Genomic DNA, 144,179 nt, shown 5'->3' on the forward strand with positions numbered 1-144,179 from the left:
TATTCACCTTCTTGCCAGCTCCTTAAAAATATGGTTGGAGAGGCTGAGCGTTACTTGCCTCTACAAAAGTCTCATATCTGTGTTTAGTACTTTTAGTTTAGTAATTCTATGCTTTATTATAATCCTACAATTTACCTGTGCAGAGATCAGATTTCTGTACTTTAATGTCTTGCGTTCCTTGCAACTGTTTTTGTAAACTCACACCACTCTTCTCTCACGCCTTTTCCACCCTGTTAATCCTGTAGTTGATTTAAATGGCATTCTGCATGTCAGAGTTAATGATCTAACAATTCATTTTGTTAAATTCCGTATAAACTCTGGGGAATAACATCCAGTCCTGACAACAGGTTACCATTTATTTTATTGATTTGTTCTAAATCAATCTTCTGCCCTTTCAATCTGAGGGTTCCTCCATCTACTTCCTGAAAACAAAAAGACTTAAAGTGGTTGAAATGACTGTAAGAAATAATGCTGGAAAACTGATGGCTGAGTGGGCTAATTTATAGTAGAATAAAATGTAAGGTGTTACCGGAACTGTAGTAAAATAGCATTTCTACTTCACAAACTATTTCATTGAAAAAGATGAGTCACGAGTCTTGGCCTAGAAATTCTTCAACTAAGGATAAATAATGCGTCGCTTGTTTTTGTTGTTTGATGGATTCACTATTTTCTTTTTCCTTAATGTGTCCATTAGTTAATGGGAGACTTTTTTTTTTTTAAAATTAGAATGCATTAGTTAGTGCGTACAGGAATTTACTTCAGAGGAATCAGAAGTGTCTTGAGTTCTTTTGAAGAGAGGATAATTAAGGGGGGGGAAGAGGGGGAAAGTAGAACATCAGGCTGTTACTGTCCTTTGAGAAGAAAAATTTTGGCTTAAAAAATTAAAAGCAATTGTTTAAGAACAGAGACAATTTTGGTTTTGTGCTTTAAACAAGATGCCATCTTTAGAAAAATGGCTGGATTCATCAGGTTAGAAATCTATATGGGGAAACATCAATATTTTTTATTCTGAGTAGGAAACTGAGGCTGTTATGTATTGATGTCTCTTAGACTTTGTAGTTGAAAGTAACTGTGGCCTCTTCAAAATTATATGCTAAGGGCAACACAGGCATAAAGTTGATAGGAGATCAATGTTTTTTTAAAAAATAGATGACTTGGGATTTGTTGCCTTCTTTATTAACGAAAACAGGCTGAAAACTCCTGGAATAGACGGATGAAAGACAGGGATGATTTCCTTTCACCTGTGTAAAAGAGTTAACATTAATCACTGGTTTCCATTTCTGTCCAGTTCTTCTGCTACAATTTGCTGAATAAATGATTTTGTATGAATGAATTATATGTAGAATGCAATTTTCTTACCAAAAAAAAAAAAAATAAATCACCTGAGCAACCTGACAGTTGAATCAGCTTTGATCTTAAACTGGATCTAGTGGGAGTGGGCAGAAGGCTACAACTGCTGATAGAGCAGCATGAAGTAAATTAGGAGTCTGTGAGAATGAATTATCTGCTGAACTCAATGACTTGATCCTTATCAAGATCCAAAATGTGTTGGCATGAGGTAATGCGTTTAACTTCTAGTACTCTATCCTCTAATTAGAGCAATAGTCATATTTGCAACTACATTTTTAATACAGTTAGGATATATGGAAAGATGAAAAGGCGCCTGGATCTCTTTAAGTTGGAGGAGGTTGTTTTACATGTAGCAGGGAACAGTCTGCATTACTGGTCACTCATTAGGTTGGTAGGGTGGTAATTAGAAATCCAGGTGCTTTGTTATTTCTCCAGGGAATAGATCAGTAGAATAACACCATATGCGTGATGACAGGCAAAGTCCTTGAAAAATATCCCTCTGTTCCAGTGTGTAGTGTTGTGAAATTAGTACTATAAGCAGCAGAATTGACCAAGTAGCTGACTAAAGAGCTATTTTTATAGAAGTCTTGCAGAAGGCAGTATTTAACTGTAACAGTCTTAAAATACTGAATGCTTTTCTCAGATGCTCAGAATTTTATCATGTTGTATGTTATTTATAAAAATGTGATTAGTCAACATGGGACTGATTCCTTGATACTCATTGTTTTTAAGTCCATGTCTGAAGTGGAATTGAAGCAGACACTGTAAGACACGGTTACTTTTGTGGAGAGGCAGATAATAACAGCACACATACAGATTGTCACTAAAATTGGCCAGAAAAGGGTATTTCTGTTTTGTGGAAAATTCTGGGTTGTTGACACGTTTCATCCTGTGCTGGAACAGAATTCCACCAGTTGACATGGTGGAACTTCAGGCAAAACAGAACGATTTGTTTCAGGTTTTTTTGCAAATGTGGTTCTTCCCCAGCTGGGGGCTGCCCGGCGCCGCTGGCCTGCTGCCCGGCCGGCTGGTAGGCAAGCTGGAAAGAAGCCAGCCAGGCCAGCCAGCTGGTCGGGCAGCAGGGAGCGCCTGCCCGCCTGGCTTCTGAGGAGGGTTTTAGCAGAATAAACATGTTCTCAAGGAATATTTTTCGTTCTCTTGAATCAGCATTTTTATCAGAATATTGTTGATTGGCTTTAATAAATCACTGTAGAAGCAGGGGAAATGGACTTGAGCTCTGGTCTGGAAAGCTCTAATCATACTTTCTCACTGATTACCTGCAGGGTCTCAATTTAGAAATCTCTGGAGACTGAAGTACAAAAGGCTTTTTTCCTGAGCTTGAAGGGCTAGATTATTAATTCACGCATAAATCTGTGTATAAGCTACTGGGTAGAGGCATAGGAAGCAGACTTCTGCTGTGGGAGTTGGTTTTTGATCATCCTAATGAGAGCAGAAATAATAATGCAGAAAACGTGCTGCACCACGGAGATTTCATCTGGCTTCTGCAGTGGGGAAAGAGCCATGAGGTGTGAGCTCTTTGGTTCCTTTGGACCATTGCTGAGTCAATTACCAGGACAAGTTTTGACCTATAAAGCCCTCAAGGAGTGAGAAAGAAGGAATCCCACATTTTTTTATTTTTTTTTTAAGTGACAGGTTATGCCTCTGCTAAAATGGCAATGCCTTATCTGATTTTTTCCTCATTTTCTAGCCTTTCACATGTGTTGGAACTATTTTCTATTTTTTTTCTTGAGAAATACAGACCCTATCTTACAATACCAAATGCTACCTTATGGTATCATTTATTACTGTTTGGATCCTGAGCAGTGTGAAGTCAGTATGATCCAATTTGTTTGAGGGCTTTGAAACAACTTACTCCAGTCAAATGCCTAGCCTTGTGTGTCTACTGCTGCCTCTTTCTTCAGTAATTTCACGTACTAAATTTATTCTTCTGCTGCTTACCTCTAGTATACTTTAGAAGATTTTCCATGGACTTTGATTATCATTATTATTATTCAAAGCTGAAAAACAAGTTAATGTGTTTTTCCAGAACATGAAGATGTGTGTTTACGATAGAGGTCCATTCAGCTTAGTGTAATGTCTCAGGTAATAGGTGATGAAGGAACATTAAAAGACAGTAGGTATCCATTCCCTGGTATACTTTCTCAACTTTTAGTAATCAACTCTGTAGGGATTTTCTTTGCTGGAAGCTTCATCTTGTTTATTTGCACTTGAATTCATGAAAGTATGTATTCTGTACTTGTTTGTAACTTAGCTTCCAGAACATAGACTGGTGATGAGTTCCACAAAGTAATTTTGGATTGAGAGAGAAAATAACTCATTCTTCTTTTCTCTTGTTGAAATCTAGGCTTCTCTTGGCTCTGGTTTTCTGAAAATGTACTGTATCACCAGGGCAGGGAACACAAATCTATTAAACACATGTGTAGCAGCTGAGGGGTAAGAGTCCATGTTGATAAACTGCTAGAGTTCTGCAGGTCAAGAGTAGCTGGAAGGCACAAGAAGAATCCTGTCTAATAATAAAAAAAAAAGTTGACCTACAATCTTATTCATGTGTCTGTTTGCAAAATCATGTAGCTCTAAGCCTCTGTTTTCTCACAGTATTTTAAATGCTTTTCCCTGAAATAATAAAAATTATTCCTGTTGCATGGCATCTCCCATATAAACCTATGGTAACAAATGAGCCTGCGTGCCAAGTAGAAGAATTAGTAATAGTAGCAGAAATAAAGCTCCAGGTCTCCTTGTCTAGGAATATGTTATATTTACTTCATAATAAAATATAAAAAAGTTGTAAATTGGAGATGGAGAAATCCAGAAGGGCTGGTATGTGTATGTGTGTTAAGAGCAAGTAAAGCCTATAAGGTCAAATGCTCATGTTCTTCCTGCCTGTGAATGGGGCAGCTGTACAATTACAGCAGTTTTGCTGTAACCAAGGGAAGCAAAAGCTGCTTCTTTGGACTTCGGTGGCCCTATCAGGGAAGGGAGGAGAAAGGTGCAATTCAATTTGAGGGAAGGTTTTTGAATTTGTGCAGCGGTAAATTATTATATTCCATCTCTAGAAAGGTATGCAACTGTCTTGGGACTGGGCTGACTTATTTTCTTTCCAAGAGAACTATCTTATCTTGGTGCATGCAGTAAAAGTATCGGAGGAGCAGATCCTCCATCTCTTCAGACTTTCAAACCTATGGCAAGAAAATTGTCCTATAAATCAGATAAGCTATTATCTATATCTCCACGAAAAGCCACTTACAGCCATGTTAAAAGATATGTTTTGTGTCTTTGTCACTGCACTCAAGGATGATGAGAGGTAGGAGAAAAATCATTAGATTAAAAAGGAGCTGGGGAGAGAATTTAAAACCAATATCCTAAGGATGACAGGGATATAATTATGAGCAACTCCTCACCTGACTTATTTTTACTATTCTTTCTCTATAAACTGTTTTAGATTACTCATGTCTGTTCTGTAGCCATAAAGAATTCACAATAAAAGTAAATTTTTGAGGATTCCTTTGACTAAGGTTTTAAACTTTTTCTGCATGGAAGTTACTTGACAGAAAATATCTGTGGACAAAAAATAAGTTCTGCTTTGTGGTCAAATTTGCTGCATTAAAGTTAGAAGAGGGGGAGTGAAACGTTTGTGAAAGCCTGAGACAGCATTTTAATTTGCAGTTCTCTTGGTGGATGTGCACTGGAATGTCCTTGGTTTAATTAAGCTGAACTGAGCTTATGGCTTGATCCAGTGTATATGGCAGCATGGCATTGAAATCCAAGATGTTGGAGTGGCATTCAATACCACTGTAAAGTTATTCAGCCTGGGCAGTCCTGTAGTTTATGATCATGTGGGCATATATAGCATTTGTATTTTCCTTGCCCCTGCATCCCTCATCATCTCTCTTCAAGGAGGAAAGGAGTAGAAATGGATGGCTAGTATAGGTTTTCCTAGAAAGCTGGAGCTATGTCATTATCTGCAAATTGAAATATCTCCTTCTGCCCACTCTCGAGGAATCTGGCAAGGGCCACATTTTCCCCAATATTCTTTTCTCCTGGTGTAGTCTATTGCTAAATGCTCTCAACGTTAATGGCCAAATACGCACAGTTTCTAAGTGTGCTTTAAAAATATACGTTGCCAAGAGGAAAGCCCCTGTGTTGTCCACAAAAGCTAGCCTTTGCCAATTGCTTTTGCAGCCTTTCTAGATTGCGCTGACCCATCCTGAACTTTTTAGAGCGTTGTTCAGTGCCTCTGATCCTGTGGGATGCACCTTTCAACATTTTACTACTCAAAGAACATGAGAGTGCAGTGGGTTTTTAAGGAGATTTTTACTGTTCATCCTGAGCTTTAAGTTGAAAGGATGATGAAAACAGGAGTTTAAGCCTGACTGGCTAGTACTTACATTAATGTTCTCTATTAATCGCAAGGATTTAAAAATCTTTCTATAATCCACATCTAAAATTCTCTTAATTGTCATAGATCAGCTAGAGCAGCCACAAATACTTTCTTTGACATGGTGTCATGCGTGGCATTAGTGTTTTTTGTTTTTGTTTTTTTTTTCAAAAAATGGTTAAAAATGAGGTAAAGAATAATAGGAACCACCTACCACTAAAGTAGAAAAAGATATAGAACACAAATGGGTCAGCATGTGGTTGCCGTGGCTGGATACTGACTGAATTTTTAATGCCTGAACACCAACTGTTAGACAGATTAGCATTGCAAAAGGGTGGGGAGCAGAGAGTGTGAGAGGGAGTTTATGATGGTGTTGGTATGTCTACAATATGTGCATCAGCTGGCCTTGGACTATTCCTTACTCTCTCGGCTGTTGATCACCATCACTCAGCCTTTATTCCTACCATTCCTCAGTTGTTTGGCCTGCTGTTTGTCCAGAAAGCTTAGTTCTCCTTTGGCCTTTGATGCCAGGCTTGTTTCCAGACATATTCTGAGCGGGTATCAGAGAACAGATGGGTGAACAGAGTGGTTCGCTTCTGAGCAAGAGTTTTACTAACGATATGACTGCCCTGAGTGGTGAAAGACAACTTCATTATATGGCTGGGACATTTAAAAAGAAGAGAGTGTGCTGATGCAGGAACAGGGTTTTAATCGATAACATATATCCTTTGAGAAGCTCTGCATAGTTTTAACTTGAGCAAGATGTGAGTGAAGAACTTGAAAATGTAAGCAGTGAAAGGAGATGTAGAAATGTTGCATTATTTGGGTGGGAATTCCATGGTTGAAGCTTAGAGTTCCACAGTGCAATGATTGAAGTACAAAGCCGTAAGCTGCATGAATAAAGACTTTTTTCTTTGTTAATAGTAAGAGACTCAGCTATGGTCCGCCTGGTCAGGAGATGACATTTGCAGAAAACTAGTAGAGAAACTCAGAGGAAGAGACCCTGGTAAAAGGTGATACCTGCATTCCTTGTGGTAACACAAACTGATACACTGTTGCTGGTGAGGAAAACAGCAGTTGATTGTGAAATGGAGATTGATTGGGAGGAGGAAAACAACTCTTTTTTGGGGGGCAAATTTATTCTTGGATAATTGAATTCCACCAAGGAGGAATACAGGAAAGAGTGTGTGTATGTGTGCAAAGCTAGGAGTAGAAAGCAGATCCTACTGTCCTGTGGCTGATGCTGTGCTCTGTGGAGTCAACTGGCTGCAGAACTCTGACTGAAAACAGATAAGAGGAAAAACATGATTATCCTAGGATAACCTAAAACAGGTCAGTGAGATAAGTCAGAAGAAAGCCAGCCAAGTGCAGTCAGGGAGAACATATGTGTTGAAGAGATGACCCATAGCATTAAAAGCTGCTTAATCTTATTCTGCTAGACTTGTTCCTTTTTTGAGGGATGGAGAATAGGAATAAAACACTTCAGTGTAAAGGAATCGCTGTTGTAAACCTGTGTACGAGTATGTACCTTTCTTTATGTGCCTGCTAATTTAAATGTGACAGTGCTTATGGAATAGGTCTGTTTGACGTAGGCCAGCTTCATAGGCTAATGCTGAGCCTGAGTTCCCAGATGCTCTAATTCCTTACTCAAAGTAAGGAGAACACCAGCTTTCAGGTTTGGAAGTCAGACTTGCAGGAATAACAACAAATGTTCTGTGCTCAAAGGCAATGAGTAATGCACTTAAAAATTACTTTCTCCACGAAGAGCCGTTTATGTTTGTATCATATTTCTGAGTTTTTCTTTGTAAACAAGAGGTCAGGGAACTTACTGGCTTAAATCAAAGTTCAGCTTTTTCCATAGTAGTTTAATTCCAAGAGGTGTTGATTTGATCAAGTATTGTGAAACACAGGGGTAAATTGTCAGAGCTGGCAAAGCTACATGCTGACTACAACACTGTGAGCAGATAAGTAACGGGACAAATTGTGACAGCTGGGTATTAACTGACTGACTTCATTTATGGAAATGAATTAAATCCCTCTGTCTTCCTTGTTCACTTGAGATCTAGTTTTCTGCATTTGTTATGAGTGATCTTGGTCTCTAAAGGGTACCTTTGATCACACAGTTAATACACATCTTAAGTAGGTTATCTTTTATATGGTGGGCCTGCTATTTGTTTGCATTCTGTAGTTTTGCAGCACAAAGTAAATTAAAAGAACCCTTCCCTTTCGTCATTATATGTGTTTGGGAAGTAGGCCATAGTTTCAGCCAAATAGTATTCAGTCTAATTTCCCTGGTTCCCTAAATTTAGCTTGAAGAGCTGTCAGTGGAGGAAAAACCAATTAGACTCCATAGCAGGGAAAACACTAATTTCCTTTGGCTGACAACTCCTACAAGGGTTTTTTCAGCCAAGTAAAAGAACAGCTGTGAAAAAATAAGCCTTTGCGCTGATATCAAAGCATCAGCCTAGTCCTTAACTATTGCTGCTTAACAGTCTGTTGGGAGTGTAGGTGGATGTTAGAGACTGTAGACAGTGACAATAAAGCTGGTGGTGTCCAGATCCCAGCATGTGTTGTCATATGAAAAGGTGTTGGAGGGAGACCGCAGATTGGTAGGCTGGAGAGCTGGGAAGATGTGCCATCCTTGACCTCTGGCTGTCTGCTGCATCTGCGTGTAATCTGGTTCTCCACAGGGACTGGTTGCAAAGCCAGCTGGTTGGCTGTAGGTGTTTTGGTGTATAGGTGTTGCTGGAGCATGGCGATGCACAGCTGGAATGTGTGTCTGCACTGAAGAGAGCATCACCAGGTAGAGTCTAGAGAGTAGGACTGGCTGCACTGGGAAACCCAGCCATGTGGCATGGCTGATGGAGCAAGGAGGCCCCACCGGAGAGCCCAGTAGTGTGGGAGCCACATGGGCAGATGACAAGTAATGAGCCAAATGCAATTATTGGCCTTTTACACTTAGGATCCACCTAAATATGCACAGCACAAAGGTTCCACAGTCTAGAGTAAAACTCCCGAACTTCCAGGGTTTAATTAATGATTGTTGTCTGTGCAAGGAAACTCACAGGCCTGAGCGTTTGTCTGTTCCATTTGTGTGTGACAAATGCTGTTTGAGGCAGGTGTATCGTGTAGATTTAGGAGGCTATAGTACAAAGCTATGTTATCAGACTTGAAAGAATATTCCTTTCTCTTTTGTGTCTCTGATACAATGCCAAAAAAAAGAAAAAGTCTATTTCTGTAATTCTTGAAAGGACAGAGCTTTTGTTGGCAACTCATCCTCTACCTACAGCTGTCTTGTCCTTGCTAGTTGCTTGTATAACTCCACTGAAGATCTGGAAAAAGCCATTGGGAGAGGAGGATCTTGTCTCTGTGCTCTTGAGTAAGGGTGTCACATGAACTACGGCGTAATTAGTGAGGTTCCTTATTAGTCTCAGAGGTTTCCAGGTAAAGCAAACTATAGTGGGAAATAGTGTAAATTCTGGCAGCTTTTTCTGTGGGTCCTGTCTGAATCTTTCGTAGTGCTCAGTATTATAGTGTCAAGCTGAACGTGTGTTTGACCCATTTTATAACTTCATATGGATGTGAAGAAGATACTTGGAAGATAGCCTCAAAGTTGGTTGCATAATGGATATGCTAGAATTTTTCTTTCCTAGTTAGTTGTGGGGGGTGTGTTTGGTTATTTTTATGCAGTATAAAACACCTTATACTGAAAAAAGGATCATTTTGAGGTCTGACACAAATTTTAAATATTACGGCCTTACAAGATCTGTCAGTGCTTAATACAAGTAACATGTTGCTGTAATATAGGACCTATATTTTAGAGCTCTGCTCCATAATCAGGGTTTCTCAGCGGAATCTGTTTATTGGTACTTTACTTTATGTGTAAAGTGTCACCTCTGTGCTCGTTCCCAGTGGAGTGAGAAGAACCAGATTTTAGAGGTATGTAGATGGGCACAAGCGTCCTAACACTTTTGAAAATTCGATTTGGGTTTGTGGCTTTTTTTTTTCCTGTTTGTTTGTTTTAACTTAATTATATTGACCTAGTGTTATCTGTGCTGTATGAATAGGTTTGAGCTCTGCTGCACAAGTGGGTTGGTATTGCCTGGGCATTGAAGGATGGGCACGCAGGGAGAACTGGAACACAGCCTGAGTTCTGCAGAGGACTTGCTTCTGGGACCTCTCAGTAGCTGTTCTCTGCTGCCAATGCAAGAGGGTGATTGTATCAAACAGTACTGCCTGAAAGGGAGCAGGCTTATGCAGATTGACATCTTAAGAAAACCCTGGTTGTATTAATGAAGTAAATTCAATAAAGCAGGCAGCACACATTCAGTTGTAAAGCATTTTAGACAGAGTTCATGTCTACAATGACTCCAGCCTGTGCAAGGCAACATGAATAACTTCTATCTTGGGTATCTTTCTCTGGACTGAATGTTGCAATACAGTTTTCATGCAAAAACTTATGTTTACATAATGCTATACAAGCTTTTTTGAGACTACTTAGAACTATCAGCTTCAAAAGTCTTTGCGAATTCTCTCACTTCTATTAGCCTGGAAGAAATGTTTCCAATCATTAGAAATTATCTAAGTCAGTTTCTCAATAACAAAACATATATCAAAGTGTGTGGGAGGGGATTTGGAGAAAGGAAATATTTAATAAAGGAGGGGCAGGAAGTGTCTATGAACACGTTATAAGATTCTTTTGCAGTGGTGAGCTTGTGCATTTTGGTTTACTTTGTGACTAGATTTCTTTCTGTTGTTCTCTTTTTCTTGCATAGATAAGTTAAAGAATGATAAAATGCTTTTTAAAAAAATATATTTAAATAAAATATTTTTTGGGTGCTAGATGTTTCAACAAATGTGTTGGACAGTGCTGATTCCAAATACTTATTTCTAGTATTTTTTTACTGTCTTAGAAGTAAAATATTCTCTCATTTGTAATATGGACTAATTTATCTTAAATGGAATTGGAGTATTAGAAGAAGTTTCTAGAGGTCTTTCAGTAAAGCCAAGCAGTTTTTATCCCCAAATATTTTTAGACCAAACAGGACAGTGATTTTACACTCCAGGCTACGAAGGACCCTAGCAAAGTCCCCATAACAGTTTCTAAATAGGAATTTACTGTCACTATACTTTTACTGGACCGAGTCCTGAATTAAGTACTTTTTTCTGTATAGATTTGGTTTTAAATTGGCTCTTCATTAGAATAAAGCTTTCCCCCACAATTGGATTTTTATATTAGAATAGTGAAAAAATAATTCAGCTCTTTCCAAGTGGCACTATATTTTATTTACTTAATTTAGCTTTTTTTTTAATGAAGGTTGGGGGATCCCAGAGCACAGGAATGATAGTTTTAGGTGAATGGATATTAAAAGTTACTTGGATTGTCACAGAGCAAAAAGGGGTGGGTTTTTTTCAGATTGTCGGTGACCTTGTGATGCAAACAAGTGCTAGAAACAAATAAGGAGAGATGGAAACACAGATGGTGAAGTGCTACTGGGTGTGGGCCTTCAACAGCTGTCTTGCCTCAAGTGCAAGAGCTCTTTGTTTCACAAAGAACACCTAGCTGAAAGGGTGCTGAGAAACTTTGAGAAGTTTGCTCGAACTGTGCTGTTTGGGACTGTCTTCCCTTTTTCAGCCCATACAGATCAGGATAACTTTATTGACTTCATTGCAGTCTAGATTCTAATTCTACAGAACAAGAGCAGCTGAATTTCCATTAGGTTCGGGAAAGCAGCAAGCTTTGTTGACTCCAATTTATTTAAGTGCATCTGACACAATGCTTTAAAAATCTATAAGAAAAAAAAAGAACTCGAATTACAAGCAGCAGCTGTAGGATTTCCCTGTGGTATTGGTGTATTAAGGATATAATGCTGTTGAAGCAAATGGCAAGATGCTGGGGAATGCTGAGAACCACCCACACAAGGAGTCTGTAATATTGTCCAGGCTAGCTTTAAGATTTTGAGTTGTAAGGAAGGTAACACATCTTACATCTAAAAATTGCCTGAATTGCTACATGGTTACATGAATGAATGTTTCTTTTGTAAAGGAAAGTTTGACAAATCTGTACTTAGAAGTGTATGGGTTTCTGTTTGTCAGGCAGAAACTGCTGTGTGACCAAAAGCATGCTATAAAGGGCACTAACAAAAGTGGAAATAAAAACTGAGTCACAAAGAGCAAATATCTCCAAAGAAGCAGCCTTCTGAGCAGATAATTTGGAAAGTAGGACAGGTGCACATAAACCATGTAGGAATAGGAGAAGAAACAATCCACCAAGTTCAGTTATCTCCACCTGAATTGCAATAGAAAGTCAATCCTACAGAAATAATTTTGTACAAATAGCGCTGCTGTAGCCAGAAGCAGTACCGAGATACCCGTGTAATACTGGTTTAGTCCACCTACATTTTGTGTCTGTCTCTCTGACTCTTTAATATGTGTGTAAATTAAATTTTGACCTGTGTCTTTATCAGTGTTCCAGAACTATGGAGATGTTTAACTTTACTTCAATTAAATAATTATTCACTAGGAAGGTAATTACTCTAAATGGCTGCTCAGTTGTCATACTCCACTTAGAGACAGATTATTTCACCTTTAAACATGTTGAGTAATGCTAAGATTAGTTCCACTGATGTCATGAGGTCTAATTGTGGAGTAAGTTACCATCATGTGAATGAAGGTAGAAGGCTGAACCTTTTGATCCGGTTACCTGATACCTTTGAATGATCTGGAGAATAATGGAAATTAAAATTTCAAAGGTGTATGTTAAATCCAGTATGAACGTCATTTGTTGGAATGATCGTTGCTAAACGCTTACACTCCAGCTTTAGCTAAACTAAGAGTTGAGTCATAGAGAAACATACTCAAAGGCCAGACCACTTCAATGCAGTTCCAGTCTTTTCAGTAGTGCTTGGCAAAGTGGAATAAGTATGCAGAGGCATATGTGAGCAGCTTTGCTTTGATGTACATTGTACTGCCAGTAGAGAATGATGAATTTTTAGTTCCCTTCAAAATACTTAAATTCATAAGAACTCATAATTTTCCAATGCTTTAAGTTCGTTTTTCATTGTCATTCTCATAATTTTCTAGTGTTCTTTAAACAAACCTTAGTTTTCATGTGACTTTGTGTTAAGCGTTGTTTGAAGTAGGACACACAAGAATTTCAGGTCACCTGTAGTACTGCATTTATCACAGAACTACACTTCTATATATAAATGATCCTACTTTAGTTTTCTATTTCTATCACATACAATTCCTATATGAGAGAGAAAATTAACTGCGTATTACAGATCATATCTATCTATAGTTAACAAGAGCTTTACTTACCCATGAAAGCTGTAGCTCCCCAGAATGGGGACAATGAAGAATAGCTGATCTGTACTGTCAGCCTTTGCCCTTTACAGCAAGCTGTGAATAAGGAGGGGATATTTTATAGCTTTCAGGCTGATGAGCAGCCCACAGCACGCTCACTCTCTCTTCTCCTTCTGTCTTTTTCTGTGACCCTGCTCTTCAAATGCATCTAATACTCCGTAATTACTTAATCCTCCATCACTGCTTGTGTTTCCAGTTCTTAGATGTCATTAACAGAAACGGAAACACAGTAATTATCGTGCTGGGAGAGAACCTTTCAGATCTTCAAAATAATTTGTATTGAATTTCACTCTACTGTCATTCAGGAGAGTGATTATTGAATCTAATAAGGGACAGATTTCCAAGAGATGAGATCCTTCATTTGCATCGAGGAACACCAGCCAGGTTTAAATGTTTCGCTCGTAGAAGCTACTTCTAAAGTCTAGCCAAACTATATTAACAGCTGAATCCTACCTGGTGGGTGTTAAGTGCTTGAGAAAGTCTGATCCAAACTCATCTTATTCTGCTTCACACTCACCTTTCAACTTGTTTGGCTAAAACGTATGGGAGTATTCTTTTCCTTAAAGATACTATTAGACCCTGAAGCTGTCATCTCTGGCTTACTATTTTTGATCAAGCAGAATGTTTTCTGAAGTGTTCTCCATTTTGGGGGGGGGGGTAATTGTTATGAAAAAAAAAAAAGTGCTGATTTACAAGCAATAGCTTCAAAAATGCACTTTTTTTTTTTTCTGTTGCTCTTTTCAGCTCACTTTTACTCTGTTGGAGGGTTGAACCTCTAACAAATCAGAGCCAGTTATAGGATGGGCTTACAAAGGAAGTGCTGTGCTCTCTTTGGGATGCATTTCAACCTCCTAGCACTGCTGCAGTATGAGTTAGAGGAAGGACTGTCTGCCAGTTAATACTATTTAAGGATTGTTCCAGCAGGCAGATGGAGCCACCCAGTGTGGTGCTGCCTGGCGGTGGCTGCGTGTTGTGGTGTTTGTGGTAGTGGGCTCCAAGTCTGTAGCGTTCTAAAACTTCACTGCACTGTGGAGCTATAATCAACTGTGGTGATTATAACACTGGGGAGAGTTTAAATTGCTGACTCTTAAAGATAAAACGTGATCTGATAACGAGTTTGGAGCCTGAGGATCCTGTTAAGGAGGCTGGGACGTTTTACTGACTCTCTTGCTAGATAATTAAAAAGCTGGTCCCTTTAGTTGGGCTTATGGAGAAGGAGGATGAGCTGAATGTTTCTGGATTTTTTTTTTTTTTTTTTCCAATTGTAATGGCATGTTTTGGAAACTTGCAAACGAGTTGGAAAATAAAAATCCTAAGGTAAAGATTGCTACATTACATCTTGTAATGGGGAAAATTGCTTATGTGTGTATCGGTTGTTTGCATTGTCACACTCAGAAAAAATGTGTTCTACAGATACTGGAGAAATATAGCATGTATGTCTGACTGCTTAAAAGGGGCCAAGATCAGTCATGGATTAAGCTGCATGTCACAAAATGGTGAGAGCTTCCTGCCAGTTTAGGGATTGACAAGATGAATTGCTTCTTGAGCACTTTTGGATATCAAAGGTACTGCCATTGATTGAGGTCAGAGCGCGGACTGAGCCTTAAGCAGGATTGCCACATGCTGTCAGCATGGGCAGAGGTTGTGACACTTCTGAAATGCAAGCAAGAGAGGTAAATGTTAGCATTTTATGGGCTGGTGTGGTAAACTGTGATGCCCCAAAAGAGGCAAAATACGAAGTACAGAGGGGGTGAGTAGGTGGTGTCACTGCGGTATTAGGTATGCCAGAAGCATTCAGCCTCTGTAGGAGCCAAGTTCCAGTGTCTTTTGAAGTCAGTGGGAATTTTTTTCAAAGGAACACTGGATGAGGCTCATGGATATGTAGAAAACAGTAGTAAAGAAAAAAAAATTAACAGCTTTCCTTTGTAAAAGACTGAAGACAACAAAGGAAACAAAATGAGGTATACAGTAAATGGGTGAAGACAAGTAAGAAATCACATCAGATAAACTCATCTTCATTGTCATTCATCATCTTGCTGCAGTGAATACTAATGGGAAAACAGAAGTTCATAATATCACACAAAGCACTGACAAGCAGCCAGGTATGGAAATCCTGTGCCAAATGAACTGTGATTTTATATGCAAACTAATCTGTTATGGCAAAATAAGACAGTATGGGAATCCAAATTTATACAACACCGTCAAAATGCTCTTTCTGTTTGAATATGATCCTGCAAAACTGTTGTAATAGACATGGCAGAAGGTTCTTACCAACATTGTGTGCTGATTGTGCTAGGTGCTGTACAAACCCCCAGAGTGAGCAGTTTTTGTGCAGGGAACATTTACAAACAAACTGAAAAATCACAAAATATCTTGTCAGTCACCTGGCGGAGGGTCAGTGGAAGAGGCTGTGACAGGACCCAGCAGTGTTACTTGGGTAAAGGGAGCCCAGGCTCTGCCCTGGTGAAGCATCAGCTTGTCAGTACTGCTGAGGGGGACAATGTGCTTGGGTCTGAGATGGAGCGTGTGCCTGTACAGCTTCTGAAATAAAGCTTGGTCATCAGGGACTGTTCCTGGGGGACCTGAGGTATGTTTATGCCTACTCTTCTAGGCACATCCCAGGACTGACAGACATGGAGAAACAATTTTCTCTGCAGATGCCAATGAGAGAACTTTCAGCAAAAGAAATTATCTCAAATAAATGGAGGAGTGTTTCTTTCTTTCTCGGTTGATGGATTACTTTAAACTTAGTTAATCTAATATTTTGCAGTGTGATGTATCTCTCATCTGAAGATTAATTTACTGCTTTAATTTTTTACAAGGTGGAAATGTGATTTGTTTGATCGTGGCTTCGAGTAAACTGGCCTCTTTTTAGAAAAAAAATAGGCAGTGGGTACCTGTGTTGAACTGAGCAGTAAAATGCCAGAAAAAAGACTCATTGGAAAGAGTTCCAATTCTTAAATTGGAAAGACTCTCTACACCGGGGATATACAGTGCTTCCGTGTATGGTATTGTTTTTCTTCTCTGCCCTTGAATGCTAGTGAAAGGATATTTTAGTCTGGTTCACAGGTCTAGTAGATACGGTTATTTTGGGAAAATCGGAAGATTTTTAGAAAAGGAACTATGATCAGCTTACTTGCTCAGCATGAAATTTCTGTAACTATGATGAAAATAAACCTAACGGAGCAGAAGGGAAAGCAGAGGTGTTGAAGCAGAGGGTGAGAATGTCAGGGGGTAGAGCTAGGGCCTGTGCTTGTGCTTCGGCAAACTTTTTTTTGGGGAAGAATTAGAAATAAGCTGATCTGCAACATCCCATTAAGATCCACAGCGGGTCCCGTTCTTTTCATGGGGGCATATTGCACAGGGGGTAGTGCACAACATCACAGTGCTATGAGAGATGTGGCTGCAGTTCTCCCAGCGTGCTGCAGTGCTGCTCTAGCTGTGTAGAGGACATTAAAGATTTATTACTCTCTGCAATTCAGATTACTCTGAAGTAATTTGGGGAATCCATATTTGCAAGCATAATTACTGAACTTAGAGGTACACTTTTGATTTATTATGAAAATGAATATTTATTCTTATCTGTAAAAACAAAAGGTAACCACAGTTACTGGAGTTCTGTCTGAGATACTCTGGAAAGAAGCACACACATCTACTGTGCTCTGGATTTACTGTACATGGCCTGAGCATGCTGTTTGTCTTGGATTTCCTGATGCTTTACAGTTTTCCTGTAATTCCAGCTCTGAGTGGACTATGGATATCCTTAAATCCAGGAAAAAGAGTTTTGTATCTGGAGAACTTTAGCCATAATGCACATGCTGAAGACACAGTTTGTGTTGATTTAGGGGCCGTGTTTGGAGTTCTGGCAATTTGGTCAGAGTTGTATTGGGATGTATCTAATGGTCATATTCTTAAATTAAGTTCAGTATTTCCTGTTGGCAAAAAAAGGACTTGTCAATGAAAGAGTGTATGAATTGCTGCTGTCACTGCTACTTCTTTTCAAGCAGTTTTTACTGATACACCTTCCATATGATGAGAAGAATTTAGCTACCAAAAACTTGTCAATTCGTTAAGTCCTGGCTTTATGAAACTGAGGCAGTGGGCTATTTGAGTACTCTTATTTCACTTTCAGACTTACCTATGTTGGTATTCTTAATTGCAATTAAAAGCAGCAACTCTTATGCTCACTCCAAATTTTTTGGCTCACTACCAAAGATTTTTAAATTAATTGCTTAAAAATGGATTGCATTAAGTCGGAGCCATGGTTCAGTGTAAACAAGTTCAACTGGCCATGGCACCTCTTTGGACCTTTTTTCTTCCTTGGCTGCCAAAAAAAAGGTGATTGCCTCTCCTTCTGTATGTCTAAGCGTCACACTCACTAGAGAGATGCTCTTCAAACTGTGCCTTTTTCTCTACTTTTGTTCAAGTTATGTTTGGTGGTTTCTTTGGGGGGTGTGTGTGTGTTTGGGTTTTTTTGTTATGTGTCCATGTTGTAAGTCTTATCTTTCTCAGGAATGGGGTCTTCGCATCATATGGAAATGTGGACGCGATAAACTTGCAGTAATACGATTTCATCTTCTTGTGTTGTATGACTGTACTCTTTATATAAAGCATCATTCAGGGTCCAGGATGCAGCTTCAAGCAGATTAGTAATCGTATTTATTTGGAAAAGATGGTGTCTATACCTACTGTAAACTGACTGAGAACCTTAGCGATTACCTCTAGGTAACATCTCTGCTGAAGATCAAATTACTTTTGAAAGTCTGCTTATGAATATCTACTGAGAAGAGTAAGGGCTGATGTTATATACTCTTCTCTAATCCTTTCAATGTTCATTTTTTGACAATGAATGATCAGGGAACTCTACAAGGAAAAGTGTGCTGACCAAAATGATGAAAAATAAGATGATACCTTTTAGCAAATAAAGTGTTAAGTGTGAAAAGCTGGATTTAGTACTCGTCAGTCTGTGTTTACTGTTCCATCTTTACTACTTGAATGCACTCTGTAGTACTTCAGGGACAGGAGGGTTGTCCTTTTCTGTGCATTCATCAAGTACCCAGATCTTTCATGCCTATTCATTTTTCAAAAGTTCTGTCCATCTTTGGTCTCCCTTGCTGCAATTCTTATGCACCACTTTTTGCTTCATGTTTTTGTGTGGTGCTGGTGAGATAAAAATATGCAGTCACCCGCAGATTTTTATGCTTTTTAGTACAGAATAAAATTACCAAATGAAAATGGAAAAGCAGCAGATGCCTGTCACTTAGCCTGGATACCTTCAACTGAGAAAAAACTGCCACCATTATACTCGCTTTCTCTTGACTTGCATTTCAAATAAGCTTATCTGGAGTTTTTCTATGATGGACACAGACCTGAAGGAATTGATGTCTGTGATTTTGGGGACCAGAAACTCCCCTTTTTAAGAAAAGGCAGATGAAAAATACCAGTCACTTCAGTCCTCAGTTTTAAGAGATGCTTCTGGAAGGCAGAGAGATGACTAACAGGAATAGATGTGATAGTTTGTGGTCCTGGCTGGATTTAAGTTTAGTCAGGAAACTTGCATGTGAAGATTCAAGTCAGTGCTAACGATGTAATGCTCTGGTTTCTTCTTTTGTGTGAGTCACTTTTACGAAGCCCACGTACTAACGTTTGAGTTGTCAAAACAGTATTCCTAGCCTTGTTTGGTGCTGTAGCAGTGTCATGGAGGAAATTCAAATTAGCTCTAAGTCATAAGTGCCATTAATCTCAGGAAGGTGCCCAAATTATTGTGTGCTAAAGAGTAGCTCTATTCCATGCATACTGGATTTGGATTTATTATCCTGCACTCCCATTTTAGGGAGTGGTATCGGCACAAAATGGTTGCTGTGGTTTCAGCCCAGAAGGTCGTTCACACCCTTGAGTTTCACTTCTAATTTGGCCTTCTTGTACTTCTGTTGTAGTGGAGCAGCACAAGCCTTTATTGTGATATTGTTTCTTGCTATTGCATATGTCTATTTGGAAATCTGGTGGGGCTGCCAGTGAAGTCCTCGGGCTGCTTCGAAGCCCATTGCACAGGCTTGCACATAGGGAGCTGCTTCTGATCTGCTGTGTGATAAGATTTATTTCTTTGCAGTTTTTAGTTAAAGGGGTTAAAAAAGGGTTAAGACTTTCCTCTCTCCCTGGAATATTGAGGCATTACTAATTAGGCAGTAAATAAACTGACTTGTAGTGAATTAGAAATCTGTGAATTGCATTAAGGTAGTAAAACCTATGCAATCCTAATGTGCTTGCTCCTGAGCTCTGCTCAGTGAGGCAAGAACTGTGGAGCTGTGTGACCAAAGGACAAGTATAATTACTAACTAGTACAACCTTCTTTTACCTAGGAACCCTTTATTATCATAAGTACAGGTCAGATTTCCATTCCTTGATTCTCTGGCTGTAATGTACAGCACAGATGAAATCCTAGGCTGTCATTGGTTCACTGTGAGAGTTTATTCATATAAAAAAGAAAGGAAAAGAGAGAGAGAAGGGGTATTCACTTTTCTATAGGTTCCCTAGCTGCTTTGAGGCTAGTTCCTTCCATATAACTCACTTTTAAATCCTTTTTCCCTCAGGACATTCATCAAGAAACTTTCTGAGAGAAAATTGATGAATTTTCTAATTCCTTTTCACAGACTAAGGAGTGGTTAAAGGAGTATCATTAATGATCTGGAGAGTAATGGAGCAAATTCCTTGTTTAGGAGAACTGTTCAGCCACTATGCACTTGCAAAGTATTCTAGGTGGTGTGTATACCAGGCAGATTTTAAATTAGCTATAGATTTTTCATTCTTCCCATCTGGTCCAGTATAACGATAATTTGCCTCATAACATGTCTACAATAGCAGCTGGCTCCGCAATAGCAACTTGGTTTTTGACAAAACTTGAGGTTTTGACATTTCATATTCTTCTACACTGAGAAGAACTTGGGTTCACTTTTGTTTTCACAATCAGGGCTGTACTGGGGTGTAGTCTCTGGAATTGAAACCTTGGGATTTCAATTGGAAGACTGCATAAATACCCAGATAGGCTGGGAAAGCTGCTTTGGGAATGGGCAAATGTACACTTCTGGCTGCTGAGAGTAGATTTTAAATGAAAATTTATCCAGGTACATCAAAGATTTCAATATTAGGGCCAGTGCAATGAGAATGTCTCACTTTCATACTTATGACCTAGTCCCAGCCACCCTTTCTTAATGAAATGTTTATTGATAAGTCTCTGAAATATTTAGGCTTTCAGAGGACTTTTTTTAGTCAAAACCATTCTGATAATTTCTATTTATTTCCATCCATATGTGACAGCATGTACAGCACAAAAGGAAAGCTAAATCCTGCTTTCTACAATTAGTACATTTATTGCTCAAGGAAAAGGTTTACAAGCAGTCATTTGATTCAGTTGTTTGTACTTTATCTCTGTCAGGCTCGGAGAAGTCATATGTTTCACTCCATAATTCAAACATCTAATATTACTGAAATACTGAATATCTTCTATGCCACTTTTTAATTACCTATTGTTGTATAAATCCTGCTGTTCTTTTTCATTTTATAATGGAAATCAGAGGAACTTCACTGCTGAGATTAGTTTTTGGTGTCAATTCTTTTCTTAGGCCCTCTGAGTATTTGAGGGTTTGCTTCCTATAATTTTCATTAAGAGATGGGTTTTTTTTTTTTTTAGACTGATTCTTCCTCAGTTGCATGAGCTGAGGCTCAAGAGACAGATTCAAAGCCTACTGAATGAATTCTGACTTGAGGTGCTCTATTCCCAGCTCTCTGCCTTGTGAGGCAGTGAATATTGTAATATCAAGGGAATGAAGTGGATAGATCCTACAACTCGGTTGTATGAAAAGTCACCAGAGTCCTTGCTTAGGGATATTAGAGGATCATCCCAGCTGACCTTTGGGGGAAACTCTAGAAGATACAGAGAACCCAGCCATGCTTGTTCCTTGTGATGTCTTCATGAGTCTTTTAATGAAATACTCTTTTAGATCATTTGAGAGAATAATTGCCAATTTTTAGTAGATATCTGAAGAGCAATAAAGCAACCCAGTAGCTTCTTTGTTCAGAGAAAACGGCTGGTGCATTGTGCTTATGGTATTATAAAATTACTTGGAAATTTAAAAAAAAATTGCATTGGTATACATTTTTTTTTAAGAGAAAACATGAAATGATTGAAACTACCTGAACCTGTGACTTTGTAGGGCATAGAGTCTGTAAAATGCGTTGTAAATCCACAAAAAAAGATTTGTTGCTGGTACATATGAGCTTAAAAAGAGAAAAGGCAAAGGAAGGATATGTGCAAGTATTTATGATGCTCAGAACTGCTTGTATTCTTCTGAGATTGTTGTGGATTTTCTTCATCTCATTCCACTTCAGTGATGACTATATATCATTAGACATAAAAACTTATGACATTAGGGTTTTTTCTTTTGGAGTGGAGTTGCATATATAAATTTTTACAAGACTCTCATGAAAAAGTAGTGTGTAAACACAGAAACATATCCTTATATATGATTTTGCTTATTGATCATTTAGCAAAGACCACAAAATACCTTTGCTCACAAGAAGATCAGGTATCATTAATGGTATGAGCTATTTTGTTGAAGTATAACAGCTGCAAAATACAATTATGTCTCAGTAATGGAGAACTGCCTTTGTATTCAACCCCCTGTTGAATTAAAAAAAGCAGACGTCTTCATAATGGAAAACAGGACATAGTAAATCTAGAAGTTTATGAATTTCTGGGAGGCAAAGATCATAGAAGTCTGGATCTTGGTTGCAATTTCAGGATTTCCACCTGTCCAGCACTAGTCCTTAAGCCCAAAGGGATTCCTCTAATAGAAAAGTTTCTGATCGCAGATCCAGATTACAGTATTATTTTTGTGGTTAAAATCTGGGATGTACTTTATTAAACCAGGGTGTAGTCTGTTTCCTTTATTTTCTTTTTCGTTTGTAATGCTGTTAGCTCTTCTTTTCTCCCTCTTTTTCTTTTTTTTTTCGAAATGCAGCTCTGACTTCAAAATGACAGAGAAGTTGTGGATGCCCCATCCCTGGAGGTGTTCAAGTCCAGGTTGGATGGGACTTTGAGCAACCTGGTCTAGTGGGAGGTGTCCCTGCCCATGGCAGGGGCGTTGGAACTCAATGGTCTTTAAGGTCCCTTCCAACTCTAAGCGTTCCATGATTCTATGATTTTATTTCCAGAAAATAAAGTGTTAATGCAACATTTTTGTAATGGAATGGTAACAGCTAAAAAAATATGTTCTCTGAATACTTCTGTAGAATCATATGAAAAGTAGGAAGGAAAAAAATGCAATAAATGACAATCGCCAGGACTTAATCTTCAGTTTCGCTGAGCTGAACTCTTTGTATAGCCTTGGGCTCTGTGTGAAGGGCCTGGAGTGAAGTTGTGACAGTTCAAACTCCTGTGTAGCCTAGAGAAGCCTCAAGCTCTACCTACTCTTTTTTGGCCCAGAGTGACCTGCATATATGCATCTTTTCTTTAAATAAGCTGTTCTATAGCATCCTGCTGATGCCTTGTAGCTTGCCCTTCAGCTGATATGTTTGCTTGGTTTTGTGAGCTGCTGTGTAGATTGTATGGAGCAACACAACCTATGGAATGGAGAGTCCTTTGGAAAGTAGCTAAGCTATTTGTATGGTCCCTGTGGCTTCCTAAGAGCTGTGTCAGGGATAAGAATTTGGCCTTTATTTCCCTATTCCCCTACATATTGCATAATACTCCCTTGTACTTATTGGGCTTTTCTTGTGGAAGATGCAGTGTCTGATCCCATTTCTTTAGTGACTTACAAAGCTTTTAAATATTACACACTCTAGCTAATCCCTTTGACTTTACTAGAGTTGACTATACAGTATAAAGTTAAGTGCTTGCTTCAGTCTGTATTTTCATTAACAGCTGGCCAACAAAGGAAGGAGACTCGGTGACAAATCTGCAAGCAAATCCAATAAATTTTGGAGAGGGATAGAAAGCTGCTTTGTTTTCATTTCTATAATAGTTATGGTTATAAGAATTATTAATTTATATGATCAAAGTAAAGACTCAATAAAATTATCAGTACAAATACTGCATTACTCCAGTGCCTTCTGACAGTTATCATGTTTAAATGCTAACTCCTTTGTGCTATTTGGTGACAACTCCACTTGGGAGCAGCCTGTCTCACTCTTGGGTGAGTTTATAGGTTCATAGTAAATAAGCCAGAAGGGACTATTAGATCATCCTGACCATCACATGCCATTAAAACTTCACCCAGTTATCCATGTAGCATTTGTTTTTAAGGCTGGATATAACAGATCTATGACCTTTCTGAATTCCATAGGAGAAGAGGGAGTGGCTTCATGGGGATTGCTGGAGCACTCTAGCACTCAGAGTTGATGGTTAATTTAGTTTGCAAAGAACTGTTTGTAGTGCCAGTAGAGAAAAATTAAAAACTTCCCATGAACCCGGGCCTTCAGCGTCAAGTCTTACTGTGAGACTAATGATTATCAGTATAACTTAATCGAAGAGCTGCTTGTGTCTGTAAGATGTAACCTACTAGATGACTCAGTTAAAAACCCCAGTGTAAAAATTCCATCCTCTAGTAAATAAATCACATTTGAGCAGCCTAATCAGAGGGACCAGGTCTTTCCCCATGGTTCAGTCTGAGCCAGATAGCAGTCCATTATGGTAACTATCAGAACTTAGGAATGACTAAATTCCCGGATGCCTCACCTTTACATCCATAAATTGATCTGATTTACTTGCTTGCTCTCGTGAGGAATAAACGATCTTTACCTAAGAGGTTTAGATGGGAGGTAGCCACGCACTCAAGGGCAGCGTAAGCCCAGCTTCTATGGAAGGGTCAGCCTTGTGGCTAGTATGGAGAGCTGGGTCACTGGCTGCACAGCCAATGGTTGTAAGATTGTGTGCCAGCCTGGCCTGGACATTGAAGTTGTGAGGAGAGGAAAGAAGGCTAAGGAAAAATACACCTTTGTAGTTTCTTTGTAGTTTGGAGCAGAACAGTTAGTTAAGGCTTCTGGAGTTCATGGCAGTGGGAGCAGACAGAGGAGCTCTGAGCTGCTTGGTTGTGCAGTTAGGGCAAGTGGTCTGTGGAAGAGAAGACAGGACCTATTAGCATGGCAACTACTAATGTAGAGTATGGTAAGTAAGCCTTGGCATGAGATATCAGAATCTTGAAAATATCACAGGAGCTGAACCAGTGATGTGCTAACAAATGTCAAGGAGCTCTAGTTATTCCAGCTGTAATGTAAATGGACCTATAGGCAACTGCAGTGACCTGTGAGTGCCTTTCAACTGGAGACTCTGTTACAGACGTGACTGTGCCCATGACTGGAGCACATTGTGATAACTGAAGTACAGCAGGTAACTGAGCTCTGTGCCAGATTTCTGAGACTGATTTCTGAGCTGGCATCAGTTTCTGTCATTCAATACTTTGCAGAGAATGGAAGAGATCAGAGCTGCTGCTGATCCATACAGGTAGCACTAAGAGAGGAAAAAATGTGAAACAGTAGTAGTACATTGTCTCCTGCATGGATTACATGCTCTCTACCCAATGCTAAGATAAAGAGGTACCTACGGAATTCTAAAATGAGCACATGAAAATAATCTTGTGTGGCAATTGGAGATAATCTTATTTTTGGAAATCTCTGAATATCCTTTTGAGGGCATGTAGGTGGCTTAGGCTTAAGATGACAATAAAAGGAAAGACCTGGAGCAATAGCCATAACCTGCTTGAATCCAGTGTTAGTCAAGAATGGCTAGAAAATTTGGCCAACATATGGTAGGTGTCTCTTTGCAGGAATTAGCTGGTATGCTATAGTGGCAGTTTTTCCAAAGCAAGAGTTTCTGTAGGAAAAAATTCCTCAATCACATGAGTACTTCAGTAATTTTGTGGCCATATTATAATAATGTATTTAATATAATAAAGTGTATTACCTCTACGTATTTGAGTCATTGGGAACGTAGAGGGGCTCATCTTCCTCGTGGGAGAGGGGAAAGGTGGGATACCACAGGGACAGTCCTCTGTTGCAGTGAGAGGAGCAGGGGCGAATTTATGTGAGCTGGTCCTCTTTCTCAGGAGGTCGCCGCTGACAGCAGGTAGAGGCTTAGCACTGGAAGCAGCATTAGAAATCTAAATTGCAGCAGCTTAGAGGAAGGGAGAAAATAAACAAAAGCATGAAGAACTGAACCGTGTGGCACTTGGAAAAGCACGAGGACGTGACTGTCATGACTGAGGATATGACAAGAGGAGAAAGAATGATGTGAAATAGAGTTGTTCTTACTTCCTAAGTCTGCCATAAGGCATTGATAGGGGCACATCCCTATTGTGAAACTTGGATCTTTCACGATTTTGCAAATAGCTTTGAAGAGTGTATTTTCTGTCAGGTGAATGGAGCACAGACGTGAATGCTAAAGCTTGTATTGTGAAAGTGAGTCAGCAGGCTTAATCCAGTTTTTGTGGTTTGAAACTGTGAAAATGATTAGAGTAAAAAAAAAAAAAAGAAAAATAAATCAAGTCTCAAAAATGTCCTGGGCTGTTCTTTATCCCACAGTGGCAGGAGACCTGTCCTCCACAGAAGTGGAGAAGGTCTTAAAAAGGCTATGAAGTAAAAGGGAAGCATTTTCAGAGTACTTTAGGTACTGCTTTTTAAACACTTTGAACAGTGCCTCAGTGTCAAGACATGGGAAGTGCTGAACATGATCTGCAGCAGAAAGTTAGGGGTCTCCTGTGGCAGAGGTTTTGCCACCTTAGGAGCTGGACAGCAAGTGAAGCTGAGAATTAAAGGGCTTTAAAGAACAATACGATGCCAGAAGCGTTTGTGGATTTTTCTACCTGACCCTTGAAAACAAAAGAAGTTTGGCTTCTTATGGTGAGTGAAATATTAAAAACAAACCTACAAAAAAACCCCACCAGAAATAAAAACCAAAACAGAAATCATCAAAAGTTTGTTGATGCAATTCAGAAAGGCAACTGGCTTTGTCTCGCTGGATCAGGTCTTGCAAACGAGAGTCTGATAGTCAAAAGAAATCCTATATAGTCTGCATGCGGAATATGCTCTGCCTTTTGGAAAGCTGTAGGATTTTATTGCCAACAAAGATGACAAGAATAAGAAGTGGCTTAAATGGGCAAAATGCTATGCCCTGAAAGAAAATCACTTGCATGATGCCACTAAAGCAAGACATTTTGTATATAAAGCTGATGAGTCATTTAAATGATTAAAAATTTTCCTATCGGTGGCCTTCAATTACACAAGTAATCAATTTAGCTGCCATAATGCGGTGTCTAATATGATGTGAAGTTGATAGGATATGACTGCTGCATTATACATAATGCAGCTAAATTGTACCAGGGAGTATATTAAAGAAAATTAGCTCTCACATGATACATTTTGATGCACTTACAGTTAGATGGAAAAAGGTGAACTTACTGAGCATCTTCATAAATTGATATATATCTGAGAGAAGAAACTCACGTAATTTAGAGCGTGATATCTCCTGGGTAGCTTATTGTAATGAATTTCATTGAAAACGTACCAAATGCTGGAATAATTTCATGTAGCAATTAGGTCATGGAATCCAAAGATCTCTTGGGCTTTGCAGATACACAAAGCAAATGATTCATGTAAAGGAGAATATTGAATTCTTCCTTGAAGATACGTATCCTGTCGTTATGCAGACCACTGGGTCTTGGAAAGGTGTGTGCTGAGGGGCAGGGGAAAAGGATCAGACTACACCAGTATTCTTTAGGTTGCTGTCTACTTGGAGTTTCGTCCTAGATTCACAGTTCATTATAAAGATCAGGTAGAGGTAAATCAATAAGAAGGAAAGGTGTGTAGAGCCTTAAGAAAAGGCTGTCACTTAGGAGCTGAAAGGCAACTAGTTCTGCCTTGAAGAGTCCTGGATGGCCTTCCTCAGCTATGGAGACTTCTGCTGAGAAACAGATGGACTGATGTACTCTGTACCTAAACAGCACAAAGCTGAACTGCAGTGTGCAGGGTAAGCATATGTTGTGTTTCATGCAGTGAGGTATAACATCAGGATCTGACATGAGCAAGGAAGTGTAAATAGGAGAGCAGGGGGCAGTGCATTCTGCATATCTTTCTGAAGCAAGAAATTCCTTGGAGGCTGTTGCCAGCGGCCCTTTTAATCTATGTCCCTACAGACACTTATTGAGCTGTAATTGCTTCCTAAGTAGAGCCTGCTGCCTGCCAACCAAGTATGCCCCATTTGTAGCTGAGGGTCCGAACCAAAGAGCTTGATTACTGTTTGATAAATAAGATATATACCAATTGAATTAGACAGCACAGTCTGAGTGAGAGGATGGTGGAGTACCGAGAGCTGTTTTCGTTAACTGCAGTGTGCGTGAGTGTTTTGCCTTCTTTTTCTGCCCTTACCCTGCAAAGTATCTCTCTACAGTGCTTGGCTTATGGGACACTAGTTGTTGCTTGCGAGCCTGTGCACCACGTTTTCTCAGATGACCTTTCTCAAGGAAGCTTGATTTTTTTTCCTTTTGGTTTTACTCTACTAGTTTTCACTTTGAATTATTTTAATGGTGGATGTTTCATTCTCCATTTGAAAAATTATGATGAGACTTGCCAGCTCTTTGATGTATCTTGCTTTAATGAGTGTATTAATAGCAATAAACATCAAGTACGTAATGTTCTAGTTTGTGTTGCGTCCATGTCTATTACTGTAGAGGTATTAAATTAAACCAAGTCTAAAAGTTGTCAAACCTGTATTAACCTCAGACCTTTGTAATGTAGGTCAGAATTTCAAATATCTACTATCAACTTGAAGAAAAATTGGAGTGCTGCCCTTTCTATCCAGCTTCCCAAATCTCTGATAAATTGTGCTGAACCATGAAGGCATTACAGGCTCCAGTGTAATCGTGTGTACAACAGCTGTAGCACGGAACACAAAGGGATAGACCTAAAGTAATCTTGCTGGGTAGGATTGCCACGCTGCCAGGCAAAAATAATTACTGATGTGACTTCTTCTGAAGGGCAAGTAATGTTGCAGACTACAGAATTAACCTTGGGAGACTGGAGTAATGACAGATTGCTCTATCGTCTGCAGCCCTGGACTTCAAAGACTGCTTTCTTTGGGTTAGTTCCTGTCCCTTTTCTTACCCTCTTGTTGGTACTATCTATATTTGGGATTGTCTGATTTCCACAGGGGGCTGAGGAGAAACAGATTTGAACTTTGACAAAAAACAGCTATCTGATGAGACTTCTGCTACTGTAAATCATCATTGCACCATTAAAATCTCAAGTTAGCATCACTTCACTTACAGCTATGTGACTGACAGTATGACAAGACATCTTTTCTCATTAATTGGTTTGTAGCACTTCCGCTGCATTTAATTTCTTTAAGATGAGGTTTTAATCTATTTCATTCCTATTTTGCTATACAGACCTCAAGTTTTTTCTTAATTTATTATTATTATTATTATTATGTCAATGGCTTGTGGAAATATCAGTTTTGAACGAGTACAGAGAAGATGACAAAGATGCAAAGTCAGTCCATGCTCCAAAACACTTCATAGTCTGATTTACTGATACTAGTGCCATATGGAAAAAGGAGGTCTGGAGAAACATACTTTCATTCTTGCTCTATGTGATACTTGTAAGGGAGTAGCAGCTTCAGAGAAATATTCTGATCCAGCTGCAGATTGTGCTGTTGAGGAGCTCGTTTTAGCCCTTAGAGGGAGCCACAGACTTTACTATGGAAATGGAGGAAAAACAGGCAGGTTTTGTTACATCTGTCTGTGATAGAGGAGGTGGGGAGGGGATGATTCTCAATTGCTTGAGTTTTTTCTAGTTTTTAATTGACAGCAATGTGCAGATCAGACACAAGACTGGTTTGTTGTGGTGAGTGCCCTAATGTATTTGCTTTCCTAGTGATGGAATTGTAGGGTTTAGAAGGCTTCAAACAAATGTTAATTTTACCTTTCCCCTTTCATGTTTTCAGCTCCCTCCCACACCGTTCAATTCCAGATTCCGCTAGTCTCCTTTTGATGCTGACACAGCACTACTTGATAAATTCAGATACTGTACGCTTCTTCCTCTTAAAAAATCAAAAATACAAAAAAAGACACAAATCACAAAAAATTGATCAAGGCTATGAAGTTCACAGCCTGGAAAACATAGGATTGCCACATTTTGTGTTTGGGTTTGGTTTTTTCTCCTTCTTAACTGTATCCTTTATTTTAGGAGACATGTGTATTATACCACCTCTTTCTTTGCCTGTAATAGGTAGGTTATAGCAGAATATTTTTATGTAAATGACATGGCTAAAGTAGGTTATAAGGCTGCGTAGTGAAATCCAAATGAGAATGCTGTTCTGCTGGCTCAGCATTCATAAGCATTGCCAGTGAGCTATTCGGTTCATGGAATGGAGGATGCACATGCTAGGAAGAAAATGGATGAGGACATTTGCAAGCCTTGACCAATTAAGCACTTCCCCTTTTCTTAAAAATGAAATTAAAATGTCTTTCTGTGCCTTTTCCTCTCCCTCCTTCCCCTTTGCCCAGCAGATGAATTCTAGTGGCAGACTGAGGACTGCTTAAGCCAGAAAGATGCTATACCAGAGGGGGGACAGTGTGTCTAGTTCCAGAAGATACCATTAAGGATTAAAGGAAACTCCAAACTTAAATTTTAAACAGCTGTGAGCTCCTTGCAGAGACTGCTACTAATTAGAGCATCAAGTTGTGTGGCACTTACTGTAAGGTAATGACTGCCAACAAAAGACTGCATTAATAGTAATCGTTTGTGTATAGGCTGTTGAGGTGTAATGTCTTGCTGTAGTGATTTTAGCTTAGTTTGGACTGTTGAACTAGGGATGACCAAGATGCAAGAGCAATGGGGAGGTCGTTGTCTTTCTAACCTATTCAAAATACTTCCCAGAAAGGCTGGGAAGAGGATGAATGGCCACAATCAGGAAGAGGGCAGCCTTATTTCAAATCTCCCTGCTCTTCTGAGCATTAATTCATCCATATCTTAATCAAGTCTGGGAAAGGAAGGGAAGAGCGAGCACTTTTTTTTTCATCAGGAAGTTTTATTTTATGTTTTGTCCAAATTATTTCCTGTTCCTCAGCTTTCTGACTCTGGTTTGGCTGGAACTGCAAAGCTCAGCCATTACAAAATATGAGATAATCCTAGAAGTAGCAAGAGTTTTAAAAGTAGGTTTTGTGTTCCTTCAAGGTTGCCTTTTGAGTTTTGGACTTCATAGATTTTCCAAATTTTCTGAGAAATCAGGAAAGTTCGTGATCATTTCTTTGTGATAATTCAGAATATTCATCTGGAATATTTATGGAAAGGTGAACTATGATGAGAATCAGTGTCTACTAGGTTAAAAATCCAGTCTTGGATTTGCATAGGATACTGCTGGGAACATTTCATATACAGGCAACAGGTTCACTGACATAGCCAAGACAGAAGCAGCCCTTTTATTTCCTTAACAGGGCCATGTCTTCAATGAAGAGAAAAATTGTTGTCTAGTATAGACAGACGCTTCCTCTCCCTCGGACAGGATAGGTTTAGAATTGGAAATTCTGTTCTCAGTTATGCAAGGAAATCTGTGGCCTCTCGTTTTTTGACTTTAACTATGGTGAGTGTTTTCTTTGAATTTTTGATTGTCAGACATTTCTCATATCTGAATCTGTTAACTTTTACCAGAGATCATTCTAGATACCGTCGTTCATAGAGGACTGGGGTGTCCAGCTTTCTCTTAGCGAAGAGGGTGAACAGGAAGCGAAGCTGCACAGATGCCCGTGTCTCACCGGTTGTCCTGACACCCCTGTGTGTTATGGGAGTGGGCTGTGAAAACAGTCTACTTTTAAAGATCCCTAAAGGCCACATGTGAGGAGGGCATTAACATCTAAAATGATGCCTCCCGCAGGAAGACAAGCAGTATAGAAAAAGAATGTTTTCACACAAATATTCTTTTATTGTGGGTAACAGGTCACAGCTAGTCAGACAGGCTCTTAAGTTTGAACTGCCAGCTGAGGAAACTGGCCTCTCAAGAAGCTTCATCACAGTGGGCAGGAAAGCAAGTGGAGCGGCTTGGAAGTAAACTGGACTGGAAAAAGAAAGAGGGAGATAATTTTCCTATCCATATTCCCCATGATGGTTATACAAAGGGGCAGATACTGGGACCAGTGCTATTTAACATCTTTGTCAGAGACACGGACAGTGGGATAGAGTGCACCCTCAGCAAGTTTGCTGATGACACCAAGCTCGGTGGCGTGGTCGACACGTTGGAGGGAAGGGATGCCATCCAGAGGGACCTGGACAGGCTTGAGAGGTGGGCTTGTGCAAATTGCATGAAGTTCAGGCAGGCCAAGTGCAGGGTCCTGCACCTGGGATGTGGCAATCCCAGGCACAAATACAGGTTGGGCAGAGAATGGCTGGAGAGCAGCCCTGAGGAGAAGGACTTGGGGGTGTTGGTGGATGAGAAGCTCAACATGAGCCGGCAATGTGCGCTGGCAGCCCAGAAAGCCAACCAAATCCTGGGCTGCATCAAGAGAAGTGTGGCCAGCAGGTCGCAGGAGGTGATTCTACCCCTCTACTCTGCACTCGTGAGACCCCACCTGGAATACTGTGTCCAGCTTTGGAGTCCTCAACACAAGAAGGACATGGACGTGTTGGAACGGGTCCAGCGGAGGGCCACGAAGATGATCAGAGGGGTGGAGCACCTCCCCTATGAAGACAGGCTGAGAGAGCTGGGGTTGTTCAGCCCGGAGAAGAGAAGGCTCTGGGGAGACCTCATAGCAGCCTTCCAATATCTGAAGGGAGCCTACAGGAGAGCCGGAGAGGGACTCTTTGTCAGGAAATGTAGTGACAGGACAAGCGGTAATGGTTTTAAATTGGAAGAGGGGAGATTTAGATTAGATATTAGGAGGATATTCTTTACTGTGAGGGTGGTGAGGCACTGGAACATGTTGCCCAGGGAAGTTGTGGATGCTCCATCCCTGGAAGTGTTCAAGTCCAGGCTGGATGGGGCTTTGTGCAACCTGGTCTAGTGGGAGGTGTCCCTGCCTATGGCAGGGCGGTTGGAACTCGATGATCTTTAAGGTCCCTTCCAACTCTAACCATCCTATGATTCTGTGATTACATTCTGTGTAGTCAGGTTTTTATATTCCTTGCAGTGCATGTTTGGGATCATTCTACTGTAACAGGTCATTTAATTGTTTTCTAATAATTCTTCAAGAGTATTTATTCAGAGAGGAGAAATGTGATTCTGAAAGGATTTGTGTGAGATGCAGAAGGGATTTGAGGTACTGGAATGGTGGTTAGTGACTACACTTCATTGTCTGAGTTATTTATTGCTCCTTAGCACTCATAGTCCGGTGAGGGTATATGGAAGGTGGACCTGCTGTCAACTTCTTTCATGTCCTGCAAGCTGCTCAGCATAGATGGGTTGAGTGTTGCCAGCTCCTGATGAAGGAGCTTTAGCTCCTGATGAAGGCGACAGGCTACGCCTAGTTTGGCTCAAATACCTCATTGGCCCGAAATATTCAAAGCTTGTATTTCTGGGGGCATCACGCACCATTAGTCTTTTCTGGTAAGTGGAACATTGGATGGTTTCTCAAGCATGCCTAGTATGACTGAGGTTCTCTATATGTTTGGGGTCTGCAGCTAGATAACCATCTCTCTCCTTCCATTCACTCCATTCCCAAATTGTTATTGAATTAAATGTTAATTAGTAAAGGAAGGGAAGGGACCGGGGAAAACACTTGATTCTTCCCATTGGTCCTTTCAAGTTTTGCATCCCATAAAGAAATACAAGTCTTAAACCAAACCTAGCTACCAGTGGAGGCAAAGGGAGAGAGTTGACGAAAAACTTTCACCCATGTGAGAGTTCAAAGACCAAATGTTCTGAGGCAGAGTATTTTTATCTTGACAAGAAACTTATGGCAGACTTTATGATGTATCTTTCTACTTCTTTGGTTGTTGGCTTATGTCAGAGTATTTATTTATCTTCCTTATTTCCCCTTTGTGTTCCCCCCCCCCCTTTTTTTTTTTTATTTTAGGGTTGCTATAATCCAAAGAAGAAAAGCTACAACAGAGGAAGTTGGTCAGATTCATTGCTGTGATTAGATAACTTCTGCATGTGACTTCAAAAAAAAATTTAAAAAATCGCACAAATTAATTCCACTTGAACATTTGGTTACCATTCTCACATATTTTTGGTGAATAGTTTTCAGGCAATGGGTTGTTTGTGAAATATTCATTTCATCTCCATGCTCTTGCTATTTTTGTTATGTGATTGCTCATTGAACATTACCAGTAGTTGCCTGAAAACTTGTTTGTATGCTGTCTTGTGTCTTGTATCTCTAGCCTGAGCTACTTCTGCAGCTAAATGCAGTTCTGAAATGTTTTTTCTTATCATGCTTAAATGCACATAATCCTTGATGAAGAGTTTGTTCTTTGCACTGTGATAGCTTCTGTGATCAGGATTTGATTTCTGTTCTGTGAAGTCAAGTAAAATAAAATAAGAAAGATGACAAACGGGTAGAACAGCAAAACTGCTTGCCCTGAAGCCTTTGCAAAGGCGAGTCTTTTTCAATTAGTGCCAAAATGTGGAGCCACAGCTCTAATATAATTGAATAAAAGCAGAGAAACAAAGGCCAACCCCCCCAGGCTCTCCCCCTTCTATACCTGACCAAGTAAAATAGAAGAAGCAGTAACAAAGTCTTTCCTACCCCAGTTTTTTTCTTGCTGAACTGTATTTCTTAAAAAATAAAAATATTAAAGCATTTTATTTGAGGAGACAAAATGTGTACATGAGAGACCCTGAGTTGCAGAATGGCATGCATGTGAACCGAACTCTGTAAAGCCCAAAGATACTGGGTTCTGAAATTCTGTTTCAGCTGAAGGCATCAATCAAGTATAATCTTTGGATTCATGCTTCTAGGTGATACAGTGTCTTCTCTTGAATTTTAGTTTAGATCAGATGTGTTTTCTGCCTAAATTAAGGTGATAGTATTTTGCTTACCTTAAAAGTAAGTTACATGAATAGATGCACTAACAGTAGAAGTTTTTGAATGTGAGAAACCTGGAAGTAATTTATATAAGAGTTTAACAGATATCTATAAAGCAGGTTTCTTGTGAGGAAATGCAGATGTGCTTTTGCTCTTCATTCTTGTGTAAACATCATGCAGTGGGATGCGGCTCAGCCTGCAGATGTGATCTGTGTTTTGTTACGACTCATAGTAGCCACATCTTGGTTCTCCTCAGAAGATGCCTCCCTCCCACAAAGTGCCACCGCTCCCCTGAGGAGCTGGGTCTGTGCCTGGTGAAAGCAGGCTTGGAAATCCAGAGAGTTGGGGGTTTTGGTGTGTTGGCTTTGGGTTCTTTTATGCAATTAAGTGGCTGTTGGACCTGGTGCTGAAATAATAGTATTGTACTGAATTGGTAAAACTCTGTTAAATAGCGACAAACCACAATTTGCTTGAAGAGCAGCATTGTAACTTTCTCCACTCACAAGGTGGAAAATAAATTAACAGCAGGACTTGCATAGCCTGCATGAACTGCTGAGAACTTACTCTTGTTTAATTAATATTAATTTACTATTTATAAAGTGATAACAAGATTCTTGTGGCTTTTGTTACATTTCCTTTTAATTTTAAAGGCATTTTAATCCGTTTGCTGCATGACAATATTTGTCAACACCAGGTAAATAGGTCCTATAATATGACCTACCCTGTTGAGACTAGTTAAAAGGCTAGACTGGGAAATAACATGCAAACTCGTTTCTCCTCTCTTATCAGAAGAGATCAGTTCCCAAAGTGACATAGATATTGTTGGTGTAGGTGATACCTTTAACCATGACATCACTTTAAACCCTTGGGCAACACTTACAACCTTGGGAGCGTATTGCTGCTGAAGGGAACCACTTGAGCTGAAAGTCCGAGACTTTCTGTACATTGAATTTCCTTCTGCTCAAGGGAGCAAAGCTGATGGGTTTAGTCAAGAATCCCTTATTTTTACTGGCTTGCTATCAGGAGCACTGAAGTGACTTTTTTTTTTTTTTCTTCTAGCCTTTCCATATTTTTTTTCCCTTGTCTGTTCCTCCCCCCTCCTTTCACTTGACACCTGTCCCTACCTTCGGAGGATGAGATAAGCAGAGAACTCCATCCCTGTAAGAGACGTAGGAGCAGAATATGCCTGCACGAAGAGAGCCAGAGCAAGAATCAAACTTCTCCTGGGCAGGCAGGAGTGGGAGAGCTCCTTTGCTGCAGGTTGCGTTCTGGAGTGCTGTCGGTGGGGTTTTATTACTGTACCGAGTGTAATTGGAAGAAGCAGGTTTATCTCTTTGGTTTTTTTGCCTTTTTTTTTTTTTTTTTTTGGAGTAATCATGCTGCAGCAAATTTTGCGTGATATGTATATTGACCCTGAGCTCCTGGCAGAGCTGAATGAAGAGCAAAAGCAGATCTTGTTCTACAAAATGAGAGAAGAACAGCTGAGGCGCTGGAAGGAGAGGGAAGAAAAAGCACGAATGGAGGAGGCTGTGCTGAGAAAGACAGCGAGGCGCAAACAGAGTGAGATTTGTGACCTTCCCCTATACTTAAGAGCTGGTGATGGTGGGCATGCGACTGGCTATGGTGCAGCATGCATCTGGAAGAGATTACAAGGAAGGGTGCTAGCTGTCCCCATAGGCAAAAAGATAGTCTGGGGCAGCAAAAGCACCATGTTCCTGCTCCTTGTCCCTCATAGCTGGTTCTTCCTCCAGGGGAATAGTTTGGTGTAGGAGTAAGGGAAATTGTTTTGAAGTGCCTCTTTCAATCAGGAGTCACTGCTCCTAGTCTCTCTGTGTTAGCAGATGTACCATGACCAAGTTTCCCCTCTGCTCCTAAGGCTTTTTTCTTCACCTGCTGTCCCCACCCTTGCCCCTCAGTCCGGCAAAAGACAGTCTTGCCTGCGCTGTTGAGGTTTCTTGACTTGGTATTTTAAATGCTTCCAAGTGGCTGGAGTAGGAAATAAATTCGTGAATTTGAGCTTGTTATGAAGGGCTGTTTGTGAATAAGATGTGATGTCAGAACAGCCATACCATATGAGACTAAATTTCCAATGTTCTAGTAATTTCCAATGTTCTAGTAAACATTCTCCAAAAGATTATGTCTAGGGAACAGGAATAGTGGGGCGAGCATGTAAAAAAACCAAACAACAAAACCCAACCAAAATCAGAGAAGAAAAAAACCAGAAATGTGTTTTCATGCAATATGTAGTTAAACTGGAGCTCCTTCCACAGGCTGTTAATGGGTGCTGAATGTGTGTGGTGACTTAAAAAGCAAATATGCGAAATCATGGAAGAAAACATCAAAAAAGAACTTCTCCAAATGTCATTTCCAAGTGTCTGGTCTTGGGTCCAAGCAGTCTGGAATAAATAGAAATTCTTATTTCCTTGCTCTCTTCTCTGAACAAGTGGCTTCCAACACTTTGGAACTCTTTACTCTTGGAAATGTAGTGCTCGCTCAACAAGGAAATGTCACAGAGATATAGCAAACACTCATTGCCCTGTGAAATGCCAAAGATCTTATCCTATCTTTAAATTTATTAAAACTTGAATATTCAAAATTCCTAATAATTTTGGGTAGCTGATCTTGGGAAAGCGCTCTAATAGCTATGTGACTCTGCAGTCAGTGTATAGAATGTTGCTCATCTTAACAATCCTATGGTAGAGAGCTTTGCTTGGAGCGCCTCAATGCAGAGAGATTATTGGATTCGATTGTCAGACTTCTTAAAATGTTTGGAGCCTCTGAACCCTAGAAAGTGCCCACTAGATAGTTAACAATTCAAAGACTGTTACTAAAGAAATGTGTTTCAAAGCAAAACTAGTTTCCAAGACTTACTTGAAGCAAAGGCCTTTATGAAATGACTCTAGAGGAGATTACAATGGTAGCCTTAAAATAAAGGGGGAATGTTCAGAACACCTGAATCAGCCATAATAGGAGTTTAAAATGTCCCCTCACAGATGGCAAGGTGGACGATGGAAAACCTCATTCTGTTTCATTTCTATTTTCTTCATGTTAGTGTTAATGTGAATGGTGCTTTCCTAAGAGGGATGGTGGCAAAATAGCTTCTCTCATACAGCACAAAAACCTTGTTAGTTTTGATTGATTTGTAGCTGAGAAAAAAAATTAAAAATGCAGTTCAGCTCCACAAACCAAAATAACATTGTATCGTTGAGGTAATCTATATTATGTTCATTCGTTGAGGAAGACAGATGCAGAAAAATCTAACTGCAAAAATATTTATGTGATGATTTGTCACAGTGTTGACACCTAAATTTCCATATATAAATTATACATTAAACCTGTTCAGCTTCCTACTACAGAAGACCATTTTCTGGGTAATTAATTTTCTGACTTATAAAGAATAAGAGAAAGGAGAGCAGTAGAGTAACCTATAGATTATATTTGCTCTGACAAAAGGATTCACAAATACTCGTTGAGTTAAATTTCACAATAACCCATTTCCATTTTACCTTCTTAAATTGCCAGTTTAAGGTATTGCTTAGGTTTGACTTTTGGCCACTGTTAGAAACTTTCTACTTCCTTCAGAACTGTAGTAAAGAAATGTTCTTACTGATTTTTTTTTTTTTTTTTGTAGAGAGAACCAGTGGAATTAGATTTGCAAGTCAGGCATTTGGTTCTGCTGAAAATATATTTTTGACTTCCATCAACTCATGTGCGCCCGAGTTACAAAGAATAACTTCCATCTTTCAGGCCATTAACTATACAGATACTTCTAACTTATTTCTACTGTACAGCTCCATAATATGGTGGTAAATGTTCTCATACTGGAGCTCGTTTCTTGTTTAAAAAAAAAAAAAAAAAGTGAAAAAGTCAACCAGTAATTATGAGTGTAAGATAGGAATTGCTGAGCAGTATTTTTGCCTTTATGACAGAAAGGGGCAGAGTAGATGACTGTAATAATCGTTTCTTAGCTTAAAAATGTTACTATTTTCTTAAAAGACATTTGGCATTGACATTTTTTTGGACCTTGAAGCTGCTTAGTTTTCAGTTTCCATTGACGTATAAATGAATTTCCAAACATTTCCCCCTGCTACACAGTGAATAGGAGGTATTTTTATTCCTGTTTAAAATTACTGTCTACCAGGATATATAGAGCTACCACAACTACACGTTCTTTATTCTTTTAAAACTGAGGGGTTTGAGCAGTTTCATCTGCAAGGGTTTGGTTTTGACTCTCTACTGCATGACACAGGTTTTATGTTTATGTTATTTGTTATGTTCATGTTGAAGCCAAGAGTTACTCTGGCTTTACAGAGGTCTTTGTAGCCTGACACATAGTAGAAAACAGAGGTGAGATTTTAATATCTCCAATGTTGTGCTGGGTTTTTGAAATTTTCTAATTGACAGCAAGACGTGTATGTTGTTTGTGAATACAATGTAACATTTGCATAAAATAATTTTTTACTAGTTTAATCGGAGTTATCTTTATAGGACTGCCTTTCAAATCCTTCTGGTTTCCTCATAGTTTGAACAGCTACATATGAAAACTTTGCCACATCTCTTTGGGGATGGGATAGGGTGAGATAGAACAAAAGGAATTAATGACAGTGGGCACTTCTCTAATTAAAAATGCTCTGAAAAGTGCTTGGGCTTGATCTGGAGTCCTGTACCCCGCTTGGTACAATTCTCTATCAATTCAAGAGCCTACCTGCAATGGTATATGCGAGCCCAGCAACATAGCAAAAGGGGTGGGTTTTTTGAAACAGAGCAGTGATTGTGTATCCAATTTTGGTTTTCTACAGACTTGAGGATGAAGGGTTCTTGTGCAAGGTTTAGATATGTTGCTTTACAGAAACCACAAGTGCAGAATTGGGGAGAAAAAACTTGGCATATGCAGGTTAGATTAGCCTTGTGCTAGAGTTAAAATCAACTGCAGGTTTAGGAAATGCTCGTCAGTGTGATCATTTTTTAATTGTGTGGAAACTAACTAGTGAAGGCCCAAACTCTACAGTGATTTTTGTAGAAGCACCACTGAATGCAGATTGTCCATCAATATCCTATTCAGTACTTTGAAATTTGCTTCTTAGAAAACAAAACCAAGTCCAAACCATGAAATAAGATGTAAGTTGTTGAGAGTGTTTAGCAAGCCAAATAGTGTAACAGTCTATGCGTGATTAGTCTTACTCTTCATTTCTAAGGAAAATAATATTAGTCACCTTCAGTAAATGCTAAATTGTGCCTGCTTTTCCATTTGGATTGTTTGGTTTCATGTGTCTTGAGGAAAGGTTAAGATTGAGATTTGTATCAGAATGAGTCAATGTTAAAGAAATTACTTCCCTTTGAGGGTGAATGAAATGTTTTCAGATTATTCAACAGTTTTAATTACCTTCCCTTTTTAAAAATACAGATCAATGTCTAAAAGGGAGCAATACATAAACATAACTTCACGACGAAATGCATCCTTTAGAAGATATTGAATAAACTATTCCCATGTTTTTGCTCTTTGTACCTAAGCAACGTTTGTACCTTGTCTAAAAATATTAGTAGAATTTGAGCATCATTTGGGTCCTTCCAAAACTGCAGCATTTAGTGAACTTATTCAAGGTAAAAAAAAAAGTATTTTGTAGCTTTAATTAAATCATGACTCCTGGCTTGTACTGAAATAGCTTCACAAGTGAGTTGAATTCTTGGAGGTCTGTCTCCAGTTCATTTGCAAATTACTTCTGGGCAGATCTTTCAGGAACATATTTTTATTGTAATAAAACAGGTTGCCTTCTGTCATTGTGCTAAAATCACTAAGAGAAGTGTCCTCAAAATTTCAGGATCCCTTTGGGATTTGCTGAGAGTTGACTGACAGGAAGCTTTGCAATTTGCAAAGAAACATATTTATTTGATTAGGCAGGAACCCTTTAACCAGTATAGCTGAGTTGGGAGTAAGCAGAGGACGCTGCCAATTTGGACTTTGACTCCGATGCAGTATCCAGAGCTGTCAGCATACCCAAAATGAGATCTCAAAAACTATTGAGCATTAGGTAGCTGAAGGACAGCCATGTGGGAGGGAAGACAAAGCTGGTCTGTGGCTGCTTATTCTGACATTTATTCGTTGTGAGCTGCAGCTCATGATGTTCAGACAGGAGCTATTTGTAAACACTCCTATTTACCTGTCCTTAACAAGAGTAGCTGGGAGAATATTAGGTAGGCTTATCACAGCATGGCTAGAAAATAATTTCTTTATCTAAATGGCATTTGTGTTAGAAAATCATTAGAGAATAGATGAAGCTATTTGGAAGCAAGTATTTAAAATATCACAAGCGGATGGTTGGAGGATACATCAGTGTCACACATGAAGGCCAGTGAGTGGGTGTGTGTTCCAGTGTGTGTATGGAGGGTGAGTGGGTGTAAATGCAGTGACATTTTCTTCTGTGTTTTTGAACTCAGAAACATATTCCTCATTTACACTAAGGCCTCTACACACCCTGGTAATGCTTAGCTAAGATTTTGTCTCCTACAGAGGCGTGCTCCTGGCAGTGTTCATTGTCTCTTTCTCTGTATTATTGGATATGGGTCTAACCAGGGACATCAGATGAGTATTTCTGAAATTGCTGGCTGTGTGTGGTCTTGAATCCTGTAGAGCTCTGTCTTTTGTATCCAAATCGGATACAACTGAAAAAGTAACAGGAGAACATTAACAAGAATGTTAGAATAATTTTTATTAGGGGACTAAGCCAACTAATTTGAAGTCACGGGAAAAGTTTTAATGTAACATACACCACATGTATAGCAGCTTGTGATACGATGCAGTTTTGTTAGTACTGTATACCTTGGGGCCAGAACTCATCTGCTCAGAGCTCGTGCTCAGTGTGGCTGTGTACTGAGGTACGGTTAAGCAGCAGCTTCTAAACTGTTTGCTTTTCCGAACCTGGGGCTAGAAAGAGACCCCCAACCTCCATATGACCTAAATATCTACCAGATGGAACAAATCTAGAGGGACTTCTCTGCCCGCCTAGGATTAGCCGTAAATCTGTACTTTTTAGTCTCATATCCTGCCCTGCAGCTGATTCTCTGTTTTGCAGAAAAGTAAGAGCAGGGTATTGCTGGCTACCTGGGCCTTATTACACTGGAGGTTTCTCTTGCACGCGTGCGATCCTCAGCAATTCTGTTGGCTGAAGCATCTGGCGTCAGCCGCTTTCTGAGAGAGGCTACTGGGTTAATTGAGCCACTGGCACGGAGAGCGCTCCTGTGTTTCTCTGCGGCATTGTGTTCCTCAGCCTGTCTGGACACAGTGGTGTTAGATGGGCTTTCTTGGACATACTAGTGCTCTGGTAATGATATGAGGTTGTGACTGTCTGCAAGCTCATGAATACTTCATATGGAAAGAGAGCAGTACTGCAGCCAAGGGGAGAATGGGATTTGCCCAAGCTAATTCAATATTTCCTTGTTGATTTTGCCAGTTTTTAGCATAAATGACTAAACCATTCAAGGACAGAGGCACCAGGTTTTGATAGCAGGATTTGGAAGACACAGTAAAACTCGGTGTATTCAAGCCAGCAGCGGATTTAGCCAGACACTGATGGTGGTTCATTAACCTTCAAGTCTACTTGGGTGCTGTGGTGCTAGAAAATCTCACTGTAGTGGTATAGTTCTCCCTGCTTTTGTGGTCTTGTGTACCTGGTAAAAGGAGTCAGTGCAACCCTGCCATGCTGCATTAAGTCTGGTGCAGGAAGTGATCTGTAGTTCCGCTGTTCATTCTGTGCCAGAGAACCCTTATCCTTCTGCTTTGAGTTTCCAGCGGACTCTGAAGTAGCTGTGCAGACTTTTGTTTATTCTCCAGCAATTGGAAAACCTGGATGCTTTGTGATAGCTCTGTGTGAGAAACCAAGCCCTGTACATAGCTTTTAATCTCTACAAGAGACAACTAGGATCAGGAATCGGAAATTGTAGTGCTATGTTCTTGACTTTTATTTTTTTTTTTATGAAGAAAAAAAATATCAAGTGAATTATACTGATGTGAATGATTTTACACCTTCAACTTTGATCTGATGTGTACATGCATTTTTATACTGTTTACAGTGAAAGGGTCGTTAAAATGACAGACAAGACAAGAAACTACCTCTAGATTGTATATGGAGTTAGAATGAGTTCTGAATGTTATCTCCCAGTTGAAAGTGGGGAAATTGCAAAACTGTTACAGGTAACAGCGTGCCTTGGCCAGGGAGACAAGGAAATATCTGGGGCGTACGAAATAGAGACCACATAAATGCTACTTTATCTCTGTGATTCTTTTTTTTTCTTCTTTTTTGGTTTACAATATGCAAATCTATCTATACATATTGCATATAAACATACCATGTGATAATGCAAACCCACTTACCTTTGAGTGTTATGTACGGTTATCTTTGCTACATTTGTTAATTACCATAGTCTTATTTGAGTAACTGTTTCCTCCCTTAATGTTTGCTCTCTTGCAGTCACTCTTCCTTTATTTGATCCTGCAGGGGTATATTGCAGCATAATTATTTCCATGGTAACAGGCTGTAATTCCATAAACAGAAGATTGAGTTTGTTATATGATCAGGAGGCAGCTGGAGAGCCATGAAGGCTGATTTTTCAGCAATGCTGAGATCCCACAACCCTTATTGATATATTAATGTAAATCAGCTGAATTTCTTTCTCCCTCTGCAAATCCTCTCTTAAATAGAAAGGCGCACAACACAGCATTGAAATTGGAGGCTGTGTAAACCCTCCAATTGTTGGGGGAATTATTGAGAAATTCAGAATTTTTCCCCATTTTCTTTTTGTTTTAAGAATTGAAGTGACTGTGTTTTTTGAATGTATTCTCAAAAGAGAAGGGTTCATGGTCTTATGACTATTACTAGGGGAAGACCACAGAATTAATTATAGAAGACCTTCAGTTTATTATGGGATTATGTTATTCTCGTTTCTTTCCTTATTACCACCTAATTATTCTAGATATATATTAATGGATTTATGGCAGTTAATGTTTGGAAAAGTGCATTCTGTCCTTTGAACGGTCTCTCAGAAACATTCACAGTAATTTCCTAGGTTTTCTCCTTAGAAAGAAGTGAAATTGTGTGTGTGTTTATTTGTGTGCTTGTATTAAAAACAAAAGAAAATAAACCAAACCGCCACCACCAACAAAAAACTTGCATTGGGTAAGCTCAAGGAACTGAAAACAGCTTAAGGTTCACCTTCTCATTTTCATCCTAATCAGTGTGCTTCTAACACATATCCTGCAACTAATGAAACTCTGGATGGAACCTCATTTACGCTGCAGAGTATCAAACTTCAAGCTTCTACTTTAAAGAAGCCATAAAAATTGTTTGCTCGGAAAGCCAAGTGTAAAACCTCATGTGAAATGCATTGTGCTTAGACCAAAGTACAGCAGGTATCTAAACTCCAAAAAAAAACCCCCAGCCCTACAAACACGCCAAATCCACAAGCTACAGTTTATCCCTGAATGACAAAAGTAGATCAGGCTGATCAGCTTGATGTCAGCAGTGAATGCTCATGCAGGCTATTTCAAATGCAGAATAAGTTTCAGGAGCCTTTTTCTAGCACAGGGAGAGAAAGGAAAGGAATGTTTTCTAAAGAGAGAGTTAAAGGATGTTTGTATGACTACAAAGCTTTCCAACCAGTGAGGATGGAGAGTCAATTGCTATTGCAGAGCTCTGTAGCTTCCAAGCAGGAGAACTATGGTGGGAGGTCCGGCCTCAGAGAGACTAGACTGTTCATGGAAATACCAGACACTTTTGAATGCCATGTCATCTTCCTGAGATTATAAATCAGTGATTTTCTAATTTTCTGAATTTACACTTGATGCAGCCTGTAATATTCCCTAGGATAGAAAGGCAGTTGGGGTTACTTGGCGTGCTCTCATTTTGCTGGACTAAGCAGGCAAACTGTGGCTAAGTGGCAGCACAGCTGGGAGACTTGACACCAAATCAGGCCTTTAATGGTCCTTGGAGTAATTCCCTTGTGAGCACTGGAGATGGATCACAAATGGAAATTGTCAGGGATACTCTAACTGTTAAAGCAACGATGAACAAGCTTGGAGGAAGGAAGCTGACTCCAGTAGTATTCCATTTGCTCTGATTACTGTTATTTTAAAGCACTTTTAATTAGAAACGTGTGAAAATGAAGCCAGATATAACCCAAAACTGTCACAAAAAAACCCCAAACAAACCACCAAACCGAGCACTCCCCGCCCCCCAAAACTAAGCAACAGCCCCTAAACCCCCCCCCATACCCAATCTGTGGTTCTGCTGTTTTGTCCTGATTAGCAGAGGCAATGAAAGGTCCAGTTCTCCTTTGGGTAACTCCATTTGTTTTAAGCCTTAGTCACAATGGAAGCCTGAGCCGATTTGGAATTGTAGCCTGATTTAGCCTGAGCATTGCTTGCAGCCAGGATTCCCCCTCCTGTGCACCTTAGGGTGCTGCTTTCTCTCCCTCCCTCCCTCCCAAGGTTTGTATTTTCTGGCAGCGCTCAGCCGTGGCAGCAGTGACACCCTGCCCACACCGAGGACCTCCTGAGGGCAGCGCAAAGGCCAAGAGCAGCCTGTGGCGCCAAACCACTCAGCTCATGGTTGCACTCCAGCGCTCTGTGTGTGTCTATGAGATTAGTAGCGCTACTGGTAAAGACTAATAATTCTTAGAGGTGAGATTTAGGCCCTATTCCTCTCTAGGGCGTTGTGTTATACTTTCATTGCTGTTACAGAATTTACTGCATAAATACTTACAAATAGAAAACACGATTTGGTATTATTTTTGATTGTGTGTGTTTATAGATGCAAATTTGTGTTGCTGTTTCCAAGAAAGTTTATACTGTGATCCCTTTGCGCTGCAAATTTGGGATACCTGATTTTGCGTTTGTCTGGAGTGAGCAGCAATATCCAAATTACTGGTCTCAAAGCGGTATCGATATAGGTTTAAGGAAACTCCATGGGAGATAGTAATTCATGGAGGAGCTACAGGTGAAAAGAACTGTAAGAATTAATGTTGCCTTCTTGTGGTGCTACAGAGTTGTTTTAGACAAAAAAACTGGTAGAATGCTATAGCTGATAAATCGTTGGTCTGAAGCGTAGAGATGGAAAACACTTGGTAAATTATTCAGTTCATTTTCCTGATAAAGCAGTGTTTATTTCTAAACCACTTTCATTGCTACTGTCCAATCCAGACTAATTTTGATGTCCACTACTTCCTAATGGTAATTATTTGCAGCCTGCCACAGGCTCTCCAGGAAAAGAAAAGTACTTTTGTGGTCAAGGCACAAGACTGGGACTCAAGAGATTTAATTTTTATTTCCTGACTCTGCATTGGCCTTTGTGACGGGGCTGAGAAGCTTGCTTCTGAACAGGAAACATGAGGTTCTCTTGCCTCTTTCTCACCCAGATTTCAAGTTTGTTTAGTCAGGACCTGTCTCTTCCTTTTAGATTTAGTTGAATTGTTCTGTTGTGGGTTTTTTTTTTTTTCCTGTTTCATTTGGAAATGAAGCGTGGTAACAAAATACCTTATTTTGCAGGAAAATGCAATACTTACCTTAAATGATCTTCATGTATCTTAAAGCAGAAATGATTTTATTATAATCAGGTAATTCTCTGCTTGCTAAGCAGACAGCACTAGTTTCCTTAAAATATTAAGGCAAATAATTTTCTGTACTTTTAGCTCAGATCTTGCGAATGGTTCTACGGTTTAAAAGGGCAAGCCCAGTATCATTAGCCTAGAAGAGCTGACACTGGCCACTCTGAACCTGATTCCGCAGGCTGCGAAGGCTTTTTATATGGCAGAAATTCCATTTCCACAGTGCCACGTTTTCTCCTTCAGCTGCTTATTTCTTTTCCTGCATGCTCATTTTTTCATGTTGTTCTGTGCTAAGAAACAACCATGTTTTATGATCAGGTTGTATGGTAAAGCTCATCTCCAACTTTATGGGAGTGTAGGTTTAAGGGAAGATTTGCATGGGAGTCATTTCTTAAAGTAAAATAGAAAGTGTGGTTGGAGGTGAAAATGACGTTTTCTTGTTCTAAAGAAAAAACTGAATTAAGGCATGTGTGCTCAAGTGGAATTGTTTTAAAATTACACATGTGGAGGTCTGTCTGTTTAATGCTGAAGCTTAAAATTGCCGGGTTGTTTGATACTGTTATTGTCTTTCAACTTGAACTATGGTTGCATATACAGCAGTATACTGTACTGCAGCCTACGGTAGGTAGTGCTGAACCAAGAATATGTTATACTGATGTTTTCAAAAGAGTTTATCCATCTACTGTCTAAGCTTTTGCAGAGAGATCCGTTGTTTTAAAAGGAAGGAAGAGAACAATTTCTCAAGACATGTCTACAAATCAAGTATTTGTTTTATGGGGCTGGGTAGTAATGGATAAGTTGTGCCTCTGAGAAACATTAATAACTCTTTGGCGCAAAAAACCTGGAAAGAAGCAAAGATAAAATTTTTCTGCTTACCTGAAAGGGTTTTTTTAAATTCTCTTTCCATCTGGTAAGTCCATAAATGAGCAGAAGTAGTGAAGTTGTCTCAGAACAGTAGAAGTACTTGGCACCTACCAGTTATAACACAAATAAATTAACATGAGGCATGTTGTTTGCAATGTTTTCTTTAAAGTACTAAATAAATGGGAACAACTGGGATATCCAGATTCCTCCCAGGAAAGAGGACATTGGCCACTTTTAAAACAAAAGCTGCATTGGTGGTATGGGATCAGTACTTCTGGGAAATCATTCCATATTCCTCAAGACACTTCACCATGAAATGCAGTAGGCGAAAACCTTGTGGGCAAATACTGATATGGTCAGTCAGTTCTCAGCAGATAGCATTCAAATGTCCAAAAAATAAAACATAAATGTTGTGCTGACAGGAACAAAGAATAGCACAGAATAGGAACCACAATAAAATACATTCAGATTTATAACCTGGGACATAATTTGATAAACTGTGGAAGAGCAAATGCTTTTGAGACTTATTGAAGGAAAATATTGTTTATTAGCTTAAATTTCCACCCCCACTTTAAGTCAGTACCATTAGGCCAACACTGGGTATTCATATAAATCACATTTTCAAATTTGATATAGAATATTAGCTTTCATTGAGAGATCTGATATGTTAGTTGCCTTCAGTTCGGATTGTCAACACTTGGGAGTGTGGGTTGACACTGGCACTGCCTGCTGTCAACAGCCCCGCTTCATTCCCTCCTGCAGTTTTCTCTCTTCAGCCTGGGATGTCAAAAACACTTTATTGATTGTGCGTGGGGAAACTTAATCTGGTTAAATGGATACTGTCCTGCTGCAGAACAACAGGTAGTTGAAGGTGAGAGTAGCTAAGCGGATGCTAGTAGAGAAAGACATAGAAAGACTGGAAGCAAAGACTGGCCCTTCAAATAGTACCAGGTTTCTTTTAACTCTTATGGGAGCATCAGAGAAAAACTACCTAGGAGAATGGCAAACTGTCCACTGCTTCACATTTTCAAATGAGACAGGATACCTTTTAGAAACTATGTGGCCACACAAAATTTACTAACCTCAATGTTTGGGCAAGAAGGTGAAATCTACTGGACTGTAATATACAGGAAGGGAGATGAACAGATGAACTCATTTTGTGGTCTTTTAGTCTGCGTTCTTTAAAATAAATTGCTTGTCTGTCTTGGCAATGGTCTTTGTGGTGGAATCTTCTTTTGTGAAGAACAGTTTCAATAAATTTGCAAGAAATAAAGCATAAAAATGGATGCATAAGAGCTGTTTCTACCAATTACTTAATATGAACCTCTAAAATGCATAAAATATCTGTGAGTTATATGTATAAAAGCAGAAGGAAAAGACCAAACTGCACTAAGTCAGGTAGTGTATGTGACTATGAAAATGTACTCAGATAGGATCTAAGCCAGCGCCCTTTGCAGTCAGCAGGAATGCCGTAGCTGATTCTTGAACGTGAAGGTTCACCAGAAGTAGTCTATTTTGTAAGACGACAAGAGCACACAAGCTTTTTTCATGTTTTTAAAAACACTCTGTCAACACAGTAACCGTAGATTTTTGCATGGTGTCTTTCATGAAAACTGAACCAGAAACTTAATCCCTTTCAACTGCCTACCTGAGCAGAAAAGCTTCTGCAGTGTTGAGTGATGTGCTCTGAGTACGCAGGCTTCCTGAAGCTCCTCCTTCACGCAGTGGGAGCAGGAAATTCCTGCTTTTTTGGCAGGATTCCGATGAAGTGTCTCTACGCTCCACACTTGACATCCCCCATAAGCTGAAGCATTGCTAGTCACATAATGTCTTTGGTTGCTGTTGTCTCTCCATTTCTTTTTCCATTCTCTTCGTTTGTCCCTTGCTGAGCAAAGCAAATATACCTATAAAAATTGGAAAGGGATCATAATACCAAAATTCTGGGAAATGCATGTCAGAATTAATAATTCTTTATTTTTGTGGGACAGTGAGTCTTTAAAGATTGTGTAATCTGGAGTGTACAAACCCTTTTCCCCCCAGCATGGCAGATTGATAAAATCTGAAGATTTCATCCAACTTCTTAGTAATGTTTTGTTCTGAATTGTGAATTGCAAACTTAATGTTTCTAAATTTCGGATTTCTCATCTTTTCATCTATATTTACCTAAGAATTTGACCCAGTATTTACAACTTTTGTTTCTTCTTGGTGGCTGTTGCAGGTAATGGCAAACACGTGCAGTGGCTACGTGGGAAGGATGGTGAGGTCTGGGTCTGGGTTATGGGAGAAGCCCCAGGTGACAAGCCCTATGAGCAGATATCAGAGGAGCTAATAGCAGAGCGAGCCAGGCAACAAGCACAGAAGGAGGCAGAAGAACTATGGTGAGGATTTAAGAATCTGAATTCAGGGTCCACTTGACATAATGGGAGACATGGCCTTGTAGAAAGGTGGCAGGTAATGGTGGGTAAAATTGGTAAGTATGTTTTGTGAACATTTGCTTTCGCTTGTTTTGGCAATTTTTCAGCACGTGAAAAATGTAATTTTATTTTTATTGAAAAACAAAAGCTCTATTAAAAAAAAAAAAAGTGAAGCAAACGTTTTTGTTTTGGGGAATTTTTCTAAATCATTGGCCAGTTTGTAAATAAATAAAAATGGAGCAACCTGGTTTTGAGATGATTGAATTAGAAATGTTTGTTGCATCACGGTGCCTGCAATGGAGATTTGATGCATAAAATCCTTTTTGAAATTGGTTTTCTTTGTATATTGCTTGTATTAATTCTTATCCCAGCAGTTCAGAAACTGATTATACAAGTGCCATGCTGGTGTTTCCAGCAGGGCCTCTTCCAGCTTTGGGAGAGATTCAAAAGTGTTTTGATGCTTGATATTGTTGGGAAGTAGGCCACCTGCCTCCCGCACTTCCTTTTGTAGTGCAGCACTGAAAAGTGACAGTTTAAATATCAGATTATTCAATGTTATTCCTTTTCATGTAAGATTCTTCTTGCTTATAGTGATTGCATATTTAAGCAGAGATTAAAAGCTCCAACCTGTGCTCTGCATTCCTTTTACATTGTCAGTACTGATAAACAATCTAGTGTGAGAATTTGGCAGACATTTGCATTGATATTTGAGAGACAATAAATTCCCAATCATGATTTGCTAGACTGACAGAAAAATCTATTATTTCAGGCAGGGAAGGAAAAATATAGGGTATGACTCAAAGACATCCAAGAAGTACTTCTCGAATTTAGAAGGTGCTATTTTAATTAGTCATTTATCAAAAATTGAAAATGTCTGCTTTCTGGATAGTTTCCTCAAATCTGATTTGTGGTAGGTCTCTTGTTAAATACATTTTAATTCTTTCCTTGTATTTTTCCATAAAATCTTATGCTACTTACTTGTTGCAACCAGTAAGTAAGTATTGATCATCAATTAAAAAGCAATAAATCAATGTCTTAAATTATTTTTATTTGCAAATTCTTTTCTGAAGGAGACAAAAGGAGGCCGAAATTACGAAGAAATTCCGGGATGCTATGGCTCAAGAAAAAGCCAGAATAGTGGCAGAAAAATGGAAAATAGAAATAGAAGATCGGAAAGCTGCCAAATTGGAGGAGGAAAGAATTCAGGAGGAACTGAAGGTTTGCATAGAATAATTTAGCTTTTAAAATGGTGTTTTTATATAGATTCAAAGTTCTTGTCACCTTCAGTGCATGTTTATTAATAAGCTTTAAAACCCAGAGTTGTAATTTTTCATCCTGGAATATACAAATAGCTACATGGTGTTCACCAGAACAGCTGGGTGAGCGATGTGAAAAAATTACATATCTCATTCAAAAGTGTCAGGACAATCAAACTGGTTATTCAGCTCACACATTAACAGAATTGTTCAGTCAGCTGTGCTGAGTGAATCATACTGGGGGGAAAAAACGTACAATTGTGAAATGCCTCATTTTAAGTTAGTTTTTGCTTGGACATATTTTGCGTATTTTGGATGAGTTGTTCACAGATTTAACTTGAAAATTCTGTCACTACTTTCTTTAAGATAATAAGATCCTTCTCCTACTCAACATATGGGAAAAGTCCAGTTGGCTTTGCCGGGAGAAGTTCATTTGCCTGATTTTTATTGACTTCATCATGAATTTTCTGTGAGCTCAGTTATAGTATTTTGATGCTTGTGAGAAATAATGTTTTTTCATGTTCTCTTGTTGAAAATAATTTGAAAACTAAATGGGAAATTAAGGCCTCTGTCTACCCTTCTCATACTACTTTATAAAGCTAAAAACTTGCTTAAAAAATAAGAAAAGAAGATAAAATTGGTTTTGTATACAGAGAAATTATCATAGTCTTCTGAGTCTGGGACTGCACAAGATTGGTGAGGCTGGGTTTCCATGGAGAAAGCCTGCAGCAAAATATGACTTCTAGGAGATCTGCATCCGGTAACTTCTGTCTACATGCCTCTCCCCTGCTGACAGCTTGCTATGTCATTTTTCCCTTCCTGGGTTGGTGATTAAAGGTGTGGAAAGTGCAGATAGACTCCCCCCTTGTCCCTCTGTGATGGCAGGAATCCTGAAAATCTCAATGTTAAATTTATGTGGTTTGGTTACAAGCTGGAGTCAGCGAGTTACTTGTCATTCTATAAACAGTGGGACCGGGAGTTGAGGGTGGTTATATAGCACAAAGCAAGGGCGGTTCCTGTAGCCTCCTCTGCACAAAGTTGGATTTACCTTTGCACAATTAATTTGAATTCATAGGAGAGAACAGGGCCTTTGAAATTTGATGTCAATGAGTAATGAAGCTATACCTTTCAAGTGCATTTGTTAATGTATGAATAATGAGCAGAGCAACTAATTAAACATTCTTTCCTCTGCTTTTCAGAAAGCAAAGCCCTCTTGAACAAAGACCGATACAGGCCTGTTCACTTGTATCTCGGTGGTTGATTACAGTGCACTTGATGGGGTAAATGTCCACCAGCTCAGTATTTCTTCTGTTTCACGTAGACTTTTTCAAGAAGCAGAGTAAGCAACTTGTGAGACTTTAAGTGGCAAGCAGTCATCATTTTCTATTAAGGAAAACTAGTCTTTCAGTTGTTGATACAATTTGAAAGAAATGGCACCAAATTCTGCTCATTTTCGTGTTGATGGAAAGGTAATGTCTCAGTGATCTGTGTTCCCACTGTTTCTTGGGAAGTGAGGTATCCTCCATTCAACCGAGTGCCTGGTAGGAGCAAGAATTGCAGTGCTGTAAGTGGGGTGAGAATTTGGTTCAGTTTCTACTTCAAATTTCAAATACTAACCTTTGCCCAGGATTTCTTTAGTCCTATTCATAAAGTTGCCATTATCTTTATTTTATCAAAGAAACAGAAACTCTTCCCTCCCTCCTCCATGATTTCCTTAAAATAAAGTATTTGAACAGAATATGTGCAAAAATTTAAATAAATGGACCAAAATTTTTAAGACAAGACCTAGCAGAAATGAAGTCTTCAGCTTCAAAAATGAGTTTGAAAACAAGATATGTGGTGGTTATTTTTCAAATGCCCCTTTATTGAGTGTGCTCCCAGCATTTGCTGTATTAATACAAGATAGTCTAATTACACTTCCAGCCCTGGGTCTTCAGTTAGATTTATAATTTGAGATCTGTTAGGAGGGACTTGGACTAACATAGGGTTTCACCAGCAGAGACCCAAATGCAGGATTGATCGCTGGTACTATAACACCACACCTTTGCTACTTAGAAGAGCAGCCTATCTATTACTTGGTCTTGAAGGAGCAGATCTCATACATAGTTCTGCAGAACTACTTAAAAACAGTAAAGGCATTTCAAAGACAAGTAAATTTCACAGGCTAATATGGGGGAGTCATTGACTTCTGTCCACTGGCTTATTTAAGCTCACTTGGCTTTCCTTCTCCTTCCCATTTTACCCTTTTTATACCTACTCTTGTGCAGTGGAAGAAGTACATGAAACATTTACAGGCTGAGGGAGTGGAAAGGTACCTAGACAGGAAAATAGGAAAGTTATGTTTCTGGCGTTTACCTCTAACTACAAAAAGTGAATAGAACTAAGGTGTTTGGAAAAAGATTAATGAATGAATCTGCTCATGTATGACTGCAATCATTGAAATCACAAAGAAATATACCTTTCATGAATGATTGAGGGTGTGGAATGAGATGCAGATCAGTTAGCGAGCCCACTTTAACAGGTTTGAAATATTTAATGAATTGATAATCATCCTTCTGTGATGATGACCAGACAGTGTTTAAAGCGGTCTCCAAACTGGGGTATGAAAAGTTCAGTCTCTGCTAATGCTTCATCCTCTTGAAGCATTTTGACTTGGGAGATTGAAACTCTGTGCTTTTTGCTGATGTGTTTAATTTCTAACCATATTGTATCACAAACACTCCTTTTTAAAATGCTTTTATTCCTCTTGACCTATCATGGGACTTCAGGGCTGTCTGCACTTGATAAATGATATCTCACATATCAAAGTGAACGATGATCCCTGCTTCCTTTTCCAGCACTATTAGAAAAGTATTGCTTTCCTTGGTGTTTCTTAAGCAGAAATGCCTTTAATTTATGATGCTAGAATATAAATGTTGACTGCTCTATTTTTGCAGTTTAAGGACAGCTATTCTTTTATGCACCTATTGCAAAGGACAAATAAGAGAGCCAATTACTATCATTAATCTTTTTGCTAATTCACAAAGGCTATGAGATCATAGGCATAATTTCCTACTGTTATCAGTTGCTGTCATTAAGAGTCCCGAACAATGTGCAGAGCTAGGGCAAATTAAAGGTATGAGCATCAGCCAGCCAGGGGCGGGTGGTATCCTTCAGCTACTTTAGAAAGAACAGAGAGATACTCCCTCAGCTTGCTCTTCATGTGTTCTGCATAAAGCAAGAGAATGTTAATAGTAAAATACTGTCTGTATGACAACAGCAGATAACTGCCAAATTTAATAATATAAGCACAGTTGACATTAAAGCTAAATCACTTCTTAAAATTACCTTGGGAGATGAACTGTGTGTTAACCAAAAGCTGCATATAAATTTTTATGGGCATAGTTTTTCTTCATCAAAAAATATTTAGTAGGAATTTTAATGAGTGGCAGTTAAGGAGAAATAATCCTTATTCTATTAGTAGACAACAAGACAGTGCATTATCATTTCCTTCCAAATTTTTTTTTTTTTGGATGCAAGTTCATGATCTTTAATTCCAGTTGGGATTGTGGTGAGTGAAGTGAGCTTTTTTTTAAAGGTGTGGATCCAAGAGTTTCTATGTCCTGGCTGTTTCCATTCTCATCAAAGAAGACAGATTTAGAACCAACTTTCAGAGAGGAATGGAATAATTAGCGCTTCAGTTCAGGAAATCTCTAATAAAGACTACTTATGCTTAATAGAAAGAACACACTTCAGTCCTATTGACTTGATGGACTTTCAACACATGTCTGAGTGCTTTACTGTGCCCAAAAGTGCTGTGGATCTGATTCTTTAGACAGTTGCTGCCGGGTGTAGAGTTTAGGAATACAGTAAAATGTCACCATCGCCACTTACAGTACTGTGGGCTTCTTACGATACAGCAGTGAGTATCCTGTCCTGATCGTAACAACCCTCGCCTCTGAGTAAACATCAAGCGCTTGAGTGGGCCTGGGATCTTTTAGTGCAGATAAGCTATAAGTTCAGCTCTGTGCTTTGCTGGGAACTCTTTCCCAAGGACAGCATATTTAGAATCCAGGAATATGACAAGAGTTTCTTGATGGGGTTTGACACCCAGTTCATTCTGAAAATGCCTCAGTTGGGTCCATTCAGTTGCAGTTACAATAATTCAGTAATACTTTGTTTTGCTTTCTCTCATGTGACCTCAGTTCAGAAATTCTTTTTTTTTTTTTTTCTATGGAGTTTTCTCTTTAACAATGTAGGAAGTGGGGCAGCTGTTAGTTTCTGCTGGGAATCCAGTCTTCAAGGTTTTCTATCCTACTTGTGGGGAACTGTGATATTAATTTCAAAGAAAAATCTTTTCCCCAGTGACATCAGTAATGATTGCTCTGCTGGATCACTAGTGAAAACTAGCAAAGATCTGATATTTTCCATGGGCAAATGGGAAAATCTGAGCCACTAATGAGGATAGTTTACATATCAGGAACTCAAGCTGTGGAGCGTCCTTAAGATCCAGAGACAAACTCTTAGTAGATTGTCACTTGGATCATTACTACTCAAGTAGAGTCCGCTCCAGCACGTGCAATAAATCTCAGACCTGTCCCAATAAGGAACACTCCTTAGCTTTGTGTTCTCTCTCATCTAAAAGAGGATTTTTGTGAACCAGAGTATGTTGTTACCTCCCTATATGAGCCGTGTGTGAATAGCATGTCCTGGGGCATATCCATGATGGAAACATAGCTTCTACATAAAGCATGAATGTGTTATGTACATAAGTCTCTGTGCAAAGACCTGCACAGTGAAGTGATGCAGACCCTGTGTTCCTTTTGAGAAACTGGTAGTAGAGAAGAAAATAACGTGTCTCTGCAGACACCTTCTGCAGGCAAGTGAAAGAATTTTCTTAGAAGATTGGGAAGGAGTTGGACATATTTCTGCTGATACTTACAGCTCTGTTAGAAACTGCCAAGTGGGTTTGTGGAGAACGCTGATCTCGGAATTCAGCTTGCTGTGTCACCCTCGCTGAGGACAGGCTGTCCTGGAGCCGGGGACCCCAGCGTTTCCACGTTCCCTTCGTCATAGCAGGGAGTCCTACGGGCTCAGATCTGAAGACGAGCCGTGCTCTCAGCTCTGTGGCAGGTAGCCTGAATGTCTGCCCTGGCTCAGGGGTGATTGCTGAGGGGTCTCAGGAGATTCGCAGCAGCTGTAATAGAGCCCACTACCTCCAGTTCTCAGGGCTGCCAAAGACTCTTCCTGCCAGCCTGAAGCATTGAGAGAATCCCAGGCATCCCATGCTTCAGAGAGGACTGTTGTAGTAAATATGTCTTGTAGGTTTTGCCCTGAGCAGGATGGCAGTCATTCAGCTGCCCTGCATCCTATAAGACTCCCCAGAGAGACCCCAGGAGCCATGGCAGCCAGAAGCTCAGTTTTCCATTGTAAAAAAGTAAATTACTGTATTTTGGCTTTTTCTCAGTGCATTTTATTTTTTTTTTTTAAATCTTTCTGCAGCAAGAAATAAATGCTGACCTAATCTCCTCTCATCTGCATTGGACTGAAACATTAGAAGCTAACCATGGATAATATTAAATATTATTTAGAGCTGGCTGCAGTAAAGCTATCAAACATTGTGATGCACACATCTACAGTAACAAGTTTGTGGTAAATGCTCAACTGCCAGAGGCTAGATAAGATCATTTAGCATGTTCAAATTCTCCAGTGGAGTTAAAGCTGGAGAGGATTACTGCTGCCTATTCAATTGCCAGTGTGATTTGTCGCAGCAGGCAGTATTTCTTGGCAATTTGCAACTACGTACTCAATTGTCACCTTCTTAACTATTCTGGAGGAGCTGAAAGGGTCACGGCACACGATACAACATCTCTCAACTCTCAGGCAGAAGGTGATGTTTGTAGGTTATTTTCGCTCTTCTGTCTCGGCTCTGATGTGGAGGATTGGGTTCACAGGGAGAAGCAGATAAACTGGTTGCTGTGTTCTTGCTGTGTTCTTCCAGTGGAGTGAACATGAAAAGTTCAATTGCTGTTCATTTTAAATGCAAACATATATTCATACTTGACAAACGGAAGTGTTTTCTTTCCTGTGTGATACTAACAAGGGTTGTTTCTCCTCACACACCTCTAAGGAGTTGCATAATATACTTGCATGTGCATTCACGTGCTAATTTGAATAAATAAAATTTAAATTTTTGCTTCCTTTAAAAAGGAAAATGCTATGAAAAAGTTTTGTGAATTCAGAATCAAATACCAACATTAAAGTTTTTTTTGTTGTTTTTACTTCTTTGACTTAAATCTCCTCAGTAAAAAAAAGGTAGAATTTTCTTAGTAGGCATCACTGCTTTCCATTGAGAACTCAAACTCTACTTGAATTCTGATTTTTTTTGTTGTTTTTGAGGTCTTTTTAGACACTTCCATCTTTTTACTAAAAAAGTTTCAACAATAGCTACATTAAAAAAGCCAAACTTGTTACAAAACTCATGTGATTCAGGGAATGTGCTGTGAGAGTGATTTTTTTTTTCTTTCCTTTTTTTTTCTTTTCCCATATTAAGTCCCATTTTTTTTTCTTTTCCCATATTAAGTCCCATATCTTCGTCCCATTTGGCGGACGAAGTTGCTAAGCCCCTCTCCATCATATTTGAGAAATCGTGGCAGTCTGGTGAAGTTCCCACTGACTGGAAAAAAGGGAACATAACTCCAATATTCAAAAAAGGAAACAAAGAAGACCCGGGAAACTACAGGCCGGTCAGTCTCACCTCTGTGCCTGGCAAGATCATGGAGCAGATCCTCCTGAAATCCTTGCTAAGGCACATGGAGAATAAAGAAGTGATTGGAAACAGCCAACATGGCTTCACCAAGGGCAAATCGTGCCTGACAAATTTGGTGGCCTTTTACAATACTGCCACAGACTTGGTAGACAAGGGCAGAGCGACTGACGTCATTTACCTGGACTTATGCAAAGCATTTGACACTGTCCCGCACGACATCCTGGTCTCAAAATTGGAAACTCATGGATTCGATGGATGGACCACTCGGTGGATAGGGAACTGGCTGGATGGCCGCATCCAAAGGGTTACAATCAATGGCTCAATGTCCAGGTGGCGGCCAGTAACGAGTGGTGTTCCGCAGGGGTCGGTACTGGGACCAGTACTGTTTAACATCTTTGTCGGTGACATGGACAGTGGGATAGAGTGCACCCTCAGCAAGTTTGCTGATGACACCAAGCTCGGTGGCGCAGTTGACACGCTGGAGGGAAGGGATGCCATCCAGAGGGACCTAGACAGGCTGGAGAGGTGGGCTCGTGCAAATTGCATGAAGTTCAACCAAGCCAAGTGCAGGGTCCTGCACCTGGGACGTGGCAACCCCAGGCACAAATACAAGTTGGGTGGAGAATGGCTGGAGAGCAGCCCCGAGGAGAAGGACTTGGGAGTGCTTATGGATGAGAAGCTCAACATGAGCAGGCAGTGTGCACTGGCAGCCCAGAGAGCCAACCGTGTCCTGGGCTGCATCAGGAGAAGTGTGGCCAGCAGGTCTCGCGAGGTGATTCTGCCCCTCTACTCTGCGCTCGTGAGACCCCTCCTGGAGTACTGTGTCCAGCTTTGGAGTCCTCAACACAGAAAGGACATGGACCTGTTGGAACGGGTCCAGCGGAGGGCCACGAGGATGATCAGAGGGATGGAGCACCTCTCCTATGAAGACAGACTGAGAGAGCTGGGGTTGTTCAGCCTGGAGAAGAGAAGGCTCCGGGGAGACCTTATAACAGCCTATCAATACCTGAAGGGAGCCTACAGAAGAGCTGAAGAGGGACTCTTTGTCAGGAAGAGTGGTGACAGGACAAGGGGCAATGGTTTTAAATTGGAAGAGAAGAGATTTAGATTAGATATAAGGAAGAAATTCTTTACAGTGAGGGTGGTGAGGCACTGGAACAGGTTGCCCAGGGAAGTTGTGGATGCCCCATCCCTGGAAGTGTTCAAGGCCAGGCTGGATGGGGCTTTAAGCAACCTGCTCTAGTGAGAGGTGTCCCTGCCCATGGCAGGGGGGTTGGAACTAGATGATCTTTAAGGTCCTTTCCAACTCTAGCCATTCTATGATTCTATGATTCTATGATTCTAAGTTTAAGTTGTGGTTTGAGATGTTGAATAGAAAACATTTTGATAACCCAGGATTGCCCATATGTCTGTCCATCTTCCTGAATAGATAGCCTAGATGTATTGGATTTTTTTAGGAAGTGAAGCTAAGTGAATATTCTCCTCATAAGAATAAAGAATAGCTGACTGCATACTTTCTTCCAAGAAGAGAACAAAGCCATTTAGCAACAACTGATTTATCGAATCCCTGATTCTATGGGGTATGTAAAAGGATAATTTCTTTTTTAATTTATTTATTTTTTTATTCTGAAGAAGCTGCTGGGCTTTGAAGTCAGTGCTTCCTAAAAGCATTGACTTTTTGAAAACTGTCCACTCAACTAATCTTTTTAGGACTCTGGAGATAACAATGGGAGGATGATGTTAGAAATAATCAGACAGTAGCATTAAAATATAAAAAAATGACTGAAGAACAATGTTAGGCTTTTCTTTCTCAGAAATAATAAGCCTAATTTATTGTTCATCATGTGTGTTATGGAACTATTATTCTCTACACAGGTACATCGCTATTAATACCCAATATTTCAAGTCTTTTGATTTGTTGTATTATCAAGAAGACAGATCCTCTGCTGGTGTAAACTGGTGGAGCTCAGTTGTGCTAAATGGAGAAGTGTTGATTTATGTTACTTAGGGAAATGGAAAAGGTTGAATTCTTTCAAAGGGTGGAGACTGCATTTGTTCTGTTTTCCCACTTTGAAGATGGTGTTACTTGTCACTGTTAAACTGCTTACTTCTTTTTAGACTTTTTGAATTGTTAATGGAGAAAAGCATTTAGATCCTTGTCAGCTGGTTGACTATTCCAAAGCAAACAAACCATCCCTGTGAAAGTCAAGACACCTGTCCTTGTTTATTCACACTTGGATTTACACTGTTATTTCCATATTCATGCAAATGTAACATGTCATTCTTCCTTAAACATGCTGTTGTGACCCATGACCAGAACAACCAAACAGTCCAGACTCCTCCTGCTGCTTCTGGGCGTCGCTGAGCTTCTGGAGGTTGCAAACAGCAATATTGTTTGCTTTGGAAAGCTGTCTTCTGAAAAGAATTAGAGTTGTGTTCCTTTAATTCCAGATTTCTGGTTGACAACAGATAACTTTTGCAGAGCTAGAGAGAACTGGTGGAGGGGGAAGGAAGAGATAAAAATAAGCCTTTCCTTCCCCATGGTGGACAAAAGATTTTTTTCTGTTTCCGAGACAGACATTCCAGATACCTGTTTCATCGTTGGGAAAATATATATGGATCTCTCCTAGGGTCATTAAACAACAATATTGTTTGGACATTCATATTACTATATTTGGGCTGCTTTTGATATTTGTGCCTTGGCAGGTGTTAAGACAGACAACCTTTGAATGAGTATTATAAAACACAAACTATTTACTGTAGGGAAAGTGTTAATCAATTAATATGGGCTTTTACTAAATTATTGTAGTTTTTGGAGAGTTCAACTCCTTTCAGCCTAAAAAGAGGCTGAACTATAACAAACATTTGTATATAGTTTGAATTTTCATATAAGTAGCATCTTCAAACACTGAACAGGAAGAACCTACATTTAAAAAAATTAGGTATGCAAGTTACTTCTTGCAGGTTTGTGAGTGACATCATGAAAACTCAGATTTGCATCTCCAGAACCCCCAGACAGAGTTTAGAGAATAATAGAAGTCAGTTTTTAGTGCCATCTTTTAAATCTCTCCACTCACATTTGCAGTACTTATTAAAATAGACGATGGATAGTTTTGGTCATGCTGTGAATCCTGCTGCGATGAAAGTTTGTTTTCAAACTTAGGAAACATGCCTTTCCACAAAGTTCACAGTGCATAAATATGATATAATAAAAAGGAAGCTAAATATGTCCTATTCCCCTGAATCCAATTTCATCTGAACATAATTTTCAGACTTTACATCATACTATGTCTCAAGAAAAAAAGAAATTACCAGTAAAGTCTGTAGCTAAACTTTTGCTCAAATTTATCAACTCAGCTGATTGATAGACCATGTTGGTGCATTTGAGAAATTTTTTATTCTAGTTTAACGTAATCATGGGGGTTTGTTTGTTTTTCTTTTTTTTTTTTTTTTCTGTGCTCAACTATTGCTGGTCCCATTGCAATGAAACATTAAAACCCCACCAAAAGGGAGCAAAGTTAAGAAAATGTGAAGATTTTATGAAATCACACTTCTGACCTTTAATAAACAAAAGTTATTTAAGGAAGACAGAAGGATCTCCCCCAAACCTCCTACAGTAAAAAAGCAGTTTCACTAGATTTTATTCAACTGGTTGTCGGTTGCTTCACCCTAGAAAGTTGATAGGATTAACATTTTGCAACAACTCACAATCTACTTTGGGCTTCATTTACTTACAGTTTAGGTTAGATAACTAGGTTAGTAATTCAGAGTGATTTTACTCAATGACTTATAACAAAATTCTTATCTAGAAGTTTGTTACCCAAAAGGGTATAGTGTTGGTTTCATTATAAAATTAAATAAAAACCTGTTCTTATTCATAACTCAAATTATTTCAATAATACAAATAACACTTCATAAAGTTCAGTTTTGGGTTCTTTTGTGAGGGTCAACTGAACAATGAATTGAATTTTCTTCTTCACCACCTAAGAAAATTGGGAAAATTTGTTAGAAAACAGATACAGATTCCAATTTTGGCATTAATCAAGCTCCCTGTGTTATAGTGCGCAAAAGGCCGGATGAGGAGGCAGTCTTTATCAGATTTCCATCTCCTTTAAGGTCTTCTTGGAAGAGAACTGTTTTGTACATTACTTTTAGCTACATTTTGCAAAGTGACTGGTGTGTGCTGAAGGATCTGGCTTGTCTTCCAGAATGTAATGATCTTGGTATTTGGAAAATGCTATTCTCTGTGTTGGGTTATGATGACACATGGTGGCAGTTGCTAAACTATGAACACCAGTAAATCAGTTTCTGAATTCTACACATTCTGTAGATGATGTGTGTACTGCTGGAGTGACAGTGATGTCTCCAATGGGCTTATGGATTGTAGGATAGCACAGGCTTTGGTGCCACTTGATAAAATATGTTTTCCATGTAGATTTCAGGTCTTAGATGTTTGCATGTTCCTTATTCCTGAGATACCCGTGCATCTCAAAACATACCTTCCTCAGAAATTCCTAAGAGGTAGGAAGCTTCTGTTTGTCTGTTGTGAAAGGGGAGAAGCTAGAAGATACGATGGTTTGTCCAAGGTAACGTAGCTAATCTGTGGGAGGAAGCAGCTGAAGCAGTGTCCTAACTTTTGGCACATTCTTCCTCTTTAGTCACCTCTGCTTTACTTCATTTTGCCTAGAAAAGAGAAGAAGAGGAAAGACAAAAGGGTGAAGAACAAATAAGGCAACAGGAAGAAATCCGAGCAAAAGAGTTGTACCTGAGCCTCAAGCAAGCTCAGCAGCATAGTCAACACAGTGACGATGACCAGGAGTGGGAAGAACAGTGTGAGTAAAATTACCTTCACAGGATTAATGCATTTCTTAAAGCAAATAAAAGGAGACTTGTAGAATGCGAAAATGATGCTGCTGAAAATCTACCTAGAGCAATGCAAAATGCTATATAATTTTGCAGCAAATTACCAGCTTGACAAACGGAAATTACTGTGTTTACCACATTTCACATTTCTTTCTGAATAAGAATCTTTGTCAATGCCTTATAGAAAATTTTTCGTGTACAGTGACTGAGATAATTTTTGTCTATGTAATTAATTAACAGTTTTGGCTTAGTAATAATAATTCTGGATACAGTTATTTCGACAGCTTGTCCTCACCTATCTCTGAAGAGGTAAAATCTGTCTTCATCTGTATTTTAATTGCTGCCATATGGTGATGGGGTCAAGCTATGACATCAGCACTGAAACTCACTTCATTTCAAAAGATTCCAGTAAATAATACTTAGATTGTTGCCCTGAAAAAAATCCTTATGATCATGACCTCACACTATTGAGGTGCTGTTCCTTTTCAGTCACCCTGAAATTCTTTATTAATATCATTATTGTGATTAATTTAAAAATACTGTAGTGATTTTTAAAAGCCTATAAGGACCAGAAAAAAAATATTACTATATATATGTATACTTTCATACTGTAGGTAAGTAAAGGTCTACTTTATGAGTAAATAAGACTTAATAGGTTATTGGGAATAAAATGTACATCTACTCCATCTGGGGTCTATTGTATAGTTGGGTTTAGAAGGAGGAAATTTGTTTGCGATAAGAATTGTGCATTTTTTGGGGGGGAGGGAGAATATTTTATTTGCCACATCTATACTCATTTGATTACTCTGCAGAAAAAGGAAATGTAATGATTGGAAAGTTTTAACTCATGTGGGATTATTGTGTTAATTATATAATACTAAAAATGGAGTTTTAGGGAGCTGACAGTCAGTATGTGTTGCATGAAATACCTCTTGAAGTAGGAAGAAAATATTGCTGTAGTGTTACTTATTTCCTGACAGAAGTAAAAGAAATGTTTCAAAATATGCAATGAGTTTATTTTATGGTTTTAGTCATCAGTTCAGGAGTTCCTGAAGACTAATTACTGAAGTCCTATTACCTGGGATTAATGTGATAGTGAATCATTCTGTACAACATGAATTAAATCTATCTGAGATACACTGGTGCAATTTTCCAAGCTTATAGCTGGCTATGCTCATTTTTGATCAATAAAACCTCTGTATATTACACTGTCAAAAAAGAGAAGGTACTTATTTCTCGAAGAATTATCTAAATCCAGGTGTATGTGTTTATTCAGAAAGGAAAACTGTAGCTTTTTGTATTTTGAGTGTTTAAGAGCAGAATGAGTTGAGGGAAAAAATAGCCCTTTAGTTTTGTAGAAAATGAGGCATCGTCAATTAGCATCAGCTGGCAACCTAGCATAGAGGGTGGCATTATGTACTTTAGCATGTCTTTGATGGTAGATAAGGAAAGAAAATATATTTGCAACCATATTATATAAAAAAAATAATCTAGCCTATCTCTACAGTGAAATTGTCAATAAAACAAAATACTATAAACATTACTAAAACCGGGTATCATTTTCTTACTATTGCATTAAAGAGGTAACTGAGGTTTGAAATTGTTGTCTCAGTTTTCTCAAGGAATGCTGGTTGTACTGGAACGGATATCAGAAATGCAATAGAGGAATTCTGTGAGAAAGCAGAGAGGGAAGGAACAAGCTATGAAAGGTTTTGAACGTGATTTCTGTAATGGCATTCTTGGCCTGTCGAAACACTTTCAACTGCATCATATGCTGATGGATATAATGTACCATCAATATTTTTTCTTGTGTAAGTTTTGGAGTATTCTGTATGCTCTGATGGAACTCAATCGCCTTCAGCCTGTGTCCTCAATATCTAGAGACCCGTCTGCTTGTGGTCAAAAGGGCGACCAACTGCTGCTCACGTAATTTCAAGCTATCCAGCCTGGGCATCAATTACAGTGCTGCCGAGGCAAAATCATAGCTCAGCACCTTCTAGCTGGCGGCACCACAGTTGGGTTTTGCAGCCTGCTATAAATTCTGTGCTGCCAGAGTTTATGCTGTTATCAGTAATTGATTTAGCATTAAACTAACTGCAGACTAATGACTAGAGTGTATCACATCCTTGTTTATCCTCTTACGCTTATCTTAGTGTCTCAATTTATCCCAGTTGGTTTGAGGGCTTAGAACTGTGTTCCATTAGCAAATGGGTGTGACAACTTAAGATATGAAGATGCAGTGTTTAGTGCCTTATCTGAAACCAGTTCCTGGCTGGTTTAGACTATGCCATCAGACTTTGCAGTGAGCTTCCTGAGGAATGTTAACATCTTCAGTTTCCTTAACTGCTGCAGAAGCCAGAACCTCTAGCAGACAGGCAGTAACAAATATTTGGAAGTGGGAACATCTGAATTTGCTATGCAATGAACTAGTATCTCAGGCTCACAAGATTTTTCACTTTTTATTTCAGTTTCTGATTTTTTGTTTTTTCCTTTTTATGGTAATCCTTTTGTTTGTCTTCAAGTATTCCTCTGGGATGCTGAGAGGAAATTTAGTCAAGTTAGGCACAGCTATCCGGCTATCCACTTGTCATCTTTTCTAAGCAATAAATAAATGCATGAATGCATAAGAGAATTACAAGCAGATGTAATATTAACATCTTTTGTCTCTACACACCTGCAATGGAAACCATATTGCTCATTAGGAACAAGGCCAGGTTCCTTTGTGTCTTACCTCCTTGAAGTCAGCCCTTCATATTCAACAGTGTTGGGGGGTCAGTACTGAAGAGGAACAGCAGTGCTGGAGCAGCTATTGTGGAGACCAAATGTAGCAATGATATTGATGACACTACTAATTTATTTAGTAGATGGAATTTAGAATGTGATGAGGACTCATCTCCCCTCATCACATTATCACTCAGCTGTTTATTGCCAGGGCAATAAGCAAAGTGTTGCTAATATTAGTTTCTGTTGTTCGGTTCAGTTTGCTTCTGCTGTTTGCCTGATTGTGCCAAATAACAATAAAAGCCCATAGAACCATGGTGTTAATTGAAATACATAATTTTAGTGCTTTTTAATATACTAAATAACAAATGTAGCATAGCTTGAGAAATCAGTACTAAAAGGAAAAAAAAATATGTTGTAAGAGCAATTATACACTTTGATTTCATATTATAGATATATGCTGGGATATTTTAGAGGGCAGTTGTGAGTTAATATTTGGAGAAGTATATTGGCTGGCAAATGAGAAGATGAATAGTGGAAAAGAGTGAAGTGTCCACTGTTCATAGCTCTTATTCTTTGAAACTGAGAAACGAGAACTAAGGCTAAGCTTAGATAGAGGAGTGTATATATTCTGATTAGTTTTGAACCTCTCTACAGGCTGTTCCATTTTGTAGGTTTCTAGAGTATTCAAAAAACAATGCCCTATATCACAGTCTCCAAGTGTGACCTCCCTCTGTGAGAACAGATAAGGAATCTGCAAAACATAACAGGAAAAACTGTAGCATAAATATTAATCTGATTGAATATTACAAAAGGCATTCTGTTAGTACACTTGCAAACCTCTGCAAACTCTATCAAGCAACGAAGTGCTCAGATACCATCTGACCAGCTGTACTCATCTCCAGACAAAAATTATTCCGGTGAAAATGCAGAGTTGAGTGACTTGATCTATTGTTAGGCCTCTCCCTAAGCACCCTCTTTTGGTCTCTGTTGGAAGCAGGATACCAGACTGACTCATTATAGCTTCTTTTATATTGTTATATTTTTATGTTCTTCTACAAACTACATCTCTGAATTTATTTTTGTCTGAATTTTAAAGGAATTTGTGTTCTTTTGGTACTTATCTTCCACAGAAATTCAAGTGAGTAAGTTTACTGCCAGGAGCATTTGATAAAATGCTGAATTTTAAAGTGAGTAGTCCCCAGTTCAGCTATGCATTAACTAAGCTGGTGCTTAACCTTAAGTATGTGCTCACTGAACTTCAATAGGTCTCAGAGTGTGTTGTTGAATAGGAATGGGATTATTCACATGCTTTCAGATAAGAAGGTTTCTGAACTGCAGCCATATTGCAGAGTATTTGTGGGAAGTTATTTTCCAATTAGGAGATGGAAAAACACTGTGTGATTTGTATGTGCATTCAGAAAATGTGAAGACTGAATTTTATCTATTAAGTAGTCATTTTGAATTGCTCATAAACAAGCTTCCAAGAATTATTAACAAGGGTAAAGCTGAAACAAAATAATTTAAAAATGAGGATGCATATTCATGGCATATGTTTTTTTCTGCTTTCACATAGCTCTGACTGTAACTCACAGCTCCTCAAAAGCACAAAATAGATTATAGAAGAGGAAGAGTTCCTATTCTTTCACAAATTATGTGATCACTTTCAGCTGCAGTACAGCATGGGTTAATCCTCATCTGTGTCCAAAGATTTAGTATTAGAACTTTGCCAGGACTGCTAATAGAGATTTCCAAATCCTAAATGAAAATATTAAAAGCAACCTTGCATTTTAGGTTAGCATAGAGGAATAACAGATTCTCGTAAACTGTTCAAGGTAAACAAAGCAAACTCAAATTGAGACCTGTAGGATCATAAGAGCTATTACATACACAAGCTTTGTGGTTTCTTCTTTGTTGTTAGAGTATGTTCACACTGCAGGTCATGTAGACATGTCCAAGCTGGCTATAAACTATTTCTTTCTAGTGGTGATAACCATATTATCACGACAGCACAGACCTCAGGCGGGATATTTTTACCAATTTTCCCGGAGGGTTTGGTAACCCATTTTTGGCCTGCTCTACTGTAGCTACGATCATATTGGTACCTAACCTTTCTAAACAGCTCAGGCGTTTCTGCACGAGTCACACTGCCATCAGGGCAGGAGTGTGCTTAATTTTATGAGCCCTAAAGGAGGGTGTACCTGTTGTTGGTATCACACACATGAAGAGAAAACTGGTGGTGGAGATGGACTCATGGACCTGGTTGGACTCTAGATTTCCTATGAGCTTGACGAATCATTCAAATTCCTGATTTCCCAGTCTTGTCAGTCCTGACATTATTCCATAATATAATAGGAAGATGAAAAAAATGTAGATTATTACTGGTAGTAATTCTTGATGCTAGATGGACTTATGGTGATGTTTCAGAGATTTTAAGGATGGAAGACATCATTCAGATATCTAATCTCCCTACTGAAAATACTGACTATTGAATGCAATGCTTTGCAGAGGGGTCATGTCAGAAGTACATTTACTGTAAAAGGACCACCAGTCAAGAAAAGCAATCTGTTCCCATTTAAGATAGTACTAGAAATCCTGACTACTTTTGCTTTGATATTGTGTGAAAGGCTATGTCGTGTCCTAAAATATAACAAGCAATGCAGAATTTGTGGCTTCTTTGATCTTAGAATATTTATGCTAGATTTGATCCAGATATCAAGTTCTTATTATTAGTGTGATGGTTCAGAGTCAAAGAGAGAAATATGAATATTCATTAATTCTATTGTAAGAAGAACCTGCTACAGAAATACGTCCAGATTTACGTTCGGATTTTGAGTGATTTTCTCAAGATATGTATATTTGTGAGAGGTGTTGGTATGGGAGGAGAGTTCACATGACACATATTATCTTGTCTGGAGTGTAGTGGAAAAATTTTTGTAGATTTCTGACTGCAAAGGCTGGACGAATCTTTATCCACAATATTATTTCCAGTCACCACAACCAGTTGATTGTTTACCTGACATAAAGTCCCTTGACCAGTCAGAGAGTTTTCAAAGAAATTTGGCATAACATAGTGACACAGATCCACACTAGGAGCTGTACTAGACAAATCCTAAAGATAGAGGAATGTGAGAAAAGAGAGACAGACTTTTGGGAATAACTATAAGGAATGGAATAGGGAGAAAATCGGGTCTCCAGTAATAAAAAAAAAAAAACAAAAACTAAAAAATGGATTAAGAGACCCTCTGTGTCCCTGTGGTCAACAATACAATTCTTCAGATAAAATTTCTTCAATAAAAATTCTTCATAACATGAAAGAGATGCCTGTATGTGTGTGTGTATGTATATAAAAATCTACATGCATGCATTTAGATATTTATGGCATGCAGCCTTTCCTATTCTGACATATCTTACATATATATATATGTATGGATAGGGAAGGCTGCATGTCATACACACTTTCACAAAGTTTTCTGAATGTTGATGTTTGGCAGTTGCAAACTCTGCTACCTTTGACCATTGTTTTGTGATAAGAAATATTAAAATATGATACTGTTTGGAAAAGGTAGTCCAGGTCACTAGCTTGTGATGGTATAGATTTATTAGCTAGCAAAAATACAGTAGTAGGAATGTCTGTTGAAAAGAGTATCCATTGCTGAGAAAAGCGGGGCATGAAGATACCTTGCCTTTTTCATTACCAGGCAGTCTGTACATCAGTAGAAACAAATCCCAGAAAGCTCCAGGCAGTCTGCCCTGGTCTGTGTACTGTGATTGTGACAAACAACGACTGGTTTCTAAATGTCTTACCAAGCTGCATTGCACTCATCTTCCTTCCTCTCTCTCGTGTTGTTGCAAACACAACGTCCACATTTAAAGCAGTCGTTACTGAGTGGCTTTACAAAGGATAAATCACGGAAATCTTGTAACTAATGTACTTGAGCCTTTGAAATAGCATATTTACATGACATTATCTACCCTTAAAAATAATGACCTGTAAGATAAATAGTGAAACCCATTACTCACGTTTTCTGTGCTGTACAGTTGTTTGTTACTGTGTCTAGCTAAAACTACAGAGTATGTAGTTAAGTGAAACAGAAATCCTGCCAGCTGGATACGTATGAAACATCTATGACTCATTTATTATGCTATCTTGATGAGCTTTTAGTCTTGTATACCTTTCTACAATTTGATATAATTCTAAACTTAAAGGTCTTTTCTTTTTCCCTCATTTTCCCAGAGGGTTTTATTTAATTTCATTTTGCTTTGAGAGCTTTTATTCCTTGATTCCATTAAACCTTTTCATAATTTGGACAGATCCATTTATACTTCCGCTTGCGTTAAATCAGGAGTGTAAACCAGGGGCATGCAAACAGCCTAATGAAATGCAGCTGTCTGGTGTTATATCATGCATTCCTAGTCGCAGGTACAATCACGGCAGAGTAAGAAATAGCGTGTGCACTGTATGAATTGGGTACGATCTAAGCCAGGATAAGTCATGGCAGGATTGATAATTGCTACTGGAGGCAATAGCTTGCTGCTTTAATATTTGCTTCACTGGATGTTAAAGTTTGTTTTGTACTGGAATAATTTGCCTGCCTGAAGTTATTTGGGTCTCCAAAAACTCATCAAAATGGGGCTTGAGGCACCAGAGAAGAGCTGATAGATGACTAATACTTGCAGTACGATTCTTCTTGATGCATTTAAGTTATACCATTTTGAACACACGGTTGTTAGTACATTAGCTTTAAAATGAAGAAGCTTTAGTGAAAGATGCCTGACCTGCAATGGCCAGAGAGCAGTTTCATTTCAGGTTATGGAAATATGTGACTCCCCGGTCAGTACCATTGATAGGTATGAATTAAATCTGCCAGTACAGATTCTGGTTCTTTATATGCAATTTCGGAGACTCACGTGTGAGACAGCCCCATCCATAGCATCAACATGCCCTTTCCAATGGCTATTAATTTCTCCGTTGTTACTGAAGCCATTTTTTAGACTGCATTTTTCAAGATGGAGGTTTCTGTGACTTTAAGTACCGTAACAAAGAGAGCATCTGCCTTTCAGAAAGAAAGCAACATTAACAACAGAAAGCGCAACCTACATGTTAGTTTTTAGTGTAGTAAATTTTGGGAGTAGCTCCTGCAGTTCTAGTTATATGCATAGTTGCAAAGAATTCTGTTAAACACAGGCTTAATTTTAAGCAGTAGTTAGCATTCATTCTTGAAACATAAAACTTGATGCGCAGCCAGTGGAAAAGATGTCCCGAAGCAGAATTTCTCTTATTACAGCCAAAGCAAGTGTCAGATGTAATCGCAGTATGTAGAGGCTCAGTTATTGCCAGTAGTGATCAGCTCACTGATAGCTCTAGTCTGGCGATGCTTCCTCTCCTGGTGGGCCTGTGTTTGAAGCATCAGGGAAGTCATCCAGTTAGCCATCTCTTTGATAGTCCATTGTAATTTGAACGTTCTTGAAATCAGGTCATTTAAGGAATAAAGGTAGTAAGTTGTTCTATAAGGAAGGGGGTAAATGACTGTTTGTATTTCTAAAGTCTCTCCTCCCCACCCTTCCCATTCATTCCACCCAGTGCGCCGCTCCAAAGCTGCAGATGAGGAGAGGAGCCACAAAGCACGCAGGGCCCGGGACGAATATCGACGACAATCCTTGCGTGCCATCCAGAAGGGAAGAGTGGCTGGCCTGAGTAATTTGTTCCAGGGTACAAGCCTGAATAACGAGCAGGAGATAAAAGTGAACAACAACACTGCGAGTCCTTTGCTGTCTCTCTCTGCAGCATCCAGGTTGGTTTGTAGAGGAGTGACTTTGAAATAGTTTTCTGTTGAATTGCTCCCTCTCCCATCCCCACCATTTCAACTGAAGAGTTTTCTTCTTCAGTTGCTGGAAATACTCAGTCTTGCTCTTTCACTATGACCAGAAAAAGAATGTTTAAAGAAAACTGAAAGCTGATTGAATACTTAATGTACACTAAATACCATTCACTTTTTCAGACAGAATTCTTGGAGTTCGTGGAGAGAGAGATGGGTCCGTCAAAAGTCACTGTGAGATTAGTATGCAAGGCTGTGATGTGGAGAAGTCAATGGACAAATCCTTTGCAAGCCTTAAGCCTCAAGCCTAAAACTGCCTGCTGGTTAACAGCTCTTTGAAACATTTTACAGAGAGCTGTCACACTCTCAAGTTCCAGGGATCTTAAGTTTTTTTTTTTTTAGGCAAAATCAAGTGTCTTTGGTGTTTATTAATCTTTCATCTGACTAGGGATTGAACTGCAGAAGAGGAAAAGAATCCAATCAAGCAGATGGGTGCTAGTCATTCTAGACTTTTCCTGGCTTTATCTTGTATCATTAATTTGGCTTCATGTGGTGATAAAGGCAATGTGAGCACTGGCAGGATGGTAGTGTTAAATGCTAAAAATAAAATAATAATAATCCCAACAAACAACATCCAAGCTCAGAAAGGAAAGAGTCCCATTACGTTGTTTTTCTTTACCAGTCAGTGTAGCACCAGAGAGAATCAGTCCCTTGTTGTTTGGAAATGTGTTCTGCTTTGACAAGTTCTTTGCTCTGCTGTGTTGAGACACAGAAACTCTCTGGTAACAGCAGCCAAAACTCTCAGTTTGAGAAAGAATCAGAATTTTACTGTCAGAGAGTCAGGATTTTAAAGTTATCATCGAATCAACTTGTCAAAGGAATTCTCATTGTTTTTCCAAACTACATAAAGTCTTCTTCAAACTGAAGTATCAAAAACACTAGTAAAAGTGGCAGATTTTGGAAAAGACATTGCATAACTTTCACCTGAAGTTCTGAGCTTCTGAGGTGAGGTTTTTTACTGTAGAATTTGGTAGTGCTAGATGTGATCATTTTCAAAAAGGGCCAGAAAAAAAGGCTGAAAAATATTCTGATCATTTTCCAGCTCATGTTTAATACTATGTATCTGCTTCTGAGCTACACCTATACTTCAAAAAACAGGCAGTATTTATTTTTCTTGTCTCTTAATACTCTTCTTTGTCAGTGTCCGTGACTTTACTGTGAAGGTATCTAGAAAAATAAAAGTTGCTTTAGACATGTGCTTTAATAGTAAATATACGTAAATGTATATAATTCAACTTCTCACACCTAACAGTGATATGGTAAAGCAGGAGCAGATGCGTATCTAAAATTTTATGTTGTCAGTGGCCTGGGTGGTCAAGGAGGAGATACACAGTATGTTGTTATTTACCACTAGTGTGAGACAGGGTTTTTTTTGCCTCAAGGGAATGTGGGTTCAGCGTTATGTCTCTAAGTCTTTCAGCATAAAGCATAGCTCCTGTAGTTGTTACCTTGCCTTGCCTTTTCTTTTAAAAGAAATCGCATGAAAATAGTGTTCTTTTATTTTTACTTGAGATCTCTCTTTCTTATAATTTCTGTGTAGTTTAGAAGGCTTCCATTCCATTTTTTTCCTACTGTCTGTCTTATTTTCCCGAGTGTTCTCTTCCCAATGAAACTCTTTGGCCCACATAGTCACTTTTAATCTTTCGCCTACTGTGGGTTTTTTATTTTTACTTTTGTGGTTGTATTTCTTTCTTCCTGCCCCTACTGAACAAGCTCGACCAAAGTAGCTGTATAGAAACTGTAATTTTGAGATTTGGCCCAAGGCAGAAAAAATTATGGATTTGAAAAATTTTTCAAAACTAAACTGGAGAGAAATTAGTTAAGAAATGAGAAGGGACTGTAGAGCCCTGGAATTCAACGGGGTTTTTATTTCTTTGTAGGAAATATTCAAAAACGGAAATATTCAAAAACAGAAATATGCAACGCAGGTAGTTTTGTTTTGTTTTGTTTTTTTAACGTGTGTCTATAATTGAATTCTCACTTTCTCCCCCCGATTGTGGTTGTATTTTCAAATTTTATGATTAATATTGGTCAGATCTACTCACAGAGGTTTATGTAATTTAGCAATAACTGTTACATTCACTGAGGGCTTCATCACTTGTTATTAAGGGAAACAATCACTAGTTTTAGTAACAGTAAGAAAAAATGAAAGGAGGACTCAGTTGCGTATCATCAAGCTTTTATTCCTTTCTAAAGAGCATCTTGCTGTCATGAATTGCAGAACCTTGATTGGTTTCGGGGGTTTTTGGTTATCTTGCGAATTACTTTAATGTCGTTTGGTGACTTCTGAGCTGACATTCTAATTTTGGTAATACTTCTTACATTGTCTAGAAATATACCTTAACTGGCAGCTCCATGACAGGTGGAGTAGGAAAGCTAGAAGTATGTAACCAGCTACTGTAATGGGCACTGTGAAGCGTCTGTCTCGCCAAATGAAAGTGAAACTACAGTACAAGTAGACAGACCCACACTAGCCTTCATCCTACTTATCTGAAGAAGAACAGTGATGGAGATTTGGTAATTTGTGCTAACAGTTTGAGCACCCAGAAACCCATATATATATATACAGATATATATATATCTGTATACAGAAACCCATTGTAAAACCTCCCTTTTACTACTCTAATCAGGGTAAATGAGATTGTATGCTTAATTGGAATGCAGTCATACTTTCATTTCATACAATATAACTTAGCCCTTATTTGGGGTAGCTAAACAGATTTTCCACATATTTTAACTGATTTGTCTCCTGCTAGCTAAAATAATCTAAAATGCATAGGAAGTAGTAGAAACAGTAAGGGAGGGTGGCAAGCAGAGAATGCAAAGGGAACATAAGTGTTTAAACAAACCATTCCCTCGGTAGTGCTCAGTGGTTTGGATACACAACCTATTGCAGCTGATTCTGATTTAGAATTTCTTGCCAGTGAAAAGGAGTACACTCTGAGCAAAAAAATAAACTTTGCTTCTCAGTATGTATATGGAACATGTGGAAACACGTTTCATGGAAAACGAAAGCTGACTGAAATGTCCATTGCATACTTTTGTGGTAAATTGTTTTCCAGTTTAAGTTCTGTGCTTAAGAAAATGTTTAAGGTTTCATTGCAAATGTAAAATCAAAATATTCTGGTTTCCATAAAAACTCAAAATATTTTTAACAAATTTCAAAAAGATTAAAATTGTTCAGTGAGCTATACTGAAGAGCAGTTATACTGAACGTTTTGTAGCCGTATTTTTCTAAATATATAAAAAGGAGATTCATGTTTATATTGTCCCTTGCTTTCATACACTGCTAATTCTCTGTATAAGTCTTTTCTCTAATTACTTGCCTTTCAATGCAGTATCATCTGGGAGCGTCCTTCTAGACCCTTTTCCCGAGATGTCATCATTCGCTGGTTCAAAGAAGAGCAGATCCCTCGACGGGCTGGGTTTGAGAGGAACACCAACAGGATTGCTCAATGGTTTCATGGTAATACACTGATCCTTCATTTCTTATATAATAGAGCTGTGAGCTTACGCTCAGGAAATAAATCTTGCCAGCTTTCATCACAAAAAGGAATGTCTAATGACATTGTGAAAGATAGTGCCTGTTAAAAAAAGATTTTTGCATCATTCCTATTATTATCTTATGATTTTCCTATTTTGCAAGATCAGGTAAATTCATATGTGTTTAATCCCTGTTGTACTTTCTAAACTGGGGTAGCATTCTTTCTTTCTCGCTTTCTTTTGCAAACAAAAATTATTGAAAGATCTTGATTTTTCTCAGAAAGACGTGGGAGTGTATGATTTTAGGCAGTTTTCATGAAATGGGGAAAACCAATTCCTGTTCAGATCCGTAATTTGCTGTCGTATCTACTGGAGTTCCTACCACCTCTGAGGCTTTTGCTCTCTATCGTGTTTGCGAGGCAGCTGAATCTTTGATATCAAATTGACAGGTAAGACTTCTTATTTTCATAGGTATTAGCAATGATCTTTATATTTGTTATACTTAAACATGGAAAAAAAAGAATTCTGACTTAATAGCTGATATAATTGATGGACTGGAAAGACTTTTAAGGTAAATATCAATATTTTTTCCTTGCTACTTTGGTGAATCTGATATTTCTTTGTTGAAAGTACTAAGCTGACCTTGATCCTCCTTTCATGATTCTCTGAGCATAAGATGAAGATGTGTGGGCGTTCTAAACTGAACCAGGCAAGGAAGATTTCTGAAAAATTTAATGTTTCATATATTTCAGATTTCTTTCCATGATACACAAATCCTTAACAAATCCTTAAGTGTTAGAAGACATCAGCAAGCTGCTACTTTCATTGGCATAATTAATTAGTCAAAGACGCTGAAGTCAGTCGTGAATAGATTGCAAATGCTACACACTTCCATTTCTTATAAACAGCGATGCAGACAGGGTTTTTTGTTTTCCTACAAAAGACATTTGGTGTGGTTTCTTTCTGAGAGACAAACTGATTAAAATTTCATCTGTGGACATTTTTCAAAACTATTTTCAACCATGATCTTTCTGTGTGGTCCAATGGTAAATGTTTTCGCTGCTTGTGGGAAGTTCACATCCATAATTGTTGACATGAGTAGTTATGCACATCATTCACGCCTTAAGTTAAGAAGGCATCTGGGCTTGAGCTAACGCCCATGCAGTCTTTCTACTAACTTGAATGGTTTTTGGATTATCCTGTTAATCACCGCAAGAATTAAGAATTCGTGATTTCTTTAGTTTCTCAGATCATGCCGTTCATATCTTAAGAAACTGTGACATTTATAAAAGTGAGCAAAGTACTTCGTTTGTCCTCTTCCCACTCAAGGAGCCTGACAAAGATAATTAAGATAGGTTCCCAGCACAAAGCTCAGTGGTTTTGCTTGCAGAGATCCACGCGAACGCTGCTTTGGTACCTATTTTCTGGGTTAGCTGTGTAAGCTTCTGCAGCTCTGGTCAGATTCATCCTAATCCTTAGTGAAAAATTCACCTGCCTTGTAATGCTTCTGGAGTGGTGGATGCAAACATCAGGTTCTTACAGATGCAGTACTCCACGTTTGTTAGTGTTACGTAGTGTTTATGTTACATTTTGTAGCGAGAAAAACTTTGAGGAAAACGAACCAAACAAAAAAAAAACCTAGAGGAAAATATTAGAAAGTATTGACATACTTTAGCTGCTTCTTTTCCAGGAAAAAAACCCCACCTCTTCATTGAACTGGCCTCCGATTTGGGGGCAGAGGGAGGAGGGGAGAGAAAGGCAACCAAAACCCTTTTGATCCAGCCAAAAATCTTTTTTCTATTCTTTATTTACTTATTAAAATAAAGCTTGTGACCTGCTAATTGATCAATATAGGTAGGTGAATCTAACTTACAAGGGCATCCTAATGATGTATCGAGATGTATGAAACTTTGTTGTAAATCTGAATTCAGAACATGCTTTGCCAAGATCCCAGCTGCTGGTACACTTTGAAAGCTGGGAAGTAATTTGGTGTTTAGGATGGGGAGGTCTGTCTCTTAAAAGGGTTAGAGAAGGAGACACGCTCATTGTTTTGGCCAAGTTTAGCTTTGACCTGGAATTTTCTTTTCAAAGCTCTGTGTGACCCATGCCAAGTAAAGGGAAAGTTACCAGCCTTCCCTATATGTTGAAGAGTTTTGCCAAACTCTATCACAGACATTAGCAAATTGTAGTTTTCTGTTTACTACAGGTATAAGACTCAGGGAATAATATTCAATGTGGCAACAAAACTAGAGGCCTCTTCCTCCCATAAGTATTTAACAAAAGGATGCTGGTGGCCGAAACAGATATTTCTATTTGTTTGCTCTGCCTTTCATTTGTCCTTTAACCATTCTCTTTTGCTTTTTTTTTTTTTCGCATTCCCACTGCTTTGCCAGCTGTTATTTTTGATATTTTTCATATTTTTTAACTTCAGATGTTAGACTTTTCAGTCTCACATACTCTGTTCTGCACTGGGTCGTTTTCCCTTCAGAACATAGGAGGGGGTTGCTGTTTGCACAGGGGGCTGATCTCTAAATATTTCCCCAGCTGTAGTTGGGACCAACATTTTATGATTGTTGATGTTATTTATCCACGATATAAAAGGGATCTCTTAGAGGCTTTAGTGAGTATAACACGGTATGACAAAACGAGGAATTTATTCATTGCCTGTCTGTGAGGCGGCTGTATGTGTGTTGGCCAAGCATCTACTGTAGCACTGTCAGATCTCTACTTGCCTTCAGGTTGAAAGGAAAGTTCGGAGGCTGATATCACAGATCTGGAAACATGAGGTAGTTGCCCTAAAGGTTCTACCTTTGAAATGTAATTGCAGTAGCACGGTTCCTATTGTGGAGAACCGTTTTATCAAGGGAAGTCAGGGTGGCAGCGCAGGTTACTGGCTGAGGGAGTGGCAAGCTGTGAAGAAGCTGATCAGAGCAAGTTGAAGGATGGGTAGAAAAATGCTGAGAGAAGCAGAAGCTGAGTAATCCCTGAGGGCAGGGAGCCAGGGAAGACCATTTTCAATTTAACAGGATCACGTTGCAGATCTTTATAGATCAAGGTTTAATTTCAGATGGCTAATATTGTTTTCAGGAAGAAACTTGTTTTCAAGAGGAAAATCTAGCAGACCTAAATAGTGACAATGGTTCTGCAAATCAGATGCTCTCAGTAAAGGATTCAAGACTTAGTATTTCTTAAAGTCTACTAATTTTGAGTCCTTGAAACAGCAGCAGCAAAACTGTGCATATTGGTGTAGCTGAACTGTGGGAAATATAGCTTATAAAATAAAGCTTGTATTATATTTTCTAAGGGACACAGAAAAGGCAGTGGTTTGATTTGAAAAACATCTAATAGCGAATACAGTTTGCTGCTTTGAATGTAAAAGCAGACTTTTTCTTCTGCTCTTGAAGAAGAACCTTCCAGTCATTCAATGAATGCATATTAGGAAGATGTAAAGCAAGTGTCGTGTAGATCAGCAGAAGTACAGCCTTCTTGACATTAATGATCTATTTTCTATTTCACTGTTTTATTCTTATCTAGCTTTTACTTCTATTTGAGAAAGTGCACAGATAGATTCTCTGCTTAAGTAAACTCAGTCTCAGGGGTCTGGGATTTTTTTTTTTTTCCCTTCTAGAATTGTTGTTGATGGATTATCTTGGGAAAAGATACCAGATCTCACTAAAAATCTCCTGAATTCACTGAGAGCTTTTCCACTGTCTTTCGCAGGCCTTAAAAGATGCATCCAAAAAATAGCTATGTGCAAAGCTTGGTATCTAAAACATCCTGTGATTGTGAAACATCTGGAATGGAATCAGAGAATCCTGACTCAAATGATAAAAACAGCTGAAATAAAAGTTGTCCATTACAATGTACCTGTTATCTTGCACACATTTGCAGGACAGCTCTGGGTTTGTGCAAGTAAGTGAAGAAGGGGAAGTGTGAGATTAATAAAGAGTTACAGAATATAAAAATTTTGAACAATTCTCTGGATAAGATTGAAAAAAGACTTTTGAGATTATAGATTTAGAAGCTACTATGTCTTACTCTCTTTATCGAAAAGGTAGATTTCTCTGTTTTCTACTCTGCCAGCCTGTTCTCAAAGAGAGAGGGCTGACTCAGTTGTGATCAGCAGTTCAAATATCTGTAGACTCCATGGCTTGTGACTGCTGCAGGGATGCACCCAAGTTGACAGAGGCTGATAGTTATTGCTACCTCATTGATTTTGTGTAAAACAAGTCACAGTCATTTAGTATTAACCGTCATTCCTAATCTGTGTGGATTTCTCCAAAAATGTTGCTAGGAGTGAATGTTACCTTTGCTGGGAGCCTTGGAAGGAAGAACAGAAATGGAACAAGTTTGAACACCAAGTAACGCTCTCATCACATAACCCTTCATTAGAAAATGGGTTGAGGCATAATGTTAGGCATGAGGGGGGGGGCATGCACAGCTGTCACCCCTGTTGTCCCTGTTTTGTGGTTAAACAGGGCATGTTATTTGCCAAGGCTGCTTAGTCCTGTGCTTTTCATCACTGCTGAATTCAGACACGGAGATGAATGATATTCATATCCCAGTGGTTACGCAGGATGAATGAGAGCCCTCTGTTGTATTATAGAAAGGGGTTGCTAAACACTGAATGAGACAAGTCAGGCTGGAAAGTCTGTGTCTAGCATTTGAAGGACAGATGATAGGCTCACTGGTTTTGTACCATGGCCTTTAAATAGTAATAATACCATAATTTTACTTTGCTTTGAAATAATTATAAGCAATAATGTTTATAACCTACACATACAGGTTTTATTGGGGCACTATACAACAACCAGTTTGTCCTTGCAGGTCTATATATATTCTCTATATGGGTTGCTTTACACATAGTTATTAGAGCAATGATAATCTGTTCATTTGCTGTGAGGTGGAACACTATTTTTTATATTTTCAGACCATATTCCTATCAAACATCTACTGGATGTTCTAATCGAGTTTTTTTCGAAGACAGTACAGTATTAGGAGTTAAGTGTTTAGATCCTGTGGCAGATTCTGGTACTTGATTATGGATGTGGAGGAAATGGCCTCAAGTTGTGCCAGGGGAGGTTCAGATTGGATATTAGGAAAAATTTTTACACTGAAAGGATTATTAAGCGTTGGAATGGGCTGCCCAGGGAAGTGGTTGAGGCACCATCCCTGGAGGTATTTAAAAGACAGGTTGACACAGTGCTTAGTGACATTTTTTAGTGATGATTTTTTATCAGAGTTAGGTTGATGGTTGGACTAGATGATCTTAAAGGTTCTTTCCAACCTGGACAATTCTATGATTCTATGTCTCAAGTCAAGACAGACACATAACATATGACAAAACCCAAATACTTCACCTCTAATGCAGTTCTCAGCTTCTTCCTTAAGAAATGAGAGGTGTTTTGCTGTTTTCTAAGAAAGAAGGTGATCCTTCATATACTAAGTCATTCCACTTAGGTCATAATGATTGTTTCGGTCTGTTAGTTCTTTTGAAGGCTTTGGAATTGTTTTTCTAGTGCCATTACAGTTCCAAAGTGTCTACACAGACAGGTTATTAGCAAACAAAATAAATGTTTTAGACTCCTGGCTCCCCTTGGAGGGGAGCAAAGTATCAAAGTCAGGTAATGTGAGCTGTAACATGCTGCAAGGAGAAAGGAAGCACAAAAGAACAGCAGGGAAATTGTAGAATGAGGCAATTGAATAATTAATGTAAATAGGCTAATTGCTAGCGTGGAGTGAGCTTTCTTATTCTTTTACAATACATTGTCCTTCTTGACTGCTTTTTAACTGGAAGCTATATTCTCAGGGTTAGGTGTGTTGTAAAGATAGAAGGCAGCAATTTTTCTGAACAGGTATTGCAGACACTAAAAATAAGAGATAACAAAGAGCATTTGACTACAAAGGGGAAACAAGTTTGATGAAATCTTAAGGGTTTCATGGATACAAACAGGTCAGGTGCAGTGTCCATACAGTGCACTGCTAGTCAAAGATTTAAAAAAAAAAAAAAAAGTCCTTTCAATTCCAGTAAGTGACAGACAATTGTATTTGTGAAGAGTATGCACCAGCTTTTTCATAGAGTTTACTTCCAGGTGAATTTACTAATCTCTTAATGAAAACATATTTTGCTATTGAAAATCAAATTGCTTTACCTTCTGAAGACTTCTTGCTCCCTTTATTTGAAACACTTTAAGATTTTCTTCTCTATGTGCTACTATTAGAACATGACATAGTGAGCAATTATGATATCATGTGGTAAGCCATCATGGTAACTTAACAAATTTACCTGTAATTTTACATTACAGTTCTGTGTTCCATCTCCTTATTGAACTGGACTGTGTGTGAGGCTATTTCTCTGTTACTGCAGCTCCTTCAGTCAGGCTTCCTCTATCACATTACATAAAACAAAAAGGAGAGGTGTTCCTGAATGGAAAGCTCTGCTGTTAGCATTTGGAAAAGAAGAATAGTTTATATAAAAAAAAAGTGATATAAGAGCATGAGTTCTTTGGAACAAAACTTATATAAAGACTTAAAACTGACCCATTTTAAAGAGTCAAGTGAAAAGCTCTGACAGCAACAAAAATTGTTTATGCTTAGTCTGGAAGAAATTATGACTCTTTATGGTGACCAAGGCGAACACAGAAGGCCTTGTTCATGTGTCCAGCAGCCTGAATTTGAGCTATGGTTCCCTTTTACATATACCGTAGTCTGCTCCTTACAGGCTGGATCACAGATTCTCCTTTCAGTGTCAATTGTGTATGTGTTAATTGGTTAGTTAGTTAATCTATGCACAAGGTGCACTTAGATGTCAGTTGCTACCAGCACATGACATTCAACTCCTACTGCATATCTTTAAATATGGATGTTTCTATATTCTATATGTTTCTATATCTGGATGTTTCCTCATCACTCCCTCGAGCATACCACAGGTGTCCTGTTTAGAAACTTGTTAGTCCTGTATGAATTGTTGATATCCCACTTATTGTTAGTCCATATCTAACTGTTTATCAGCTGTGCCTCCAGCTCTTGTTCCTTTGCCTACACACTTAAAATAACATGCTATTTTACAGGCTTCCGTATATTTTCTGCAGCTTATGCTAGACTAAGTCACATTTATTATTTTACCTGCAGTATGTTCTCTTTAAAGCACAGCAAATACTTGCAGACCCAAGGTCAGAAAATGTTACTGATTTCCCAGCAGATGGCCTTCTTACAGTCCTTCTGTCTTGCTATGCAAGGTATTGAAACCACAGTCCTATTGATCCAGCCTCAAGGCACAAAAGAAAGATTACAAGTTACTAGTTCAACAGCTCCTTTGAAACAATGCTATTTTCCTGCTAAGCAGACACAACTCTCTCAAGCAGGGTATCAGCAGCTACGGTGTGTAGGAACGCAGCAGGGAAAGGCATGTGACTGTGCAAAATTACGTTTGGTTTAGCTTAACTCCAGTTCACCCAGTTAGGAGCAGATTATGACACTTAAACTGCTTTCGCCACAGGAGATAAACAGTAGGAGATGATGTGAAAACAAAGGGAAGAGATTTCTGTGACTCTGTAGGCAACTAATCTGTATGTGCAACTTCACCATGGGATGCTGGCATGGAGGCAGGATGAGGTGGAGTGAGGGAAACACATTTGCCCTTCCCCTGCAGAAGTTAAGGGAGTGACAGCTCTCCTTCTTCCCTCTAGGATTTCAGAAAGGGCAGTTCTCCCTTCTTCTCCTGGCCTTTCAATGAATGGGACTGTCAAATCACAAATTTATGAATCTTTTTAAGAGGAAAAACTCGAAAAGAGCTGTGTAGGTTAGCACGCTGATTAACATGGCTCTGACTGGATCATACCCTACCTCTCTATCCAAGATTAGTAGCTGTAATATAATACACAACAGTTCTTAATCCATGACAGGGAGGACTCCGATCTAAATTGTATATAATTCCATGGAATATTCTGCCACTGCTGCTACCACTGCTTCTCACAATTAAACACAGCATGGATCTTTCATGAGGGCATGCGGCTACTGTAAATCCATTGCGGTACGCTTGACAAAAGTAATCTTTTGTACTTGAAGTGAGCTGCAAATATTTATAGATATTTCTGTCCAAGATACAAGAAAGTAATAGTTTATTAGTCATGGGACAGAGCTTCTTCTCCTATTTTCCCTCTTAACCATGCTACTGTTTTCAGGGTGGGGAAGGAAGCCTTGAGAGCTACATGGTGGTAGCAACAAATGATTCTGCACAATTGCTGTCTGTGTGCACCTCCTGTTATTATGTAAACTAGAGTGATTCCATTGATGAAATTTAGCGTAAATGAGACTCTTAATTCCAGGCTTTGTATTAGAAATTAAGTAAAACATTCTGTTTACTTCTGTTTGTAACTTTTTTCAGAACCTCAGATGAAGTTGGTCCCTCCATTGAAGCCATTTCTGCTTACTGAATAGTGGCTTCAAACACCTAATTCAGATTATCCTGTTGTGAGTTTGAGCCCAGCTGCCAGCCCACTTACCTTAATTCCAGCAGTGGTAGGAAATGAGGCTGGTTTTTAGTGGCTTAACTGAGAACTGGGTCAAACCCCAGAGGATGTCCAGAACTGGATCATTGTAAGAGCTGCACGTGGATATTACACTGCTGTTCATTAGGCATGAAGTTTTTACTATCCCAGTGTTGTTCTCATTTGACTTTCAACAGTGCTTCAGTGTCTCATTCCCTTTATTGAGTGATTAAAGGTAACTTTTTCCCATGAGGAACAGGACACTTAAATCAATATGCAAGAATGTTGCAAGCAGCTAGAAAGCACTATAATTAACAAAGTTAGCTTAAAGTTCCCAAATCTAGCCAAATGTGTGAGAAGAAAAAGTAATAATCGATATTATCCCTAGGTTTATTTTTCTTTGAGCTGGATAAAGAAGTACGGTTTCTTAAGTACTTAGACAAAATACCACAATCAAACTGTTTTGTAGAAATCTATCAGAACTGCTATTTTAATTTGAATACAGGAAAATACTCCAGATACAGCATGATTTAAATTTGTATACCATTTAGCAATAAAAGTTCTAATGATTACATGATTAAAAAACATGTAGAAAGATTTCTTTTAAGCCCAGTGCTGTAATCTGGAAGATTTTCACAGATGTAAATAGATTTCAAATTTGACTGCTAAGGTACTAAAAAAATATATGCATTCCTAAACCTTACACAAATGTAATATATTTGAAGCAAAAACATTTTCCTTCACCTCAGAGAAAAGCATGAAAAGCAAAGAACACAGTGTATTTTCTGCTTAGTTATCTGTTGTAACACCAACTGTAAAATTTGAATTCCAGGGCTCCATGTTAACTGTGATTTTTATTTTACTCCTTCTATTGAGTGAGCTCTGCTGACACGGTGATTTACTATTACGGATGTCATTTAGGTTTATGGAAAATGTATCTTGACAGCTTCTTCAACACCTATGGGATTATAGTGTTCTAGGTAAGCTGTAAGACATATGTGCTTTTGAAGACCATCAAGGGCACATGCTTATATTTGTATGCATGTAAAGTTTTTCATACTTTTTGGATCTATTGATTTGATTGTAAAAAGGAGAAGGGTTGATGGGTAATTTTTGAGTGGGGGATATATTTTTCTTAATAACCAAGGGTTGTTTTCTTTTATTTATTTAAAAATAAATTGAGAATGCATTCAGCTGCTTTTCTTCTGCCTAATTCACAATCAAGAACATTACCATTAAAACCTCCTGAAAATTTTTTTATACCTTACACTCACAAATTGTAGTGGTGATTGCCGAGCCAGTTGTGCTATGTGATTGCCATTATCAGCTGATATCTATTCAGTGTATTCATGATACTGAGTCAAATTGGCTATAAACTGTGGGCCTTATTTATAACAGTAGTCTAGGTTCTTCCTGAAATTAATAGTTTCATGCCAGGAGCATACAGCAACCCCCAGCTACGTCACAAGGTATGAGGAAACATTCCATGGGAAGAGAGAAGCTGGAGCTTACTGCACTCTGGTGACGATGCCATTCTGGTCCCTACCTACCTGAATAAGCCTTGGACTGCCTTTCTAGGGCTGATGTAGAATTGACCTCAGAATCAGAAAGTCAACTCTTGTTGCTTATGGAGCTGGAGGTCAAACTAGAGGTTTAATGAGTCTTGTTGGATGCAATGAAGAATCAAAATCTAACTTCCATGTACTTCAGATAAAAAGCAAATTAAAATTAAAACAGCATAGGTACATCAATACAAATCACTATCAATATAAAAAGGCCAGTAAAAAACATTAGCAACTCTAGCAAATTAGCAGCTTGTCAAGGCTGTAATGTGATATTTTGTTTACTGCCATGTAACTCAATTAACTTCTAGACATTTCAGTGTCCATTCATTGGGCAAATGCTCTTACAGTCAGACAACTAAATTAATGAAGTTGTATTCATAATGCATTCCCAGTGTGCTGAATGACAAATCAATACTAGCATAAAATAGAGCCCTTTAAAGTAGCAATATACCAGGAAGACTCCCGAAGAAATCTCTGAACATTCCTAATGCTCAAAAACGTAATCAACCTAGATATCACCTCTCTGTCGTTAAACCAGCAGAATTAGAAAACCTTTCCCACACAACTGTGCATTTTGTATTACACTGTTCAAGATGTTTGGTCACAGAAATTTGACATTTGCATAAAACTGACAAAGTGTGGATGCATATGGAGAGATTTGGTTTTCCATTTATATACAAGCAGATTTTGAATATCTAATAGTTCTCATTCATGTCAAAATCTTACTTCTCTGGTTCAGTAGTAATTGTGAAACTTCTTTGTTTGAGGTTGAACTGCAAATTAATTGCCTTTTGGGAAGTAATTTAAGTATTTATTAAATATTTTTTTCTGCTGCAGAGATGCGTCATATAGAAAAAAATTGGATCCATAGTAGTATCAGTGACATCTGCTAGTCTAAAGCAAATCATTCAGTACATCTCTCTTATTTTTTTAAGTTTTATTCTAAATAGGATTAGGGTATATTTCCTTTTTGCTTGAAGCTGTAATCTGTATGTTTGGTTGCTTTACTGCACGCAAATAAAATATGTCAACCCACTAATAAAGACAGTAAGTTCAGTTTTGAAGACCAAATTTGAAGTGTTGGGCTTTAGCCTAATTCACCAAAATTGTGAAAAAAATTAAGTACGTATTGAAGATATTCTTAAACATACTTTGTCTTTTAATGAAGAAATTATACTGTTTTTATATGAGACATTGACAAGCTTTATGACAATGTGAATAAGAACAGACTTTTTTCTTTTTTTCCTAGGGATGAGTTTGAGACAGTGGCACTGCTGATTTTCTCTGATTTTTACCATTAATAATTGCAGGCTTTTTATAATTTAGCTCATGACTGAATGTACTGTTTTTCCCTCCTGGGTTTTTTTTTTTTTTGTATAATTCTTGGAGACACTCTGATAAAGGCAGGATTACCCATAAAATGTGGTGATATAGATAGGGCTGCTTTGCTTTTGTTTGTCTTTATAGTCAATCTCTGCATCCTGCAGCCTCCAGTGCAATTAACTCATGATTTAAGAGTCATCTTCTTGTCCATCTTGCTACTTCTCACTTGGCTTGATGAAATTTGCCAGTAGCTTCCTATTATCTAAGTAATTTGTTCCTTGTCTTCATTTAGTAAATCCAGTGGCTGTTTCATAGGTATTTACAGCTGTGGCAATAGTGGCACAGGAAAACTGCACTAGGACTTAATGTTGGTGTCTTACTTATTCCTTTTTGATATGAAATCATAGCATATTACAATTCTCAGTAATTTATTACTATTAGAAAGCTTTTTGGCAGCTGGTTGTTTCAGTCCAGTCTGTGTGGACAAGGGCCTGATTTTTAAATTTCTCTGTATTTTCTGTACTCAATTACATGATGGAAAAATGGGTATAATGGGTCACAAAACCACCCCAGAATAAAGGATTGCACAACATACAAGGCAAAAGCAAATCAGGCCTTTTACTGTTCTGCCAGAGTTTATGTTGATTTATTATATAATTTATTCAGTATAATATCATAGTCACAGCCTAGACATTAAGAGTTTCATGGGCACTGAAGTGAATCTCCTGTTTTCCTCTAGAAGTGCTATATTTATGATAGAGCATGCAGTGGACTTTTTAAATGAACACGCATTATTGCTCTCTGATCTATATATCCTTAAAAGTGGCCATGTTTTTATAAGAGGGGCTGGTAACACAAAGGATCCAGTCTGCATTTGCAAATATAAATGAATTGTTTGCCGAAGCATCCGTGTATTCACAATTTGGAAGCATCAAAAATTATTTGCATATCAATACTTTAAGTGAAACCATATATAATTGTTTTTAGCATGTAATATTTTTCTTATGTCAAAATTATTTGAGGACAGAAGCATCTTAAGGGACATCGATATATTAAAATGTGTAGCACAGAAGCAGAACCTGGTGCTAAAATAAATATATTGTATATTTTTTAACATTTAATGTTTTAAATAGTGCTTATTTTTTAAAGTAGTCCACAATCCAGTCAGTAATACTTATTTTGGAGCTAGTAAAATATTCATGCTGTTTTAAAGGATTGCATATTTTGTCCTTCCAGGTAGAAGTTTTGTGCTTGACTTGTCTTTCTGGTTGAGATTAAACACCTGTCGATTTGCAAGTACAAGTATTTCTTCCAGCAGTGGTTTTCAAAGAAAATCTTGGTGGTTAAATGCACATACGTAGTTCGGTGAAGGGAGCAGTGGAAAGGTGATAAAAATCCAGTTTGTGCTGAAACTGTGAGGAACCATTTGGAGAAAGATGAAAACAGTAAAATGAAATGACAGAAATTCTACTATGCAACTTAATTACTCTGGAGATGTTTTCTCACATCTTCATCCAAAGCCTAATGAGGAAAAGACATTCTTTTTACTCAGATAATAACACCCTGTTAACAACAGGGCACAAATGTTTTAGGTTACTTGTTTTCACACTTGAAAAAAGAGCTATGAACTGAAGCCTGACTTTGGTGGTTTGTTTTACGTATTTCTCTGAACATATCAAGAAATAATTTTGTGGAGTATTCAGTCATCTTAATTAATCTGATTTAGGATATCCTGGATTTATGTTCAGTGCTGGGTGCTTTGTTGTTAGTGGTGTATTTTTGTGATGAGCCTCCTGTTCTGGAATTACTATGAAAGTATTTGAAACTATTTTGTGAGTTTGAAAACAAACCCCTTACATTTTGAATGGGAAACTTTTTTGCTTTGAAATTTTGGTTAATTTATAATTTTGAAAGACAAAAATATTGAGAGGTTTGAGAGGTGGGCCCGTGTGAACCTCATGAAGTTCAGCCAGGCCGAGTGCAAGGACCTGCACCTGGGTCATGGCAATCCCAAGCACAAATACAGGTTGGACAGAGAATGGACAGGCTACAAAGAGCCTATCTTCAACTCATTCTTCTACTTTGCCTTTTTGCAGAAATCTAAAGCAAATGAAAATCTCATTGTAGGCTTTATTTTTTTTTTGTGCAATTGGTTTGGTAAAAGCTCAGTCTTCCATATTTTTTCATGTCCATGCTGCCCTCTGAGGTATTTAGGAGGAACAAGGACTTACGATAGCTGGAGTTATAAGAACATAAATAGATCCGAGGAGGGCTTTTGCTCTCTAATCCTCTCCTATCACAGATCAACTTTCTCATCTTTTTCCTTGATTTAGGTCTCATTTGCGTAGCAGATTTTCTCACTTGTTTTCAAATTCAGCAAAATTTGAGGATTTAAATAAGAAGTAACAAGGTGAGTAATGTAAATAACTGAAGTGGTTAAGAAGTGCTTGCAAACGATGCCCACAAACTAGAATTTCCCTTTCTTTTTCCTCTGTTGCTTGCAAGACTAAGACTGAACAAATGCAAATATTTTTCTTCCTGGAGAAAGGGTGGTGAATACTGGCCACTAACCTTCTAAAAAACTGCCATTCTTTTCAATTTTCACACAAAACACAATATCAGTGACTATTGTACCAGAACGGATGTGTTTCTCTTTGCTTGGCCTGGATCAAAACTTAAATCAGTTTCTTTGCTCCGCAGTGTTTTTGTGTTAACACCACTGTACTATTTCTAGCCCTGTAAGGCTGCTGAAGTGGGGTATTTGTATGTGCTTTACCGATTAAGCAAATTTTAATGTTTCAGAAGAAACAGTAAAGTCTTAATATCTACTTTGCATATGTCACATCACTCACCTATCACAAAAGTTTATTGATAGTCTGTATAGTTGGCTATGTTTTTCACATGTAACAGAAATAAAAATTCCATCCCATCTGTATTGTAAGGAGGTGAACGCATCCAACAGGAGTAATGTTTGTCACAAAGTTCCTCATTTGGACAAGTGTACTGATAGTTTCTCAAAGCGTGTTTGTTTCTTATTTGGAGTTTGCAGACATCCTCATGAATTAACTTATTTTCCATGCTATTTGCAGGAAATGTCAATTATTTACAACAGCATCTAGGATGCTTATATAGGCCTGGAAGTATGTACTGATTTATTTATTTAATAAAATCCCACTTTCTTATTTCCCAATCATCCTATCAATTAAGGAAAAAAACCCATCATTATCAAGAATATTTGTAGTGTTTATATAAGGCATCCTCTTTAGATGCTTGAATCTCCTTGTTGTTGATCTTCCATTAACTTTACTAGAATATGGAGGCTTCCAACTTTAGTCAGTGAAAACAATACAAAAATAAATATTCTTGCCCCTAAATTTCTATCAACATACTGATCATACATGGCAAACTATGCACAGAGAATGAATGGAACTATGCGCAGAAAATAGAATGGTTAACTGTTCCATTTTTTTGAAATGAGCTTATTTTCAGAAGCTGTTCAGAAGAGGAGAACTCAAAGTAAAGGGTGATAGCAGAGGTTTAACGCAGGGTTTTCGGGTCAGAAGAGCCCATCTCTAAAGAATAATCAAGAAATATGTATATGAGATAAAACATTAGAGGTCTTTTGTGCTGTGTTTCCTGCTCTGATAGATGACAATTAATAATGTACAAAGAGAAAAGAGTGTTTGAAATCTTTGTTTTCCTCCTGGCTAATGTATTCTATAGGCTGATCTGAAAGGAAGGAAGGAGAGAAACCGACACTGTGCTTAGAGGAGACATTAAGGGAAAAATTTATAGCTCCATTATACCAGTGGTGTATTCAGGCAAGTAATGCAAACGCCTATCTTTTATGTGCTGCACTGCTTGTTAGGGAATATGGTGTAAATATTTTGACAGTGAGTATAAAGGGTTTTTACAGTATTTGATAGTTTGGATATAGAATGAACTTTAAAGGAGACAATTAAGGGGTATATTTTCTGCAGAGTGCATAGGAATTAACTGTGAGCCACACTGGCAACAGTGGATGTAGCACATCTGATTTTCTGTAAACCTGAAGAAAAATACCTATTATAACTACATTACTCATTTAGATAGGATTTTCAAAGATTCCCAGGAGAGCAAGGCACCCGTTTCCTCCAGAATTTCAGTAGGTTTTTAATTGCTTTAAGGAATGTCAGCCTTAGGAAATTAAGAAAGCTTCTGAGGTCTGAGTTTTCTTATTCTAAGAACTGCTTTATCCTGACAGAACAGAAAGATTAATTCATAATATTAAAAAAACAAAAATAGAAAGAAAAAAAAAAGAAAAACCTCAACAAACCAGGCCTATATATTTGAATGTATGATACTTTTCTTTGGTGAATTTCTCCTGTGTATAGACGCTCAAGATAGTCCTATGCACCACAGAAGTCTTGAAGGAGAGCTTTTTTAGGGCATGATGCATTATCAGTATGCCTCATCCTTGCCTGAAGGGAACTCTTGCCATCATCCTCTGGACCTTGGCTTTTTATACATGTCTCTGTACATAGCCCAGAGCATACTTTCCATACTGCGTAAGGCCCACTGGGGAGGCAGCCAAGATTCACTGATGTGTTTTTTCCCAGTTCTCTGTGTATCTTAAATGTACCAGGATGGTTACAAAGGAAGAGGGATGGTGAAGAACGGGTAATGGGCTTCTGCTCACCTTTCAACAGCACAGATTTATCTCTATCTTAGGTATCCTACTGCATGCGTTGCTCCTGAGCTTGTGCAGAAGAAAAGGTGGTGAATGTGGAACTGTCGTGGTTTCGGTTGAATTTACCAAAACCAGACTGACAGATGGCCCTTCCCTCTCCCTCCTCCCCCCCCGCAAAAGAGGAGAGAGGAAGAGAAAGAGATAAGGAGATTTAGAAGTTTAGAATGAACGAAACTACTTTAATGAAGAATTAATATTAAAATAAAAATAAAGAAGAAAATAATGAAATAGATACAATATATACAAAACCGTATCAAGCTCCCGGGATGACAGTCACGTCACCGGCAGGCACTGGGGAAGTCCCAGACTCAGTGACGGATGGGAACTGGATTCCAGCTCTGGAGTCAGGAACACACGGATTGGGATCAAAGGCAGATGAACAGACAGAGTCCTCTCTGGACGTCGACCATCGCAGGAAGAGGGGCTGACCCTTTGATCCCCCAGCTTTTATACTGAGCATGGGGCAGATGGGATGGAATACCCCAGTTGGTCAGGTTTGGGTCACCTGTCCTGTCGACTCCTCCCCACAGATGTGACCCCTCTACGTTTTTCCCGTTTCCGAGCCTCTAATGGGGCAAATAATGAAATTGGCTGACCTTGGTTGTTATAGCAATAAGTATAAGCAAGGGTCTCTCTGCATATCATTCCTTGGCATGGAGCACAAACATTGGTCTTATCATTCTGAGAACGAGCAGTTTTCTCCACAATATGCCGTTAATTTCAGAGAGTTAGAGGAGGCCTAGCTAAAAATGTAAAATTACAGAACAGAAAATTGGTTCGGGTTTTACTTCAAACCGGGACGGGAACAAAGAAAGGTTTCTCCAGAGATTCACTGACCAGTGTCACTTCACTCTGCCTATGTAGCTCAGAGAGGGACCAGCCCCACACTGACCACTGAATACTCACATAACCTGTGACACGGCCGGTGGATTTCAAATGTGCATTTTGCCTGTTGATTTCTAAATACGTTCCAGCTTTGCATCCTGTTGCAGTTCTGTGCTGACAGGAAGGTTTTAGTTTATTTACTCCTTTCAGGTTTTGCTTTTTGACCTGTTGCACATCTTTTCTCTGTTATTAGCACGGAGACCCACAACCCCTTACTTAGTAACATTTATGGATACTTTGCTATTTAGTAGAACTTAAATCAGATTACCAACATGCAGCACACCATGACATATCTGCATTCTCACCAGCTGTAAGTAGGAAAAGCATTTCATAGGAACTCAGCACTCCTTGGCCCTTGGGCTCTTGCCATGACACTTGGCCTGGTTTTGAAAAAACCCAACCACAGTCATTGTGCTGTTTTGTTGTTTGTTAGGTTGGTTGTTTTTTTTAATGGCCATTTATTTTGATGCCTAAATGGGAACAGAACCCTTTTGAAGATCTAGTCCCATGTGAGTTTATCCTGCATTAACAGCAGATGGTGAATAGCTTCAACAGCTTTGTTTCTATTACCAGCCGACTTTGATTTACTCCCTTGCTTTGCTTTTCAGTCTTTAATGCTTCTATTCTGAAATAGCAGAGGCAGAGCTTTTGTTATCTCACAGCCATAGCTTTTCTCACACAATACTATTGATCTCTTCTTTCACTATTTGGTTTGTTTCACTATCCAAAAAAAGTAATGTGACTAAAAGGAAGAAGAAGGAGAGGATGAAACCTTTTTAACGGTGGCATGCTGCAAGATCCTATTGCTGCAAATATTTGTGCATGTATTTAATTGTGCGTGCTACAGAGAAGTGACGAGCATGACCTAGATATGTACATTTCCCTATGGCTATTTCAGTTGCAGATCAATCCATAAACCACTGTAACTGATAACAGTGTGCTTTAAATTGTACGCGACATCGGTAGTCTCAAGGATACCATAAAGAATTCATTCTAGAGATCATAGTTTTGTAGATTAATTGTGTCCTTCCCAACGAACATCTGTAAGTATGTTCTGTCGCCTTAAGAGTCCACATACAGACTTGCGTCTGTGGAGAGAATTGAAAAAGTCAGCCTGAGGAAACTGTTGCTTTGAGTGATGTAGCAACTGCTTTTCCTGAAGAGCATAAACTATACTTGCTCTAGTTCTTGCACTGCAGGGAGCAATCGCTTCACCTTCCCTGCTTTTATGCTTTTGATCTTTCTGAGTGGTTGAAGGAGCTGGATTTTTCACCTTCTCCTAGACCGGAGCTGGTTGCTAGTGTCATACGTTCGAACATTTGTTTCAAGCCTTTAGTGTCTCACCTTTTTATGGGAACTAAAAAAAGTCAGATTTGTTCTAAACTTTAGGTCCTCAGCTTCAGTTTCTATCTTAGCTTGTGTTTGTTCTTCCTATATATCTTCCTTTGCTGTGGCCTCTGAAATCTATGACCCTTTCTATGAGGTTCATAGGCCAGTGTTCCTACAAGCTGTTCTTGCACTTCCTGACAGCAGTTTCTGTTAATGCTGGCAATGCTAACACAGCCTGTCAGCTCTTCCAAACCCATACTGGCTGCAGTTGGATTAATCCCTTCTGAATTTCTCTTTTCTGATGATATCTTTCAAAACCTTCTTCATATTTTGATCCCAAGGAGGTTGGGTCTTTATTTCCAACTACATTATTTTTATTATTATAATGAGGTAGGCAGAAAAGCCTATGACATATTTTCCTCTCTTCAAACCAGAACTTTTCTGTTTTGATTAAAAATACCCAAGACACTAAAATCTGTTTTATACAAATGTATTTTCAGGCTTTTATAGCTGTTTGTTCTGAAATTTGTTTCAGCTTTTTTGCAAGGTAAGGTGTAATCTAACTTTTGACTCTCAAATTAAGTCTTAGAGGAAATTTATTTGGAAATTTTTGGAAAATTTGCTTGTTTATTTCCCTTTGGGAGAACATTTTATTCCAAATGGTGTAGTTACAGTAGTATGTCTGTCTAGTTCATTTTTTCAGTTCCAAAAAATGGAAGGGATTGGCTGGTGCTTAGCAAACTGATCCTTCTAACCCTTGTGCCATTTTATCACTATCTTTCAAATTACTGTTTAGATCTGCCTGTATAATTGGACAAATATAGTCCTCTAAATTATTCGGGAGTTATCTGCTAATTCTGCATAACTCCTTGTGTTTACTGATTTATTTATTGTTTACACTTGCTCTAGGTGTAATGTGTCTGTATGACCTTTAGCATGTGAATTATTCATGTAATGATTGCCGGGAATATTTGTATTCATAAGGGCTTTGATCTAATCCCATTGAAAACAAAAGAGATATTGGTATTGGCTTCTCTGTGTTTTGGATCCTGCTCCTAATTTTGATTGGTGACCTAAATCACACACTTCCCTGGTTAGATGTCTTAAGTTGTATAAACAGGATGAGTCTCTTTCCTCTTCATTGATTACCTGTGAATATTCATAATTGTTCAACAAATCAATTTTGCATGAAATAGAAGGCTTTTCATAACAGTCATGAAAGCACTTTTGGCATGAAGGCTCTCATTAATATTTATTCATGCCAGTATTTGTGACGCTTTTGCTCTGTGAGTAAAACCTCATGCACTAGAGTGTTTGAGATCAAGCTAATGAAAAAATATGAAAAGAGAAAACATCAGCTAAGCAAATAGCTTCTATTGCAGAAGGGTAAATGAACACTTCTGGGCTGTGTTTGTCCCTGCTGTCCCTCTAAGCTTAGTCGACCTGTTGGCATACATAAAGGCACATATGCATACTAAAAATATATTGATCATTAAAGGCCAAATTATCTTTAGACATTGACATTGTTATTACTTGTGGTACATTACACCATTGGTAGATTACAACAATGGACATGATGTACTTTATTTGTATAATTAAAAAAAAAATAATTTTAGACTTCTAGTATGCAGTCTTGCCTTGGCAAAGTTTTTCAGCTTTCCTACTTTGGATTTGTGCTTGTTATGGCATTCTCTTAGCAAATATTTATGTATTTAATCTCCTGAGTTTCACTCAAGGATGTATGTAGGATAGTGCTGAGAGAAGAGTGGGAAGCTGAAGTGTCATTGCATAATATTTCAGAAGAGCATTTTCTGCTGTTGGGGCTGATATAAACTTGGAAGGCAGCATCAAGATTTCTTAGCTGTGCCCACTAAATTCAGAAAGGACTCTCCGGTTCCCATGTGAGCTTAATTTACTATAAATGTTAGGATGTTCTTTTTCCTTTTTGGAAGATTGGTGGCAGCAAAAAGAACATAATTAGAACAAAAATGTTAAGATTTGCCCATCACCTACAAATTGTCATTACAGGCACTGTATTTAAAAATGAAACCGTTAATTAGGAACACGTCGTTGATGATAAATGTCCTATGATTTAAAATAACTGTCTGCCAAAATGTGATTCTCTTGCTAGAAATCCAAAGTGTTAATATGTATAAATGTTGCAAAACTAGAATGTTTAAAGTGAACATGTAGATGCATGTAGTGTGATAGATGCATGTAGTGAACTTGGGGGCAGGGGCCTAAAACTCAAGCCATCTGATAGGGTTTCCATGCGTTCATGAGGAGTTAGTTAAACCTTTGATCCTCTCCCAGTCAAAACCCTGCTGCTCTTTTACAGATTGTTATAGACGACAGCAGTGTGTATACTCTGAGAGAAATTATTTGGCGTGACAGGTAGAAGATGTGAGTTTCAGAGGGGTAGGTAACTGCTGTCCAAATACGCTATTGTGTATTTGGCCAGATGTCGAGTTAAAATGGTGATACCGATGATAGATTGATTAATTGTGAGGTACTTATTTAAATGACTGATTTGCAAAATTGTGCTTGTGTGAAAGGATTACTGCTTTTGACAAAGTGCTGCTTTACACCCAGCGAAGATGTTGCCTCTTTTTCTTTTTTTTTTAAAGAGATTAGCAAGAATTAGAGAGAGGGGCAAATTAGCTTTCAAAGCACCAGTGGTTTCTTTTCCAGAGAATATTTCCAATTAATATCCTAACTAGCACAAATAAGAGCATTGGTGATTCTAAACCTCTTACTTGAGCCTTGGGAAACCAAAGTTTCTTGACTTCAGTTCAAACAATTTTAAATGTTCATGTAGAGGTTTCACAGATGTTGTTTGTTTCTCTACAGCTGTCTCAAGAGTGAGCAGTGCCACTCTTTTTCTAGTTGTCTTGGGAACTGTATAGTGTTTTTTAAAGGATGGAAGGAGACTTTCATTGCTGCAATCACCACCCACTAAAGAATTGAACCAGTGAAAAATAAAATAACTGGAAGGCAGAGAGAAGGAGGAGGGAGGTAGTGGGGAGAGATGGTTTCTCATGAGCTGTTAACAGAATCAGGAGAGAAAAAGGGAAGAAAGCAGCTGGCTGATAATTTATTACACCATCAGAAAAGAGAATTAAAACAAAAAAGAACTTGGCCATGAGCAATGTAGCATTTCTCACCTACTCAATGATATAAAGCGCCCAGAACAAAAATAAGGTCTGGCAAAGGAGATAGCATCTGTGGAAGCCTGCAGTGTTTCAGCTCTACTGGTGGGAGTTGAGAGCAGGTGAACGGATTGTTTAGCATGAAACTAACTGATGCTAAATTAATTTCATATTATATGCCTGGTAGTGATGGTCATTCGAACCCTAGGAATATCCTAAGAATAATGTTCACCGTATAATACAAACCTTCTTTTTTTACAACTCTTGTTTTTTTACAAACTCTCCATTTTTATAGGTGCTAAATTGTCTGGACCCCCTCATTCCCTAGCAGGGCTGCACAGCACTTCTGACACTGCTTGGAGGAGTGGTACTTGTAACAGCACCCAGTTTCTATCCCAAATGCTACCAGCATGATTCCAATCTAGAATTACAGTATAAATATTGATTATTGGAATTAATGTAGTATTTGCTGGTGATGGAACTGTTTATCCTTTCCAGTGTCCTTGAAAGCTCTGAGCTTGCTAGTGTGGCTCATCTACACGCGTTTCTAGCAGAGATTTGTCAAGGAAGAAGGTATCATAATCACTAATAAAACCTTTCATTGTATATTTAAATTAAGGCAATTTGAGAGAAGGGTGGATATTTGCCTGAACAAACAGTGTGATTTCAGAATCAATTTTTGTGTAATACTTGGCACATGGCACCTGGTATTGGGATCTAGTGATACAGCTTCACATAATATGCTGTATCGTATGGATTCCTGTTAGTACTATCTTTTCATTTGAACAGAGTTCAAGAATTTTTAACAATTCACGTTGGAATTCTTCCAGTAAAACTGCTTATACTTTTGGAAAGTGCAGTAATTGCCACCGTTGGCTGAACACTTGCATGCTGTTTCTAAACAAATGCATATGTTTGCATGTTTACTGCCTGTTTTGCATGTCTGGTGCAAAGATGAGGTAATATCCTCTGGAAAAGAGAACTGTACATCATTCAGCAGAGTATATATGTGTATGTTTGTTCTTAGTACTGAGAGTGTTTCAGTAGGGACGACTGAATCCTTGTTGTGTTCATCATTGCAACAAGGAGAACTTTAAAATAAATTCATTGCCTTAAAGTAGACAAAAACTGAAAGGAGAAGGTGCTTTTTTATCTTTCCTAACATCACACAGTGCTTGCTTTTAGGACACAGATCTCCTCAGTCCCTTCCTATGCCTCCCAGAGGTGTTATTTTCCTTGTGGGCATAATTAGAGCATCCCAAACTTTGGTCTTTCATGTGGGCCCTTCTTTGCATGAATTGGTAATCTCTGGGCTGTGGTTGTTATTACACTAAAACGATGTGGACTCCATGGAACTCTCACTTGGACATGAGTAGGAGTCTACAATGACAAACAGTTCCATTAAATATTACAAGTATAGTTTTGAGAAAGTTTAGCTTCACAGAGAGTAACTTTGAAACATAAACATATATTATTTATTGACATTTGTGCCATGTTCACATTCAGGATGGCCTAATTCAACATCTGTTCCTGATTAAAGTGAGCATCTGGTATTTCACAGATAATTATGAGACATGAGCTTACTGTCCTCTAGGCCTAGCAGACAAAATGGAACCAGGCTCTCTAGAAGCCAGAACTCAGAAGTACCAGCAACTTCAATGCTGTGTCCTAGGATCAGAAAGAAAAAGAGAGATGAAGATTTTTCAAACACAGAACAACAAAATGGGAAAATTCTTGAAAGCTCTGCTCCTGTTAAACTTTTTCCCTTGCTTATTCTGAAAATCTGAATTAGGGATCCTTCTTTTGCCCTGACAACTAAGTCATACAGCAAAGGAATGAAGTCGCCACTAAAACAACTGCTTGGTGACCAGGATGTGGGGAGAGAGTTTGTTCTCTGATTGAGTTTGTCCAGAGAGGTAAGTTGGCTCATAGAGAAAATGACCACAGGATGACAGTTATCTACTGCAAGAAGCCCCAGCTAATTTGGTCTTCTCTTGTCCCGGAGCAAGGTCCGTAGCTCATTATTGTTCATTATGCATTGTAAAGACGTGCTTACTTTAGGCCAACAAATACAATCGTCAATCTTTTGTGTTGGTACTCTGTTTAGCTCATGGCTACAGTTTTTAACTAGAGGAGACTATTACTCTGATATTAAGCCTGAAAGGTCCCAGAAGGAAAGGCCTGTGACCTTTGTTTGCTGTTTTGCTCAGTGACAACGTTCCCTAGAAATGCAAGTCTCTGGACAAGTAATCTAACATAGCCACCTCTGTTAGCAGCTCTTAGTTGTAGGATTTGATTTCTTTGTGCTCCAATTTATCTATGGATGTGTGTGTGTATAGATGTATAAAAGCAGACAAACACTTTTTCTCCTGGCACTTGCTTTACATTCCTTCTTTAGGACCTATAAGGCAGTTGTAAGGCGACACAGAAGTACTGCAATACAATTGCAAATATCAGCAATGCGTTGCAAATTCAAATTGCAGTGCCAAACCATGCTAGTCTGCTAAATTATCACTTGTGCAGAATTCACTGGTCTAACAGGCCAGTTGCATTTATGCACTTCCTTTGAAAAAGCAGTAATGATGGGGAAAGAACCAGTTCTTAATCAGATAATTAAAAAGCGTATCCCACCAGACTCCATCAAAACTATTATAGCTATCCTTCAGAAGCAAATAGCATAAACGTAGTCTCCATAGCTCTAACTCCTCCTATAAACATTTCAATCTTTAGAAGTTACAGCATTTTAATTTCACTTCTACTCCACATTTGTTGCATTGGATTTACTCTGACAGACCGGTTATCTGCATAACCATAGGGTTTTTTCTTGCCAGGTATTATCAGCCGCCAGGAGGCAGAAGAGTTGTTGATGAATAAATCTGAAGGAACATTCCTGGTGCGAGTCAGTGAGAAAATCTGGGGCTACGCGTTGTCTTATCGCCAGCAAAGTGGGTTCAAACACTTCCTGGTTGATGCTTCGGGGGATTTCTACAGCTTCTTGGGGGTAGATCCAAACCGACATGCAACACTGACAGATCTTATTGATTTTCACAAGGTAACACTTGCTAGGGAGAGATCAATAGCTGAGTGGAATGGATTAATAATTTAAAGAGGACCCATGTAATTTGAAACCACACTGGAAAGCAGAAGTAACTGTAGTGGGGAAAAGAATATATGTATATATTCTACAGCAAGCCTAGCTGTAACATTTGTAGTTTGTCTCTGTTGTTGCAGTCAATCAGAAGGCTTTCCCCCTTCTTTCAAATGCTTCAGCGTGTATTTGTGTCCCCTTCTAAGCAGATTCTTACACAATGCATGCTGTCCTGGGCTAAAAATGGACTAATAAGGGCTGACAGAGCTAATGCTTTTTGAGCCTCTTTGCTGTGCAAAATTGGTTTGGAAATACCAATACCTTAGAAAGGTCTGTCAATAAAATGTCACCATTTTTCCACCTTTGATGTGAGGGCTGTAACATACAAAAGCAAAGGATTGGAGCCCTGCAGTAAAGCAGGGAACGTTGAGGAGTTCTCTTTTAGGGATGTGCTAAGGATCATTCCTTATTATCCAAAACAATCTTAAAAGAGTAATTTATTACTTGGCTTTGACTATAGATGGGATTGAACTTGTGTTTCTTGTTGCCGGACTGTGACTAAATAGTAGCACTGTTTCTGATAGCGTAGGTTGTTTTCATCATCTTGCATCCTCCTCTATCTTCATCACTTTAAATTCTGCTTTTTTCTTAGCCACTCTTACAATTTCTCTTCTTCCTCTCTTTTCTATTTCCCTTTCTTTTTTTATCCCTTTCTCAATCTTGTCTCAAACTAATTCTATTAATTTTTTTCCTCCTCTTCTTCTTCACAGCTTTTAAGTTTTTTTCAGTATTCAGTCTCACAGACACTAAGGAGAGATTATTTTTCTTCTAATTTCCCTTCTCTTTTAAATCTTTCTTTTATTTCAGCTAGTTTGCAACATCTCTTCAGTCAAACTTGCACACTATTTTTTCCAGCTGTCATCCTTACATTTCAATTGTTATTAGCAGTACAGTAGAATTCGATTATTTTGGATTTCATTGGCTTAACAAAAAGAAGTTGAGTTTCTCAGAATTTGCATTACATGAAAGAACAGAGATTATAATGGGATATCCTTCATGAAAACATAGATGTTCACTTCCTAAATAAGATTTTTAAGTCCCCAAGCAAAAAACAACAATAAAAAATCAAGGGCAGAAAATCCCAAATTCATTCAGGTTCACTGAAAATGATTAATTTGTTCTGAAAGTTAGATTTTTGGTTGGCCTCCTCTTCCTCACCTTCTTTCTCCCATCTTGGCTACTGGCATGTGTGCATAGAGGTGCCTTTACTTTAAGATCAAATAAAAATTTAAGACAAATGAGGTTTCCCTTAGTGTTCCCTCACAGATCACTGTGAGATTATATTTCCACGTGGGAGGATAGTAGGTGTCACATTTGACCAAAAAATACCTCCTCCCTAATTTGATGATATCCTTTCTCAACGGTCACCTTGGAAGCCAACCACACCACAGCTCCTCCTTCTTCCTCTGTTCTAGTTTTTATTGCCAAGCATGACATGATATGGTCTGGAATATCCCTTTGGCCAGTTTGGGTCAAGCAGCTGGGCTGTGTCCCCTCCCAACTTCTTGCTTATCCCCAGCCTACTCACTACCAGCAGGGGCTGGGTGGGAAAAAGAGAAAACCTTGATACTGTGCAAGCACTGATCAGCAATAGGCAAAACATTAGTCTGTTATCAACACTGTTTTAGCCACAAATTCAAAACACACCACCATACAGACTGCTGTGAAGAAAGTTAACTCCATCCCAGCCAGTCCCAGTACAACTGGAAAGAGTCTGACCAGGGCCTTGTCATGGAAAGAAAAGCGCACATACACCACCTCGAATGCTGATGATCAGGCATTGGGTGTAAGAGCTCTGGCTAAAGTAGTATCCCCTCTGCTCCTGGAAGGGGGCAATGGTGACAACCAATTCCAACCACCTCTGCTCCAGTTATGTTCCTATATTTTCAGCAGAGCTCATCCTAGGCAATCACTGTACAGGAAACAGATCTATTTACAGACAGCTGTAGGGCACTTGTCAGAAGCAGAATAGCTTTAAGTTCCTGACGTTTTTTAAAAAAAGTTTTCTGAGCTGTCCCCTGATAATAGTTAATAGCTCCTCCTGTAGTATGTCTATCAGAGAAAGTGGTTCACCTTTAATTTCACCACACAATTCTCTTTTAACTGTCTAGCTTAATAGCTATATTTAAACTTGTCTCTTTGGCAATCACTTCAGGAGGCATCTTATCCTGTCTCTCCCGTGGTTTTCTTTGAAGCTTTTCTGCCTGTCCTTTCTGATGTACATTGTCAAGTGTCCCAAAGCTTTCTGGTAACCAAATGTAAGTGGTTGTGCTGTGGGCACACTTTCTCTCGTGGCTATTGCTATATTGTTTGGAAAAGTTGCTGCTTTCTCAGGACTATTTTTGGCAAGAGCATACTTCCCCACCCCAAAAGTTGCATGGACTTCTCTTTGAGGGGCCTTTTCACTTTCAGTCAAAATAAGCAGGGTTGGTATAAGTGGAATAACTACTTTTTCTGTTGCTTATATTTGTTCACCTAAACCCGCTTCATTATGATCTACAAAAATTAAGAAGTTGCTCAGGCAACTCAGCTGACATACAAGGGAGTGGTAACCATTAGCTGGAAGAACGAGCTTCTTACAGAAGAGGGTGTCAATGTGCATTTTCTTTTATCACTATTTGCATTTAAATACTGTGTGGGAAGCAACAATAACATATCCAAGAAAATTGCTAAATCTTTGTATTTATTTCCTCAATAACCTTCTCAAAAGCATTTAATTTGAGTAGTAACTTTCTGAACTTATTCTCAGTCTGATGTAGTGATTGGGAAGGAACCACAGCTGGGAGCCTGCATGTGTTTAGAGGAAATCAGGCACCAAATTTCCGTTGAATCTCAATAGAAACTACATTAAGTTTTGAAAATGTTAGGCCCATATATAGATCCATAACTTGGATCTAAACTTTCAGATGAAGGATTGCTATTTTAGTCAATATAATTCTGGATTCTGGCTCATTTTGGTGCACCTATAAATCTTAAACTTGTACAAAAATAAAAATGAAGTATCATTACTCTAGGAATAAGTCCAAAGATGAAATTCTCTACTTTTCCAGTAAGTTTTTTTGTATTCATTTTGGTAATCAATTACTGAAACGACAGACTTGGCATGTGGATATTTAATTAAGGAGAATAGGTGCTATTTGTAAAGACTGTCTTTACCCTAGCAAGGTTAATATTTTTCACCTCTCTGTAATCAGTCAGAAAGCTGTTACTGTTTGTGTGAGCACTCAACATGGAGCTCTTGCTCAGTCTGCCTGAGGAAGCTTCTTTCATCCCGATGACTGTGGAAGTAGCATAGTAGGACTGGACGTGCCTGTTAAATTAACCCTTGACAACATCCTTTATAGGCATCCCTAGCTGTTTTTCTTAAGTAGTGTAGCAACGTACGGGTAGTAAAAATCAAAGCCTTTTTTTGTACTCCAGCTGTTTGATTTCACTGTTTGGTACTAGCACAAGTTACTCCTGGCGTAATTACAAGATAAACAAAGCATGAAGAAAATGAATAGTTGATAGGTCTTTGCTGGTCTGTACTTATTTTATCGAGCATTTATTCATAATTGGTTACCAATTACAGCAGAGTGATGGTCTTTATTGCTATCAGTTGCTTTTCTTAGAAGACAGGGAAAGGCTTACACATCTATGAGTGACGTTTTAATTGTTTTTTTCTTTCTAGGAAGAAATCATCACATCCTCAGGTGGAGAGCTACTACTGGAGCCATGCGGACAGCAGAAGAATCCACCAGACTACAGCCCTTTATTTGAATAACTGATCCAGGACTGACAGGGATGCGTTCTGGATAGCTGTAGTAATAGATAGCTGCAAAAGTAAACACTGAAAAGTAGTTAACAAATTTCCAAAGCCACTGGTCTTGTGGCCAAAAAGCATCCTCATTAGAAGGCCCAAATATTTCTGTTTTGCATCTGAATTATCATCATTATTCATATTGCTAACATTTTAAAGGTGAGAAATTACTGGCAAATTACAAATGAGGACTATTCTCAGAAATGTTTTAAGGGGTTGTGGCCAATTGCACTGAACACTAAGTTCCTATCTTAATTTCTTTAATGTCTGAGATTGAAAATGCAAAATGCAGCAGGAAGGAACTATTCATAGGCTGTTGTATGAAGTACCAACACTGGTGAACAGATTCTTTTTTCCAAAGCAAGGTTTGTCAGTTTCTGTTGGCAGTCTCATTACTCAGTGGTGCACTTTTGATAACAAGAGAAGCAGTCTTAAAATGTCCTTTTGCAGTTTGTGGTTGCTTAAATGGTTAGGTGTAGCTGGTAACTTGCCATTGTGCTTTTGAATTCAGGCCTACAAAGTTCACCACAGCAGAGACAGAATAAGGTCATTCACATTTTATTTACAATTTCATGCAGTCCAACAGCCTTGGAAAGAATTTTGCTCCTGTGCTGGAAGTGGTCAGTTTATTCTAAACTAATTATTCTAATGAAAGCAGTTTGATTTGCAGCAACAGCTCCTCTCACTGGCCTTGTCATGTTTTCTGCCTTCTGATGTGCAAGATGCAGACAAGGAGAAGATATTTTCCTTAACTGAGCTGTGAGTGAAGGTGGGGGTGGTATATTTATCCATAGAAAAGGTGCAACTAATTACATTATCATCATGCTATTTCATGTTTAGAAAAAGACACACACAATGTGTTCTGGATCCATTTGTTATACATACTGGACCTCATGAAAATAGACCTATTGCCTAGATCTATAGAGCAGTTATTAGTGTTTGGACTATAAAAAAAAGTCTCATCGCAGTAATTAATTTCCTTTCCTGAAATTTATGTCTTAGCGGTCCTTGCACTCTGGGCTGTCACACTGTGTAGGTGTAGTCCTGCATTGTTTCACTGGTAAGCGGGATACTACTGAGGCAGCCGATTCAGGAAATGGAGTGGAAGATTTGCAGAACTGTTACACTTACCCTCCTGTGCTCCCTGCTCTGTTCCCATGAATGGCCAGACAGAAACTGCTGGGCATAGAAGGGTTCCTTTCAGCTCCCAACATTCATTTTGCAGGGCAAATATTTTAAATAACAAGGTTGTGACAGCTTTGTATGCAGCGGATTTTTTCAAGAGTGAAGTAGGACAGGAGGGAAGTAGCTGTGTAGGTGTTGGTTATTCTCTAATGATAATTCATGCCTTTAATAGGCAGTTTCTCAGTACTTTTTTAGTACGTGATGTGTATTTTGAGATGTAAAGGGGAGCAATCCGTATGTGTTACTGTGCCTCCATGTTATTTTTTTCCTGGCATTCTGAAAACAAAGGAAAGGCAGACTAAGTGTATTTCTATATGCTGCTACTTTGGGCAGTCTCTGATTTCCTATGTGGTTCTCTCCCAAATCCCATTGTAGACTTCCCTCCTGAGCCCCATGTAAGTCCATCTCTCCTCAAATAGTTATTTCTCTTGACTCACTGTTACCTGCTAGGCTTTGTCTGACCAAGATGGTAAGCTCGTCTAGAAAAGAAACTTGTCCTGTGCAGGCTTATAAAGCACACTATACATTTAAGGTGCTACAATAATAATAAATACCTGTAGTAATAATAGCAACAAGTTTTTCATAATTAATTCTATAGTTACCCCATATTAAAGTACAGATTTTTGCACATAAAATTCATTGCTGTTTAGGAAAGTTTTCTTTTGTTAACATTGCTTTTTGTGTGATTTAATCCATAATGTTTGTGACCCATGAAAAGAAAATTCTAATGAACTTTCCATGGAGACTTAGCTGGACAGTTTCGGTATCCATCACTTGGGACACTGGCTCAGGAGACTTTAAATAGTTACTGTTAGCACCTCATAACAAAGCAAATCAGGAGACAGCAAATAAGCAATGCAATAATAAGCAAATTAGCTGGAGCAGCTTTTCTTAGTGCACAGTGCTCAGGTAAGATGACAGCTGGGCTTTTCACAGCAAGTAGGCTTACAGAGGTAGGACACTCTTTAGCTATGTGTCTGATACCTTGAGAAACAAAGTCACTTGGCAGCTAGTTAAAAGGTAAAGATACCCAAATGGTCTTGGAATTTTGTGAAAGTGCGGTCCTCTGCAGGTCACCAGGGGCTGGATTCCTGAAATGGAATACTGCTCTGCGTTTCTGAACATAGGTAACACTTATGGAGGCCTCTAGTAGGATCTATAGTCTTCATTAAATGAGAAGCCTGGTATGTGTGATCCAGGATTAGAATACACCTGGTCCTGTGTCCTCTTGTGATGTCAATAACATCACAACAGCATCATCATTTTCACTTCCAAGCACATTTTCTACCTTTAATTTTCTAAATTTTTCTGTCTGTATTCCATCCATTTCTCATTCTAGGTTTTACATGGCTTTAAAATAAATCCCTTGTAAGTTTCCTTGCAAATGAAATTACTTGGAAAACTGCAATTTCATCTGAGAATTTTATTATGCTAATAAGTTTCAGAATTCTTAAGTAAAGGAACTGCTTTTTTCTCCCCTCCCTCCCCGTAGCCCCACAGAAATAATGAAAAATAGCCAGCCAATTCATAGAGTAACCAGGACAGAAAAACGGAACAATACATAATCAAAAGCAGGAGCAATAAAATACAGTACAACTTAACTGAAGATGAGTTTTGAAAGAATCAAAAGGAGATCATAGCAAGCAGAAATTAAGAAGAACAGAAGCTTTCCTTGGTAGAGATGTGCAGCTGCTGCCAATACACTTGAGGGCTGTGGGGGAGGTACAAGTGTGGAGATGTTTTCTAAGCTAACAAATGCTTCTTGTTGCCTTCCAGAAAATAAAAGGACTCTGAAAAGGTAGCCAGTTAGTAGGAAGAATAGAAGAGAAAACAGTGAAGGAGTAAATATGGAAAATGAAGAAAATAAGAAAAGGGAAAATGTTCTTATCCCATTGTTCTTAAAGCATTTTGGATTTTTGCACTCTGGGAGTAAGACTGGGCACTCCTACCTCTTTTTCGCTCTGCAAGTCTCCAAGATTCCAGCTTTGAGCTAAATCTACCTTGGAGTTACACTTTACCCTCTCAGTCTGTAAGAGCTGACCTGGTCCGTACTGTAGCCTTGAACGCTGCATCTGCTTCATGCTGTCTGCCTCTACGTTTAGTGCTGTCTGAAGCTGTTCATCACTGTATACAAAATCTTTTTAGTGCTGCAGTTTCATCGTCTGGAATGGCTACCTTTATTCTATTACACAGTGACCTTCAAGTCTTACTTTCTGATCTGTTTTTCTAGTGGTAGGTATCATTGAGTTCTAAGAGGTGCGTGTTATGGATTTTCATTATAAGATTTCCTGTCAATATTTCTTGTCAATGAGACCACTGGGAATACACTGAGAGACCTATTATGGTAATTCTGTTTCATAAGGAAAAATGCTACAGCAATAAGGAAAACTTTTAAACTTTTAAATGAATCAAATTTTTCTTCATATCTGTTTCACACCAATAAAATATGGCACACAAGGTCCCAAGGTTGTTTGCACGTATCTTTGAAAAAGCAGATCTTGAGGATTTATTCTTTCTTCCTGGATCCACAGATGCATCCATTCTTTCTAATTTTGTTTTCATCTGTTACAGTACACACACATCTGCAATTTAATACTGCTCTCTTCTCTTAAAGAGAACAAAAACCAAGAAAAGAAATTGACAGCAATAATGCTTGAGATTTTCAAGGCTACTCAAAGAATGTAGATGCTAGTCTATTACCTCTTATAATTACTGTAATGAAGTAATTATGTACTACGAGTATTTACATATTAGTTTTATAAAAGAATAATCCAGGTCAACTCTCAAGTACTAAATCCCTACTTTTCCAGCCTAGATGATTCTATGATTCTATGATTGTGCTGAACAAGTACTGAGCAAAAGAAGATAGCTCCTGCCTTAAGAAGGTGGTATCTGAAAATTTCAGTTGTAACAGAGATGATTTTTAGACTTGCTGGTAGAAACTGTTTCCAAAGAGTTCAGAGTTCATTCAGAGTGAGAATTTCCACTAGATTTCAATGGCTTTGAATCAAATTAATAAAAGCTATTTGTTTGCTGAGGTGAGCCAAGATTAATACACTGACTACAGTAAAACAATTCAGTTTTGTAAAAACTAGGGATTCACTTCTGCTCATTCTTCCCCTGAGTTCCCACAGACCTGCATATGGAGCATTAATGGAGTTACAGCACGTTTCACTGCATTTTAAATTCTTCTCTTTACGTAATGCCACAACACAAACCTGGTCTCAGGTGAAATGTGGTAGTTCACGGTGGGAGAAATTTTTCTGTTCCTTTGTATGAATAAATTTGTTTGCGTAATTTACAGGTTAGAGTTTATTTTTCAATTATTTTCAAGGACTGACTTTCTTTTCTGTTTTATTATGCCTTTGCTTTAAGATTCCTTTTTCCCTTCTCAAGAAGATAGGGTTAGTGACCTCTGTGAAGTAATAATGTGTCCCTGGCTGGGCTATCAATCGCAGAATGAGGTGTTTGTACTTGACCAGATGTTTAATCTGTGTTTCCTGAGATGAATCTTCTGGATGCATAATGTCTGATGATAATGATGCGTAATTGATTTTTATAGCTGATTTCTTGCCATGCAAGTGCTGTGTGAAACCTTTTCTTCAAATATTTGTTTACTGCTAGTGATTAGTCCTGTAGCTTGTATATTTACATTATGACCCGTAGCTAATGCAAATTTTCTACTAGGCTGGAGTCTTCAATGAGTTTGATTTCTTCTCTCGGAATTTCTTCCAGTAGTTCTAAATGAAGGTAACATCATTTTATGGTGTCTTTATTAAGCATCGATAAGTGATTTTTCTTATGGAGGAGAAACAACTTCAAAAGAGATCGGACATTTAGTGAGCTAAATGTTGTGGGAGCTGAGCCCCCACAGCATCCACTGGAGTTCATGTGGCAATTCTTAGTTGATATGAGAATTATTTATAAGGACTGCCTGCCAGAATCACTTTTCACTTCCTCCAGAAAGAAATTGAGCTACTCTCAAGTCTTCCATTGAGACTTTTTAATGGAGAAATGTTCTGTTTTCAAAATGCAAAGCTTCATGAAATTGTTTCAATTCTTTAGAGTAAAAAAAAAGATTAAAACTATCTAAAGGCATTTTTAATTGAAGAAAATATGAAAAATATGCACAAATTTAACACAAAAAATGTCTATTTTTTATTCAAGCCTAAAAGAAAATATGCTGCATTAGGCTCCAAAGTCAATACAGATATTCAATGTTTTTGACATTTCATTAGGTATCCATTCTCTCCCTTAATGCTAGTTTCCTTTTAAGGGAGAATGGAAATACCCAGGGAACAGTTATTCAAAATGTCAAGCCTATTAAATGTCTGATTTGACAACTGAAATAAATTTACAAAGGTTTAAATAAGACCCCAGATAATGTTTTCTCCAGAAAAAAAAAACCAAGCTACCAAGATAGGTGAGTTCAGAAAAAAGAACTGATGTGTATTGTTCACAATTTTGAATATTTTGTGCTACATGCTTACAGTATGATTTCCATTTATACATGGCAAAAAAAAAGTGTGAGTACTGAAATATAATTAATTTAAATGGAATAATAAATAATATAATGGAAATTGTCTTCTATTGTCTGCTAGCCTCTGAAAAAGGCTAATTCTATCAACCCTATGGTTATGAAAAAGACTAAGCCTATTCATGAACTTTCGCAGGAAAAAGGATCTAATTTTGCAGGTTGTCCTTGTGACTAGTCACAACAAAAATCTCCCCTGCATGAAGATCTCTGATTAAGAAATGCAACTATATGTATTTGACTACACATTCAAATACCAAATAGAAACATTTGCAATGTATCATTTGCATGCAAATGAGAAACATCCCACAGAGTAGCCATTGTCATGTAGCAAAAATGAATAGCTTGGACTCCAGTTCACCTTAACCTGCACTGGAAACGTTGACTTCATCCCGAGTTCCAAGTCAGTGTGATATCAGCTCCTCTGTCAAAGATCACTGGTCATTTGAGGAGATACGAGGTCAGGAGAGAGTGTGAAGACTTTCAATGCCTTGAAATATTTCCATGATAGGAAAAAACCCCACCACCTTAGATAAGAGTCAGTTTGCAAAGGACAAAAAGGAGGCTTTGTAAAACTACTGCAGACATCTTCTTCCTATTGGTGAGTAGACATTTAGACAATTTGTTGAAGTCAATGAGAAGTAAGTGGGGAACAAGGATTTCACAGTTGGGTCATTTTTTATTTATTCTGTTCTATGGCATCGCACATACAGTTGTGAAGTGCTAACCCATCTGTTCTCGGAAGTTGTTCAAAATCCAATGGACTAAAAATATTCTGTCTGCCAAGGAGACAGTCAAGGTGATTTGAAAAGGCTTGGATGCTTTTACTTTGGGCCACAGTCTCCAGATAAATTAAGAGGCATCACAGCTTTTATTTTTTTTCCTCTCTTCCTCCCCCAGACCTATTAATAATGAACCGAATTCACAACAACCAAGGAGAAACCTGCCTGCTGGCTAATATTCTGTTTGTAATACTGTGTCTGCACCTGCCCACGGTGCTAAAATTCATTTCAAGTTACACTTTAGTAATTGATGATCACTTGCCATATCCCTTTATAAAGCTTTTTTATCAATGTCTTTGGTGGTTCATTTTGTATCAGCAGCGAATCAATGCAATTTTAATGGAACAGAGTGCTCTACTTGAGACTGAATTAATGTTGCTTTACCTGTCTCAATATCAAGTGAAGTTTTCAAAGTCTAAAAGGATAGTAGTTTTTCAGATTTTTTTCTTTGATAACTTTGTTTCTGCACAATGGTGACATCCTTGTGATCAACTGCAATAAAGATTAAATGCATTAATGAACTTAGTTTAACATTAGCAATGTGGTGTGAGAGGCAATGGAAAAATGTGTGTTTTGGAGCTGATTGCTGGATCCTTGTAAAGAGATGTAGCAGGGAACATATTAACTCCTAGAATACTGGCTGTGGAGTCAGGGAGGATCTGAAATGGGTTAAAAATCTCCAAGCTAATGCAGGAATTAACCACACACAAGTCGTATGACAAGGTCATGAATTGAGTTCCCATCTTTAAAACTGCAGGAGGAGCCTGTGTTGATGTCAGGATAACCCGGCAGCACTGCAGGAGTAACACCAGCCGCTGCACCCACCTCAGAGCCGCCCCCGAGGTACTGGCTCCTGGCTTGCGGGCCAGGCACATAGCGGGCTTTCAGTCCATAAATCCTGCTGGTCTACGCGTTAAAAGATCTTTAGAAGCTCCAACAATTTGGTGCTGTGCATTTTTTTTTTTCTTTTTTTTTTTTTTTTAGAACAATTAGGTTTCAGGCACTAAAGTTTATCTATGTGCTGAGCGGGCTGCCGGCTCCCTCAGGTGAAATGGCGGGAAGGTCCCTCAGGCCCTCGCCTCTCCCCCTCAGGCCAGCAGCCCCACAGCGAGGTAACTGGGTGGCAACTGCGTGCTGCAACAACGCCACTTGATTTTGGCCTTTCCAACGTGAGGCTGCTAGACTTTAGCCATTCTAAAAGCAAATTGAAAAAAACCCTTTGGAGATGAGAGAAAAATTAAGATAAGTATCAGACAAACAACAATTCTCATTTTGCATTAGATAAAATTCATTGAATTGATTCAAATTCACCTGAGCTGATCTGGATTCATTGCCCAGCTTTGTTTTTGTCACCAGTTTTGATGGATTTCCCTCTTTTCTCCCTCCTGCTCCTCTGGCCCCGATCTGGTGGGATGGAGGAGCCGTCCCCTCGCCCAGCCCTGTCAGCGTGGGGGTTTCGGGATGGCAGGTGCTGTGGCACTGCTGAGGTGGCCGGAGGGGCTGGCAGCAGCGGAGGGGGCCATGGGGTGGAGCTGGCATGGCACAGTTCGCTCATCAGTGCTCCAAAGCCACGGCTCGGAGGTTGAAGCCTCCATCTTGCAGCTTTGCTGGAGGAAACCTTCAACAGCAGTTTTCATCTGCTGAAAAACTCCTATTTACTGAGGTCTATCCAAACCAGGGCCCAAAATGCAGACCTGATAATAACTTCTTCCTGAATTCCTCTCAGGCTGAACATCGCAGGTAATTCACAGACTGACAAGATAAAACTGGCAGTAGGAAATATACGGGGTAACACCAAACTAGTCTGGTTTAAGGACTCATCATCTGCTGAAAAGGACTTAATTGTGCTACTTGTGGCTGGATGATAGAAAAGGGAGGACCATAAGGAAGGAAGCCACCATATTGCATTCCAAGACAATGAGAGAGAGCCCTCTTCTCCAGTAATGTTCACCTGACGGAGGAAAACTTGTAGGTAAGGTGGATTTTTTTGTTGTTTGGGTTAGCTTCCGAGAATTGCCAGGGTAAAGGTGCTGGAATGCACCTTTAACCAAATGGCTGGTTTTTGAAATAGGAAAACCCACAGGAGGTTAGCATGCACTGGCCCAATTTGTTAACCAAGTGCAAAGTTCAAGTCTGATCTAGAAAGAATCTAAAGGAAAGGAAAAAAATGTCCAACACATTTGTATCTCTGTGAATCACCAAAATTAAATGAAATATTAGTTCAGTTTTGAGGATATTTACAAAAATGTAAGTGTTTTCCAGTGTTTCCAATGGGTGTTTTATCAAGCCTTGAATGCAAAAGAAGATAAATTTGCTTTCTCACCTTTGCAGTCACAGCTGGAACACACATCATCAGGGCAGCTTTTGTTTCCCATAATGGCACTGTTTCTATTCAATGAAATAAAATGTATCAGTCTCTGAAATTGTAAATTTAAATCTTATCACTAACACCTTTCTCCATACAGCACTAAAACCACAATTTCAGATACAGGAGACGGAAAACTATCTGAAGACTTAGAATGTCTAAATAAAAAATGTCTAAAACAGAATTGTTGTGGTAGAGGAAGTAGACTGGCAAACAAACAGCTGTGTTCTGGTTGATTGGATTTGCTTTGATACACTCTATAAACTTTCCAAAACTGGGTCTATTTAATACATACTGAAATAATGCTCAGTAATATAACATAATAAAGCTTTTGCATAATAAGGAATGTTGTAAATAGCTACCAAGAATACAATGATGACTGTTTTTCACAATGAAATTATTCTGTTTTGATGTCTTTTTCTAACGTAATCTCAATATGCATCCTTTCACTACAGAAGAACAAGCTAGAGAACATCTAAACGAAGTTAATGTTTTCTTAAATAGTTCAGATGAAATGTTTATGCTTGTTTAATATTTTGTGGGTATTTTCCATGATAACTTAATTGTCAACAAACCAAGGAGTCCAACAGGGAAAATCAAATGTCGATATAGGATATTGTAATTTTAGTTGATGAGAACTAGCAGGTAAAAGATGAAGAATCTCCTGCTCTCATTCTGCACAACACAACACTTGTAGAATCATAGAATAATTTGAGATTTTATGGGGTCTTTGGAAGTCATGTCTGCACTAAAATTTAAGGATGGCTTCCCCTGGACCTGTGTTTGCTCAATTTTCTTTAATCTTTCAGCATCTGGGATATTTTTTTTTCCTTCCCTGTCACTACACCCTCTGGAGGACCATAGTTGACTAATTTATTGGTCCAACCACTAAACTTTCTGATCTGTCCTTGTATTGTTACGAATTTCTTTTGGTGTGTCATTCCTGGAGCTCATCTTTCAGTAGTTTTTGCCATCCGCTTTTTTTTTTTTTTTTAATCTTAGATTGCAGCAGAGTTGCTGGAATTCATTATGTGTGAATATGGGCAGAAAACCTCTACTGAAAGAGGCTGAAAAATATTTTAAAGAAGCCAACTGGGAATCCTTGCCCATGTTTCATTTTTGCAGTATTAAAGTTCTTAATATATATGTAATAGAGCTATAGAGGTGGGTTGTTTGGTGTTTTTTTTTGTTTAAAACACTATTTGATGGGATACCAGAGGATTTGTTGAAGGCTTCATTTTAGCCTAAACAGCTGGAGTTTTTTCTTTAAGCTTGATATTTTACAGTGACTGCTGTTGATGCATGTCTGATAATACACTGTTGCTATGAGGTCTGTACCAGATACAGATATGACTGAGAAAGTGTCTGGGGTGTTGGGAGGTACATAAGAAAAGAAAAAAAAAAAGCAGCCCATTTCTAACCAAAGAATGCAAGGAAACAATTAATCACTATTGACGGCAGGAAAATGAATAAATATTGCAATAGATATGTCTACCCAATGAATTTATATTAGCATCTGAGTGATGTCCTGTCTCAGGAAGGCTAGTAGACCAGCGTTATTAACTTCCTTGATGAAGATCTTTCCTTTCAGGCAGTGAATTTGTGGTGTGAAATCAACATCTTGTTTATTGTTTTTCTTGTATTCTTTACTTTCTAAAGGAGTATGCATATTATTACATTATATTATGTATTAAAAAAAAAATAATAAAAGGGTCTTAGTTGCATGTCCAGAGCTAGGCTCCAAAATTCACATTTTGGCGCCATGATAGAAGTGGCCAAACTGAAGTCTCGGATGTTCTACATAACTTTATATGTACAATGTACGTGCATCATATTGGGAAAATCATGATTCAATATAGATGCAAAATAATAAATATGGTGGGGCACAGAAAGTTCTAACAGTTCTTGGCAATGTGTTTAGACACAGATTATGAGAGTCCCTCATCAACAGTAATTATAAGGCTATAAAAGGAACCAATGGATTGTGTTTTCTGGGAACAATAGACTGCTAATTGTAGCTTAACTCAGCCTATGAACTGGTTCAGTGTTTCTACTTGATTTTTCTTGTTGCTTAGTTTTCTAGGTCCAGGATCTTCTGCTTCTTCTCAGAGATACAAATTTTTTTTTTTTTTTTTTTTTTTTTTTAACACTCTAGTGTTTGCTGGTAAGTTGTAGTCACTTGAGATTCCTTTGGCAACTATGCCAGAATAGTTACTGTAGAAAAAGCAGAAAAAGATAAACAACTTAGTTAAACAAAGGAAAACAATTTCAGGAAAACTGAATTCATTCTTGTTTTATATGTAACAATACCAGAACTCTTTTGAGGTTTGAGAATCTCAGTGCCTCCACTTCCAGTCTCCCCTTAGAGTCTCCTAAGTTCCTGATTCTTACTAGTTTTGAAATGAGTGCTAAACGTATGCTCTGTTAGTGCCTGCCTGATCCAAAACTCCTGGAAACCCATGCAAGTCTGCTTTTTCCAACTTGTTAAATGTCTGATACAAGAAGATTTATAAATAATGGGAAGTCTCAAAAGAAGACCTTTCTAGGAATAAATCCAGTGGACCCCAAAGACCTGAATTCCATGAAACAATTTCATATGAATGCCTGAACTCTTCTGTTTTGTATAAAAACATCTGAACTTTTTGAGAACAGCCAATCTCTAATGAAAATGTCCTTATGTATTTTTTAATCTATCCTGCTACTTTGGATGGTAAGTCTTTTAATAACTCTTCAGAATACATCAAAATGTCATGCTGTGCAAAATACCTACTTTTTTCCCTCTGGATCCTAGCTTAGAAAATGAATGCTGTACAGTAGGAGATCATTTTGGATTACAGAACAACTTCTCAAAATGTCAGTGGTAAATAGTCAGCAAATCCCTCATTATCTATAAAATGGCACTGATATTCAGTAAAAAAGTCATTTGTAATACTTTCAAATCCATATCCTCACAAACCTTTTATCTTATAGCAATCCTGCCAGCGCCAAGCAAAATAATACTGTTTAATGCAAGAGGGATCTTTGGGTTTTTTGCATGCTTAATGAACTTGAGTAAAGGTTTTAGAAACTCCTGCTGGACAAGGGACTTTGATTTTAATAGTGTCTTAAACTAAACCATTTAAAGTTATTTTTATTTCCCCATCTTTCATCATTGTAATAGATAAAAATCCTTTAGTATGTATTCAGATACCATTCATTTTCTGAAATGAGAGTCTATTATTGTTTATGAAACTGCTTTGCTCTGAATGCTAGCTTGAATGTCACTAAATTAATCTTGTTGAGGGTTTTGGTATCTGACTTGTGTTTAGTTACCTTATTCATTTACATGTATTCCTTAAAAGCTCTCTATCTTGGGTGAAGTGAAAAAAATACCTCTTCAGTGTTACTTGTGTGGAAATTGTAACTCAATAGGCCTAAAATCAGTATTTCTTCGATGTAGGTCAACTGTAAAATTCCCATTGACCTCATTGGCAGAGAAGTTAGACTTATATGAGAAGCAGAGAAAGAAAACAAGTCAGTGGAAAAAATACTATGAAAATTTTATACCTTCAGACAAAATGTGATGTTCAAGACAAAAAGTGTGAGCGCAGTGATAGGCATTGGTGTCGAATTGAAGAGTGCAAGGTTGTTTAACTGTAGTGCTGGGCTTTCAGCACCCCATGACTGTACAGTTGAACTTTGTTCTGCAAATTTTAAGACTGGGAGGGTGAATTTGACTCTAAGCTTTTGACTCACCTGCTGAGGTTTCTGACTGGCAATTAGGTAGCTGTTTACTGGGAATCCCATTAATGTAAGACAGCTCATCTTACATTAACTTCTATAAGTCATCAGCCTGAACTGAGCTGTCCTTTTTTCAAGGACTCACAAGGGCAAATCTAGGTATCTGGTTGCAAGCTGCTAGCCAGTCAATCATATATGAAGTATTAGGAGAGCTTGTAAAATATCTCAAAAAAAAAAAAAATTTACCAGGAGATGTGGATCTGTAAAACTTTAGCCAAAAGAATAACAATGAAAATGATCTTGTAAAATGCATCTACTACACCTTACGCGCTGTTGCTTACAAGTAAACATTACTTCAGTAGTCTGCAGTACTAAGTCTTCAAATAGAGATGCTTTTGAAAGGAAAAAGCTCACAAATTTTTGAATCAAAATTGGCTAGATTTGACTTCCAGAAATGATACAGTCTGAGTAAAACAGTGCCACAAATGTGTACCAGTCACTTTCAAATTCCAAACAATTTTAAAATCAGGTTCATCCATAGCAGCTAACTTTCAAACATATACATTCTTTTTCATAACATATTACTCACACATGCTCATGAAAAAAGTTTGTAGACCTCTGGTTGTCTTCACTAGAGCCTGGATTGCCCACATAACTTTTCTTTGTCAAACTTGTGGTTCCTGGCAGTATTTTATTATTCTTTCTCTAGCTTCTTTTTCCTTCTGAACTGCCAATCGTGGTTGATAATTGACCAGTCAGCAATGCTGACAGTTAGTAGATTGCATAGTTGAATCTCAAAGCTCTTTTTGCTAGGAGTACAGATTAGGCTACTGCAGTGGTATGCCTCATTTAATACTTGAGCAGAGTTGGAAACAGCTAGGGCTGAACTTACTTGAATAACTCCATCCAAAAGGGAGAGAGAGCGTGCAAGCTCCAGAGGATAATCTAGACACATTTTAGGATGTAGAAAGCAGAGCTTTAAGAGGTAAAAATGGGTCTCTAAGGTTTGGTGATCATCACAACAGCCCCTCTAAGGTAAAAACAAGTAAACAAACATCAACTTGTTTCCATAGTCTATACCTTTTGTATTATAACTCTAAAGAACATAATCCTCACCTTCAAACCATCCCCTACATGGGGATTTAGATGATTTCTTCCCTTGACGTTGTCTAGTCCTCTTGTCGTGCCAGAGGAAAATTCAGCCCTATTCAGAAGACTGACACACAGCCAACACAAGTACTGTTTTGAAGTTCCTGAGCGGCTGTGCAGGGGGGGTTGGTATTCTGGGAAAACTGTAATGGTGCCTTGCCATGAAAACTGTGTTACCGCAACCTGTAGAGCAAGGCAGTTGGACGCGGGCTGAAGAAAGAATTGAAAAGAGCATTTGCTACATGATGGACTGCATTGCTGTGAAGGTCCACCACAGCAATAAGTTAATGATGGAACAACTTCAAGCCAAATACTAAATAATTCACTACAAAATGTTTGCTTTGCTAAGAGGAGATTTTTAATGTTACACAAACAGTATACTGAGTTTGTGAAAAGGTATTCACTGTCCGAGGAAGTGAAGGGTAATTAAAACCTCATTAAAAGTGATGTAAAGAGAAGGGCTTTGAAAGACTGACTCCCTCAGAAGTTCAGCTTATCTAACTACTTTCATTTTGAGCCTAGTGTACAGAATCTGAACAGGAGAATATAGTCTAAATAGTCTTATTCACACAGACATGAGTGAACGCTTTTGCTTTGCATATTCAATCTGCTGCAAGCAGATGTCAATGTATTCCTCCTGTGCTCAGAGATCTGAGTGAGCACAGTGCTGAGTCAAACTAATAAAACCTGAACTGAGAGAGTATATATTAACTCAGCTCTGACACTGTGCAAGTTGTTAAGCCTGCCTCATCATTTTTGGTGCTCAATTTGATAGTCATCTAACACTTGTAATGCTGGAGTTGGGAAAATCCTGATGGGCCAAAGTTGAAGAAGGAAGAAGGGGGAAAGAGATCTTACCAGGGTTGTTCCATTTTACTATCTCTTTAATTTTTTTAAGTGCATCAACATGCTACTTGATTTTGTTCAACTTGCATAATTCAACAGTGATAATTATTCTCAGCTCTCTGGTACTATATTTCTTGTAAGTTTTAGCCTCCTAAAACCACTTTTGTATACCATAGTATTTATACAAATGTTCAAAAGGTTCAGGTTTACTCACTAGGACAAGTCTGCTGAGTTGGGATTGTCTTGCTGACCTGATCCCAGTACTTTGGCTAGTTGCCACATCTTTTAAAACAGTATTTTACTGAACCACGCTTCCAGATAATTTTTTTTCCCATTTGTTCTATATATAATAGGAGATATTTAAGTGACTGTAGCATCCCCTTGTAGCTGGCTAAGTTTTTAAAATGTGCGTATATTGGAATGGAGTCTTTCTTCTTATAAGATAGGGAACCCCAGCTGCAATATTCTGCCAAGATTTGATAAGGGTGCATAACTCATCATAAATATATAATGAGAGTAGTTTTGACAGGCATGGAGTCAAGTAGGTTGCATTCTGGTTTTGTCTGGACATTCACAATTAAACCCTTCTCAGGGTTTGGCAGACACAGCCAACTTAAAATGTTTCCGATCACACTAAAATTGGAAGAGGCATAAAGTCTTCCTTAGCTAGTGTGTAACTGTCACTGCAAAAGGCCTGAGTACTGAAATGTCAGTGAATTCGCTTTCTCATAGCCCTTCTACTTGGGAGACAAGCAGACAGAATACTCTCTTAAAATAAATATTTTAATAGTATTTGGTACTTTGGCTTGCTATCCAAGAAATATAAAAGACAGGGCTGATCATCTTGGCAGATAGCATTCTGCAGTTCATATATTTGTATCTCAGTGTATACTTCAAGCCCAGGCTTGGTTGGGAACATGCTACAGCCAAACCTTTCAAATGTGATGAGTGGTTTTGCATTGTCTCATTTTGTTCGTTAAAGACATTTTGTTAGGTTTTATATTTGGTAGCGCTTTGCAGAACAAATCCTTTCAAAGGAACTCAGGCGAAAAATTGAGGCATCCAAAATCATTAGTCATTTTTGAACAATCTTTCTTTCCTTGTTATTTGATAAAATGCTTCTCCACAGCTCTTGATTAGAACTTCTAAGGGAAATTAAGGGTCCAGAATATGGTTATCAACAAGAATGCTCAATTGATGGTCTCCATTTTGATGGATACTTTTTACGTGTGTTAAATATAGTACACAGATGCGATGCTGTAAGTCAGTCTAATCAAGAGAGAGTCTAGCTCCTGCCTGGCCCACCACTATCTTTTTGAGAAGATATGGAGATGTGTTGCCAAAACTGTAAATGCTGCTCCTGATCCAGTGATGTGCGGAGAAGAGGCTGTTGGTGCAGGAACAGAAATGTATTTGCCTACAAGAGAGAGGAATGCTGAGAAATACATTAGCCCTTCAGGCTGACTCATCCTCAGGTGGATGTGGAGCAATTGGAGGATAGCAGCCAGAGCCCTGATACTCAGGTGAGAGGGATGATGAGTGCCATTTTGCCCCACCAGTCCATTGGCATTTCCATTGGCTAATGCAAATTTAAGACCTCTCCTCATTCTCTTTCTGCTTTGATGGGAATGCTTGGGAAACTTCAGTGCAAGGTAAAAAGCCTCACAGACTGAAAGGAAGTGGAGAGGAAATCAATCCCTGCTAGCAAGTCCCTAGGCAGTAATTCATCTAGGAGTCAGGCTAAAGTTCTTGTCCCTTTTTCGTGATTTGTTGCTACTGCTTCTTCTCTTCTATGTTATCGCTGCAAAGAGTTATCCTTTCAACTATGTAAGCTTTCAAGGTCTCCAGGTAAGCATTATTAGGAAACCTATTTATTTTTTTCATGAAGAATATGATGGACTAAAAATATGTTTTTTCTTTTGGTATCTCAAATTCATTTAAGTATTTGAAAGTTTCATTAAAAATGTGAAAGAGAGAAGATTACGCAGTTTCACGATTGTGTTGACTGTTGAAAGTAGTCAACTCCATTAAGACTCTTGAGACCTGGCTTAAAACAAGAACTTGAATTTCAGTCTCATATATCAGGTTGCTGCTTTAGTAATTAGCAGGATTTTGGCTGTCTTGGGTAAAAGCTTTTTCTCCCTTTCTCCCTTCCTTTTCTTTACTTCTGTATTCAGGGAAACTGAATTTGTCTAATCAACTCATCTTCCTAACATACCTTGTAGCCTTCTGGCTGTGCTTCACTGGATGAAGAAATCAGAAATAGATTTGGTTTTTGCGTGTTTGTTTTTGGTGTGTTCTGCTGACTTTCTCCCACAACTTGAACAAGAGATTCCTAACTGAGAAAAGCTGGGCTCATCAAGTTAATCAGGGGAGTAACTGGTAGATGATTGGTAATGGAGGATGGCGAAAAGTGATTCATCATGTGATCAGGAGAAAGCAGGTATATATGTTTGTATGCTTATTTGCATATCTTAAGCGAATACTTGCAGAGACAGTAAGATTGCTAAGCAGCCCTAAATTTTGGGAGTATGTTTGTAATACACCACAGCACTGCCAAGGCTAAATTACAGGCATAATGGCTTGAATAGCATAGCATTATTAATCATATTTACTAATTAAGAAAATTGCACCGTTCTCCCCAAATATCAGTAGAAAGAAATTATACAGTATTCATGTTTCCATGAGAAATCAACACTAAAGACAGGGTTTTTTCCCCCTCATAATACAAGTAATTAAATAGGAAAAACACAGCAGTAGTACTAGATTCCATGGGTTTCAGACATATGATAGCAATGGACATTGTGAATCAGGGTTTAAAAAAGAACATGTCTACTTTGAATACTTTGTATCTTTCTTACAAGATTCACCTACAAAACACCAGGCAGATTTAAACTATTTGTTTTCAATACCGGAAAATGTCTTAGCTTTTACTCAAACTCTTTCAGTGACTTAAAAATAAGCTTAACAAAGCAAGCAAATAAGCTTCTTACGGTCAAAATTTCTATTCAGGAGTGGCATATGCATTGCCTCTCCTTCACATTGTAAAGCTGCATGAATTTGTACAGTATTCATGGTTTAAATGTGCAAAAGAATGTAGTCTGCATGCAGAACAGGTGATGACCAGTACAATTTTAAGCACCTCATGGGCCATCTGGGCTTTTGGTTATGTTAAGATGTTAAGTTAACAACTGCTTGACATGTTGACTGCAAAACTCCAAATACCAGTACTGTACAATATTTTTCAGTATTTAGTTTAGTGTCTTTTAGTGAAAGAATGCATACAAATCTTAGAAATGTAACATTAGAAAGAGATCTTTTTATCTGGCCTGTCTCCTTTCAGTGAGATAGGATTTATGACAGATGTGTTGTCCTTCATTGTCTAAGCAGTGACAAAACTTCCCTGGCCACTCTAATGATAAGCACAGAAACACTCGCAATTAGAAAATTTCTTCCAATATTTATCTGAAATCTCTGCTGCAACCAAAGTTTGTTTCTCTTTTTCCTTCTCCCAGTGAGTCTGGAGAACAATTTACCAATATAGCATTTTTACCAACCTTCACATTAAAGATTTATTGTCATGTTACCTGTAAGATTTCTCTTCTCTAGACTAATCCTACTGAATTCCTGCAGCTTTTCCTTTTAGGTCACATTTTAAAAACCTGTTATTACCCTTAACGTTCTCTTCAGGACTCAGTAATTTGCTTTTGTCTGCCTTAAGCAGACTGGCCAAACTGCAGTCAATGCTCTCACCAGGATGATGAAAACCAGAGCAATTTGCTTCATTTCAGATTTACAGTACTCCTGTTAGTACAGTTCAGAATAAGTGCCCTGTATGGTTGAATTTTATTCAGGTTTAATTTTAACAACAGACTCTTTCCTGATGTAATCCGATTGTTTGTTTCCCTTTGTATTTATACTTTTTATTTCCCCTTCCTTTGGGCAGTGCTTTGCACTGTTCCTAACTGAATTTATTTTACAGATTTTAAACCATTTCTCTGACTTACCGGGGTCATTTCAATTTCTGATCATCTCACCCAAAAGGCTTGCAAATTCTCCCAGTATGACGCCATGTGTGGATTTTTTGTGTTTATTTCATTACTCAACTAATTTACAGATATTATGGCTTGAATGGTTTTAAAAAAAATTAATCTCAGGACAGACATCTGAAAAACCTCACCTAAAGTCTCTTAGTCTGATAATGAGCCATAAACTATTAGTTTTTGAGATTATTCTTTTGCTTGCCATTCTGCAAATATTTCTATTTTATTATAATGTCACAGTATCAAATGCCTCACTGAAGCTGAGGTGTGGCACATCTATTGCTTCATTAAGCTAGCTAGGAGGAAATTCCATTGCTCTAATAAGACGTTTTTGATAAGACTGTACATCATGGAGGTGGATATTTTATTTAGTTATCACTATCCTCAGAATGCTTAGCAACTCTTCTGGGATCTTCCCAGGTATCAGATACGGCTGGGTGATCTCTGATTCTCAGGTACCCCCTTACTTTTTTAACAATAGGCATTTTTTCCCCTTCTGCTTTTGCAATCTCAGTCATACTTTTCCCTAAAAATCAGGATTGATTTCTGATCCTGAAGCAGAACTGTTTACACCTGTGTTTCCGGGGGACCCCCTTCTAGCAGTAATTTTATTCACTTTGCATTTCTCTCCTAGCTGTCACAAGCTAGATAGGCATGCATGTATTCAGGCATTCCCAGAAATCTTTATATGAAAGAACTGACTTCATAAAAAGTAGGATAGAGCCCACAGAACAACATAGCATTTTCAGAAACCATCTCACAATATCAGTATTTTAAAAATATACATAAAAGAATGTTATTAGAGATGTAAATTTACTTGTAACCTGTAAAATGGGTGAGTTACTTGCTAAGGTTCCACATTATACATAGATGTAATTGAACATGCAAGGATATAATATTGGATAATTATCTTCTTCTTTTCCACACCTGAAACTTATGAAGGAAATGAACAGAAGTATCTCAGGAAAATGTTAGCTATGACCGTGACTACCAGATAGCCAGAGCGCCTTCTCAGGATAAGAGGATGCAGAAAATATTGGAAACTGCTAGCAGATGAAAGCCATAGTCCCAGCCTGAATGATCTAATAACAGGAATAGAAGGATTTTTACTATTAAGCAAACTAAAACAGTTGGTAGAGTTTGTATAAATTAATTTTGAACTGTAAACACGCCCCAAAACCACCCCGACTATTTCCCTATTTCATAATCTGTAGAGGAAGGGGGAGGATTGCAGGGGTGTCTGTATTTTTTATCGAATATCATGTGTTTGATGTAGTGTGATTATAGGTTACAATCTAGTGGGTGAGTTAAGATGTTTTTAGTGAAATACATGTTACAGGAAGCCCTCAATTTAATGAGGTGGTGGAAAATGATATCAAAATAATAAAGCATGAGTTAAGAAAGCTGCAAAAGCTAACTTTGCTCTGTAATTTTTGTTTTAAATTAACAAAGCATTAGCATTGTTGCATGGGTGGTTATTCGCTCGTATTCATTGAAGAGTTGAAACAAGACTGCCTGTATTGTTAGAGCCCAGCCATTGTCACTGGATACGTGCAAGCAAATAAAGTGAGAGCGAAGGCAGAAGAAAATATTCAGTATATTTTAGCCTGCTGCAATCGTTTGGTGAAAATGATTCAGAGTACATCTAAGTCCTCAGAGGTGGTCAGGGGAAAACTGTTAAGTGTATGATGTTGATACACGAACAATATCTCTGAGTTCCACATAAGGACAATTACAAATAGAGGTCTTGCATAAGACCTCAAAGAAGCATTACAGTAGATTGACACCATTCAGCCAGGATTACCATCTCAAAGCACTGTTCCTGATGCTTTCATGTTATAACACAGGTCAACTCAAAGACCAGCTGAATATAGGAGACTTTTTTACATGTACTGGAATTATGAATAACGCTAGTTAGTATTATGTCAGAATGGGAAGAAAGTATGCCCTTAAGAAGCTCTGGCAAGAGCCCCGTGGCTTGATTATTGCAGGCAAAACGTAAGTTGCAAGGGAATGGAGCAGACCTTTGTCAAAGTATTTTTTTTCCTGAGATATTCCTGAGTGCTGCCTTATTTTCAGTGAGAATCTTTGTGGGAGGCTGACTGATACAAGGTTAGACAAAAGGCTCTAAAAGCTGGATTTATTTTGAAGTAATCTGAATGACTAATTAGGTGATCAATACACAGCTTCAAGCAAGGCATCTAGAAGTAGCCAATACTCTATTCCAAACTGAGAACTCAGTTGGAGTCTCACAACAGAACAGAGTTTTGCAAATTATCATAATGAAATGTCAGACCGTCAGTGCAAGCTGCCCAGCTTCTGTAGAATCAGTTGAATTGTATCAGTGTACACCAGCTGAGGATTTCTCCCATGGACTTGTACTAACAGAAGCATGGACAGTAAGATAAATAAAACTGGCATGCCAGGTTTCCTTTTCAGGAGTTAGAGTTTATCTGGGAATTAAGCTTTAGCATTACAGGGGAGAAAAAGCCTTTTAAACATGAAAATAATTAATGAACATTAAGCAGCAATTAAAGCAAACTTAAAAGTGGATAATCATGCCTTTCACTAGTAGTTCAGATATAACGTGTTATTTTTCTTTCAGAATGCTCAGTCAAAAGGATTGAATTAAGAAAGGAAAGCAAGATAATAATAGCCTCCTACTTTAATTGTAAATACTGATTTCTACATCAAAGGCTCCATTTCTGCTTTTAATACTAAGCAGAGAATGTTTTGAGGATTTAATATTTTTTTCCAAAGCCTACGTTTTTCGACTCCAGCATTCCAAAATTGATTCTGCTCTCCCAATATGTGGTCTTTTCATCCCACTGTTAACTTTGAGAAAAGTCTTTCCAACATTTTAGAAATTCTGTAATAGAATAAATGGCTACCGCTACAATAACTGGTTCTTCTAGCCCATGGGTGCTCATGTTTCTGATAGCTGAGGAGCAAATGTCTTTTTGTATGTTGAAAGAGAACGACGCATTCAAGCTGTGTTACGGTTTATTGCCTAAGACTTCATCATGTTCATTAGGCCTTGAAATTAAAGTTTCTTATAAAACTGAATGTACTTCTAAGATTTGCCTGGACTGATGCAAGAGCATAGCTGTACTGAAGACAAAACATGCTTTTTTTTTTTTTCCTAATTTTTTTAGTAACATTGCAAGTTACGAGCCACATATGCTCAATTTTTAGGTTAAGTCAAAAGCTACCATTCTCTGAAACGTTAACATGGCTTCAGGGATGGTAGATCAATATGATCATTAATTTTTACATGTTCACTAGAGGAACTTTTTCATACTGGGGATGTGGGACAGAAAGCCTTGTTATATGCATTCTTTATAGCTCCTAGTAGAAAACTCATGACTACAATTTTACAGCATTGACTTATTTCTTCCTCATCGTAACAACATAGAGAATGAGAGCTGAAAAGGTCTGGTGCATTTTTTTTTCTGCAATATCTATGTCTGAATCAACCAAAGTCTCAAAAGTCCTTCCATTAATTTTGGTGATTTGCTATCAGTGCATTTTAGAGGCTGATTTGATAGCCTAGCACTGTAAAAGGACTTGAAAAATTCTTCATGCTATTGTTGCAATTGCTGTTACTTTTTTACTTTTTACTTTTCATAACTATGAATCTAAGTATCCCTAAGTGGATATTAGTATCATACCTTCTTAAGGTTATTTGATGCTTCCAACAAGAACCTTGATTCAATATTTCTTTTCTTTAAAAAAAAATTTAAAAGGTAAACAAAAGGGCTTTTCTAAATATGTGGGATGAAGAAGAGGAGAAAGGAGAGGCTCCAAAAAAGACATATCAAACTTTCTGTCTTGTAGCAGATTGTATACAAATTTTCCATGACTGCAAAGTAACTTTTTCCTCTTGCTGTAGTTTTTTGGTTTTAAAAAAATTCAAATAGTAGCCTAAAAAGGAATAACATTATGACAGAGAGGATCATGATGAGTATATTTAGCTAAACTCTCTAATCCTTAGTGATTTGATGGGACACCAAGATTTTTTGTGTTTATTAGAGTTTAGAATATACCACCCTCACTTTCTTTTCTATTTCTAGATTTATACACACACATACTTGCGCAACATGTATGAATTATGTATAATCTGCAGTGACAATTGTGACATGTTGGAGACATAAGAGTGGAATTACTATTTCTGTTTTTTCTCACTTTGAAATCTCTATTATTCTATAAGTGGAAGGTACATTATCTAAGCTTCAAAATGAAACTAGGGTTTCATTCATAAAATCAACTAGGGCAGAATGTTCAACCTGGAGAATGGTGTTAGTAGTTAATACAGAAAGGAAATGGACAACAGTCCCAATAGTAATATAAAAATAGGAGTTCCATGCTTTAGATTAGACTAGACTAGATTTTTTTCTTATTTGCACCTCACTAAACATTCATTCAGTATGAGCCAAATGAGTAATCATTCAGAATGATACCTATAGATTAATAACATTTAGGAGCCCTTTGGTTAATTTTTTGGTTTGTGAGTTGGGAAATTGTAGAGATGCACCATGAAAATACTGAAAAGAAGTAAATTATGCTGGCTCTGCTAACATTAAAGCACTGGAATGAAACCATACATGGCTTAGGAGGATACCTTAAGAAGCTCAGCTTATTTTTCTTATATAATGAAGTCATTATAAGTGGAAACTTCCTATAGAGTTCCTAGTGCCATGCAGCTTTTGATACTTGCAGTGGAAACTGGGTATTTGCATTCCCATATTCTTGGAGCACGTGCTTACAAGCAACTATTATAAAGTTCATACTACAGTGGCGCGGTTGCCCTACAGAGAGTGAGTTTCACACTGCTTCTGCTGGGACTAGAACTTGAGTGGAGTAATCAAGCTATTTTTCTCTATTTCATGTGACTCTAATACCCATGGCTAAGGGTCAAGACCCTTAATCAATTCTTTGGGAGTCCTGTGTATCTGATTTCATGCTGTCCTGAGACCTTCCATAGAGAATTCTTGCGATCTCTCATCTACTGCTATTACCATCAAGAATTTCTGTTGGCATCCAGCAAAATGAGGTCAACAGAACTGAAAGCAAATCAGGAAAAATCCTGTGCATTTTAGGTAATTGCTGTTGTTCTTCAGTGGACATCTTGCAGGCACACAGAAAGAACAGTCTGGCAGTTAGACGACGCTATTTTATCAGCTCAACAAGAACAAAGTTACAATCTTGAAAAAAAGGTATAGCAAACAATTAACATATGTCTATTACCAATACATGGGAAAAAATACATGGCTTAAGATTCAGGAAAAAAAAAAAAAAATCTTTCCAAAGAAGTTTGGGAAACTGTTGGGAAACTGATGAAGGTCTATGATGAGATTGGGAATGGGGAAACTCACAAAGGAGAAGTCCTAAATACAAAGTTAGCAATACCTTGCAAGATGAAACCTTGTACTGTGTGAGAAGTTCCTGAGCAGTTGCAGCTTTTTCTCACATCCAGTTATGTGAAGGATAATCTATTTTGTAACATTCACTTTTGATCATGGCATACCGACCTTCATAGGCATCACTATATACTGTATCTAGTTCCTTTATTGTATTTGCAGGAGTTCCATGATTTTCTGGCTTGCTGCAGCATAGCATAATACTGGTAAGGTTAATGTTTCCTTTACAGAATGCCAAAGCAGTTGAGCAATCACTCCTGTTTGCAGATTTGAGCAGATTACAGTCTGTCAAAAAAGTAGATTACATAGCTGTGGAAATAGTGGAAGCAGCGTTGATGGGTAACTGTATTATGACAGAAGTATGTTTTCTGGGGTGTGCGGAGGGAATGTTTTGTGTTGAATGTATTTGAAATTCCTAGTGGGTGAATGTTTCTGATCAAGTTCCTCGGGAGACCCTGATCTGGAAAGGTATATGAACAAGGTTATTGCTGTTCTATCCCCTTAGTGTGAGTGGGTAATTAGAAGCACTGAGTCTTCATGACTACATATCATGGTGCTCTTATCTTGGCTCATTCAATCTCCATATCTAACAATACTCTTAACTACTATTGTTCACACCTCTTTCCTGGCACACAGTGTGTAAGGGAGACGCATCCTTCTTAATGAGTTCTTCTGAGAACATTCTGGCTTCTTCCAATCAAGTATTATTTTAATTTCATTTATTCAGCACAGTTTTAAAATCTATATTCTAGTCTAATGTGATTCAGGACATTTTAATATGAGGGAGTTTTGCAGCATTCATTGTGATGGAACAAAAATGACTGTAATATTATTGAAAAAATTTAGCATTAATCCAGTCCTTACCAAAGCCAATGACAAAATTCCAAAGACAGCAGTAAGGCCAATGCTTGTGGTCTAAGACAAAACTTACTAGGATGTTTTAAAATCATATGGCATTTATAACAAGGATTAAATGTTTCAGTTAAAATCCTGAGGACAGGTCAAACAGCATTTAGATAGAATCCCATTCTCTATTAAAGTTCTATGGGGAAACCTCACATTTGAAAAGCTCTTATTACCAAACAAAATGAATATTCTTACTATCTTTAAAGGTCTGTCTACTTTTCTTTGCACAGGGTGACTTCACTGATCAATGGATATTTAGTGTGTATGTGCTTTCCAGCCTTGAGAATATGACATGAAATAGCTATCTAATGAGTTTTGGGTCAGATCTGGGGTTTTTTTGGTAAAGAATATCTGGCTTTACAAGTAAAAAGAGCTCAACTTGCTGTTGTTTTTCCAGAGCCATTGATAGTTTTGGTCTCTTCATTATTATTTAAATATTACAGTGTTTTGTTGTTGTTGTTGCCTGTGATTATCTAATCAGAAACAGATCGAAGGATAGTGTTATAGGTGGATATTTAAAAAGGCTCAATTTGAAAGTGGGTTAGCCCTTATAACCATAATTTATATCATCTTGGCCTGATTTGGAATAATAATGAAGGACCACAGGCTAAAATAATGTTTTGGGAACACTTTTATTTATATTTGGGTTCTATGGCTTGATTTTCTTTGTAGCTTGGGAATAATAATAACAGGTAGCAGCACATGCTGTGAAAGGACACGGAAGCTGATGCTGAGTGCCTCTGTGGATGCCCACCTATGCTCAGTCCTTCTGGCTGTTTGTACGATTGGTACTGCTGTTCTGCATTAGAACATCCATTTGCATTTCATGGCAATGGTGTTGTTACATAAATAGCCCTGGCCCTTGCCCCATAGCCCTTGACTATGTTTTTGTTTTCTCTTGGAAATCTAAGTTAAAGTTGTTAATAAGAACAGACACTTCCATGACTCTGTTCATCAGGCTGCTCACGTGCCTCACCAGAACAGAGCGCTAAAATTTCATAGAGAGAAGCTTTTTATTCTTTCTGCAGCACCATCCAGAGGCAGAAAAAAAGTTATCCTGAAAAATAAGTGAGGCTTTTTTTTGCAAAATTTCACATAAATTTCTATCAGCAGAAAAGTCTTTCCCAAAAGGCTTAAAATATTCACTGTGCCGTTGTCTTGGCAATTAGTGAGGCCTGAAGTTTAAATGAAATTGAAAAAAAACTTGTATTGTCCCCTTTAGAAATATAAGGAAAAACAAAATCATGACATGATAGAGGAATTATTTTATATGTTTATCTGTTTGAGATTATTCTGTCTGTCCTCATTGTTTTGGATATGATTCCCTTTTTCCTCTCCTCCATTTCTGGCTGAATAGTACTATGCAACTCTGAAGGTCTTAAAAAATTAATAAAAAAGCAAGTTTAGGTAAACTGATAAGCCTACAATTCCACTGTCTTAGCTATGCAGCTGACTTACAGAAGAAGCCTAAACAGCCTGAAGAAAAACACTGACTGGAAGCATAAGATGAAATTTGAGCTTAATGTTTTTTTAGATAGGACATATGTCAGGTAACTTTAACACATTCCAGCCCACTTATGATGTATTAAATCTCAAGGAAATGTAGCTCTCTGGCTTCTACTTCTACCTCTCCACCAGACAATTTATCGGGTATAGAATCCACTAGTTTCCTTTAGCTGCCTCTGCTGTGGAACTGAGTAGATATGATGGTTTATTATTTAAGATAACACCCTATAGAAATTAGTCCACAGAAATTAGTGGTTACCTGCCTAGCTGGTCACTTCAATACATATATTCCATATTTACATGTACATTCACATTTGCATGAGCAAAATTGAAGTCAGCTGACACTGTCACCCTGGTGATAATGACAATAAAATTTCTTCATCATACGAAACTAAAGGGGAAATTATATTTTGACAGAAGAGTCATCAGGATAGAATTAGTACAGATTGAAACATGTCTGGGAAAATTAAGTGCGTACACCTGACAAATAGATTAATCTTTCTCCAAAATAGCATTGCATTTGCTCGCATGTGGTGAAAGAAATCAGGAGACCCATGGCAAAACAGGACCTTTTTCTCCTTTGGAAGATTTTGCTTGTAAAACAGGGTATCTTATATGGTATACTAGAGATAATAAAATTCAAAATACTTATGAAAATAGTTCTGCATGTCACACTTTAAAGCTTTCACACACCGTGTGTTCCTGTGGAAAGTTCATGTCACAGTTACACAAAGGAAAAAAATTGGAAGGAAGACTAGGATAATACTGTGAAGTTCAATGATAGTCTGCCTGTGAGTTGATATAAATAGTTAACACGCTGTTGGCATCTGCCATTCAGACTGTAACTCATTCTTCATCATAGGAAAAAAAGAGAACTCTGTTTCTTCCAGGACATTGTTACTAAGTGATGGGATGGCCAAGTCAAGTGCATACTCCTGTAGATAAGTTACTCAGGAACTTGTAGGCATCATTGATGTAGGTGACTACCACTTAAGAATGTGAATATTTATGAGAAAGAACTACTTTTTCTCTCTGAATGGTGTAATAAGCAATGTCAATTTAAAAGTGCCATGGTGGGGGAGGAGACCAAGCAGTTTTGGTGATGTGTTTTTTGGAACACAGCATATGAGAGCAAAAAACCCCACAGAAATGCCTTTATTAGAAAGCTTGATGTAGTGTTCTGTTTTCATTTATTCAGAGATCATGAGGATTGGAACAGAAAATTCAGATAAAATCAAATAGGGTGGATCAAAGCACCTGTGGCTACTTAATTTTGTAATTTGATTATTTGAAGTTATTTAAAATTATTTAAAATTGTGGCAGATTTCTTGCATGAAGCCCAATTAATACCTTTTGTAATGAAATGTGAGTGACAAAGTAAACTTAGCAACCTGGACTATAATTGCTCAGAATTTTCTCCTCTGACTCCCCCCCACTTCCCCCTCAGCCCTCCACATACCTACAAAGACTTCAAGGAGAATCCTTAGATCTGATTTACTGGGTTCAGTGCAGTGGAAACTGGGTGCTTTCCATTTGTTTGTATTACATGATACTTGTTGGCAGTTGACTGAGTATAAGAGATTAATTTTAAAATGTGTGGGTCAAGATGTCCTTCCTTCTTGTACCTCTAGAGGCTGTGTACTGCAGACTGTTAGAGCTGCACTTGATTTTTCTCTTCAGAATGCTTCCTGAATTAGACTTGCTAACAGGTTATTCATGTGGGTTCATTTCCACGCTAGGAAGTACAGTTTACAAACAGTGAAACAGATCACCCTGTCTGTAACCTTGTCCTTCTTTGATTCCATTACTTTGAAAGGAGATGTGTGGTTTGTGGTTTTTTTCCCCCCTCTTGTTTTACTCTTTACCATGAGAAGATGTTGCAGTGAAGAAAAAGCAAAATTTAAATGCTTCAGGCTCCTGAATTATTCCTCTGTTTCAGGGCAATGTATGTCAAGGGTAATGCTGAGTATATGCACATAGGGACAGCAAGCTATGTCCTACAAACTGTAGTCCATGTCTCCTAGAGGTATGCAAAATTTCTGATGCTTGCACTCCTTTCAGATGCTTGAAAACATCCTTCCCTGTTGGATGTTTCTGTTTGGCCATGGTAATACGGTGAAATAAGCCCAACCCCAAAGAGGTTTTAGATCTTCAGTGCAGTATTTGCCCTTTGTCAGTGCATGGCCTTGACTGTAAGAATTTTGTTCTGAGGTTTAACAGGAAGGCTGTGTTAGCTGGTATAGAGGCTGAGCAGTGTTGGCATAGGCTGAGATCTTTTGATGTGAAAACACAAGCATTCACATGCAGAAAGAGGTCTGTAGTCTCTTCGACTTTATGAGCTTGACAGTGGAAACTGTATGTTTTGTGTCTGCTTACCTTCATGAACCCTGTGGTTGTATCTCTCTCTGAAATAACTTGTCTCTTAGCTGTAACAAAGGAAAAGAGCGCCTATTGCTTGAGCTGCTTGCATTTACTAACACAGGATGACAAAAGCCTGATTAAGCTAAGAAAGGAGGCTGTATTAAGAAAAATAAAGAATTATCTGAAGATAGATCCTTTAAACCCGCTGCTGTGACATGAGGAAGAGACAGGTGGATAACATGCCACCTTCTAAACCCACAGCTCATTTGCACCTCAGCTGAGACTGATTTCTAGGCAGATGCTGTCCTCGTTTGTGTTTGTCCACCTCTTAAAGAGGATGAAAGCCAGCCAGGGAAGGGAGCCGTACTGCGGTGTGTTATGCAAAACAGGACTGTGAAAAGATCTGATCATGAGCAGTGCAGAGTAAAATGAGACGTATTGTCTGAACGAGCCACTGGCCTCGGAGGCACAAGCGCCTTGAACTTTTTCTCAGCAGGTGGCACTATTGAGCTTATCATGTTAGCAGTGCTGGTTCCTCACTAGATTTCTCCCTCCCCCTCGCTTTTTTTTTTATATAATTATTTTATTTTAATATCATGGTGATGCATTCTGCATGTGTCTCAAACTGCAAATCGTGACAGGGTGTTGTTGTACCCCATTAAGTGCCAAGGGCAGCAAAAACACTGTAGAGGAACAAGGGTTCTCACATTGTTCATGCTGGAAGTCCATTTCTTTCTGCTACCAGAATGAAAACCATTCTGATTCTGAGTGGAGCCTATTTGTATTATATTTTTAATGACTAATTCTATTCCTTAGCTGAAAGAAATTGCATGTGTATTGATAGAATACATAATGGCACAGCAAATAGAGTTACGGACAGAGTTTCAGATGGCTAAAGTCCTCTCAGCATCTTGCCCTGTGCTCCAGATGCAAAATACATCCTACTGGGGGAAACTATCTAGTCTTTATGAATGCTGGCCCCAGCCTTGTAAGTAACTGCCTCCCAAGCAACCTATTGCCAACACTTTCAGTGTCGTTCTGCAGAAGTACTAAAGTATGAAATACTTTTAAGATTACAAACATTGTGGTTACTGTAGTTATACTTTTTGATTTCCCTGCACCTGTCAAACCAGTTTCCAATAGTTGAATGTTCACATTTTACCCCTGCTGGTTCACAGTGAGATCTTAGGGTTGTCACTGATGTAAAACTAAACATAATGAAGGTCTAATCTCCTAAGGTTGATTTGTATTAAAGCAAAGTTTGGGATTAAAGGAGCTAACTATTCCCAATTCATTCTTCTGTAGCTACTGTCTGAATTAGCTGCTTCTGTTTAAAAGAAGTGTAAACTAATTCAGATTTGTGTACTTTTTTTACTTGAAAAGAGCAAGACCAATGACAGATGATGAATAAGAAGCATCAGGAATAACAGCTAAGAATAATTACCCCTACAAACAGTTCCTCAGTGTAATTTGTAGGAGATACTCTAAGACTCATGAAGAAAAAGACAGTCAGTCATTTGAAAATACTTACAACTGGAATGTTGGTATTCTTAGCAGGTAAATAATAACATCCTTCATACATCCTTATTTATGTGCATAACACTTCACAAGTAAAATATAGGTTCTACAAGGCAATTAAATGTGTCTGTGTTCAGCATTTCCATCCAGGGGTTACCTCCACTGTTTTTTATGTAGATCACATCCATTCTGGGGTAAACTACACCCATGACACAGTACAATGCAGATGTGTCTAAGTTATTCCTGTGCATATATTGTGATGTCTTACTCATTATTGTGAGGTCTTACATACACCTCTTTTCTGCAAATGTCAGCATATGCCTATAGTCAATAATGTGAAGCAAGAGCACATTGCATATTATGCGTTCAGTTTTACTTGGCTTTGTATAGGGCAAGTAGCAAGTGAAAAGTGACTAAAGGTAACTAAGAGGTACATGCAATTCTGATTGTCGTCTGTCCTTGGCTGCTTGAAAACATGGGTGTGTGGTCATGAGATATTAAACGTGTAGTATGGAGAGCTGGAATAATAGTGACCGCTTTTAGCAAGGATCTTGATACTTTGTTCAGAAACCATCTGTTAGCCTATCAGTTATTGCCTAGATTTTTCACTTAATGAAAAACAGAGTATGTTTCTTTACTCATCACTTAAGACACATTAGGAGCTTTTTGGGCAGGTATTCCATCTAACTGGAAATTCAAGAGATATAGGTGTTTTAGAGCTGATGTTTCAGCAACATCTGGTATGACTAATCATGGCTGATTCGTTCAGCAGCTAAGAGATGCTACTGGAATATCAGAACTTATCCTCTCTATAGACCAGTGAGAAATAATCAAGCTGCAGAGATGGTGCCCAGAGGTATGAAACATGACGTGTTTCAGGGATCTGTCTCCAAACCTTTGTTGCTCAAAGAACAAGTGAACCCTCTAGACAAAACTGTTTCCTAAAACAGCACAGAATAACATCAGCACTCTCATAATGCACAGCTGTGTATCTTGTACTCTGTGGAGTTCAGTCTCTGCTCTGGAGAATTGCTTACATGACATTGCCATCTGGATGCATACAAATTATTTTGTTCTTAGTTTTATAAAAACATTAGCCTGGCTGCTGAGGGGAGGTCATTCAGGGTGTCTTTATCAACATGTACATAAACACATGTTCCCTGCCCAGACAAGCTTACAATGTATTGTTGCAAAGACACAAGAATTGCTTGATGAAAACGATAGTGATACTACAGAGATGTAAAGAATGTAGTGGTTTGCCTACTTTAACTAGTAAAGAATGTCATTGCAGCAAGCCTCTTCTAATTGTCTGTTACTTGTTGCAAACTACATCTGTTCTATGGTAAGACCAGTTTGTGGGACATGGTATAAAAATTTCTCAAAGTCTGCATTTTGATCATCTTGTGCTCTTATTTGTTCCATTCTGACCTTGCAACTGCAAGACATCCTCCTCATAAGCATAGTGCTTGATTTATTGCAGTTCCCCTTCAGTCAGGCTTCCAGCAGAGTAGATGCTCTGCTTATGCTTCTTCCGAGTTCAGGGATGTATTTGCTCTCTGGTTTTGAACAATCCTCAGCAGATTACACCTCTTTTGTTGTCTTTATATTGGCTGCCTGTAAATTAGCAAACAGACTGTAAAAAGTATAAATAAGGGGTAATTCAAAACAAATTATATTGTCCAATTTGTGTTGGTTTGGTTTGTTTTCTGGTTTGGTTTTATTTTCGCGGGGGGTGTGTGTGTGACTTATTTTGTCTTTTTTAAGAAAAGTCTTTAATGAAAAAATGTGTTAGGACATGTTTGTATGTGTAACGCGTGCCTCAAGAATTTGGGAGGCTGTGTGGGTATGCTGAGATGTTTGCCAACCTCAGACAAGAAATTGGGTTTTCCTGTATTACTGATGGTCAGTGAGGAGAGGGTGTTTGCCACCTTCAGATCCTTTTGTTCACAGGATATATTTTTCCTCCAAGCAATTAAAATGTAATGATGATAGCAGTGCTGTGACGTATGTGGGCTGAGATTTCAAATTCCTTTTGGAAAAAAAGTCTCAAAACATCAAAGCACTTCACACTCCTTAGCTGTGTCACCCTGACAGCTGCTTTTGGGCAGTATATTAATCCCAATTTACACACAGAGAAATTGAGGCACAAATTGGTAGATTAAATATACTAAGTCTGGATTATACCAGAAAAATACAGCTCCACTACAGCTGCTGAGCCAAGGTTTGGGAATGTGCCAAGGAAGGAATTTCTGTTGGACCTGTGGTTTGCATGCAATTACACAGAATCATAGAAATTTTGGCTGGGAGGGACCTTTAGTGATCATGAAGTCAAAGTTCCTACTCAAAATAGGACTTTGGCCAACAGTAGATCAGGCTAGTTGAGACTTTGTCTAGCTCTAAAGCTTTAAAACTCTAAACCTCTAAAACTGGAGATTGCTCAACCTCACTGGTCACTTGTTGCAGTGCTGTGCCATCCTTCTGTGAAAAATGTTTTTCTCTTATATCCAGTCTGTACTTGCTGATGTGCAATTTGCAACTGTATTCAAATAATTGAGAAAAGGGTAAGGCAGAGATACCTGTTGGCTCTCCTACCACAGAGGAAGAAGTTCTATAAAAACTGCCTCTTCTTTGGCTGCTGAAAATGACACTTGAATATCCATGAGTGCTTAAGCTTAGATAGTTCATTTATTCTTCCCTATCTGATGAAAAAGCAAACACACATTTAGGCTGTTTGGAGAACAAAAAATCAAAAGAAATATCAGGAAAAACAGTGCAAAAACTGTTTTTTCCATTGCCCAGTCACAAAACTGAGTCTGCCTGAACAATAAAGTTGTTTAGTTGTGTCAGAATAATAAGAGGGAAATCCTGCTTGATCATCCTTTGCTTGTAAATCAGATGAATATTAGTATCATTGCTATTTATTCTTTCATGACCGCATAACTTGTTAAACATCAAAGGATGAGTTTACTCCAGACTCTATTTATTGTACCATTGACCATCTAAAGAAATTGGAGGGACTAAGAAGTTGACAGGTTCAAACACAACATTACTTATTTATGTATTCAGCAGCTCAGTGAACAATGTTCTGCTGATCTTAGTAAAGCAGCTGCAAAACTGTTTGACTGAAAAACAGCCCGTAAGATGATGTGGAAATGACCTTCATACTGCATACAGTACAGACTGTCCATGCTACTGAAGAAGTGGAAGAGTAGCAGCTATGGACAGTTAGCAGCAGTAGAATTAATATGACTGGCTAGGAAGCTTCAGAAAGTGATGTTCTTAGAATAAGTACTCTTAGAAAAAGAGACATTAAAGAAGAGTATTTCTCAGGTTGCTGCCGTGCATCAGTCCTTTTTAACCTCTAACAGCAACTCAATAGCACTGTGCATGAAGTGTATTTCCCTACTGGTTCTCCTGGCTCATAGTGCTTAATGTTTAAGTAGACCTCAACAGTTAAATTATTCCACCCTGAGCTCAAATTAAGGCTTAAATTCTTGAAACTTTGACACCAACATGTGACAGGTTATGAAACGGAGCTAACCTATGCTGCTTTATTTAGAGAGGTGATGGATTTGGGGGATCCATGTGACCTTTTAGAGGCAAGAATACCAAAACCTTCTTGCTATTTTGATTTTGTAAAAAGAATACAGAACAAGAGAAATATATACAAAAAGATGACTGATGTTTCTTCATCTCTTATAGTAATTTTCTGGATGATTTCAACAGGCTGTGTTCAGCTAAGAAATGCTGCTATTGGCTTTTAATTAAATAAACCACTATCACTGAAAGCACTCTTACCCTTGGTCTCTCCAAGTTATACCACATTGTGTTGTCTCAGAAAGAGGTAGCAAGCAAATACGGTTGCTGTTACAGGGGAATAAGCTCTCCAGGCTGTTTTCTTAACTCATGTGAGTTCTTTACTGGCGTAGCTTTTCTGCCCAGCGCAACTCGGTTCTCTTTGTAGAAATGCACTAAATTCTGTTTTGGTCAGAGACTGTGGAAACAAAATTGCCTAAGCAGAGGCTTAAGTAGGAAAGCTTTCTTTTGGCAGCCTTGTGACAGAACATTTCCTTCATTCCTCCTTTCCTCCTCCTCCTCTGGCTTATTAACATGTTGACTTTTACAAGGCATAGCTGTGAAGAGTATTTTTATGGTGCTAAAGATAAATTACTGGAGGATACCAAGAGCTTTCAACTTCTGCCCTTTTAATCAGAAATTACCTAAACTACATTGGATTATTTTGTCCCTGATTGGAAAATCATTTGATCGTTCTATTAGATGTGGATGGTGAATATTAACTCCACATGAGTCTTTCTATTTTCTCTAAAAAAAGTGAGATTGTATAAGAAACACAGATGTCAGGGTGGACAGACAAAAATGAGCTTTCAAGATAAAGCTATGGAAAGAGGTTTAAGGAAGTCCTTGGCTGTTTACAGTGGAGATTGGTGAGAAAGGAAGGACTTTCATCTCTTTTTGCCCCAGGTAAGTGTGATACTGAAATTCTGTGTGAAGTTCCAGTACTCATGTTCTTCAAAAGAATGTTGAAAATCTTCTGACAGTGCAAAAAAGAAACAAAGACCATGTGTATACGAATTGGAGATTATTATTTATACAAACACAAAAGAGGTCAGCCTGATTAGTTGACCACCAGGGAACACTGAGAGGTGGCATTCATTACAATGTATGAGAATTTTAAAAATAAAAAAGTAATTTGTAGGAAAGGGCTGTTCAGTGGAGAATGACATGACTTAATGGATGTCAGGAAACTGAAGCCTGAATGGAAGTAAAATAACTCTAAAATGCAAACTTTGAACTTTGAGATTATATTTTGCTGACCTTGTATCAGGACCAACATATTTTGCTAACCAGTTACTAACCCAGAACAGAGGGAAATATAGTATAGTCACTTTGGAAAAAGAGGGAGCCATGCAAGAAGATATGTCAGATATAAATTGTTCAGCTGTATTTATACATTGCATAATTGTAGGTGCTTGTAATGGGGCATCTACAGTCTCCATCAGTTAATTTTGTTGTTGACTTTTTTTATATAATTGATAAAATTATATTTTTCCATCTGACCTTAATGACCAGTGGCTTTGCATAGCTGTTCTCATTTCAGCCTACACTGTAATTCAATAAAGTTAAAATACTGGTGGGTTGAGATTTGGAGAGAATTGTTACTGGCTTCCCGGATTGTTTGTCTGTGGAAACTGAAGGAAAATTTCTGGGTCTAAACTGGAGGTCAATGAAGGAAACCCCTTATTAGTCTGAAGACAGTATGGGGTTATCAGACCCTACCATGCCACCAGATATGAAAATGTGAAGAATAAGAATGCACACTTAGCATTTTAACACGATAAAATAATTCTGTTTACATGACTGTCTTCTCCAGTGACTGCCAACAGTGCATAATAAATCACCTAAATTATATCTAGAGAGTCTTACTATTCTGTAATTGCTGCAATAGGGTGTTTTGTATGCTGCGATTGCTTTCTACTATGCTTGTTTCACTTGGAAGACATTGAACCTCTTACCAGAACAAATTTTCACCCCGTACTGTGTTTCCTAGGCTGCACAGTAGACAATACTCTTAAAAGAATGGGGGTCAGGAGACGGAAGCAGAGTGAAAAAGTGAATACTGAGAAGCATCTAAATAAGTGTTGTCTCACCAAGAGTAAAGCAGTAACAATTTGAACAATAGCTAGGGCTTCTTATGATGATTTCTTTCCTGTTCCTTCTATGAATTCTAGACCAGGGTGCAAGGTGAAAGCTTAACTACAGTAGTTTACTTCAGAGATGCTCATAGGCAGCGGAGCATGCTGGACTTTATTGGACTTTGAAACTACAGTCAATGGCATTTTCTGCCATACTGATGCTCATCCTATTCAAACAGTAAATTTACTATCTAATTACAAGTTACCTTGTCAGCCTAAACAGAGTAATTCAGGGCTTCAATGCATAAGATAATCCAACAAGAATGACAGCGTGTAAAATTACTCGTGTCTGCTTTTTCATTACGGAGGGAGCCTTTGTTCTTTCAGAGTTAGTGGCCTTATATCCTTTGGGGCTTCCAAACTGCCCGAGTCCAAGTTATATACAGCAATCAGGTTTTACCACTTTCCAAGGCTATATAGTGGAATCAGGCACTGATGGAAAACAAAGTAAAATGTTGTGATCACTCTGTAATTGCTTCATCAGAGGATATAGGCCTCGTTCTTTGCTCCCTTTCACTTTGGGTAGTTGCATGCAAAGACTGTAATTCACCTGGGCGAAGAGTTCATGGTCCATGATCCAGCAAGTATTCTCTACTCACCTGATGCCCATTGTAACATTTTGTATTCTCTTGGCACAAATTTGAGCAGACATAGAAGATTAACAGCCCTGGAGAATCAGGCCGATGGTATTGCTGGAAGTCATTATCGACCTTTTAATTTTGTGCATTATGCACCCTCAGGGACACCCACAGGATAATAGTATTTTAAAATAACATCAATATTTTGACATGAAAACCTAACAGGGACACTAAGACTAACTTAAAGCAGAGGTGTTACAAGCAATTCATGTATAGCCACCTGCAGAAGGGATATGCTCTGTCCTGGAGGCCATGTAAATTCCTGTTGTGCATATATTCCTTTTGGATGGTTGGCCTCCAATTTAACACTACTGAAGTAATTCATAAAGTGCTCTTCTAATTATTTACATAAATATTTAGAGGGAACAGTAAATATGATAGGTAAGAATGAATTCTGCTGAGAAATGTGACTTTGAACTTGTCCATTCTTTATATGTACTATCTGTAATATTAGTTCCTCAGGATAAGATGTGCTTACCTAGGTGTTGTATAAGATAGCCTAGCATACTGGACACCTGAATCTATAGTAATCTAGAAGACTATTCAGTTGGCTGGGAAGCAGGAACATTGACATTGTCTTCCTATTGCTGATACAGCTTTGCCAGGTAACTTGACTTGAATCACTTAATCTTGTATGGCATTTTTGTATTACAGATATAAGACTTTCATAAGTAAGAAATAAATGCTGTGGAATAGGAAGGGCCAGAGATAAAAATTTTTCTTACATGTTTTGTACATTTGTCATGATTTTTTTTTTTGATGTATACCACAAATATGTACATTTATAGAGGATCATTGGTCTCCTGGCACACATCCCCTGGCAGAATGCCATGCAGAAGTAGCTATGTGAAGCACTGCAAAAACAGCCAAGTCAGAACAGCTGACACTGCACAAGATATTGGACTAAGAACTATTAGACTTAGAGAACCAAGATTCTCCATTGTTACATTTCAAGCACAACACATTTGGGGAGCTAGTACTTTCACTGTATATACTATGCTTGTCCTGAAATGCATGAAGAATTAATGTTCTATCTGTTCGTCTGGAAGTTAGCATCCAGAAACAGATTCACCTGTCCTGAAACCATTTCTAGCCAGAAGCAAGGAAGCAGCTGTCTGAGGTAGCACATTACTTTCAGAAACAAAACAGCAATGGTACCTGTTGGCTCTGTTTTGCTTCCATGGGGTCCTTGAGAAGTGGGCCCTGCTATTGTTTCTGTTAAGCTGCTGATACTACTGCCATGCGGTAAGCAAGATTTTAGACAGATTATAACCACTGACTGCTACTGCCAGTTGTAGCAGTATCAGTCACCAGCAAGCTTGGCTCTTTAGATCTCTTTCTGCTGCCACCCAGAACTCAGTGGAACCCTTCCTTTTCTCTCCCTTTCTTAGTCCCTCATCTCTGTGTTAGCAAAATTCAGTGTTGCCTTCAAGTATCCTTTTAACTATCCATTGTAGTTTAATCTGAGCTCCTTTGAAAATACTGCATTTAAAAGTATGAAATTAATATTTTAATTAATGGAGAATATAATGATTTATATATTTAAAGATGGTAATGCAATACAGGCTAGGATGATTTTGTCCCTCATTGACAGAAAATTGCATAGTAAACTAAGATTTTTTTTTTTTTTTTAAGAATCTGTTAACTTTTAATTCAATGACAAGTTAGTTACTCTCTCGTATGAAATAAATCAAGGCTGTAACAAAGGCTGATGTATCCTACAAGACTAATGTTTGCATTACAAGAATGAGGAACAATGACTAAAATGAACACTATGGAAAACTAATTTATAAAACCTATTTTTAAATCTACCCAAATTGTATTAGCCCAGAGCTTTTACTCAAAAGCTATTACCCGAGTCTATTACCCTAAAACTAACTGGAGAGAAGGCTCAATGTTTCAGTACCAGACTATAGCCATTTATATTGATGTGCTTAAGTACAGCAACGGAGTTTTGACTTATCTGACAGAAAAATAAACTCATCATATAGAAAGTGGGGTCCAGTGATTAAGACCTAAGGTATGATTCTATACTACTCATAATTGGTCATGCAATGCTCTAAAAAAAATAATCCATCCTATAGGTAAATGACATGAAAGATATAACTTTAAACCAAAAAAGCCAAGCAAACTACACTTAACTTATGTCATCATGAGAAGAATAACATCTAACAGTATGAGTCACTTTACATTTCTGTTCTTGTCTCTGAATTTCTCTTCATTTTTAAAATTAAATGTGATTTGGAATCATTGTCTTTTGTAGCATTAACGCTCAAAAAAAAAACCAAAAAAACAAAAAAACAAACAACTTCAAAGAAGAGATGAAAGGGTCCATTTTGTAGCCTAGAAGAACCAGCATAGTTGAATGTACAACCTTGTTGAGATCCACCATCATCCATAATTATGGACCTTTAACAGCTCATTTTATTTATGTGTGACTTTTCTACCTAGGAACAGAATTACAGGGTTATTGAAGTCATGTACTAGTAAGTAGCTGGAAAGAGCCTTGAAAAGGTTATTGGTTTTCACCACTGTGTAATTAATAAGTTATGCAGGATAGGTATTTTTTACTCCAACATCCATTATGGTCTTTTTAGGGTGGATAGACACGGCTAGATGAAGGTCTAACATAAGCCAACAATTTTGCTTTCTAGTCGAGCAACCTCACAGTCCGTATGATAGTTCATATTTATTCTCTGCAGTAATTTATCATGTAAAAGGTATGATTCTTTCCATAAGTGGCATGTATAATGAAAAGGTATGGGTTCACATTCAGGCAAAAACCCAATAAACTTCATTGAGCAAAGTGCATTAAAAAATTGTAAATACTGTTCTTCAATTTTTTGTGAAGTACATACTGACCCTAAGCTACATCTATAATTCTATTGGTCCACATGCAGAAAGAGCCATCTACCCTTGTGTAACTTGCTGATTTGCAAGAAAACTACTTATAGCGGAGAAATGAGAATCCTGTATGTGTAGGGAGTTCTAAGCCTAGGCTTGGTCTGAACAGTTCAGAGTTGGACCACAAGATTAAATGGGGCTTCAACACTTTTTGCATCCAGAAGAGGACTAATACTTGGCAAACTTACTATTATAATGCTTTGAACATCTCTTATTCAAGATTCTTGAGGAGCTTGTATTGACCAAACCAGCTATACTGTGCACACCTTGGGAGAAAAGTTCATATAGATAAATTATGTCATATGAAACTTAGCGATGACTAAAGCTGCAAAATATAAGCTATTATCACTTTTAATGTAGGTTTTTTTTTTCTTCCCTGAAAAAGTAAAGAATACTATGAAAAATCATATTTTCTAAAAGGTGATGTAAGGTTTATTGCATGCAGTATTGTTGCATTGTAAGAATTGGGTTTGGGAAAACAGACACCTTCATAAAATCTGCTATTCTAGATGACCTATGTGTTCAGTAATCAACTACAGCTTCCTTAGACTGCATGGAAGGATATTTTGCAAGAGTCATGGATTTATGTCAAATTAGTGATTTCCTGATTTAGTCATGTGACAAAAGTGTAGCTTTATTGGAGCGCAAATTAAGTTTAAAATGATTACACAAAGGTGTTCTAGTGCTAATAATCTACTGGCATGGGTGTGAAATGCAGAACACGTTTTCGTAACAGACAAGGTTGAGTGACAGCTGAAGTAATTTATAAGAAATACGCAAGTATTTAGCTCCTCCATTAGAATCACTGTGACAAGATCCAGTCAAATTTTCTACTTGACATATTAACTATTTCCTTTTTTTGTTGTGGTTTTTATTAATCTAATAATAACTTGAATTACATGGGTAAAAAACCTACCTTGAGTATGTGTGGGAAGCCTGCTTCTCAAAAGTTCCTGTTTGATTTGTTGTCATTGATCCAGTTTTATGGGATATTCAATACAGGAGAAGCAAAGAAACCATGCAGTTTTTCATAGTCTAGAATGAGTGACATTATTAAGGCTGGGTTTTACTCGCTAGCCACCGTTTAGGTTTTCTGTCACTGTCTGGTAAATTCATATAGATTGGCATGGCATGATGAGTCTTTTCCCATACTCCAGTTGCTTCTGAGTCAAAATAACTCTTTTAATTAATCACAGAACATTAAAATGTGTCAGTATAATTCAGTGCACTTAAATATCCTGCCCTGCATGCTTTACAATTTATCTAAGTGGCCAAAACTCTAATGCATGACAAACCACCTGCCAGCATCCTTTTGCTTTGTAACACAGTACATAATGTCTAATATTGTCAGATTTCAATGCTTCTTTCCAAACATTTTTGCCCTTTTTATTGCAGCAAGAAGGGACGTGCTTTGAAGCTTCGTTCCTCCTTTGAGTGGACCTGGCAGGAATGGAAGCTCAGCCTCTAAATGGGGTGATGACTCATGTTAATTATTTATAGATTAATTGAGTGGAAAAGGTGATATCACTGTTAAAAAAGCAGTATGTCACAACCTCCCATCCTACTCAGACTAAATAGTAGTAACGTTTGCAAATAGAACCATGGTATGAAGATTTGGGACTTAACCATTATTTAGTGTTCAGAAACGCTCAAGCTACTTCACTATATGAGGGCAGCCTAAAAGATCTCTCTTTGTAATCAGTACTTTTTACACTTAGTCAAGGATATAGAAAAGTCCAGAGTGAGAACAAGACTGGAAAAAACAAACAAACAAAAAAAAAAAAGGTGAAGGAACATTAGAATATCATGAAAATTGGTAAAATAAAAGAGTTAATGATGTGTTTTCATGTTTCTAGATGCTGTCTGTTTCCCCTTCACTTTACTGGTGCAAATCACCTTGAGATACTTAAGTACTAGAAAATCAGGCTACTGTTTTTTATTAAATCATTATATTCATTTCAATAACAGCAAACTCTTCAGGTATTCAAGTAAATACCATCCATAGTTCCACTGCAATTAGATAACAACCTGTCACAAATCATAAATATCCACCTATACAGCATTAAAAAGTGTCATCTAGGGATTTTCTTAATCTTTGGGGAAGACAAAGATGCTATATTTGCATGATAGTGCTACGTACCTCTAGAAGATCATGAACACCTGTATTTAATTCATGTGGTATAATTAGAAGAAAATATTTACTTATATTGGATAGCTGTGAAATTATTTGATT

General features: G+C 38.3%; 1 protein-coding gene across 2 annotated transcripts; it reads left to right on the forward strand.

The window, feature by feature from the left end:
* Positions 1–35,492: 35,492 nt before the first annotated feature.
* On the forward strand, positions 35,493–102,319 carry SH2D4B (SH2 domain containing 4B). Of its 2 annotated transcripts, none has more exons than XM_074154448.1 (8): positions 35,493–35,676; positions 48,794–48,953; positions 50,060–50,207; positions 61,681–61,825; positions 70,162–70,372; positions 73,795–73,922; positions 98,240–98,460; positions 102,227–102,319. In XM_074154448.1, the coding sequence occupies exons 1-8, from the start codon at positions 35,493–35,495 to the stop codon at positions 102,317–102,319; spliced, it is 1,290 nt and encodes a 429-aa protein (XP_074010549.1). The 2 variants fall into 2 exon arrangements, with proteins under 2 accessions (XP_074010549.1, XP_074010548.1); XM_074154447.1 differs by having other exon boundaries at positions 70,162–70,356; positions 73,773–73,922.
* Positions 102,320–144,179: the final 41,860 nt, after the last annotated feature.

Source organism: Numenius arquata, chromosome 10, assembly GCF_964106895.1.
Source record: "Numenius arquata chromosome 10, bNumArq3.hap1.1, whole genome shotgun sequence".
In the NCBI taxonomy this organism is placed as follows: domain Eukaryota; kingdom Metazoa; phylum Chordata; class Aves; order Charadriiformes; family Scolopacidae; genus Numenius; species Numenius arquata.

What these genes read in the sequence shown, in the direction of transcription:
- SH2D4B (XM_074154447.1), top strand. Translation starts at nt 35,493, where the DNA reads ATGCTGCAGCAAATTTTGCGTGATATGTATATTGACCCTGAGCTCCTG. An exon ending in GACAGCGAGGCGCAAACAGA is followed by an intron (nt 35,677 to 48,793) that starts GTGAGATTTGTG and finishes TGGCTGTTGCAG; the next exon opens with GTAATGGCAAACACGTGCAG. An exon ending in ATCTTATTGATTTTCACAAG is followed by an intron (nt 98,461 to 102,226) that starts GTAACACTTGCT and finishes TTTTCTTTCTAG; the next exon opens with GAAGAAATCATCACATCCTC.